The 144,179-nt window shown below is 40.6% G+C and overlaps 2 protein-coding genes across 2 annotated transcripts; both read left to right on the top strand.

The window, feature by feature from the left end:
* Window positions 1–26,921: 26,921 nt before the first annotated feature.
* LOC130017234 (non-histone chromosomal protein HMG-17-like) lies at window positions 26,922–28,088 on the top strand. Its single transcript, XM_056107945.1, has one exon. It carries the CDS (start codon window positions 26,989–26,991, stop codon window positions 27,259–27,261), a length of 273 nt encoding a protein of 90 aa, XP_055963920.1. The 5' UTR covers window positions 26,922–26,988; the 3' UTR covers window positions 27,262–28,088.
* Window positions 28,089–41,920: 13,832 nt separating this feature from the next.
* Window positions 41,921–115,563, top strand: RHOBTB1 (Rho related BTB domain containing 1). The gene is made up of 10 exons (XM_056107944.1): window positions 41,921–41,997; window positions 73,380–73,581; window positions 73,946–74,049; window positions 91,164–91,349; window positions 95,505–96,475; window positions 98,647–98,765; window positions 106,601–106,751; window positions 110,509–110,597; window positions 112,816–112,921; window positions 113,417–115,563. Exons 2-10 carry the CDS (start codon window positions 73,390–73,392, stop codon window positions 113,584–113,586), a joined length of 2,088 nt encoding a protein of 695 aa, XP_055963919.1. The 5' UTR covers window positions 41,921–41,997; window positions 73,380–73,389; the 3' UTR covers window positions 113,587–115,563.
* The last annotated feature ends 28,616 nt before the right edge of the window (window positions 115,564–144,179 follow it).

The following is a 144,179-nucleotide window of genomic DNA, read 5'->3' on the forward strand; positions in this document are numbered from 1 at the left end:
GTATATATTGGCACCGTGGCATACGATTCAGCAATAAGGAAAGATGGAATCATGCCATTTTCGTCCACTGTCTGGATGAAACTAGAGGGAATCATGTGAGTGAAGCCAGTCAGAAGGAGAAAGACAGATAGAGAATGATCTCTCTCATGTGTGAGACATAAAGAAACATAGCAAAGGAGTAACAAAGGGCCAAAGGCAGCGGAATCTGAGATCTGGTTTACAGAACTGAGTTGGGCAGGGGTGGGGCAGTACATAGGGGGACGGGAGGGGCCCGTGCGACATCTCTAGAGGGAAGTGGGCACTTGGCAGAAGGGAGTGGTGTTGAAACACTAGATGCAGCAAACTGTAATTAACTGTATAAACCACAGTACCGCAATAAAAATGGGGGATCCAACTCTGTAACCTAGATATGGGTACTGTAATATTAAATTACTTTATCCTTGATTTCTTTCATCCTATAATGGTTTGAATCTTTTTTTTCCATCTTCTTTCACCAGGCCTCTAGGTTTCCTTCAAACCAGTATTTCTTTTTTGTTTGTTTTGTTATTGGACCACACTTGGCAATACTCAGGGTTATTACTGACTCTGAACTCAGGAATTATTCATGGCAGTGCTCGAGGCTCTCTATGGGCTGCTAGGAATCAAACCCAGGAAAGCACATGGAAGGCAGGCGCCCTGCATGCTGTCCTCTCTCTCCAGTCCTAGACCAGTATTACTTAAGGTGTTCTTCATATGCCTGAGAGCAGCACTGCAGTTTTCAGGATTAAGTAAAAAACAAACCCAAAGTGTACACAATCTTCTTTACTGGAGTTTGTATATTTCTATGCTTCCTTTCTTCCCCAAATCAAATTTCATTCCAATGTAAGTATTCATTAAAAAGCAAAACAAAGAGGGCTAACTTAGATAAAATTCAAATATAATTTATGTGGAAAAAATTCAGGAAGATAGTGAACAGTTTTTTCTCTTCAATATTATTTTATTTTATTTTTAATAATTTATTTATTGAATCACCATGAGAAAAGTTACAAAGCTTTCTGGTTCAAGTCTCGGTCATACAATGATCAAACACCAATTCCTTCACCAGTGCACATGTTCCACCACCAAGAAGCCCAATATAACCCCCATCCCACCCCTTCAATACCTGTGAGGCAGATGATTTCCACTTAACTCTCTCTCTCTACTTTGATTACATTCATTATTTCAACAAAAGATGCACCATTATTATTTGGAATTTTCCCCCCAACAATCAGGCCTGCTGAAAAGGCACTGTGAAATAATTTGTTTTCTATTGCTGGTTATGAAGACCATATGATTCTGAAATTTTATTAATTATTAAATTAAGTCTGGAGGGATTTCCGCCAATAGCCGCAGAGTTACGAGATTGGTTTGTGTGCCTCTAGGTCCATGGCCGTGCCGGAGAGCTGCTCATGTGGGGCAACTCTCGGCCTCGGCAGGGCAGGAAGGATGTGCTGGTTCCGCCCCTCCATCCCATGAGGCCACAGTTGCCCCATCAGCACTGGCTCCTACCTGGTTGTCCAATAAGCTCTGAGGTGGCAGCCACCATGCTGCGGGGTGGGGGGTGGGGGGAGAATTTCTGCCAAAAGCCGCTGGGTTCCGAATTAGGTCCGTGTGCCTCTGGGGCCATGGCCGTGCCAGAGAGCCACTCATGGTTGCAACTCTCGGCCTCGGCGGGGCAGAAAGGACGTGACTTCAGTACTATTTTAAACAGAGACAGGAAGATGAACTAAATGGCCACTTGATTATCTCTGGCGCTGTGATTCTGTAATGCTCTTAGCTTCCAGCATCTCATTTTCTCCAAACACCAAACTCTAATCTGCTCTAAGATATGAAAGTGCTTAACAAAATCTTTAATGGACAAAAGATTCTGCTTGTTTCTTAAAAAAGTAATTTCCTTGGCAGCCTTTTACATTTATACTTGAGGCAGCCCCTGCTAAATCACTGAATCAAAAAAATAATTTTAAAAATTAACAGAATTCTAAGTAATGACCAGGAATTCACTCCTTGACTTGTGACTTTGTCCTAATGACATTTACAGAGATGTGGTGAGAGAATTCAACTCTATTTTCTTAAGTCCAAAATTTATTCTTTCTAACTGTCATTTTTCTATTTAAACATTAGAACTCTGCTAACTTCAGTAGATATTTTGCTTCCAAATGAGGCTACCTACTAAGAAGGACTCCTGTAGAGCAAATTACTTCTGACAAGGCTGAAGATTAGCAGTAGCTAGACTAAGCAATCTGTGAATTTATCATTTAATCTACCACTATTGGTTTTGTGCAATAATAAGCAAAACAATTAGGCATTAGTTTTCATTTATTCCTTCATCACCTATTTCTAAACCAGTGGAAAACTAAATTTTAAAATAGTGAAAAATAGGGCTTTCACATCTCAAATAGTTAATTGGCTTGATTCTAGATTTACTTACTACATTATTATTTATTACATTATTGCATCTACCGAAGAAGATAAGAGTGTTCCATATAAATTAGTTGCCCTGAGCTAATCTCTGGCAATACTTTCCATATATTGTTCATGTTGAATCATCACAACTTCAGCTCTCTGAAGTTTTACCAAAAATTTTTAAAATGTGGGTTACACATAGGTTCTGAAACAATTTTCCGTTATTGACTTTGAGTGTCCATGAATATTTTTACAATGAGATTTCCAACATTAAGTTGATTTTGTTGTTGCTGTTTGGTACGAGTGCAATTTGGAAATTGAAGAATAAACATAGAAAACCATAACATTAATCTTGAACTGTAAAGCTCTATTTGTGTTGTGACACAAATATAAATGTAAAGCAAGCAGAAAATATGCTGTGTAAGCTCTCTGAAGAGCTTATTACTGTTAGAAAATATTTAACTCCTATGTTGTTTAGTGGCTTTTCTGCTGGGTGCTTTGTAAATGCAAAAAGAATTATTCTAGTTTCAAAAATGATTCTGAAGTGAACAATTTTTGTCAAATGTAAAATTTCAGGTAGATGTATGAATTACCAAGAGTGATGAACTATAGATTTAATATTCAAATCATGCTTCAGCTATATTAATCAACATATATTTTCTATAAGGTACTAAAAAGGAGTAAAAAAGAGCAAAATTATAAATATTCCTTTTATCTTTCATATTAATGAGTGAATAGTCATTTTACAACTGAAAGAGCATAGTATTGGTTGAGTCAAATATCAGCTGTGGGCTGGAGAGATAAGACAGGGGTTGATGAGTACCCTTGCACAACAGCCAAGTACAGTTTGAACCTCAGTACTATATATGGTCCCTGAGTATTGTCACATGTGATCCCTGAGCAGAAAGCCAGGAGTAAATACTGAGCATGGGCAGATATGGCCAAACTCCCCCCAAATGCAAACAAATATGAACACGTAAATCCCATTGTATGCAAGACAGGAAAACATTTTTTATGCAAGGAGTTTGACTAGAATATACTTGTGCCAACAACAACTTGTATGTGGGTTTTTTTGTATAGAACTGAGAATGACTGACATTGACTATCACAGACAAATGACCATTGAACATGATGACATTCTGCTAAGTGTCAGACAGCAGGTGTCCCCTAAAATACAGAATGAACCCTCTTTCAGGAAAAATTGAAAAGCACGGCTAGAAATGCAGTTTGTCAGTGACGCATTTACTCGGTATTTACACAAGATCTTGTATATATCAGTCAAGAAGGTGACCTCATTTGCCAATTTCATCCTTGCCCATATCAGAAGGGTTAAGGAGTGAAATGTTTAAAGTCTGTTTCCTTTTCAGTAGGGCTTTCAGATTACATGGACTGACGGTCTCTATTGCTCTACTTCTTTAAGTCCTACAAAAGTGTACTCAAAAGGCTAGAGTACTTGTCTCACATGCTCCAGATGCAAGTTTGTATCTCCCCACACAGAGAGAGAGAGAGGGAGAGAGAGAGAAAGAGAGAGAGAGAGAGAGAGAGAGAGAGAGAGAGAGAGAGAGAGAGAGAAGAGAGAGAGAGTTAGTGCAACCAGGGACATCCCTGGCTTCTTGGTCTGACCAAGTAGTATTGTATGACCGGACCAGAGCATCGACCCATATGACCCTAATTGCTAAACACAGAAGGACGTATCCCCTGTGCGCCTTGAGCCATACTTAAGAGCTCCCCCTTGCCAAAAAGGTCTGTATTATTATTATTCAATAAATAAAAAAGTAGTGAATGACTTTGGAACTAAAGGCTGCAAAGTTAAGAGAAAATTATGCATCCATTATATTAACAACAGCTTAAAGGTCATCAATGATGACCCTAATCTCTTCTCATGACTGATGTTGAAGTATCACTGATAATAATCTTGGTCTCCCAACATATGCATATTCAGAAAGTCCTGAAATAAAACTATAATGTACCTCTATAAAATTCAATTATTGGTTCAAAATGTGATCTTAAGTTTAACAAAATGTGTATTTCCTCTTTAATAAACTGACAAGTTCCTTCACCATGCTTCCTTATTCTCTAGTGTTCTTCCTTTCTATAGCGTAAACGCTTTCTTTTGAGCAGGCTCTATTTTTGTTTTTGGTTTTTTGGTTTTGGGGACACACCCAGCATTTCGCAAGGGTTGCTCCAGGCTCTGCATTCAGGAATTACTCCTGGTGGTGCTCAGAGGGCCCTATTGGATGTTTGGGATAGAACCTGAGTTGCTCATGTGCAAGGTAAGCACCCTCCCCATTGTAATAGCTCTCTGGTCCAACAGTTCTCTAAATTTTGAGCCACGCCCAGCATATTTATGACTCTGTGCTCAAGGTTCACTCCTGGCAGGGCCCCACAGGTCTACATCAGATGCTGGAGCAGAATCCAGATCAGCCACATAGACTATCTCTCTTGTCACTATTTTTTTTTTAATTGCAAAGCCAAGACGATAATCTGATATGCAGAATTAACAATAGTCTTATTCTAAGGGCTCTCTTTCTGTTAAAACTGAATCTGCTTTGTCACAACTACCTCAAAGTGACTTTGCAAACCCTATTTCTCAAATATCCAAATTAAGTCACATGTAGCCCATATCAAATTTTAAGGGTTTTTATCTTTTAGTTTTGGACCTCTGTAGATCTTATATTTATTTTAACCAATTTACCTCATTAAGTTTATTTCACAACCTCAACTTTTTTCCATTTTAAATTGACAGTGTATTCTAATTTTATCATCTAACTTATTCACTAAATGAAATTCTAACTTACATCATTTGTCAATCTGATTAGGATCCTTTCAATTTATTCTAATGCTTACTTTTTCAGTAGTGACAATAACAGGCCAAAGAATAACACCATTATAAATATCCTTCCGGATAGTCATGGACCATTTATTAATATCCTTTAAAGGTGGCCATACAGCCAGTGCCAATACTGTGGATTTCTAGCCACTATTTCTAGCTGCACCACCAAAATGTTGTCCAATGACTTAGCAACTATCCCGTACAAAGTATTCAGATGTATTAATGATCCTCATGGCTTAGCCCAGTAACTCAAGGAAATGAATGCTATTCATCTAGATGGTCTATTCCTTGGTTAATAATTTGGAGCCCAGTTGATTTGAGGCTCAGTATTCTGTATACTTAAGAAGCTGCTACCCTCTTCCTTTTAAAAATCAGATCTAGATTCATCGATTCTTTACTTCTTGTGTACATTATTCCTGCTTTCTTTGCTTTATCATAGTTCATCATAGTTCATCATAGCTTCATCATCAATGGTTCGGTTGGTTTCATTTTCAGTAGGAATTGATTGTATTTATTGTCCTTAGAACTTAGCACAGTGTCTGGAACATGAGTCATCCTACTATTTTTAAGAACCCAAGTGGTCAAACTTGATATTTAAATATAAATTCAAATATAAATTTTAGTGCAGGGACAATTAACACACTAGCAAAGTGAAGTGAAGGAGATTGAAGGAGTAGAAAGAAAGTTTTCTAGTTCATTCCCTTGAGGCCTCATCCTTTCATTCCCTTCATAATGAATTCTCTTTGCCCTCCTTTTTTCTCCAGAGCCACATTCTCCTAGGCCCAAGACTCCCTTCTACTAGCACAGTATGACATGAACCTCTTCTTTCATCAGCTTCCTTGTCACTGTGACTGTCACTGTCCTCCCGTTGTTCATCGATTTGCTCGAGCAGGCCCAGTAACATTGTGAGACTTGTTGTTACTATGTTTGGCATATCATATACATCATAGGTAGCTTGCCAGGCTTTGCTGTGCGGGTGAGATACTCTCGTAGCTTGCCGGGCTTTCCGAGAGGGACAGAGGAATCAAAGGCAGAGAAATCAAATTCCGGTCAGCCTGGTCAGCCACACTCAAGGCAAATGTCCTAGCCACTGTGCTATCGCTCCAGCCCTTAAGGAAATATAAACTAGGGCAGGAGAATTCAGGTGAGAGAGATTCTAAATATAATTAGGTGATGGTGTCCAAATTTCATGTTTCAGATAAATCCTGGTAATTGAGATTACTCAAAATAATTCTAAAAACATCAAAGTCATCTCTTTGCCCCAGGGTTTTGCAGTATTGGTAAGATATGGGAAAAGAAAAGGACACCCAAGAATGCCCAGGAATGCCATATAATGTAGAACATAGTGATGAACAGAAATGAACACCTATTATTGCCAATCAAAATATTATTCCTTCCATGGCCTACATGAGGGAACTAGAAATCTTAAAATTCCTTTTTCTTTCTCAAACATAGTATGACCATGACAGGTCCATATTTTACAGGAACATTTAAGATCCTTGAACTTAAAACACAGGAAGTTCCATGTATTTTGAGATTTTTCTTAAATCAGTTTTGTCGTTAGGTATATTCTTTTCTCCTTGTTTCTCTCGTGCCTTCATGTCTCTTCATCTGGATTTCTCCAAATCCTTAGCCTCTAAGCCTCTTATGAAAAGAAACTGCATTCACGAAGGAAAACCCCATCCTCAGCCCTCCCGTCTGAAGCAAAAACAACACAACATTTGCTCTCTCCAACCCTGTTTTGTTTTTCTTAAAAGAACCATTTTTGGCCAGAGATCTAGCTCTGTGGTAGAGCACTTGCCTTGCCTGGATTTAATCCCTGGCCAAAAAAGGCACCATTTAGGTAGGGGTCGGGGGAGGGGGCAATGTCTGTGGTCTGGGGTCTACAATATGGCTTAATAGCTTGAAACACCTGCCTGGCAGGGAGAGGTATACATTTCTTTACATATGCTCAGACCCCCAAGGAAGAGATAATAATATATAAGGTCTCTACTTGTGCCTGGATTAGAAATATACCTTGTTAATGTGTTTGCCATCTTTCTTTCTAGAGTATAAACCCTCTAAGAACAAGGACTTCATCTTATTTACTTTCATGTTCCCAGTGCTCTGAACAGCACTGCTAAAGGATTTTTCAATAAACATATGTTTTATGAATGAGCCAATAAATGGATTACTCAAAATAGAAATACACAGAAACTGAATGGCCATGTAACAACAACTATAGTGGTTTCTTCTTACAGTCTCCAGATTTCTTTCAGTTAAGAGTTAAGTGAAACTGGGGGTCACATTTGCCCTGCACACAGCAGACCTGGCTTCAATTCTCAACATCCCATAGGGTCCCCCAAGCACCACCAGGGGTAATTCCTGAGAGAAGGGCCAGAACTAAGCCCTGAGCATCACTGGGTATGATCCCCCCCAAAAAAAAGAAAAAAATAAGAATTAGGTAAAACTAGGGACAGGAGTTATATAGTACAGTGGAAGGATATTTGCCTTGCATGCTGCTAACCCAGGTTTGATCCCTGGCATACCCCAAGCCCACCAGCAGTGATCTTTGATCACAGAACAAGTAGTAAGGCCTAAGCACTGCTGAAGTGCTCACTCCACTCCACAGGTTTCTCACTCAAGCCTGAAAAACTGCTTATTTTAAAGTAAGCTTAATTTTCAGATTATGATAAAAATTGCTCTGGTCATCTAAAACCACTTTAAGAACAAGTTACAAATATAGAGAGATGAAATTCAAAAGTATACACAATCTCAATATCAGAAAATCAAGTTTGCAGAATGTTTAAATTTGTTTGCAACTTCTCAATCTTTTCAAGGTCTTTCCCTTTGAGATTCTTATGCTGATAGAAGTCTTATAATCTGTTCCCTGAACTTTTAAAAATCTGTTCTTAAAAATTTGTCATATTAGTATGATATTTTTCAGACTTATACCCACACACAATTCTAAAGTAACTGTTTTTGTTGCTCACTAAGATATCTGTTACTTCTGCATGGTCAACCAGTTTCTCCTTCTGAATTAAAACCTGGGTTGTGTTTTTAAGTATCAGTTCTCTAATTTGTTTCCTTAAATTTTTTTGATAATAAAATTGCAAACAAGTCAAGACAGATTTCTTGGATGTAGCTGAAAATGGATTATAGGATAAATGGTAAAAGACCAGCATCAATACTGTATCTCATAAACCCCTATCTCATTTAGTCTTAACTTTATTCCACCATAGTGGACATCCTATCAAAATTAAGTTAATTATTTTTGATACTCAAAAGAGACTTCTCAAGGGACCAGAGCAATAATACAGAGAAATAGAGACTTTGTTATGCACACAACCAAGCTGAGCACAGTCACCAGCATCCTATATGAGCCCGCCAAGGAGTGATTCCTGCGGTCAGAGCAAAGAGTAATCCCTGAGCACCCCCCCACCTCGTGGGGCCCCAAGACAAAAAGACACAAACAAAAGAGTCTTCACAAGAAATATATATTCATTCATTCAATAAGTAATTGTTGCAGCTGGAGCAATAGCACAGCGGGTAGGGCGTTTGCCTAGCACTGGCCGACCCAAGTTCAATTTCCAGCATTCCATACGGTCCCCCAAGCACCGCCAGGAGAAATTCCTGAGTACAGAGCCAGGAGGAACCCCTGAGCATTGCTGGGTGTGACCACCCAAAAATTAATTATTGAGGACCCCATTGTGTGCCAAACACGGAGATATTTGTGGTACCGAAGTGAAAGCAAAGAATATACCATTCAGGGGCCCAAGAGAGTACCGTGGTTAGGGCCCAGGTTGGATTTCCCCCACTCCTTTCACTCTGACACATATGGACCTTGAACATCTCCAGGAGTGACCCTGAGCCCAGATCCAGAAGTAAGCCCTGAACACTCCCTAATCTGGCACCAAAACTAGATAAAACTACTCAGGAAAAGTTCCCCAGTCAATTCTTTTCCAAATATTTACTGAATACCTGCTGTGTGTCAGGTACTAGGATAGGCACATGAGCAGGGAGCGAGCATAAGGTCTACCTGACAAATACATGGGACTTAAATCGCTTCTGCACACCAATTCCTATACTGCTAAAATTCTTTAGCAGTGCTGTTCTGAGCACTGGGAACATGAAAGTAAATAAGATGAAGTCCTTGTCCATTGCATAAATTGGCGGCGGCGGCACATTTATCTATAAACCAAGACTAAAATACACACTTAAAAGATTGTTATTAACCCTGAGAAATTTAGTCATTCAAGGCACTGGAATATGAAAACAAGGAAAACAAATTACCTATTCTCAAGACCCTTGATATCATATACATAAAATTAAATATTTCCCATAAGTCATTAAAATAATATAGGGTAAATTATGATGCTGCAAAATTGATTCTATATTTGACAATGTATGTGGAGGCCTAGAACCCAAAATGTATCTGGTAGGGAGCGGGGAATGAAAGGGGTCTGCCCAAGCTGTGCTCAAGGGGCCAGGGGAATGATCCTGGTAACATTAGGAGACAGTGACAGAAAGGATCAATGCCAGAATCTGGGGGGGTGAGACTGCTCTGCAGTGCCTGGGACCACCAGGGCTACCCTGGCATGCTAGGGGTATGTAGGTCTACACCTAGCAAAGGCCCCCAGGCCAGGCAGTACCAGGGATCGAACCAGAGTCAGGCACCTGTAACCTCTGTACCCTCTCCCTGGTCCCACATTTTATTTTACGAGCAATGAAATACTCAACAAGTGTTAAATAAGTGAACAAATAGATCTTTCACAAATGATGTTTCATAAGTTACATAGCAATTATCACCCTAAAGTCATGGTACTTTTAAGGCAGAATATTTCCAGAAATTTCATTTTAATATGAATCATTAAAATTCTCCTTTAAGCTTTTAAAAATGAAAGAGGAGATAAATTTCTGCCTGTAAGGTAAGGTTTCAATAGATAAAATCCAAACTCTTTCAAGTTTTATTTCAAGGTTAAATTAAGAGTCTTTTACATTGGATCTCTCATATAAAATGCACAAGTTGATTTTTGGTCTTCACCCTGAATTAGGGAAGCTGCTTTGGCCAGAAATAAGTTAACATCTTGGCATCTTTGTAAATATTTGTTTCTTTCCCACTCTATATGGCCGCTTTTATAAAGAAAGGCTAGAGGAGCTGGGACACCTGATTTCTGAAGCATTCAAAGATCAAAGTTATAAGTATAAACAGCGACAGACAAAACATATCAACAGTTGAATGAGTAAACAGCCGTTGAATGAGTAGACAGCCAGTAATGCCTTACATAGTTTCTGATTTCCTAAAAGGGGAGGGAGCAACTCCTTTTTTTTTTTTTTTGGCTTTGCCATATCTTCATAGTTTCTTAATGGGACAAGAAATAACATGTTTGCTGCAGCAAGAAAATCAGGATAGACAAAATAAAGAACTGTTGGGAGTAACTCTAAATTTTCTGATCCTAGAAAATCATACAATGTAAAGTTTTTTGAGGATTAGGTTGGGTTTATTACTATTACTGTTATTATTATTATCTACCTTAATAGAAATTGGATAGGTAAATGTCGAAATCTCAATTTTTTAGCAGAAAATTCTCACTTTATTTGTTTTCCATGTTTCCCCTAGAGGGCAGTAGTTGCCCAAAACACAAGAAAGGATTTACTATCATTCTGTTATCCTAACTGGCAGGCTCTGGTCTTTCCACCACTTCTCAGAGATACATTGCATAAATTGGCAGCAGCGGCACATTTAATTTTGAATACATAACTAGAGAAGAAAACATTAAATATTGATAACTCATGAAAGAAAACAAAATTAAATAAAATTTATAATCTGTGTTGGTGTGTATCACTTAAAACATACGTACTGAATACTTGGTACTTCAAAGTACAGAGTGGTTTGAAGATCACTGAAACAAACTAAGATGTGGCAAAACCAAAAAAAAAAAGAAAGAAGTCCCCCTCCCCTCCCCCCCCGCTTTAGGAAAATGAAATCTAAGTCATTACTGGCTGCCTAATCATTCATTCATTTATTCATTCAGGAGTTAACTAATGTGCAATAACATTTATAGTAGAGCTATATTAAATAATGGAGAGAACAAAAAAAACTACTACAAGGAGTTTATAATTAAGAAAGTGATGCTCTTTTACTACTTCATACAATAAAGAATGACAAAGAAATTTAGCCAACTATTTGTGAATTTTGCTAGCAATATAACACAAAAATCTTTTCTCAAGGGCCAGAGATTGCTCAAGGATAAGCCTGTTGCTTTGTGTGCAAGAGATTCAAATTTGATCCCTGGCACTACATGGTCCCCTGATCACCAGGAGGCCTGACCCCATGCATACCAAGCCTGAACTAGCCCTTGAGTACCACTAGGTGTGGCCTAAACAAAAGAAAAAACATCTTTGCCACTTTTGCAAATGTTTTCTATTTCTTTTTGAGGGTAATAGATTCAAAGTATTTGCTCTGTTCCAATAGAACACATAACTTGTGTTTAAAATGTGATTACAGAACCATAGGAAGCTTCTTAGAAAGAGGAAAGATTTTTTTTCTAACTGAATCACCATGAATTACAAAGTTACAAAGCTGTTCATGATCTGATTTCAGTCAGACAATGATCTAAAACCCATCTCTCCACCAGTGTCCATTTCCCACCATCAATGACCCCAGCTTCGCTCCTGCCACCCACTTCCCTCTCCCCCAAAATGAAGAATCTGAGTATGTGCTTTACTAATCATGAAATTTTCTCTTAGCTAACGTGGCTATTTAAATTTTTTTTTCTGTTCAAAACTATTTTTGTGCAAAGAGTGCAACTTGCAAAAGTTTTTTGCAAGACTTAACCAACACACACACACACACACACACACACACACACACACACACATATGAATTTTACCTTCAGGGCCTCTTTTATTGTATTCCAATTACTTGCTCAGTAAACTTCTTTATTCATTTTGCAAACCTCAAGTATGTGAAGAAAAGGATTAACGGCATCAGAATTATAATTCTGTCAATATTTGCTGAACCATTTGATTTTTTGTGTGAAGCAGAAGGTAAGGAGAACTGTCTACCTTTACAGCAATGTGTGACTCAGAACATTCCTGTCATAACTTTGGGCCAAACAGAATGGAATGGTTTGTTTTTGTCACTGCTTGTTTATGCAAAGAACTTTGGCTGAAAGTCATAAATATTTGCACTCCTTCCCGGGAGGTTATTCTTCCTTCCATCATGTCTGTAGACATGTGCAATAATTAAGACTTCATTGAGATGTTAGAAAATCCACTAATTTTATATAGCAATATGAGTGATAAATGCTTGTGATCTTCTAACTCTACATTAAGGTTTACTTGTTTTGTAGTATATTGAAATGGGTGATTGAATAAGTGGAATTGCTGGAAGAATTAAAAGCAGAATTAGAATCAAAGTATTTTCAGTTTATAAGCTATATTTATGAAGCCAGGATCAACCCAGGAAAGGATATAACTTGCTACAATTGGACCTGGTTCCATAACATCTTTTAAGCTATTTCTATTTTTCTATAATTAACAGAGTCACTGTTGTTTTCAGGGTCTGAATAAATTATTTTAAGATTTTGTCAAAGGTCAGACAACCTTATAAGTACTTTGTCAAGTGGAAAACTTCTTTGGACAAAAACAGAAAATTATGACTATTTGAAAGAAGCTGACATTTAACACTAGACATTTTGTGAGAGGCAGAAAAATACTATATAATTTCCTTCTTCCTAAGGGTGTGGAGTCTATTCCCTAAAAGAACAAAAGAGCAAACAAAAATTAAAAAGTAGGTTTAGGAACCAATTTGGACTTCTTTATTTTGCATTTTCAGCTGGAGATGAGTCCATAAATTAGCTTCAGTTAAATAAGGACTGTGGTGGAGGGTCTTTGCCATGTCAACGATGTGAAAGGGAAATAAAGTATAGACCAAAAAACATTTACATTAACATTTTGGTAACCATAAATAAAATAACCATAAGTAAATAAAAATAAATAAAAATTTTCAGAGGTACTGGAGCAAAGTAGTCATTCCTTTTCTATTTGTGCTTTTATGTCCTTATAGTGCAAAGAAATTATAACCATTATTTATATTTTCTATGTTGTCTATTGTGGGAAAATGTCTTTTTTTCTGTTGGGAAGGGTGAGTTGGAGGTCACCGACAACCACATGATTTTAATATTGATTCCAACAAAAACAGCAGATCATTAACTCTATATAAGTTTTATAATCAGCAAACATTTGCTATTATTTGAAAGATCCAATTCAGGAGAGTTCTACCACCATGGCAAAGGCAAAAAAAATAAATAAATTATGACAGTTTGTTTAAAATTACTATTTAAAGAATCACTATGTTAGAAACATTAAGAAAAGAATAGGCTATCTTGCCTGAAAACCTTCCACACCTAGCAATGCTCTTGAACTTCGTTCACAGTGACCCTCGGTGAGTTTAGTTAAGCCATTCTACACATTTCTAAGGATTTGAGGATTGGGGGCAGCTTTCCAAGGTCACAAAACCTGAAAATGTCTAAACTCATTCCATTTGCAGACAAGGACTTCTCCCTCTGAACCTGTATCTATAAAATATTTGGGTAATCTTATATTTACCACATTATTGCAGCCCATTTTAAAATACAAGGTAACCTATTTATATGTTAATGTAACATCTACACAATGATGCTATTATTATTAATGCTGTCTAATGTGCTCGATGCACAAGTCATTTTAGAGGGAAGGAAGCAGGGTCTGAAGTAGACAAAATAACACATCCAAAATCATACTACGAAGTGATGGAACCAGGGTTCTGGTCTAGAGACATTCGGTGGCAAAGTGACATTGCCCACCTAAGTGAAAAAAAGCACTTTCTTTCCAGAGCCATGGCTATTCAAGACTGAACTTTTAATCTGTTCTATTTTAAAACTTCCTCATGCTAGTGCTGCCTTTCTTGTATGTTTTCACTGAATACAAGGCTTCTATGTTCCAGATGACGTTGGTGTGGCCTCTCTGTTTTGAGTGTGATTTGTATGGCAAAGGAAAGCCTCTCGAAAGAAACAGAGGATACGTCTGACATTATAAAAGATGCGCAAGATCTCTTTGAGAATGAGAGTAGTCTTGCCCCTCTTTCCTTGACTGGCTGAAGCGTTGGGGGAGGGTAAAGATGGCCTGATTAACACACTTGTGTCTGAGCTGGAGTTAGAGACTCTCTGATCCACAAACCCAATTCCTAGTGAATAATAAGAGGAACATAAAAGGGAATTTGAAAAAGACTGCACATTCTTGCTCTTAGTCATTGGTAATGGTAACAGGGCATTTTCCATAAGTATAACTAGCAAGTTCTTGGTTAACAGAGGGGATGACCTATGGAGCAGCTATCAAGAACATCAAGCATACAAACCAATGAGGATAGCAGAGTCTTCCGTACTGCTCAACAATTCAACTGCTGTCACTGTCACTGTCACTGTCACTGTCCTCCCGTTGTTCATTGATTTGCTCGAGTGGGCCAGTAACTCTGTCATTACAAGTTTTTCTGATTATCTACTAGAAGGCATAATTTCCTAATAGGGACACGAAAAATAAGTAATGTTTAGACCTCTCTCATGAATAATTTCTATTTTAATATTTGGTCCAATCAAGTAATTACTCTTGGAGGGATACTATCAATATGATTTGGGGGAGGGAAGTAATCTGTTTAATAAAATGTGATCACTTGATCATTTGACTTCCCGTTAATCGTCGATTTGCTCGAGCGGGCACCAGTAACGTCTCCATTTGTCCCTGTCGCGTGCTAGTGTAGCCCAATGGCATCTGTTCGCTCTAGGAACATGAAGAGCCTCAAACCGATCGTTCATGATCTTGACGAAGAAGTCTGACCATCTGGTAGGTGGGCAGCCACGCAGTCTTTTGACATCCCTTAGAATCCAGTCGGTAACAGCTCTAGTCCAGCAGTCGTCTTTAAATCTCATTATGTGACCAGCCCATCTGATTTTCGACACCTTAGCAAACGAGACAGCATCCCTGATTCTTGATCATCAACGGAGGTCGGAACTCCGGATTTTTTCTCTCATTTGAGTGAAACGTGATTTTCCAAGCATAGCTCTTTCTATTCTTCTTTGGGAGACCTGAATAGCGTTCTCATCTTGTTTGCGTAGGGCCCAGGTCTCTGAGGCATATGTTAATGCAGGAAGAACAGTGGAATCAAAGAGATGTGCCCGGAGCCGGAGGTTCTTCGTCCTCTTAGCTATTTCTTCGACGTTCTTGAAGGCGTTCCAAGCCGCTCTTTTCCTCCTGCGCAGCTCGGGTGCCAGGTCATTTGTCATGTTGACTTCTCGACCTAGGTACACATAGCTGTTGCATTCAGAGATGGTCATTCCGTTGAGAGCGAATGGGGCATAAGGAACGAGGCTGTTTCTCATATACATTGTCTTCGTAAAATGTGTTACCTTGAAAATGCATATGATTAGATTTCCGGTTCTGTAATAGGATATTTAGATCACATGGAGAAATCTATTTCCAACTGACAGTGGACGTCAGCCTCTGTTGGATTACTAAGTAAACATACTATTTGATTAAATCCACCAGCATAATCAATAGGGGTTCTGGTTGTCACATTAATTACATTCTATGGAGAGTCTATGGATGCATCATTTAATTCGATTTTTCATTCAGTACTTAACAGCAGAGTATAAGAAATGTAATCATTGCTTTTTTTTTCCACATGGTAATGAAATCACTGGTACATTTCCAGGATTAAATCACATAAAAATATCTACTCTTCTATGTTTCTTCCTGTTAAATTTTTTATAAAATTTAAGCTTCTTATAGTACCACCTGTGATGATAGGCAGGAATATGCAGAATTTTAAAGCTTTCCACAAGACCTACCAATCTCCATGTCAGAATAAAGTAGTATTTCCAGTCTACTGTTTATCATCATGGCATTTATAATTCTAATAGCTAATTCTTTTAAAATATTAATAACATCAATCTTTGCTGAATGTTTAGTATGTGCAGTGAATATGTTAAGTGCTATATTTACATGATCTATTTAAACTGCAAATATACACTTTGAGTTTTCTATTATACAGGTATAATAGAAAATAATCCTCCACCCAGATCCTGCAAATTCCAGTAGGCAGGGGTCACACACACCAACTGGTCCCCTGGCGCCGTGTAATCCCATCAACGGCCAAGACTCACAGACTATAAAACCCAGCTCCCGGAAGCAAGAGACATCTTATTATCTCATTTCTACTTTGGACAAAATGGCAGTCTACCGAATGTAACCTGCCCACATATGGCAGAGTCTGGCAAACTCCCCGTGGCGTACCCAATATGCCAAATACCAGTAACAATGAATGGTCTCATTCTCCTAACCCTGAAAGAGCCTTGAATATGGCACTTTTTAAAAAATCTCAGGGCTAGGACGAAGGAGACGTTACTCGGGCCTGCTCGAGGCAATCGACAAATAACAGGATGGTCGTGATTATACAGGTATAGAAATTGACACACAGGTCACACAAATGGTAGAGGTTAGGGCCAGAATTAAAACTGGGGAATCATGAATATAATGCTCTGACCCAGATTTTCCACCTGAATGTCCACTTCCCTCCACCATTGTCTTAGCACCTCCTTTCTGAAGCCATCTCTGTCATCTGCCCATTGTAGTAGGCCCAGGTCAGTTTTATAGGCCCATTCTTGGTTCTGTTGCCTTTAACCATTTGTTATTCCCTTATTAAGTTTCTTTATATTCCACATATAAAACAGATCCTTCTGTGTCTTTCCCTTTCCTTCTGGCTAATTTTGCCTGTCCATGACACACTCCAGATCTATCCACACAGTAGCAAATTGTGTGATTTTATTTATTATAGCCAGGTAGTATTCCATCATGCATATACACCACAGTTTCTTTATCTAACCACTTGTTCTTAGTCACTTGGGTAATTTCCAGATCTTAGCTATTGTGACTTGTGTCTAGTGCTATTGAACATAAGAGTGCAAATGTCCATTAAGAATAGTTTTCTACACGATGGAGTACTCCACAACTGTTAGGAAAAATAAAGTTATAAAATTTCTTTATGAATGGATGATATGGAGAGCATCATGCTGAGTGAAATGAGTCAGGAGAGGGACAGATATAGAATGACAGCATAAATTTGTGGTGTATAAAAACATTATAAGGGAATAATACCCAAGGACAGTAGAAACAAGGACCAGAAAGATTGGTTCATGGTTGAAAGCCTGCCTCAAGTACTGGGGGAAAAGGCAGTTGGGATAGAGATAGGACCACTATAACAAAGAGAGTTGGAAATGTTCACTCTGGATAAAAACTGTATGATGAAAGTAGGTAAAGGAAAAAACATGATAACCTCTCAGTATCTGTATTACAAACCATAATGCCCTGAAGAAGAGAGAGAGAGAGAGAAGGGAATTGCCTATCATAGAGTCAAGTGGGGAAGAGGAGGTGTCAGGAGGGAAATTTGGGACATTAGTGGTGGGCAATGTATACTGGTAGAGGGATGGTACATTGCTGGTGGGGTGGGTGATAGCTGGTGGGATGGTATGAATGAAAACCTATCATTAACAGCATTGTAACTACTATCTCATAGTAATTTCATTAGTTAAAAAAAAAGAAAATAGAGTTTTTGCCCCTTAAGGTAGTTGCCAAGGAGTGAAACCCTAGATCATATGGAAGCTCAATTCTTAATTTTTTGAGAAGTGTCATTATTGTTTTCCAAAATGGCTGAACCACTAGGCATTCCTACCAGCAGTGGATGAGGATTCATTTTTCATCACGTCCCCACCAACACTGGTTGCTTTTGTTGCGTGCCTGTTTCAATGGTGTGAGGCAATATCTCACATTATATATATCGTTAACAGCATTGTCAATCACGGTGATGAAAATTTTTTTTAACTCAGGTAAAACTATTCTGATGCCCATCTATTCTAATCCACTTATTTTAAAGATACAGAAAAAAAGCCCAAAGGGAGAACTTGTCTTTTCAACAAGTGCATAACTGGATAGGGGCAACAAGCAACAAGAAAACTCAGACTGAGTTCTGCCTGTTCTCTTAATTACTGTTATCATCACCAGAGGTCTGAGGTATTAAGCTTTTTACTTCGTCTCATTTCTGTTTCAGCATACAGCAACAGGCTCAGAGACATGTTAGCAATATCCATTAGTGATGCTGTCTAGGATGTTTAGAGCAATCACATTTTAATGGAATCTGTCTGAGTCCTTGCTTGTCTGCATAGCTCTTAAAGTGGTCTGGAGCAAATCTATTGCTCACTTGACAGTCAGCATTTGGTTTAGTTCCTCAAATGGTAGCGTTGGATGTCTACGAATTTTGCTTTCTTTCATAACTGGAAATTTTTTCCAGAGAATTGTCTCACTCCTCCAAGACCAAGACATGCAACTGCTTCACAAAGCACTTTCTATGGCAGCACAAGCTCTGAGCATCCTTGATCTGACCATGCCCTTCTCTTGCTTTTCTGTAGCTCTGTAGCACTGTCCTCCCGCTGCTCATCGATTTGCTCGAGCGGGCCCAGTAACATCTCCATTGTGAGACTTGTTGTGACTGTGTTTGGCATATCAAATACGTCACGGGGAGCTTGCCATACTCAGAATATTTTTTATCATAAATATGTGTTGAATTTTATCAACTCCCTTGTCTGTATATGTTGAGATAAACATAACATTTTTTTTTTGGTCTCATAAAATTGCTTTACAACACTATGTGTTATACTAGTACAGGTTCATACCTCTTTAAATATATGTCATCATGCCATACCCACCATCAAAATAGCAATGTCCTTCCAATAAAATCCACTATAACATTCCACCACCCCCAGCACTTGATCCCTACCCATTTTCTCTTCTGGTAACATCAGTTGAGCAGTCATAATCCAAGGGTTTGTTCTGATTTGTTTTTGTCTTTTCCTTTGCTTTGTTACTTTATATTCCAAATGAGGAAACTCATGCAGTATTTGTACTTTCTTTTTTGATGTATTCTGTTAGTATAATTCCCTCTAGTTCCATTCAAGTCGCCACAAATAGCAAGATTTCGTTTTAGTAACTTAATAGTATTCAATTCTCCATATATGTGTGTACATATATATGTATATATCTACCTGTATACACATATATATCTTCTATATTCACTTACCTATAATCAGCCATTTCATATCTTGTCTATTATAAATAGTGGTTCAATTAACATATGTAGCGGGTAGGGCATTTGCCTTGCATGCAGCCGACCCCGACGAACTGAGTTCGATTCCTCTGCCCCTCTCGGAGAGCCCAGCAAGCTACTGAAAGTATCTCACCCGCACAGCAAAGCCTGGCGAGCTCCCCGTGAAGTATTCCATATGCCAAACACAGTAACAACAAAGTCTCACAATGGAGACATTACTGGACCCGCTCGAGCAAATCAATGAACAAAGGGAGGACAATGAACAGTGTGCAGTGCATGTATCTTTTCTAATTAGTCTTATAATCTTCAGATAATTAGGAACTGAGTTATTAAATCACATGGTCACTGTCACTGTCCTCCCGTTGATTTGCTCGAGTGGGCACCAGTAACGTCTCCATTGTGAAACTTATTGTTACTCTGTGTGTCATATCGAATACGTCATGGGTCGCTTGCCAGGATTTGCCATGCAGGCTGAATACACTCGGTAGCTTGCTGGGCTCTCCGAGAGGGGTGGAGGACCGGATCAGCCACATGGAAGGCAAATGCCCTACCTGCTAAGCTATTGCTCTGGCCCAAATCACATGGTAAATCTATTTTTAATATTTAAGGAACCTTCTTTTTCTGGCTTTTTTGGGGCGTCACACCCGGCGATGATCAGAGGTTACACCCTACAGCGATGCTCGGGGGTCCATATGGGATGCCAGGGATTGAACCCAGGTCAGCTACATGCAAGGCAAATGCTACCTGCTCTACTATGGCTCCAACCCCTTTAGGAAACTTCTACTGTTTTCCAGACATTCATTTGTAATCCCACCAACAATGTATGAATCTCAAAACCACAGAAAACCAAAGCAAAGATATATAAATGAGACTGCTTCAAACTAAAGAACTTCTTACAACAAAAGAGACTATATTAAAACAATAAGACATCCTAGAGAAAGAGAAAACAATATTTTTTACAACATACATCTGCCAAAGACATACAAGATTCTTTGTATAAGCAAGATATGCAAAGAATTCATACAACACACCAGCCAAAGCAAATAACCCAATGGAAAATAACGGAACTGAGTAAACCTTTCTCCGAAAGTGGCAAATAGGCAAATGAAAAAAAAGTGCTCATCATCACTGATTATCAGGGAAATGCAAATAAAGCCTAAACCTAAAACAATGGCCTATAGGGCCTGGAGGGTTGGGTAACTGCCTTGCATGCTGCTGACCCACGTTAAATCTTTAGCACCTCATATGGTCCCCCAAGCACTGCCAGGAGTAATTCCTGTGTGCAGAGCTGGGCATGGCACAAATCTCCCCCACCCCCACCTCCCAAAAAGAATGGCCTATATCAAGACTAGAAACAGCAAGTGTTTAAATCAGAATGAAAACCACATAGTTTTCTATTCTAATGTGGTATGATTTGCATTACAATCATATTACTTAGTATTTGAGGACCAAGAAAGACAGGATTGTTATCTCAACAGGTTAAACCGAAGAGCAGTGGATAGCTGGCCAATGTACTATGGAGATTTATGTGATTGCCCTCTAGGATGTTCACACCAGACAAAATCACTAGAGTGCATGTCTAACACCACAAGATCTAATGACACATTTTTATAACACATTGCTGCAGTTCTGTTTTTCTTAACTGTCCTGATATTTGGAATATTAAAACCAATCTTGCCTCTCTAACCAATACAGATATTTTACTTTAAGCAAGTCATACTTCACTTAAGTACAATTCACAAATCACAAATCACAAATCATCCTGTTATTCGTCGATTGCCTCAAGCAGGCCCCAGTAACATCTCCTTCATCCTAGCCCTGAGATTATATTCAAGGCTCTTTAGGAGAATGAGACCCATCATTGTTACTGGTATTTGGCATATTGGGTACGCCACGGGGAGTTTGCCAGACTCTGCCGTGTGGGCAGGCTACATGCAGTAGCCTGCCAGTTTGTCCAAAGTAGGAATAAGATGTTATAATAAGATGTCGTGCGGCCGCACATGTACAATTATTTTAAAATTATTTAGATTATCTTGCACTCAAACTAAATTCATTTGAACTTTACTTAAGGTTTCTATCTGCTTGCACTGGTAGGAAATTCTTTCTTACTTCATCTTGCACCATGACCTCAGAAGATAACAGTTTCTTAAAACTAAAATTCTTGGTCCAGAGTGATAATACAGGGAGTAGGGTGCTTGTCTTGCATGTGGCTGACCTGGGTTCTATCCCCGGTACTTCATATGTCCCCCAAAGCCCACCAGGAGTGATTCCCATCGTACAAAGCCAGGAGTAAGCCATGAGTACAGCCAGGTACAGTGCCCCCCGCGAAATAAATAAATAAACAAATAAATAAAATAAAAGCTAACATATTCTGTCCATAGTGTCAGAGCTTTGAAAATATTCTTCTTTCGACTTAAAGTGACCCTTATTTTTGTCTTCCTACGTCTGGGACAGTTCTTTTCAACCTTCATGTCTGAGACTAATTTTCTTTCTAGAACATTTTCTAGAAGATCTGAAACTCTTCTCCACCACTAAGAAAGGGTCGATCGCTTCTCTGTCTTGCCATTCCTTTGCTCACATCATGCTCTAGCACGCAGATCCTGTGTTAGAATTTTTCTGTTACCCTTCTTAAGTTTTAAGTCTGTTTCTCATCTGTGGCTATGTAGGGCCCAACAAAACCCAACAGTGGTAGTCGGCTAACATTTATTGAAAGAATAAATGCTTCCTCCAATAAAAGTTTGGAGGGAGGAGGAAATGATAATATAGTAATCTATAGCACCAATAATACAATAAATTAATGCCTTCTTTGTTATAAGTTGGGAGAAAGGGAAACTAACTGCTATAATTACATTTTTGTAGAGCCATATAACTCAAGTAAACGCAAAACTTAGAGTCTTAAAACAACAACCAGTTCATTTATTTTGAATTCTGCAGCTTAGACAGAGTCCTGTAGAGACAGTCCATCTGCTCCATATGGCATCGGCTTGGGTAGTTGAGCTGAAGCTAGAGGATCCGTTTCTAAGATGGCTTCATTCACCTGACTGGCAAATTGTTGCTGTCTCTGCGAGGAGTTCAGCTAGGGACATTTTCTGGAGCTTGGCTTCTTATCTCTGGTTCTCTCCTGTGGCTAGGTTTAGAGTTCTAAGAATGTTAGTTCTCTTTTGGCCAACTAGTGAGTGACTTCTAGAGCACACAAGAAAAATTCTTCCAGGCCTTTTAAGGCTTTGGCCTAGAATTCTTCAACACACCACATTGGCTAAAACACCATATAAGGACAATCCTCTCCAAGGGGAAAATCAAAGGATATGCCATCCAGGGGCAAGAATATTAGGCGATATGGTTAAGGGAACACCAGATTAACATTCTATCATAGCGAGGATGTTACTATGTTGATAATAAAAAAAAAAACTTATGTCTGTTGAAGATGTTTGTTATGGTTAATATTTAGTGACATTTTTCTGAAATAAAAATATTTTAGGAAATATATTCCAGACCGTTTTAAATTCCAAGTTTGACGTACATTTAGTTACACATCAAATGAAAAGAAAAGGACTAACTAGTGTGACCTGTGCAAAATCAAGGTCCCAGACCCTTTTAATGCTAAATCATTATTGGTTTTGAGCCATCAAAGATTAGCTCAGAAATCGTTTTCCAAAAGAAATGGTTTAACACTGTTTATTGGACTTTTTAGAAAATATACAATTGCATTTGCATCCTTTAAAATATGTTTTGCACTAAACTAAATGTGTTCATGTTTTAACCTTATATACCCAAAAACTACTCAAGTCAAGTTCCTGTGATTTCTTTCCTCATAAGCTTGGCTTTCCCATCATCTTTAGTTTATATTAGCCTTTAATATGATCACTCTTTCATATGATCACCCAGGGAGACTGATGTAGGGTCTGGCAAAGTGCAAAAACATGAGTGGTGTCTGTTCAAAATAAAACTTTCCACTGCAATAATACTGTATAATAATAATAAAGAGATAAGAAATAATCTTACAGTAGGGTATATAACCCCCAGTGTGTGCCTAAGTTTACTCACCGTTCTATACTATGATTTTATTTTTTTCATTTATTTTTGGTTTTAGGGCCATACCATTTTGCTCAGAGCTTTCCTCTGACTCTTAGGTTCAGAGATCACTCCTTCAGGGCTCACCAACCAAATTTTGCTGCAGGGACTGAATCAGAACCAGCTGTGTGCAAGGCAAGTGTCTTCTCTACTGTACTATTTATCAGGTCCTGAACCATGCTCAATGAACACACATAAGAACCTGGTCCTGCTGTCTTGAAGCCCTCATCTACTCCCTCCCAAAGAATTTGGAATAAACCATACTAGGCCTGGAGAGACAATACAGGGGATAAGACCCCAGCACAACATCTGATTCCCCGAGCCCCACCAGGAGTAATCTCCGATAACCCCTGCATATAACCCAACTGCCTCCCAACCCCAGTTCCTCCAGAAAGGCAGGTCTTCGAGTATCCCACACTTTAGCACTGATATGGTTAGAAGCAACAAGAGCCAGTCATGGCCTCTTCAACTCAGAAAAATGCCTGCAAAGAAGTAGCCCTACACTGTGACAAGGGTAGATCAAGTAAACCCAACTGGGTATCAGGGTGAAGAAAGATCATCTTAGTCAGGGTGGCTGCGTACACTGTAGCAAAAGCAAGCATTGATTTGTTTAAGAAATGAATGATGTAAGAAGACACAGTACAATAGGTAGAGTGTTTGCCTGGTGCAAAAAAAAGAGAGAGAAAATATAATAATGAAGAGCTTAGGTCTGAATTTAGAATTTACTTGAATTCCTATTTCTAGGGATATGATCTTGTACCAGTGACTCAACCTCTCTGTGTCTCTACTTTCCAACATGTGCAATGGGGAAGATAAGAATACCTTAGAGGGCTGCAATGAGGAATAAATGAAATAAAGTTTGTAAAGCACTGAACAGAATGTGGATCATGGAGTAAGCACTCAATAAGTATTATTAATGCCATTCGACAAATTATTAATACTCTTTCAGTTGTTCAGAAGTGAATTAGTAAATATATAATTATTTAATGAAACTTAATGGTTGTTTTCTCTTTTCCATAATAACGTTCTTGAACCAGTCTTTTGTCATCCTGTTATCAGTTAGCAATTGATTTGAGTTAGAGGATAGGAGACGGAAGCAATTTAAGTCAATTTAAAGTGATGGTGACACCACTGCAACAAATTGTTTGGGAACAGTTGAAATCACAGAGAAGAGACTCCCTACCTATTAACAAATGAGGCCCAACTGAAAAACACTCATAGAATTCAACATGATAGTAATTTAAAGAGTTCACTGAGAAAATAAATAATAAATAGCAGGTAAGGCGTTTGCCTTGCACGCAGCCAACATGGCCGACCCGAGTTCGATTCCTCCGCCCCTCTCGGAGAGCCCAGCAAGCTACCGAGAGTATTCGATATGCCAAACACAGTAACAACAAAGTCTCCAATGGAGACGTTACTGGGCCCACTCGAGCAAATCGATGAGCAACAGGAGGGCCTTTACCTTTACCTTTTAAAAATTTTAATTAAAAACACATCATCATGGGGTTGGAGAGAGAGTACAGTGGGTAGAGCACTTGCCTTGCTCGCAGCCAACCTGGGTTCAATCACTGGCACCCCGTATGGTCCCTCAAGCCCCACCAGGAGTAAATCTTGAGTGTAGAGTAAGGACTAATCCCTGAGCATCACCAGGCATGCCCTCCAAAGTAAAACAAAATACAAGAAAATACCTTGTTGTTTATGATATTACATTTTTCACAAAAATCACAGAATCACAAATCATCCTATTATTCGTCGATTGCCTCGAGCAGGCCCCAGTAACGTCTCCTTCATCCTAGCCCTGAGATTATATTCAAGGCTCTTTAGGAGAATGAGACCCATTATTGTCACTGGTATTTGGCATATTGGGTACGCCACGGGGAGTTTGCCAGACTCTGCCGTGTGGGCAGGCTACATTCGGTAGCCTGTCAGTTTGTCCAAAGTAGGAATAAGATGTCATAATAAGATGCCGGAGCCCTGGTCGGGGCGGGAAGGAAAGCTGAACCCGCGCCCCTCCAAAAGGTCCCAGCGAGAGAGGACAGTCAGGCGCAGGGGCAGAAGACTGCACTATTCTCTTCCGGGAGCTGGTTTTTATAGTCTCTGAGTCTTGGCCGCTGATGGGATTACACGACGCCAGGGGGCCAGTTGGTGGGTGTGACCCCCGCCTACTGGAATTTGGAGGATCTGGGTGGAGGATGCTCGACTCCAATCCTAGTAGGCTTGGAGATCTCGGCCCCGGAACCCGCGTGACTTTGTCCCTCTGCCAGTACCTTCATGTGTGCGGAGAGTGGTCTCAGCATGGTGGTGGCTGGTCCTGGAGGTCTTTGGCTGCCGGAGCCCTGGTCGTGGCGGGGAGGAAAGCTCAACCCGCTCCCCTCCAAGGGGTCCCGGCGAGCGAGGACAGTCAGGTGCGGGGACAGAAGACTTTTTTAAAGCAGTAAAATTCTTTTTCAAGCAGTATACAACTGCGACTTCCTGTTTCCTTTGCAGACACAGTCTCTTCTGAATACCTACCATAACAAGTTAAAGATCACAAACTTAGACTAAAAAGATGTTCTCTAATATTGGGTCAGCTGCTATGAGGTTATCTGAACCAGTTCCAATATTTTAAGACAGCATAACTAGTACATTGAACTGGCCATCTAAATGAATGTACTGGTGCTATGTAATGATAGTTGGAGATCATCTGTAACCAGGGGGTAACCAGGACAGCTACCCCTTGAATAACTGATCACGATGACCCACATGTATGCCCATTAAAGGGAAGCCTTCTTGATTAGTATTTAAAAATGGCTGATTCTGGGACCAGAAAGATAGTACAGCATGTAGCATGCTTGCCTTGCATAATACCAATGTTGTGCACCCTATATGGTTACCCAAACCCGCCAAGAATAAACCCTAAGCCCTGTCAGTTTGATCATAAAACAAAATAAAAAATACTATACCATTCACACACTGTTTTGGAGTTATAGCACAGCTGTAGGGTGTTTGCCTTGCATGCAGCCAGCCCAGCCGAGCCGGGTTCGATTCCTCCGTCCCCCCCCCCCCCCCTTAGAGAACCTGGCAAGCTACCAAGAGTATCCCGCCCGGATGGCAAAGCCTGGCAAGCTACCCGTGATGTATTCGATATGTCAAACACAGTAACAACAAGTCTCAAAATGGAGACATTACTGGGCCAGCTCAAGCAAATCGGTGAACAACAGGAGGACAGTGACAGTGACAGTGACTCTAAATTCATAAAGTTTACAACATGAAACATTGGATTTTTGATATTCTAAGATCACAGAAAGCTCCCTGGTCAAATAGACATTAGTAGTTCAACATACTTTATTTCCCTCTTTTTCTTAATTTCCACATATAACTGCTCTCAGAAGTCTTGCCATGAAAAGTACTGTTGGGGAGCAGTGTGAAGAAGAAGAGGCGAGAACGACCCCTGGACCGACCAAAGCCCGCACCCCGCGTCCAGCGCCCATGTCCCGCTGCGGTCGCCACCATGCCCAAGAGAAAGGCTGAAGGGGATGCTGAAGGAGATAGAGCCAAGGTGAAGGATGAACCACAGAGAAGATCTGCAAGGTCATCAGCTAAACCTGCTCCTCCAAAGTCAGAGCCCAGGCCTAGAAAGGCCCCTGCCAAGAAGGGAGAGAAGGTACTCAAAGGGAAAAAGCGGAAGGCTGATGCTGGCAAGGATGGAAATAACCCCGCGGAAAATGGAGATGCCAAAACAGACCAGGCACAGAAAGCTGAAGGTGCTGGAGATGCCAAGTGACGTGTGTGCGTTTTTTGATAACTGTGTACTTCTGGTGACTGTACAATTGGAAATACTGTTTTTTATCAAGTTTTATAAAAATGCAGAATTTTGTTTTACTTTTTTTTCTTTTTTCTTTTTTAAAGCTATGTTGTTAGCACACAGAACACTTCATTGTTGTTTGGGGGGAAGGGCATAGGTCACTAATAGATGGTCTCCAAAACTGGATCACCATGGGGAAAAACAACTTTTCCCCCACTAGTTTTGAGAGACTTCCTCTTGATTTCCAAGAGGAGGGATTCCTTGACTTGACACAGTAGCCACCCTGGCACCCAACACCTTGTGGTGGATAAAAACTAAAATGTGTTTCTGTGCCCTGTCTCTCTCTCTCTGCCTTCGGCATAGACTTGACTCCCTTAACCCCAGAGAGACCTGTTAAGCCTGGACTCCCAAAAAGTGGTTACCAGGAGGTCAGGCCATCTGGACTTTGCAGTGCCCCAACTGAGACGGCAGCCCTCAAAAGAACGGTTCCTTTTTTAGATTGTGGCTCTTCAGATTGATCATTCTGCCATTTTTTTTTTCATTTCTTGAAAGTCAGGGTCAGCTTGTGAAAAGTTGTTAAACAACATACTAAATGTGAAATGTCAACCCTCACTCTAAACTTTCACTGTTCAGAGCATCAAATGAAGATGTCATTGGGTTTTATAGTGGCTTTCTGATTTTGGTAGTCCATTGAAGAAGGGAGTTTGAGAGTTATTGTATACTGTTAACGATTGTCTGCCCATGTCCTGCCTGAAATACCATGATTGTTTATAAAAAGTATCTTTAATAAAGCTGGATACAGTTTGGCTTGGGAAAAAAAAGTACTGTTGGGGGCCACACGCAGTGGTGATCAAGGCTTACTCCTGGCTCTGCATTCAGGGATCACTCCTAGCATGCTCAAGGGACCATACAGATTCTTGGGATCATGCCCAGGTGGGCTACATATCAAAACAAGCGCCCTACCTGTTGTACTATCTTTCCCAGTATAACTTTTTAAGAAAAGACTAAAATGTAAAATATTGCCTCAGCTGACCACTTTTTAAATAAAAAGAGGACTATTCTCTTTTTTTTTATTAACAGACGCTCAATTATAGTTGGTCTAACCAAATATGCTTTGGGAAATGTAACTTGTCTAATTTATCATTTCTCCTTTATTATAGTAAATTCAATATTGGATATTATAAAATGGCTTTGTTCACTCTCCTTCCTTCCAGTTTTTCTTACCTCTTTGGACCTTTCCCAAACCATAATGTTTAAAGATTTAACAAATAAAAATACAGGATACCAACTTATATCTAAATTTCAAACCAAAAGATGATATTTTTAATGCAAGAATATTCTAAATACTTTGAATGTTAAACATTTGAATGCAAGCATGTGTACTGTATTTTATTTGAAATCCTAAACTCAAACAAAATTAAAGCCATCATTAAGCAATTAATGGAGGTCAGACTGAATCAGTAATAAGCACATGAAAGAAACTCATTCAATTATTGCTAAATGTGTTCTTTTTGGTCTTTCAAACACCAAGAATATGGTGTGATTTTCAAGAATACTGCATCATTGGTATTTCTGTAATAACTTTAGCAATAGTAGTATAATAACTCAATTGCCCTGACAAGTGTTTCTCAACCGTTTTTCAGCTTTTCCCACTCCTGACCTTGTTTCCTTCCTGCCCAGCCCCATCCTACAGGTTGGCTTTCTTGTATCATCCCCATTTACACAACTTCACCTGTGCCCCCCTTGGAAAATCCTGTGCCCCCAGTTGAGAAACACTGACAGCCATAAAATCTTTACTCCAGTCTGAGCTCTTAATTTTACAAATAAGTGGGGTGAACCCTGAGAAAAGTGACTAGTCTTGCCTAGGAAATTCTCCCATAAAAAGCTGATCTTGAATTCTCCCAAGGTTAGAACCCAATCATGCTCTATTTATTGTTATTCCATGTCCTTTACTCCACAGGACCAAAAAAAAAAATCCAGAAAAAAAAGTTAATAATGGGTTATTTAAACATTCTAAATAATAGAATTAACTAAGTTTGCCATTTCAGTTAATAAAATCACAATGAAATTGGATATATTAAAATAAGTATAATTTTAAAATTATACTAGATCTTGTGTAATCTTTCAGAAAATATATATCTTTAGTATCTCAGTGCCCTATTAATTACTACAATGTATGAGTATGCTAAAGTACAGATTTAAAGAAAATTTCAGAGTGTCTTTTGTGTGTCTATGTGTTTCAATTACAATTTTTCAGGATATATATTTTTAAGTCATTAATAATAGCAAATGTTACTAGAAGAAATAATCAATCCCAGCAAAAATCACAAAGTACTACATTAAATATTGGTTATAAGATCAGAGCTCTGATAGGTTCCTTTTCTATATATAAAGCTGAAGAACTGTTAATATTTACAATAGATGGCATATCACTATACTATTAAAAAGAGGATTAAGTATGGAAAGCATCTACTAAAAGTCTCTAAAATATTGTTTTTTATTTCCTGGCTATGTCATATTTAATTACCGCACCACACAAATACCATTGTCTCCTCAGGTGCCTTGTAACTTAGACCGACAAAGAAGTGTGAAGCAAAGTCAATGAGAATTCCAGATTGGCCAATAATTTTTTTAAAAGAAACGTTCTTTATTAATTAATGAGTTCTTGTGTTATTTCCCCATAAGACAGATGTGCATATTTAAACATCAAGGAATTTATTAAGGACCAGAGAGATAGCACAAGGGCTAAGACCTCACCTTGCACATCGCTGATGCCAGTTTGATCCCCTGAGCAGTAGTGATCCCTGAGCACAGAGTCAGGAGTGATTCCTGAGCTCAGAGCCAGGAGTGATCCCTGAGTACAGAGCCAGGAGTTAGACCTGGCAACTTCTGCATGGTGACCCAAAAACAATAACAAAAATATCTTAAATAATTGAGAATAATGAGAGTAATAAAGTTACTAGGATTCAGTGTTCAAGCCTTACCTGTAATACCTATATATTTAAATCAAATTCCATAACCATGTCATATTGTGAAATGTGCATAACCTAACTCTCTTATCTCATCAAGCTGACACAATACAGAATCAATGTAATATCCCACTGGTTTCATTAGGAAATAGAGTCATCATTTCTCTTGAAGAAGTACTGAGAAAAAAACAGAGGTTGCATTGTATATTCTCCAAAAATTACATGTTTTCCTAACCTGGTGGCACAGGGGTCAGATTATTGTTAGATACCGGATCCATCTGGTTCATCTTAACAAGGCGCCCTCCATTCAAAATATGGTGATGGGAAGGTGCAATGGTGGTGAGATTGGTGTTTGAATATTAAATGTAATGAATTATTCTGAACAACTTTATATGTTTATTTTGTTTATGAAATATTTTATTCATAAATGTTTATTTATGGAACAAATAAACCCATGAAGGGTGGGCTCCCTTTAAAACTGCAGCTTCGCCATAAGTCATACAGATTATATGTGTGTGTTTGTGTGTATGAGTGTGATTAGAAAAAATTAGAGCTAGGGTGTCTTGTAAAAGTCACGATCACGATCACGACCATCCTGTCGTTCGTCGATTGCCTCGAGTAGGCCCCAGTAACGTCTCCTTCGTCCTAGCCCTGAGATTTTTTAAAAAGTGCCATATTCAAGGCTCTTTCAGGGTTAGGAGAATGAGACCCATCATTGTTACTGGTATTTGGCATATTGGGTACTCCATGGGGAGTTTGCCAGACTCTGCCGTGTGGGCAGGTTACATTCGGTAGCCTGCCAGTTTGTCCAAAGTAGGAATGAGATAATAAGATGTCTCCCGCTTCTGGGAGCTGGGTTTTATAGTCTCTGAGTCTTGGCCGTTGATGGGATTACACGACACCAGGGGGCCAGTTGGTCGGTGTGACCCCTGCCTACTGGAATTTGGAGGATCTGGGTGGAGGATGCTCAGCCCCGATCCGAGCAGGCTTGGAGATCTCAGCCCCGGGACCTGCATGCCTTTGTTCCTCTGCCGGTACCTTCATGCATGTGGAGAGTGGTCTCAGCATGGTGGTGGCTGGTTCTGGAGGCCTTCGGCTGTCGGAGCCCTGGTCAGAGCGGGGAAGCAAACTCAACCCGCTCTTCCCAAGGGGCCCCGGCGAGGACAGCCAGGCGCGGGGGCAGGAGACTCTGCGCTGTTTCTAAAGTCACCCTAAGCGTTTTCAGGTGTGTCCTTGAAGGTCCCCAAGTACTACCAGAGTGGCCCTAATACATCCTGGCAGCAGAGTTATGCATCCTGTAGGCCCAGCCTTGAACCGCGAGGCCCAGCTAGTTAAGTATTGCTGGGAGTGACCCCTAAGTCCCCTAAGTCCCCTGAGCACTGCTTGGAAGTCTCCAAACCCTTAATAAAAGTTTATCATATTTCATATTTTTGTTATTAAAGTCATTTGCTATGGGCTTTCTCACCCAAACAGGGTAAGGTGGATATAAAAATACGTCCAGCTTTCATGCCTCTCAAAAAGACTTCACACGCTGTTCAGATTGATGCTGTGAAAGGAAATGAGATTTTGGTCCCTGACCCCTTATGTTCACAAGCTAAGGAACTCGGCTCCTTCCATGTTGATCCTAATGTATTCAATTACTTGTATCACTCACATATGATACAGTTAACTACTTGGCCATAAAAAGAGAGTTTACCCAGAGGCAAATTATAGGTCATGTGAAATATTAAGGTAAACATAAATATTTACAGAGCTGGGGAGAGAGTGTAATTGTGTACCTGGAGACAGATGTTCCTGACTCTAGCACAAGTCAGGTCCTTTGTGTTTTGTGATAAGGAACCATTATGAAAAGAGGCGCAATGCCAAATAAGGAAGGAAAAGTCACCACAATTAAGCTTTCATCTGGGTACTGACTGGTAGGTCTCCTTTCAAGTCACTGGTGTTCTAAAAAAATAATAATATATATATTCCTTTTAAAGTATGATTTGTACACACCTTACATACTATGTATTATATATCTTCAAAATCTTTGGTCAAAAGATCAGGCTTAGAATTCTGTGTTAGAATTCTGGTTTCCCCTGTACTAACAGAAGAAAGTCATTTGCCCCTTAGGAAACTTCATGTCCCCATTCTATTATTTAAGACAATGGTTGTCATCAAGATTGAAGAAAATTTATATATATATGTTCAACAAACAGAAGAAATGTAATTATGAAGTTACATAGAATTATTTGTCTGAAATAGGCCTGATATGTGAAGCCATCTGTGCATAGTCCCTTTGTTTTGTTTTTGTTTTAATTTGGGGGGGCATACCTGGTGGTGCTCAGAGCTACTTCTGAGTCTGTGCCCAGGGTTCACTCTTCTTGGTGCTTAGGGAATCATATGTGATGCCTAGGACAGAACTTGGGTTGACTGTGTACAAGGCAAGCGCGTTACCCATTGTACAATCTCCTGACAGTTTTTCTGGAATTTAGGTCACTTCCAGAAAAAGCAACAATTGAAAGTAAATGATATACCCCCCCCCCCAGAGAACCCTTCAAATGTCAATTACTATGCTTTCTCTTTTAGAATATGATAAAGACTGATACATCTAATTCTTGGGATTGACAGGGCTGGGGGAGAGCGAGTAGTGAGTTAGGAGGAGGTAGGTCCTCTATGATTCATCTTGGTACTGCCAAGTCAGATGATAAACTGCAATGGCAGGATTTTTCCCCTTATACTTGGAGTTTGTTTCCATTTGGCAAGGCACTTGATTATGGTTATATGGTAAAGAAGACTGGCTGTGCTTTGGATAGCAAATAGTGGCACGCAGTAAGGGTGGGATGGGGGAAGGAATCTCCTAGGTTTATATTTTGTGTTTTGGTATGAAAAAGGCCAGTTCTGGCTTGTGGTAGTCATTGGGTGTGGGGAAGAAGTGTTGCTGAAATCCAAGAGCTCTGGGCAATTCTGAAGAAGAACAGAGAATTTCCTGAGAAAAAATTCACTAACCAGCGAGGGGATCAACTGATGCCTTGGGGAGGATGGCTTCACTGGGCTGGGGAGGAAGATGGCTTTCCTAGGACTTATGAGCAAGTGCTCAGGAGCTGTTAGTGGAAGTGGCACTCAAGCAGCACAGGTATTGCCAGGAGCAAGCCAAGCAGGAGCCGATGAAGAGATGGCCTCCGTGCTTCTCCTTGAGGGCTGGGGAATCGCGGCAGCATCTCCTCTGCCTTACACAGTGTTTTTGAATGGCCTCGTACCCAGTCTGTTTTCATACAAGTAGTGGGTATGGTTTTTTTTATGAGATGTTCCCACACACATTTATCCATTCAATGTTCATAACAACTTTTTAGAAAGTTATTGTTTTCCTTCTCATTTTATGTATGTGCCACAAAGATACAGTGGGTTAGATATCAATGAAGAATTAAATGGCTAATTATAAGAATGGCCTTATAATTAGCCTTATAATTAGGGCTGGAGCGATAGCACAGCGGTAGGGCGTTCGCCTTACAAGCGGCCAACATGGCCGACCCGAGTTCGATTCCTCCGCCCCTCTCGGAGAGCCCAGCAAGCTACCGAGAGTATTCGATATGCCAGACACAGTAACAACAAAGTCTCCAATGGAGACGTTACTGGGCCCGCTCGAGCAAATCGACGATCAACAGGAGGGCCTTTACCTATTTACCTTTACCTATAAGAATGGCCAAAATACAATTCCATATTCCTACTCTTTCCCATGCCCTTTCCTACCTTTAAACTGCCTTGCTTTTGTCTTTTTTTCACTTTCTTTTTTTTTTTATTTCTTTATTGAATCACCGTGGGAAAGGTTACAAAGCTTTCAGGTTTAGGTCTCAGTCATGCAAATATCAAACACATTTCCCTTTACCAAAACTTATTTTTTACCATGAAGAACCCCAATAAAACCCCACCCCCCACCCCTCCCAGTCCCTGTGGGGCAGATGAATTCTAGTTAACACTCTATCTGCTTTGATTAGATTCATTGTTTCAATAAAAGATTCACCACTATTATTTAGAGTTTACCCCCCCCCCCCAAATCAGACATGCTGAAAAAACATTGTGAAGTGATTTGCTTTCTACAGCTGGGTTCAAGAATTAAATGTTGGTTTTGGATTTCTGCTCTTTTACCTATTGACCCTGGAAGTATTTCTACTGAAAGTCAGATAGTTAAGAAATTGGTTTCTGTGCACTGGAGACGTGGCCGTGCTGGAGAGCCGCTAGTGGGGGGGGCAACTGGTGGCCTCGGTAGGGCGTGAAGGGCGGACCGAAACGCCCCCCTTCCCATGAGGTTTTAGTCGCCCCCACTACCCCGGCTCATACCTGCTGTCCACAAGGCTCCCATGCGGCCGCCATCTTTCTTTCCAGAGAGGAGAAGGCGACTGGGGCAACACCCTTTCCCCTCTGGACAGACCTGATGGCCTGGATTAACGCATAGTCCATTCACTTTTCTGCTCCAAGCTGCCGGGTTCTGCATTAAGTCCTTGTGCTTCTGGGGCCGTGGCCGTGCTGGAGAGCCGCTCGTGGGGGGCAACTGGTGACCTCGGTAGGGCGTGAAGGACGGACCGGAATGCCCCCCTTCCCATGAGGTTTTAGTCGCCCCCACATCCCCGGCTCATACCTGCTGTCCACAAGGCTCCCATGTGGCCGCCATCTTTCTTTCCAGAGGGAGGAGGGAGGAAGGGACCAACACCCTTTCCCCTCTGGGCAGACATGATGGCCTGGATTAACGCATAGTCCTTTCACTTTTCTGCTCCAAGCTGCTGGGTTCTGCATTAAGTCCTTGTGCTTCTGGGGCTGTGGCCGTGCTGGAGAGCCGCTCATAGGGGGGCAACTGGTGACCTCGGTAGGGCGTGAAGGGCGGACCGAAATGCCCCCCTTCCCATGAGGTTCACTTTCTAAATAATGAGAAACAGTTTTTTTTAATGAAACAGCTGATCAGGCCTTAAAGATAAATAGCCTTAAAGACAAATCTTGTCATTTATATTTAATTAGGCTAAGTTGAAGTGCAGCATTTTTAAATATGAGGAACATAGCTTATGGCTAAAACAATGTCAATGTCCTTTTCACATGCACATTTTTAGTAAAGAATTGTATAATTTAAATGAAAGATAAATGCTCTGCATTGTCTTTCTTCTTTTAGAAATATGGCATTCACATTTTCTAGTTAGTAATAGCAACCTAAACAAAATCAGAAAGATGACACTAAAAATGGTTTTCCTAACACTTCTTAAACATGTTGAGCTAGACCAGTTTAAAACAAACACAGTTTGTCAGAATGAAGAATGTAGACAGAATTGCAGAGTGTGCAGTCACTTTAAAAAAAAAAACTCATCTCAACAGAAAACCAAACAAACGGATCTATATGAAAAGAATTATACGCAAACCTGCACAAATGCATGCTGTAAGCAATCCATTCTCCATTTCCAGTTCATAGCATATTATTCATTAGTGCCCAATAAAATAACACCTCCAAGATAAAAAAATTTTTCTGCCTTCAACAAGCTGCAACACAAACCCCACAATATTTGATGCCTCTATGTTTAAATGGGTAATCATATTTCAAAAATAGGATCAATTAGATTAGTCTGTATATTCATATACACATATCTTTCCATGTATATGCACACATATATTTTCATGTGTGTATATATATATGATGCTTTAAAAAGTGCTAAAACTCCTCCTAAGGAAAAAAATCCAGATCAACAATACTTGCGATTACAAATCAAGACTAAGATTTAATTTCCACTTTTAGCTTTTAGGCAAAGGACATCTCTTTCAATTTGCTATCCAGTCAAAACACCTCCAATTTCCCAAGAACAGTGCATGTACCATTGAAGATTCTGAGACATTAGGAGCTGGTTTGAATGAAACTGAGCTGGCATCATCCCCAGGGAGTCAATACCTCACCCAAATGGAAAAAAGGGACCTATCTCTGCCAGAGATTCACGCACATCTTACCTTTGGTACTGGGTGCCTGATGGTGGGTTTTGCACGTTGTTGCATCGCTGTCTTTCCTGATTAGCTGGAGGCACGCTCGCCTCGGCCTTTTGGGTTCACACTTCAGACTGACATCAGAGGTAGACACCAGAGGTAGAATCTAGAGTCTCAGTTCTTTGGGGAAACTGGCACATGCACAAAGACCCAACAAAGCTACTGATCTAATCTAGGTGCTCAAAGGCCTCAGTGCGGCTCTGTGGCCCAAATGTTCCGCTCATCAAACGCAAATGTTTGGCATTTTCTTAAAGCCCAGAGTCTTGAAACAATGAACCAGCATTTGGTATGTGTCACGGGCCACTCCAGTTTTTAGAGCACAGCAAAGGTGGAAAATGAGAGTTTGCTAACTCCAGGCGTCCGCGCGCAGGACAGCTGAGACTTAAAACGGGCTGACGCGGGAGCTTCTTCCCTTTTACTTCTTCAGACGAGGTAAAAACTTTTCTTTATAACTTATGGGATTCCCCACCCAAGATAATTTCTTGGTAGCGAATAACAGCAGCAAATTTTGCACCCAAGGAGGAACAAAAACCGCCTCTTCTTCGGCAGCACCTGGCGCGGCCGGCTTGGGGCTGGTAGGGCGCGTCTGAACTGCGTCTGCGCTGATGCGTGGTCCAGGCTGGCGATTCCCTGGCCGTGTGCAGGCCCTGGAGCTGGGTTGGCCGTTACTCACGGACGAAAACCAAACTTGTAGAATAAGGCTGAAACTAACCTCTGTGTGGGTGGTCTTTGTGAGTACTTAGTATGATTCTTTATGTAAGCCCCAAAAATATGCTCTTTAAAACTATCGGAAATGTATAGAGAAATGTTGACAGTTCGTGATTGGATCGAAAGTAACGTTACTTGAAAGTTGTGTCTCTTTTGTGATAGGATCTCAGAACATAATTTCGAGAAAATGCTCAAAACCCGGGAGTAGAAAATGAATATTTAAGTATAAAACAGGTCGTAGATATAAACAGATACTTAAAGAAAATGTATGGAATAGAAATAAGCACAGTAAAAATACTGTTGGACATCATGAATCATTTTGGAACTGCATAATGTAGCAGCAGTGAGTTGTCCCTATAAAACAATTGAATCATTGAATTTTTTAAATTGTGACAATATCAAATGTTGATGAGAATGCGGAAAAACTAGATCTTTCTTATATTAATGCCTATCACTCAAACATATCTTGACAATTTCTTCGCATCTGACCCAGCACTCACAGTCTTGGAAATTATCCTAAAAAAATTAAAATGTTTGTTCATATAAATACCTAGACAATTATTTATGAAAGTATTATAGCAATGGTAAAATACTGGGAACCACTCAGATACCCTGAAATGGATACATAAATTAATAAGTTCTGATGCAGCCATAAGATAGAAATGCATTCCATCTCCAAAGATAGCATAGCCCCATTGAAATGAATCTGAAAAATCACATAATCTACTGCTAGAGAACAGAATAATAATTGGTGGGGAGAGGCAAACGCAAAGAGGTAGAATTAGGGAGTCCTTTTGTGATCAGGGAACTGTACTGTAGTGTCTGAATTGTGGAAATTATCTTATTAACCTGTTGCATTGTAGCACTGTCCTTGCGTTGCTCATCGCTCAAGCGGGCACCAGTAACGTCTCCATTGTGAGACATGTTGTTTCTGTTTTTGGCATATTGAGTACATTACAGGGAACTTGTGCAGGTGAGAGACTCTCAGTAGCTTGCAGGGCTCTCTGAGAGGGGCAGAGGAATCAAACCCGGGTCGGCTACGCGCAAGGCAAACATCTTACCTGCTGTGGTATCACTCCAACTTGTAAATTTGATAAATATTTGAGGTGTTCCAGCAAATACCCCCTAAAAAAAATTCGCAGCTGAAGTCCCCATTTCAAAGGCCTTGCAGGCTGAGACCCTTCTTGCTAAAATAATCAGCTGTAACCAGAGGCCTCACCATTGCCCCGTTCTGCCCCAGACTTCCTAGAACTGGTGCAGGCACCCCTACCTTATCAGTTTGGCCCAGCAAAACATGCATTCTGTGGTTTTGTTAGCCAAATTCTTAGAATTGACCATGCTGCTTCCTTTCCAGAATAGGCTACCGTTACATGATTGGCTCAGAACATTTTGTAGTTGATCCGAATTACCATAGGTATTTCTTATACTTTTTTATTCAATTGGCTTAGAATAATTTATATGTAATGTGCTTTCTCCCCCTCCAAATTTGGTACATGTCCCCAGGACTAAATAATCTTTAGAAAAAAGAATTTTCCCACTGAAGCACCCAAAAGTTATGCTATAGAAAGTGTTCCCTGGGGCTAGAGCAATAATAGCACTGCGAGAAGGGCGTTTGCCTTGCACGTGGCCAACCCGGGTTCGATTCCCAGCATCCCATGTGGTCCTCCAAGCACCGCCAGCAGTGATTCCTGAGTGCAGAGCCAGGAGTAACCCCTGAGCATTGGCTGGTTGTGACCCAAAAAGCAAAAAAAAAAAAAAAGAAAGAAAGTGTTCCCTAAGACTGCCAGACAGACCTCTTTCTCTGGAAGTCCCACTGTGTCAATCAAAAGAGTGCACTATCTCTCTCCAATAAACTTTCTTTGCTATAGTAATTTCTTTTACCACGCCATGTCTCAGACCCAGCGATGGGGTTTGAGAACCTCCCCCTAAGTCTTTGATATCTACCATAACAAGTTATTAACAGTTTATGGCAGGGGCAAGATAAACATCTCAAGGGCCCAGAATTTGATTTCTCAAAGGCACCAGCACTACATGACCCCCAAATACCACCAGGAATGAGCACTGAATTAGGAGTAACTCCTGAGTCCTGCAGGATGTGACCCACCCCCCCCAAAAAAAATAATGTTACACCACTTTTATTTAGCAAAACCCTGTAAGTGTTGAAATGCAGTGTTAGTTTGATTAGGCTTGTGTATGTAGTTTTATATTTATTAAAAGCAAATAGTATTGTTTTATTAGCAAGCAAAATGTTAGTGAAAAAATGTGGGTGATTTTATAAAAAGAAGATATAAGTGATTTAGGGGCTTATTTGCTTTTGTTTCCTTTCCTATTGCCAAAGTTTAGACTATACTCCTTGCTACATATTCCTTTTTTTTCTTTTTGGGTCACACCCGGTGATGCTCAGGGGTTACTCCTGACTCTGCACTCAGGCCATGCTCTGGGGACCATATGGGATGCTGGGAATTGAACCCGGGTCGGCTGCATACAAGGCAAACGCCCTACCTGCTACGCTATTGCTCCAGCCCCCACATAGTCCTTTTTTCAAGTTTTCCAGAGTCAAGGTTTTCTTTCATGCGTTAATTTTGGAGACTACTTACCACGACTGTGGCTACCTCCTCCTCATATCATTTCCCATGTTTGGAAGGATTTCCTAAGACAGTAATTTTCCCTCTGCCATGTCTGAATGAGTGATCATACAGATACATTTTCCTGGATATTCTTCCAGTCAGTTTCCATAATTTAGGCATGTTACAGGATAGTCCTGTGGTAACTCTTTGTTCTTTACACCTGATGCGTGAAGCAGCTTCTGTAAGACCTACGAAGAATGGGCCTCTGCATGTGGGGAATGCCAATATCAGAAGGGTAACCTGCCACCTAGAATCTCTGTCCAGGTGTCTCTCTGGTTTTGGCAGCTGGAGTGTGTGTGTGCATGCCATTTAACTCTCTATAACAAAAACATGAAAGAAACTGAGAAGATGGTCACATCAAAAATAGATTCATGATAAAATGACCTTGGCATAGGCGTACCCTGACTCTAATGTAACTGTCAAAAATCTCATCGAATCGCTGATTTGACATGACTTGGTTTCCTCATCTAGAAATGGTCTATGATACTGATCATCTAACTTACTGATTGCTGTGGGGATTAATTGAGAAAATGTCTTTAAACCTCCCAGCCCGTGGCTTGCCACATGTGAGGGCTGCAGTCCATGCTGATTCCCATTTATTTTGAGTTTACCCTAGTTCTTAGCCCCCGGGGCAGTTTGAAAATAAATGGTTTGCAATAAAGAGGACTGATTGCTAAGAGTGAACAAGGTTAATTAACTTTTACCAAGAAATGTGTTCCTAAAAAGAATTATATTGACTAAACCTTTCAAAATGAAATCACTATTAAATAGACTAAGGAAAGTCAGTTTTATGCCAAATGTATCTGTCTTGAAGTCCTTAGACTACTGACACCTACTTAATCATCTCTTCTGGTATAAATGACTAGGGATTGATTACTTCTGATTCCAAAAACAATTCAGTGAAAAACTGAACTAAAAGCAGGTAGCCTATAATTCCTTTGGAGGTGGGGGCGGGGGGGGGGGGGGGGGGGGAAGGGATGGAAACCACTGAATTTCTCTGCATGCTGATTTTTGGGAGATTGAGAACTTTAGAACTTAAACCTCTGGAGGGAATCTAAAGGTAGGGAAGAGGCAGAATACCCAATGGACTGCTTTCATCCGGGGATCCTAGGAAAGGATAGTTAATATTCCAACTGTGAAACTGATGATGATGATGTCTTGGACGAATGAAAATGACAGAGAAGGGTTGGGGGTTTTTTTTGGTTGTTGTTGTTTTTTCTCTCCATGTGTTTGGGCAGGGGGCAGGCAGGAGTATACCAAAAAGCAATCACCCTTGATGAAATATAGGTTCCCTTTCCTGCAGTCCGTAAATCCCTCTGGAACTCCTTCCTTGAGAACTTCTAGGGGGCTAGGGACGCAATGTGTGCCAGTCCCGTCCTAGTTCTCGGTACAAGTCGGCTCGACAAAGGTTTGCCAAACGAACAAAGCCGCTCGGGTAGCCTTAAGGTTAGCTGTGTATTGGAATGTTTTTGGCCCCTGGCTACCTCTCTCTCAAAAGTGTGTGTGTGTGCTGGGCGGGGTGGGCGTGGGAATCTGACCGCTGGAGCGGGCGGGACTGCAAGCTCCTTGAGGGTCAGAAACCGGGTCGGTCGCGTTCACTGCCACCGGCACAGGTCTTGGCCGGGAGACCACCCGTAGGCATTGCGTGGGTCCCTGTGTCAAGTGGGTTTGCATCGCAGCGCGGAAACCGTCCCGGCTCCCGGCTCCGGGCTCTCGGTCCAGCGCAAGGGCGCGGCTGCAGGAGTGGGCCCACGTCCCGACCCCCGGGAGAACGGCCTCGAGTCCATCTCCGGCGGGAGGTGGCAGACGGGCCGCCCCGGGACGGGGGCTGGCCGGAGGGGGGTGGGCAGCGGGACGCCCGGGGGGAGGCGGGGCCGCGCGGCCCAAGTCGGCGGCCGGGCTCGGTCCGGAACCGAAGCCCGAGTCCCCCCGGGGCGCGCGCGGACTCGCAAGGGGCCCGGGCCGGAGGGGAGCGGCGGGGCCCGACGGCCGGGCCTGGCCCCCGCCCTGCGCCCGCTGGCCGCCCGGCTTCATGAATGAAACCCAATCGCGGCCCAGAAATAGCCGCGAGGCCGCTGACGTCACGCGCGGCGGGTGGGCGCGGGGCGCTCGCGGCCGGCGGCGCCCGGGCCGGGGCCGGGGCGGGGCGAGGGGCTGCGCGCGGCAGGGGCGGGCGGCTGGAAGGAGGCCGGGGCCGTCGCGGGGACAGCGGGCGGCGGCGGCGCGGGCGAGCCCGCGGGCGAGGCAGTGCCATGCTGCCTTTGTGCAGAGCTGGGTGGCGGCGGGCGGCGCGCCGCGCGCAGGGGCTCGGCACACCCGAGGCCGCGCGCAGCCGGGGCTGCTGCTGAGCGGCGGGGCCCCCGGCCCCCGGCCCCCGGCCCCCGGAGGCGGAGAGAGCTCGCGTCCCGCTCGGTTCCAGGGTAGGTTCTGTGTCGCGAGCGCGCCGAGGCAGGAAACTTCTGCGAGCCGCCGCCGCCCGGCCCGGCCGCAGCCCCGCGGGGGGCTTCGGGGCGCGGGGTCCCCCGGGCTGCGCCACGAGGCGGCAGAGTCCCCGGGGAGAGCCCGGGCACCGAGCCGCCGGGCAGCCGCCCTCTCCGCTCGGCCCCCGTCCGAGGAGGGCGCGGGAGACCCCTGGGAGCGCCCGCACCGCCGCGCCCCGAACTTGGAGCCGAGCAGATGCACAACAGGCGCGCCCCGCCGGCTGCCGGGCGAGGAGGGGCGATGCCGGGCTGTCGGGGGGGCTCTTTCCCCTCGAAGGCGAGCGGTGGGGGGCGTGGGGACCCTCGAGGGGAGCGTCGGCGACCCCTTCGGTGCTTTGCACCGGTCAGCCCGCGGTGCGGCGATCCCCGCCCCCAGGCCAGTGTCTGCGGAGTCTGTTGTGAGTTGCTGTGACAACAGCAGCAGCTGCCATTAGGGGCTTGCAAAACTTCCCTTCCCTGGTCTTTGTCTGCTCGGCCTCGAGGGTGTGCGAAGGGAGTGCGGGGGGGGGGGGGGACCTCCAGACCTGGGAACAGCAGCCCCCCGAGAAGCAAGTGGAAGGCGTAACTGCGTAAAAATGCTTCTTTGGATTCTGCTCCCGGCACTATCAAACATCTCGACTGAGGAGCAGTGTCAATATTTAGACTTGGACAAGCCAGAAAGTTAGAAGGGAGCGCCCAGCGCAAGCTTTTGACTTGGCTTGGCACGTCAGCACACAAGCTGTGCCTTTCGAGCTGACTGTACACATTTGTTGTGTGTGTGTGGGGTGGGGGGTGCATGGAGGTTGACATGTACACAGAATCACCCAGCTCTAGGAAGGTAGGAGCAGAAGCATTTCCTTGACTTTGAACTTCCCCCAACCTGTGCTATTCACGAAGCTCTATTGAACCCTCGCCAGATGCTCGATTGGAGGTTTCACTACTTTGGGGCTCCCCCAAACCCAAGTGGAATCCTACATACCTACACTGTGCTTGGTATCCTCTCTGTACTGCAAAACTTCAGGCTGTCTTCTCACTTATCAGTAGATATAAATAGGCAATGGGCTATGTTTGTCTGAGTTTTCCTAAATATGCACTGATAAGTTTGTTTACAAACACTCTTTAGAAACTTGAAATCATATTTCATTACAAATAACCGTGTAGATGCTTGAGAGTCACCGTCTGCTAGAAAATACATCCAAGTTCGTTTCTGAATAACTCCAACGCCTGCGCACTGTTCTGCAGGTGAATGGAAGCAAAGATCATTACATTAAGGTTTCCTGAGATTCCTGATCATAATTGAGCATAATAGATAAAAGAAGCTAAAACTAGTTCATCTCAGTGTGAAAGGCTTAGGAAATAATGAAAGCCCAGTCAGAATGCTTCTAAAAATTGCCCTTTCATTCTTCCCCCCAAATTGCGAGGGTAGTGTAGACATATATGTAAGGTTGTGTGTATTCGTAGAGAGAGGAGTAGAACCCTACCTAGTCTGGTGCAGATAGCTTCATAAACTAATGCATTAGCTCTGCTATTATCATTTAATAGGAAAAAGAATCATGCCGTGTTTTAGTTATAATATTTTCTAAAAATACGATTTTGTAGAAATAGCTTGCCCATATCTGTGACTTCTTGTCCGCATAGTTCATTCTTCTCAAGGCCAAATTCTTTTTTTTTGTATCATCCACAAATGCTCAGAAACATATTTTCATAAATGCTACAAAATATTAACCTAGCTGTTTCAGGATATATTTGACCCAACTGTACTTTAGCACAGGCACTTAGTGAAAGTTAAGCAGATTCTGTCCTTTATGGGAAGGGAGAAAAGAAAACATGTCCGCTGAAATTTTCAGTGACTCCCGTCCACTCCTGATAAGCTGCAGGACTGACAGTCTTTCTCTCTTTCGCTAGGTAAGTCTAGCTCTCAGAGGGTGCTCCATTCTTCACTTCCTGCAAGTGAGGTCAGTGTCTTTGTGCTAACCCATGATCGTATATTTGTGAAATTTTGTGCCTAATTCTGAGTATGCATTTCTGAGCACATTCCCTAGTCATTTGTCTTGGAACTGTTTGTCTTTGTCACTTTTATGGGCCCAAGTATAACCATCACAAATTAATGATTATTATGTCTATTTATTTTGTGTAAAATGACACAAAGAATCATGGTCATTGGATTAATCTGTCCTTTGTAAAACTTTTGGGGGAGGAGGGATTGGAGGTTAGAGTGAATCTAGAATAGTTAAGGATATTAAGGATCTTAAATATCAGTTACTACTGATAACTAAGAATTTACTCCCTAATTTTAGCACTCTGTCACTGGAAAACTTAAATATGATAGTTAATTTTTTTTAGTATGAACCAAAGTTTGGGTAATGTGTGTCCTCAAAAAAAAAATTCTGTGAGGTTAAACCTCTCCCTTGATTTCCAGGTGACACGGAATTAGAAATTTTGAGTGGTTACATAGTATATTAAATTCCTGCTTCTAATAAGTCAGAAAAAATGGTTTTTTTTTTATTACAACTTACTCTAAAACCTAAAACTCTTCCTTCTCAAAAAGGGAAACTAGAGGCCCAAAATATGACCTCCCTAAGATAACATTCAATGGTCCAGCTATTGCAAAGGAATTAATTTCATCCTCGTAACTGAAACAGTGACAATAACACATATTCATGTGTACTTTCTAGCATGGCACTGTCAAACACATAAGAGAATTTTTATCATGAGATAACATTGTTTCGGATGGGGTTCAGAGTACACATCCCAATGCTTCTAGCAATACACATCACGGGGGTACACTCCCAATGTTACTAGGCCTGGCAGTGCCAAACTGGACTCCTGCATTGTGGTGCTGCTGGGCTGGCGGTTTTACAGGGAAAGGCAGCAGTCACTGTTTTTAAGGATTTCATAAACAGATTCAAAAGGGAGTATATTAAACATTCATGTGTGAAAGATTAGAGAATAAATCAAGATCACACATGCCAAAAGACTGAATCGGGAAGTTAGTCAATGTTGCATTTATGAGTTGAGCATTTTCCACTTTGTGGGATTACTTTTCAATTCCATATATGTGTGGAAAACTTTTCCCAGGCACATATTTTGTCTGGATAAATGATAAATGAGTGAGATTTTAGGAAAAGACAAAATGTGGAATTTAAACCCACGTGGGAGTGATTATGCAGTCATCTAGAACCACTGAATTGCAGTATATAGAACTCAGAACCAACGGGAGGGCTTCAAAAGCATTGTAACAAAATTGTGAGCTGTTTGAATCTGCATAGCCTCTTTTTTTAAAGCTTTACAATTTGGCATGATGCTTAAAAGCATGGGTTCCTTTTGGAACTTCAGTTTTAAATGTGCTGTGTAGGTAGATTTGGATACATTATAGATAAATCCCAACTAAAGTTCTGAAAATGTCCAATATATAAAGATTCATCAGTTCATTTTTGGTTCTTGTCTGGATTGACAGCACTCTTTTCTCTCAGTTCCCTACTTTTGGCAGAATGATTTACAGCAAATGTTACTCCTTCTGAGGAGTATTTTTTAAAAAGGCGGGGAGAGGTAATAATAATGAAATGAAATGAGGAGCAAATCCTAAAAAAAATCCTTAATATATTGCTTTGTAAAAATTTATTAATAACCCCAATTCAAGCTAACAAACACTCTATACATTTAATTAGTTGAGATTTTAAATACCCAAAAGGATGTTATGAGTTATTCTGTAATAGCTTTTTTTTTCTATAAAGTTGTTGTATTATATATTACCACCAGCTAAGTTATAAGAGCACTTTTATATTGGAAAGATCCAATTGCTTGTTAAAACCTCGCTATCAACTGACATTTGATTAACTGTGATAATGGTTATCACAAAATGTCAATGTAGTGCTATAAACTTACATAATGCAAAGTGTAAAAACATGTTCTCGTTCTATTATATTTGCACTGAAGAAGAACTTAGCAGAGAGAGATAGGATAGTGGACCGGGCACTTCCCTTGCCCACTGCTGACCTGGGTTCAGTTCCCAGCATCCTGTGATCCCTTGAGTCCTACCTAGAGTGACCTCTGAGTACATGGCTAGGAGTAAATCCTGAGAACTGTCGGATGTGACCAAAATCAAACGAAGACAAACAAAAAAACCCTTAGACTTACCATGGTGTCAGTAATAATAAATTAACAGTCATTTATTTGATTTATTTTTAACTTCAGAAGTTTGGTTAGTATACTTGAATTATTTCAAAGCATGTCTGTAAACATTTGAAATACTAAACAACACATATCATTGTTAAGTTGATCTTACTTTTAGGAAGCCAGTATCTTTTTTTAAGACCTCACTGGCTACTTGTAATAGGATTCAAAGAGGATAGGGATAGGAATTTTATTCTTGTGTTCGTCTTCCATCCACCCCGCACTCCGCCCCCCAGGATTCTTACCAACCCCACAATACAGAAACAAAACATTTTAAAGAGGGAAAGAAAATTAAGTTCTAGAAAGTGGAGTATGTAGAAAGGGCCAGGTAATGAGGAGAGAGTGTGTGAGAGCTGTGGAGAAAGGGAAGGGAAAAAGGAACGTTTTGGTAGAGAGGACGTAAACAGTCATGCAAATGGATGTATATAGATTGGTTATTTATATATTAGTATCAAATTTGTTTCGAGTTCTTTTTTGTTCAGAAGCAAAGTAAAACCACTTCCTCCTCTTCCTAGAATCTTTTGTTTCTTGTGCACAGCGGACAGAAATGGAAAATAAAGACCCTGAAATGAAATGCGGATATGACAGCTTTCCAGATGCCTTGGACATCCCTAGCTTCTCACACCCTCCAACTATTGGGTCAAGCACTTCAGCATGTCTCTGCTATGATTTTATATACCTAGGGGTGAATTAGAAAGTTTTATAAAGAAAGATGCCAGTAGCTCCAGAAGTAATTACATTTCTCCATTTGCACCTGACCTTATTTATTAGAATGGCAAGTTCCCAGTGCTGATGAGGATACTTTCTTGACTTCCATCCTTCTGTGGATAAATTTTCTTTGAATTGTTACCCAATCATTGTCAGAACCCCCTTTGAACTCTGTAATGACAATAGCAAAACTTAGTATGCTCCTACTGAATGCCAAACTCTTTACTGTTACAGTTAATACTTATTAACTTATAAGTTTTAGTTGTACAAAGGCAAAAAAGGGATATTTATTGATTATAATAGGAGGCCCTACTTTGGTTTATATGCATATATCCCTAAGAACTTTACTAATAATTGTTTTAAATAAACTCTTAAGTGGGGAAAACTCCTTTATTTCAGTCTAGGTTACTCCAACACTTTTCAGTTGGTGGCAATATGGAAATCGAATTAGTGGTTCTGGTAGGCATTTTATTTTTAAAGTAACCTGAACCAGGTAGTAAGTATACTTGTTTGGACAAATGCTAACTCTTTAGGTCATTTGTAATATATTTTAACGAAAACCATAATCCTAAATAGTGAGCCATGGAGAGTTGAGTCAGAAAGGTCCTGAGGATACTTAGTAAAACTTCATGGAGATAAAAAGAAATGCCACCCAGAGACATAATGTAGCTCACCCACTCTCATAGTTAATCAGTAACACAGCAGGAACTGAATCCAGGTTTCCAAGTCCCAGCCCAGAGCTGGATTCTATTACGTAACACTGCCAGCAGTGTCAGTCTTTTAACTCACCAACTTAGCCAACGTTACAATTAGTATAAATAAATCTGAAGCCCAAAGTACACCCAGATATGGGTGACAAAAAATGCCAGCAAAATAGAGATACGGTAGGCACTAGAAGACCCCCTCACTTATCTGCAGTGACACCTGTAGAGAATAATCATTTGCTCTTACTCAACACAATCGTCCTCTGCTCTGATCCCTTCCAAGCTGTCTGTTTTGAATACTCTATTTTAATAACACTTGAGGCTTTTCCCGTTTTGTCCATGGAGCTCTGACTTTTGAGTAACTGTGTAACTTGCATAAGTACCTCATTGGACCTCATTTTGCTTATCTGTAAAGTGAGGACAACATGGCCTTACTTGGTGGTTTATGCAGATGTTATAAAACCACTCATGTGTAGAACACATTAGAAGCCCACAATAAAGGTCAATTTTCTTCTTAGCCTTCTAGAGTATCTCAAGGAAAAAATGTTATGATACATTAGAGTAGCTATCAGTTCCCACTAATTTTACTGGAGTAACTTGAGGGAAGGTTAGAGTAATATTTTTCTAGGGTAACAACAGACTTGTTGATCTCTCCAGGTCTAGTCACAGTTACCTTTAGGTTTGCAAGATTTGCTTAGATGATTTCATGGTTTCCGTTTCTCTCACCAACTAGTCTTAAGCTCCTCTTGGAGATTTGTAGCTCTCGTTTCCCTCCAGACACTCTTTGTGTATCAAACATGTTTTCCACATAGGCCATTGCTTCTCAAAGGAACTCCTATATTTTCAACCAGACTACTCACAAATATTTCAAGAGACTATTATTGCCAGTAGAACATTTTTGCTTTCCATTTCACAACTTGTGATACATTCCTTCCATCATTTCGGCTAACTCTGATATTGAGTATTTTCCACATGCGGCCTTCTCTCTTCTTTCTGTCTTGCACTACAGACTGATGCATTGACCGGGCAAGCATAAGCCCTACAATTTCCCTCTTCCACCCTCAGCACTTGATAACTACTCTGGCCTAAATTATATCTCTGGGAAGTGTTTCATCACACTCCTCTCCCCAGCTGCCACACTTTGTCATGTGGCACATGATGCCCTGCTTTGGAATTTTGGAACCAAGTCTTTGGCAACTTGTCCTATTCATTACATGCATGGAGAAAAGCTATTTCTGGGAATTCTTTTCTTTCTTTAGCACTTTTTAAAATTAATAACCCAAGTGGCTACATTAGAGTTGATTTTCCTCCTAGCAGTTTCCCTTTTACAAATGGATTGTACAAATGTACAGTACAAGACAAGTGTGCTTTTGAGTTTAGAGGTAGAATTGTTTCATCCCTGGGTTTTTTTTTTTTTTGGCTTGGTTCATTTTTGTTTTAGGACCAGCTCTGCCTATGCTCAGGGCTTCTCCCAACTTGGAGAGTCACTCTTTGTATTTATGAGTCACTCAGGTGAACATGCGGTTCCAGGGATTAAACCCAGGGCTCCGACATGCAAAACATGCACTCCAGCCTTTTAAGCTATCTCTGGCCCTTCCCCCAGTTTTATGAAGGTGCAAGAAAATACTGGATACTTGTATGTCACTGTCACTGTCACTGTCCTCCCATTGTTCACCGATTTGCTCGAACTGGCCAGTGACATTATGAGACTTGCTGTTACTGTGTTTGGCATATCGAATACATCATAGGTAGCTTGTCAGGCTTTGCCGTGCGGGCGAGATACTCTCGATAGCTTGCTGGGCTCTCCGAGAGGGGCAGAAGAACTGAACTTGGGTTGACCAGGTAGACTGTGTGCAAGGCAAACCCCCTACCCGCTGTGCTATCGCTCCAGCCCAGATACTTATATCACGATCACGACCATCCTGTTGTTCATCGATTGCCTCGAGCAGGCCCCAGTAACGTCTCCTTCGTCCTAGCCCTGAGATTTTTTTTTTTTAAAGTGCCATATTCAAGGCTCTTTCAGGGTTAGGAGAATGAGACCCATCATTGTTACTGGTATTTGGCATATTGGGTATACCACTTATATCACTTATATATATATACTTATATATCACAAATTATTTGGTTGTCCCTAACACGAGTATTAATTTCACATTGATTATATAAATTCGGTTCGTATCAAAGAGTTTGCTTTAAACCAGAGCTTCTCAAATGTTTGTTTACATTTAAATCAAATGAAACTTCTGATTCAGAAGTACTGAGGGGAAACCTGAGATTATACATTTTTTTCTATTGAATCACGGGAGATATATTTACAGAGCTTTCATGATTGATTTTCAGTCATGCAGTGATCAAACACCTATCCTTCTACCAGTGTACATTTTCCACTGCCAATGTCCTCAGTATCCCTCCCACTACCCGACATTCCACCCAACACCCTGCCTCTATGGCAGGCATTTTTCTTTTTACTCTCTCTCTCTACTTTGGGCATTATGGTTTGCGATTCAGATCCTGAGAGGCCATCATGTTTGGTCCTTTGACTACTTTCAGCACATATCTTTTTTCTGAGCCATCCCTCCAACCATCATTGACTTAGTGATCCCTTCTTTATCCCAACTGCCTTCTCACCCAGTGCATGAGGCAGGCTTCCAACGGTGGAGCAATCCTCCTGGCCCTCTCTACTGTCCATGGGTGTTAGTCTCATATTATGTTATCTTATATTCCACAAATGAGAGGTTATACATTTCTTATAAGCTCTCCACTGATGTCAATATTGCTGATCTGAGCACAACAACTTTGAATAGTAAGACTCTAAAAGCACAGTTACTTTTACTTCATATTGAAGCTCATTCCTTGTAGTGGCTCCCGCCTTGTTTGCTCACTTGTTTTTTAATTCATAATAGAATGTTAGAAAGTTTTACACACAGAAGGGATATTGACAGAAGTGTGCTCCTAAATTAACCAGCTCTCTGGGGGAGCTGAAGGCAGAGAAAAGGATGCATTTATGTGCATACATAAGTTGATTATAAATTTCACTGACAAAATTTGGGTAGCATACAATTTACAACAAGTAATAAACTATATATAAGACTCTATGGCAAACTCCATTTTACTAAATGGATTCACAGACTGCTTGTTGGTATTTGTTGAACTCATTTTTCATGGTCTGCCTACGATATAATTGATGTAGGTATAATTTTCTTATAAATGTTGGCTGATATTTTCTTTCATGTTAGTAAGTCAAAAGTGAACCACAAAGATATATGTGAGAACTTTTGTATTTATTGAATATATGAATGATTTGTTTGCTGTACCAGGTAAACAGCTTTAAAATTTTAAGGTTATTTCCTTGAATACCCGATGCCCAATGCAGCAGCTACACATAAATACACTTTCAAGTTTAATCTGCTTTGTCACTTCTTTAAATCACTTTCTTAGGATAGTCAGCGAAATAAAAAGAGTGAGCCCTAATGTGAGTGATTGCCAATTTCAGTGGTGTAAATAAGCCAACCATAATCAGTTTCAGGCTGCCAGAATAAATAAGCATGGAGCTGGGAAGTGATGGCACATTAGTTTTCTATTAAAAAACATATTTCTACCATACACATAAAATTGGTTAAATAACCTCACAAATTTTATATGATATTAAGTTAAACAAAATATTAGAAAGAAGTATGTCTCAAACCTTTATTTTAGTTTGATTTATTTAAATTTTAAATACTGTCACAATTTGAAAAGTCCTACAAAAAATAACTGTTCCTTATGGGCTAAAAGGGGCTGACACGTATACTCAACTCACTAGATGGGGACAATTTGATTCAGTGACTGTCAATTATGGCTATGTATATAATAATAACCCGGGATACTTATAACCTACAGTCTTCTTTGATATGTGTTAAGGTCCATAATTCACTTAAAACATTTTTTTCTGAAGTATATCTTGAAGAAAAACAAATCATGAGAATATATTTAATTTTTTTTCATAAACTCAACATACTCACATAGTAAGCACGTAATACAGGAAAAAAACACTGGCTGCTACAAATATTGATGTACGACCCAGCCAAGGAAATTACTCTCCTGACTCTAACATGTTGGATTATTTTTTCCTGCATTTGAATTCTTATACAAATAAAATTTATTTTGTGCCTGGCTTCTTCCTCATAATAGGAGGACAAACTAATGGTTTTATTTATTAAAGTATTTAATAAAAAGACATATATAATTAAAAAATTAAATATTTTAATAAAAATATAATCTTACTTGTAAGTTTCCTAGCAGTTTTAATGAGTAATAGTGTCCTTTTTGTCCTAATAATTGTCCTTTTTAATAGTGTAGTATTTCATTGTGTACAAAGACCTCGGTTTGTTAACATATTCATCCTTTCTAACTGGTAGGTTTCCAGTTATTGGCTATCATGAGTCATGCTGCCACACCTATCTTGTACAGATAGCGATATGTCAAAGTAAGCAAAACAAAATACATCATTGATTCCAATGAGCGATGTCTTAACTGCTTTCTACTCCTCCTTTTATTTTTCATAAATCATAACCAAGGCTATTTTATATATATATGCCTATACTTTAATAACATTCATGAAGCTATATGCTTCCACTTATTGTATATATTCTCCTTTTCAGTACAGGTTCACCAGTTCCCTCTTTTATTAAGACATCTGTACTTGTACACTCTGAATAGAGATGAATTTGGCCTAACATCAATAACACGGAAGAATAATGGACATTTTAGTGATGGAGCCAGAACTAAATTTGGCAACTAATTATTTTAAAAAATAAACTTTGTGGAAGGGCAGTTGTTTCCCTTTGTGTCAATCAAACAAAACTCAACAATGAACCCATAGAATAATCCAAATCCTATTATTTTTTAATTAGTCACTTGAGGTAAGTCAGAGGACTCTTTTATGACATGCAACCTGGAATGTCTCAAAGTGTGACAATTTTATCTGGGAATAACGGAGAAGGAATTTTTCCTAGTGGCTTATTTCTACACCTTATGTTTAGCAGGTTTCGCAGCATTGGTTTCCTCAGAGTACACGGTGTAGTATTTTGTGTGATCAGCCTATTGAGACGTTAGTTTCTTTGAGCTGGGGACGTTGGTGGAGGGATGTAGAGGAAAGTGGACATAGTGAAGAGACGAGTGTTGGAGAATCAGACACCTGAAACTCAGCCATGAATGACTGTGTAACTGTAGCTCACAGTGATTCAACCAAAACTAAAAATCAAGGAAACTGAGAGGGGAAGTTCCAAAATAATATTGTCTGTGAATAGGGCAGTTGCTTAGAATTCGAAGAAAGTTTTCAGGGCAGCAGAGGTACTTACTGTCATTTGAAGAGTTCTCAAAATATGCAGACAGGCATTAGTTTAAATCATGAAAGGAAAATTTATTCTCACACAGATAAGTGTGAGAATAAATTTTGTGTACAGATAGCCCCGCCTACCTCTTCCATGAAATGTCTTGCTAAGACATTTATCATTTAAAGGATGCTTTAAATAAATAATTTACTACAGAACAGAGTAGAAACTTTTCTTCATGAGGATAGTTTTGTCTTGTATTAACATTTTTCATCTTGGGGCCACACCCAGGAGTGTTCCTGGCTCTACACTCCTGGCAGGGGTCAGTGAACCATATGTGGTGTTAGGAATTGAACCTGGGTCAGCTGGTACAAGGCTGACTATCACAACAGGCCAAGGATAGATTTTTGAGCTCCCCTTATCTATATGTAACTAATATTAGCTTTCTCTTATGTACACTTAAAACTTTGTAATCTCTTTAAAGACTTGACCAGTATTTAAATTAGTAATTCTTGATAAAGCTTCTTGATCTTCCCTCAGCCACTCATCACCCATAGGACGACTTTAGGTCCTCCAGAATCGTTGTGTGGAATCTTTCGTTGCCTTACTTCATTGTTAATTTGAAGCAATTGTCAAAGTGTTACATATGTTGGGAATGTGTACACATACATCAAAACTATTGGGTTTAATTAGCTTTCATTGAGCTATCTCCTTTCTAACTGGAAATGTGTTGAATCTGTCTTTCTAGGTATAATTTAAACATTAGATTTGTGAATTGAGTGTGCATCAATATTTATGTATTTGAAATTTTCAAGTATACAAACACATAGCATACATACAAATATCATCATGACTTAATGCAAAGCTGAATTGTACTATATTAGTACAAGTTTGTTACTTTAATTGTACTGTCTTATTACAAGCTAGTTATAATTCTATAATAATTATAGTTACCTTAACTACAGTTGGGGTTGGAGTGATAGCACAGCGGTAGGGCGTTTGCCTTGTGCACAGCCAGCCCAGCCGAGCCAGGTTCGATTTCTCTGCCCCTCTCAGGGATCCTGGCAAGCCACCGAGAGTATTCAATATGCCAAACACAGTAACAAGAAGTCTCACAATGGAGACGTTACTGGGCCCGCTCGAGCAAATCGATGAACAACGGGAGGACAGTGTTTGTTTTTGTTTTAACTACAGTTAATTGCTACTATATATTTCATTGATTATCTCCAAACAATCTCTTTGAATTTCTTATTTCAGTTCCCATAAGTAGTATTACCAGTGAACTCTCAAAATTTCAAAGTCAAGAATTATTCATCATCTACCTGAGATAAAATTGTGTGGCCCAGAGTGTCCACAGTTGGCTCTTTATGTGGTTTAATTTCTAAGTCTGATATTCAGCAAGATGCTGTTAGATTATAATTTTTATAAGCTCTTGAGTGAAAAATAAAAACTTGCTTGATAGTCTCAATATGATTTATAAATATATGGTTTTGAGAAACAACTTATGTACCATTAAAATTCAATTTTTATTAATTGTATTTTGGAATCAGAATTAGCAACCAAACCAAGGAATATATATATATATGTATTTATTACTTTTTAAAAATAAGACAAAATATTTGGAGGTCACGGATGTCAATCAGGGGTGAAGGTACATGCCTTGTACGCATGAGGATCCAAATTCAGACCCTGGTACTACATGATTCCCTGAGTACCACCTAGGGTCCCAGAAGTGCAGCATCATGGGGCCCTAGCATTGAAGTACCCAGGGCAGTTAGCTGTGCAGGGCCAAATATGATCTTCAGGGTCCTTGAGCACTGCTTGGAAGCCTACCCCTAAAAAAAATATAGAATGCCTCTAGTAATATTATAAGCTATCACGAATCACAACCATCTTGTTATTCGTCGATTGCCTCGAGCAGGCCCCAGTAACAATTATAAGCTATAAAAAGGAATAAATTTAAAACAATCTCATGGGTGAATAGAAAATGTATTACGTAGAAGATAGTCAACAAAAGTCTCAACATTGTATGATTCTTAATGAGAAATGTCCAGAATAGACAATTCCATCAAGATAAGAAAGTGGGGGCTGGAGCCATAAGCACAGTGGGGAGGGCGTTTGCCTTGCACGCGGCCGACCTGGGTTTGATTCCCAGCATCCCATATGGTCCCCCGAGCACCGCCAGGAGTAGTTCCTGATTGCATGAGCGAGGAGTAACCCCTGAGCATCACCAGTTGTGATCCAAAAAGCTCCCAAAGCACCAAATAAAGGGGGTTGGGAGGATCCTCCCAGGATTGGGAGATACATGCTGAAAGTCGACTATAGACCAAACATGATTGCCACTCAAGGCCTCTTTTGCAAACCACAGCACCCAAAAGGAGAGAGAGAACAAATGGGAATACTCTGCCACAGAGGCAGGGTGGGATGGGGGGAAGGGAGGTGGGAGAGATACTAGGATCAGTGGTGGTGGAAAATGGGCACTGGTGGAGGGATGGGTACTCGAACATTGTATAATTGAAAATTGAACCCCAAGCAAAAAATTTGTAAGTCTACAATGGTACCTCATCGTGTTTCACTAATAAAAATTTTTTAAAAAATCATAAGCCCCAGTAGAAGTACAGATGCTCCTCAAAAATGAAAAAGATGACCATATGATTCTGCAATTTTATTTTATGTGGATACATAAAAAAATAAAATCACGTATCTACAAAAAAAAGCTCCCCAAAAAATATTTTGCAAGGGTTTTTCAATTTATAACAGTCTTCATAATAGATCACTGAAGGAGGTAATTATCCCTAGTTTGTTGATAAGAAAATATAGAGACAGGAAAATTGAGTAATTTGCTCAGGGTCATATACCAAATACTTTATTATTTACTTTCCTAATTAGTCTCACAATTAGTATGATCTAAATCATATATTTAGATTACTTCTATAGTTGTTTTTAATTCTTAATAAAGATGAGGTAGATCGCTCACAGATAATATTTCTATGCAATTTCATAATCAAAATAACTACTAAAATTGGTTTTATAATTTTCAGATGGTTTGGGTAACCATAATTCTTTCAAATCAGAGTGACCAATTTTTGGTTTTTGAGTTTTCTCTGATTTTTGGCATATATCTTTGAGCAATTTAATGCCTTTTAAAAATCTAAAATAAATTCAGTTTTTTTATTTGAAAAGTTACATACTGAGAAAGCTCACTTTGTGGCTCTGCTTACTTCTGTGCTCACAGTATAACTTAAAGCTTTCATGTTTTTCTGTTCAGGGTAATACAATTATTATTTGATGACCACATCGAATGATTTCTTGATCTGATCATTTAAAAATAGTATCAGGAAACACACATACACGCAGCTACCTGTATTTTGTCCTCCTAAGTCTCTGAGGTCTAAAAAGTAGTTTTATGTTCCCAGTACATACCAAGTCGTCCTAATACAGAAAGTTTTTATTATATTATTTTCTTTCAAGACACTGCATGTGATTTTCTTTTGTAGGGGAGGGGTAGACTCTCAAGTGCGGCTCAGGACTTCCAAAATCCCCACCAGGGATTCTCAGTCAGTGTGGCAGTGTTGGTCAGGTCATGTGATGCTGGGGATTACCTCAACCATCCCAGCAGTGCCGGAGTTGGTTTGTGGGGTGGGGTGGGGGGTGGTGGTGGATCAAGGCTGCAACTCTTGATGTTTGGGGAACCCTGGGAACCCTATAAGCCCGAGCCACACAACTTAACCAATGTACTGTCTTCTGGCTTCTACATGTGAATTTCTATTTTTTCAAAATAATCAATATTTGTGAGGCTTATCATCAACCGTATTTTTCTGTTTTACGTTTTATTTATTTCGCTTTTTTCAGTATGTGTTTTTTCTTTTATTTCTTCCTGCAGTTTTGTCTACTTCACTAGAACACCCTTCCTCCACATCTTCAGGTAATTTCTTGTACTTTTCTGTATCGGATTTTTAATAGGCCATATGTCTCTGTTTACTGCAGTCAGCAAAAAAGTTTCTTGATGACCAATAATGGAAATAGATTCCATATTATACAGAAGTATATGGTCAGATAATCTTAGGCTCTGTAATTGACCCGAGGTAGGGCCACGTTCTGAGTTCTCGAGAGTTCTAATAGCCCACCCACTTCTGCAGTAGACAAGCAGACCTACTCAGAGAGAGGGTTCAAGCAAAGAGAAAGAGAATTTCTAAAGGTGAGATGAGGACAGTCGCAAGGAATGAAACCACTGGAGATCTGTTAACATGCAGTCAGAGATTACACCCGCCATGTCTCTCCCACTTCTTTTCTCATTAACTTCACAGAATCAGTCACTTTTATTGCAGTGTCAAAACTGAAACAACCTGGTTAAATAAGATAGAGAAGGGAAAAAAATCTTTCCATTCTGTGCTCAATGATTTGCATGTGGTCCATCTTCTGCAAGGTCCATCACTGAAACTACTCCCAGGGTGTCCCTGATGAGAATCCTGTTTGCATACCATCCGCGTCAATGCTTTCTCTGGATATTTCCGGGCTGTCTGCAGCTCTTCAGTGACATTAACTTGTCTCCATGGAAGTGATTGGACAAAACTTCTAAATTCTAGTATGTAGCTAATTACTCTTTATCTTAATTCCTAGTACTGTCATGGAATCTGCTATCTGCAAAAAGTAAAGTTAATTTTAGTTAGACGTGGGTAGAAGGGATATCAAAGGCATCTGTTCTTTCATTGCTATATTGCTTTAAAGTCCAGCTAACTGCCTCTTGTGATATGACTCTTTTAGTCACAGATGTAACTCCTTTATTCAAGACTCACTTTCATATTGCTTAAAAATTCTTCTCCATATGTAGTAATTGCATGTGCCTCACTTTTCCATCCTTTTCCATCAAGTAGTGACTCACTAAAAAAAGTCGGGAATTCCTTGAATTGGAATTCCTTGACTTCCTATAGGTGGGGAATCAGCCTGGTCCTTGATCACTGGTGGTTTCCATGGATACTGATATTCTCCTCTTGGGGAACCAAGGCTGGTGTGATACCATCTGTCAGATGCTTCTACCAGGAAGAACCTCACAAATGTTCCACAAGGTTACATCATTAGTTACATCATTAGTCACCACAGATAGTTGAGTTCAAGTTCTCTGCCAGCACACAGGTGAAAGGTTTTTGATATAAGGCATAGTGGCTGAACTTTAATGTTCAGTTGAACAGATACTCACTGAAATCTGCTATGGCCAAGACACTGCAAAATATTTGAGGATTAAATAATAACCATCTCTTGTCAAAAATTTATAATTTTGGTGGGTTGAAAGTAAGAGACATATCATTGTCAATATAATATTGGTAAATATTACAAATCACAATTTGATAAATGATCTGGGAGTGGTGTGATGAAAGAATGTTTTAAGTGCATCCTCTTCCAAAATGTAACTTGTCTATTACTTCGCATCTCTGTTAATTCCCCCCGGTCCAAGCCACATCATGTCCCTCCCAAAGGACTCAAGAGCTTCCTGACCAGGTCTTGTACCTCTGCTTAGATTTCTACCGCACGTTCTCTGACTGCAGTACTAGTGGTACTAGCAAGACCTTTAAAAATGAAAATTGTAGGCATGAAATTCTCTCATGAACATTACTGTAAATGCAGTGCTTCGAGTTTTATAAAAAAGAAAGAAATGGAGTTACTTCTGAGAAATACCTCATAGTAGTGAGATACAGGATCGTTCTAACCCCAAGCACATATAGACAAGTCCAACTCATCCTCAGTTTACCCACCTCATTAACAGCTCATAATAATGATTATCATTGTAGTTTTGTCCCATTCACTAGGCCATTTTATATGCATCATGGATAGTTGCCTGTTCCTATGGGCTGATTCCCCACCTATAGGAAGTCAAGGAATTCCAATTCAAGGAATTCCCGACTTTTTTTAGTGAGTCACTACTTGATGGAAAAGGATGGAAAAGTGAGGCACATGCAATTACTACATATGGAGAAGAATTTTTAAGCAATATGAAAGTGAGTCTTGAATAAAGGAGTTACATCTGTGACTAAAAGAGTCACATCACAAGAGGCAGTTAGCTGGACTTTAAAGCAATATAGCAATGAAAGAACAGATGCCTTTGACTAGTTGACTAGTTACTTAATTCAGCACCTATCAGTCATCTGCGTAAGTTTCACCTAAAGTCCATTCCAGTATGACAGTTACCTAATCCATGCTGAAGTCAGGGTATAAAGATCTAAATGCTGACACATAAAATGCTGGCTATGATTTGTGGGGTTGATTCTCCGCTCTAAGGAGTTTCCTCTACTTTAAAAACGTGCTTTGTTGTTATAGGGGTTACTGGGTGGAGTGACTCAAAATCTATCTCCACATTTCCATGGCATCTCACTGCTTTTAGAATAAAATCCAAACTCTGAGCCATATCAAGGAAAGGTCATATATGACATGGCCTCCTACTGCTTATCTAACCTCTTCACTCCAGTCCTCCTCACAATTAGGTTTTCCAGCCAGCTTTTTTTCCTGTCTTATGACTTGATGCTTTTCATCCGAGGGGTAACAGAAAAAGGTCTTCCCCCAGAGAGACTCCCCGCTTGTCTTTCCTGAAGTCATTCACCCTGTTGTTTGACATCAGTTGTACCCTGTTAAAAGCTCACCTTTCCACCATTGGTCCCAAATTCAGTTCAATTTCCATCTGGTAACCTCAATTTTCTTACCATTGTCTGCGGGTTTATGTTTGGTCCAATCATCTGCTTGGTTTCCTTATAATGCACACATAAGTGAAGTCATCATTATTTGTCCTCCTCCTATTTAACTTTGCTTCATACAGTCCTTTGAGTTCCTCTCATCTTATTATAAATGACAAAATTCCATCACCTGTTTAGCAGATGTATCATATCTGTGTATATCATATCATATCATATCTGTGTATCATATCTCTTCTTTTCCCAATCATCTGTCAATAAATGCCTCACTTGTCTTCATATCCTAGCTATTGAGAATAATACTGTAATAAACACAGTAACAACAAGTCTCAAAATGGAGATGTTACTGGGCCCACTCAGGCAAATCGATGAACAACGGGAAGTCAGTGCTTGTTTGTTTGGACTGTAATAAATATGTATAAAATAAACATATATAGCATTTGGTTTTATTTTATTTATATATAACATTTATTTTTAATATTTTATATGTTAATATATTCTACTTTTATATATTTATATATACTTCATAAAATATATAAGTATATAATATAAGTACACTTTATATAAATAAATATATAAGCGTATAGCACTTCAAGTTGAATCTTTCATGTTCATCAAAATAGATGTCCAAAAAGGGACTGTTAGATTGTGCTGGTGCTGATAATAGTTTTTACAGCTTTATACTATTTCCCATAATGATTCCATCAGTGTACGTTCTCATCAACAATGTACAGGGTTGCATTTTCTCTACATCTTCACCAACGTGTGTTGTTTGCAGTATTTAGATGGGAAGCCATTGTCACAAGGGCGAGAGGATAGCTCATGCTGGTTTGATTTGCATTTTGTAAAATATGCTGGTTTTGATCTGATCTTCATTTTTATAATAATGATACTGAGGAATTTTTTATGCATTTGTATATTTTCAGAAATTCTGCATACTTTTTAATCAGATTTGGTGTTTATTTTGGTTTTAAGTGTTATATTTTACTGTTTCACTATTGCATGAATCTTTATGTATCTTGGATATTGTCTCTTTTGGAATATCTAATGAGCAAAAATCTCCCCATTTAATAAACTATGCTTCTGTTTTGGTGATATTTTCTTTCCCTATTCATAAGCTTTTTAAAATTAAAAAGACATACTCCTAACTTGTTGCTCCTGCAAAACACTTTTTTCTAAACTTTCAAATGTATTGTAAGATTTATAGTTATTTATCTCTCTCGTGTTTCGGGAGGAGAAGTGGACCATCCCCAGTATTTCTCGGGGATTATTCCATACTGTGCTCAGGGTTCACTCCTAGGCATGCTCAGGGAACATATGTGGTTCTGGGGATTGAACCACAGTCTTATCCCTGTACTGTCTCTCAGATCCTGATCTTTTGCATTGTTATGGATATGCCCTGTTGTAATTTCTCCCATTTAATTTCAGATTATGTTTATTGGAAATCATTAGAGATTTATTGATTTACTTTCTTGTCTTTGTGAACCTACGTGAGGGTTCATGAGGTTTTTTTAGCTTTCTTGAAAAACACTGTTTTTCAAGAAATACAAAATACCTTTTTTTTAACTTGGGGAAGAGTTATTATGAGGATATTTTGAGGATACTCACCTACTGAACAGGTTGATACTTAGCTCATGTTAACGATTCATATTTAATCATTTTCCTCACTCCCTACATTGAACATTTTTTAGTGTCTTGTTGCTTCCAGGTATAATTTCTTTTCAGTTTATAGACTTCCCTTTAATGCTTTTCAAGGCCAGAGTAATGATAATTTGTTCCTTTACTTTACATTTGTCTGTATAGGTAAACATCTCCTTAAGTTCTGAATGGTAACCTAGTAGAGTATTATCAGCTGAGAAGCCTTTTCCATTCGCATTTTTAATATATAATGCCTAAATCTTCTATCCCGCAAGTTGCCCACTGGGGGAAAAACCGCAAATAGTCTCAGCAATTTCTGTATCTAGGGTTTATTGTGTTTATCTACTTTTCATGTTCTGTCAATTTTTTTTACTACTTTAATAATTTGTCATGGGGTATGTCTGTTCGGGCTTATTTTGTTTGGAAATAAAAGTTGAGCTTCTTGTATCTGGATGTCTGTTTTCTTCTCAACTTAGAAAAGTTCTCATCTATTAATTTTCCCGCAAATAAGGTTCCTACCTTCTTTCTCTCCCTTTTCTCCCTCTGGGATCCCTGTAATGAAGATATTACTTCTTTGGTAATATGACATAGCCTCTTGCACTATTTTTATATCTTTAAATTCTTTTATTTTTGCTGGTGGTGATCTGTTTCGGCATTTCACAGTGCCCTGTGTCATAGCTTGCTGATCCTGTTGTTGCAGTCTCTATTGATGAGCCACCTATTATATTTTTAGCTTAGCTACTATGTTCCTTAGTTCGGTTATTTCTATTTGAATTTTTGTCTGAAATTTTCTCAGTCTTCATTATACTGCTCACTTTGCCGAAGAATTGCCTTTATTTTATTTTATTTTATTAAATGTCAGTAAGACAATTACGTTTAACACTTTTCTCAGGTAAGTTACCTAGGTCAATTAATTAGTGATAGTTTTGGTCTTCAGCTTTTAGCTGTTGCCTTTAAGTGTTCTTCGGGCTCTTGATGTTGTTATTCTTGTTCCAACATTTGTAGTTGATTTCTTTTGTCTCTTCATTTTGTTTGAAGCTCTATATTACTTTTTTATGTTGAGCTCAACCACTTTCTTTCCTTGACTTGATGTGTGGTCTTAGACTATAGACTGCAGTAAGATAGTATAAAATATATACTGTAAAAACTCAAGTGATTGCTAAAGATGTCCAGGAGTTTAAGCCTCCTTAGAGGTTGTGGGTGTCTGAACTAAGAGGAAGATATGTAACCATTGTCTCCTGTAGGCCAGTTCCTCAGTCAGAGCCTTTGCGGCAACAATGGGTAAGCACTGGCACCTGAACTAGGACCTGCTTCAGTCAGCAGGTTCTGCAACCTGTATTTCCCTCTGCCTTGCAGGCTGTGCAGCAGAGCAACTAGTTGGACTATGCACACACCACTGTCCCAAGAGCTATCTGAGACAGCTATGTTTCAGGGTCTGCGTACACTTTCTGTAAAGGGACAACCTTGCAAGCAGACCTTTTTATGTTCTGTCTTGGAAGTTGTGACCCTCAGAGAGATGTAGAGTTAGGAGATCACTGCAACTGCAACAACATCCACAGGGCTGGAGCGATAGCACAGTGGGGAGGGCGTTTGCCTTGAATGAGGCCAACCCGGGTTGGATCCCCAGCATCCCATATGCCCCCCCCCCCCACCAGCACCGGCAGGAGCAATTCATGAGTGCAGAGCTAGGAGTAACTCCTATGCATCAATGGGTGTGACCCAAAAAGCAAGAAAATTAAAAAATAAAACAACATCCACAAACAGAGATTTCCACGGAGGCCCTGCTGTCAGGGACTGGGCGCTTTAAGCTCTGATTAGAGATGAATGTAATCCAATGATGGTGCAGAGATGAATGGAATAGGTGATTTGCACACACAGTAACCCATTGCAGAGAGGAGTCTAGTGTGATGGCCTGCTCCCAGCATGTTCCACTAACTTGGTCTTCTCTAACAGATGGAATGGCAGCCATATATATATGGAAATTGTTGGTCCAAGCTGTCAGTGACTAGCTTGGACAGGAGCAACCCCAGTAGGTTAAGAACAGTCTGGTGATCTCAGACAATCTAGTGGGCGAGGAGTGGAGCTCCTTGCTTGATTTCTAGCAGTGTGAAGTCTGCCTTTTCTGGTATTTACCTGCTCACCCAGCACTCAGCTGTGCATCTGTTCCCCAGTATCCTGTTGTTCAGATGATGGAACTCGCCTTTCCACACCTGGTTCTCTGAGCCCAATTCACAGGTAATAGGACCCGCAATATTGACATAAGACTGAAGAATCTTACTGAAGGGCTCCATGTGGCAGCTATCTGTCCCTCTCTTGAGTCAGTGTCTCCTTGGGATTACAAGTGAAATTATGTCACAACTTTTCCTACCCCCTCTGATGTTTCCTTCCACTTTTCCTTGTAAAAAGGACTGATCGTCCAATTATCTGTGTCCGTTTAAGATACTGTTGTTTTTCAGCAGTCATTTTTTTTGTATGTATGAGTAGGCTGTGAGCTGGGTGGCCTTAGTACTCTGTTATCTTGCAGGAAATCTTCACTTCCTCCTCCCACCTGTTATTTTCTCTCTGAACAACCTTTCATTTTGTGCTTCTTTTTTAAGAAACCACATTTATGATGACAATGTTTAAGTATTTAGTTATTTCTCCTCATCTAGTGTGAGGTCCGTGAGGCAAGCAAGAACCACGCCTGGCTGCTTCATTACTGTCATCAATGAGCATGGCTCTCACTGATCATTCAGCCTAAATTTCTGGGTCCTGACAGTGGAAAAAGTATTTCAGCACGTGGACCAAGGACATGAAAAACACTTTTGAACATAAGTATCATAAAATGCAAAGTTTTCAAAAGAACAGGTCAAGTGTCCTGTTTATAGATTTGAGTATTCCACATGTAGTCTAGAAAGTATTCTACTTTTGTGGTTCTGAATCTACCCTGGAATTTGTATGACTTTTTTAAACTGTTCTTTATCTCTTATCTCTTCTTTATTTTTCAGTAGGGGCAAATGTTTTAAGGAGATTGAATGGAAAAACAGTGTATTTCCAATTCTGCCTCATCTTTTCCACTGACATTGAGTTTTTGAAAAATAAAGTGGTCATATGTAAGTTTTCATTTGCATAGAAGTCTGATGAAGATAATGATAATTTTTTTCTCACTCTATTCCTCTCTCTCCCTCCTTCCCTCCTCTGTCCCTCCTCCTATCCCTCCCTCCCTCCCTCCCTATTTTGTAAAATTTAAAAATTTTTATAAAGATGTTCATAATAACCAACTACATTCAATATTTCAACACCAATCCCACCACCATTACACCTTCCCACCACAAATATTTCGAAGTTTTCCACCACCACTCAAGCTTGTCCCACAGGTAGATGCTAAATAATTTATCTTGTATTGCTTGTTATGAATAGTATGAGATGTTGCGTGGACGCAAAAGTGGCCACATACTCCTGGAATTCTAAAATTTTAAATAATTGGGTTCCAGAGGCATTTCTCTAGCGTTCTGCTCTCTTCTGAGATTCATTTGTGAGTCTCTGGATCATGGCCATTAATGTGCTTAAATGGCACCCAGAAGCAGTTTGTGGCCATGACTCCCAGGAAACCAGAAGGGTGGGGAGATGGGCCTCCTTTCTTTTTTTTCCTTCCTTTCCTTCCTTCCTTCCCTCTTTCCTTCCTTCTTTACTTCCTCCCTCTTTCTTTCTTTCTTTCTTTCTTTCTTTTTTTTCCTTTCTTTCTTTCTTTTTTTTTTAATTTTTATTAGTGAGACATCATGAGGTACAGTTGTAGACTTACAAAATTTTGTGCTAGGGTTTCAATTATACAATGAGATAATGATAATTTTTAAAGGAATATCTATGTTTTGTGTATTCCTAGACCTAGATGTGGTACCTTTCCTGGTACTTAATCTGTTCTCTTTCTCACTCAAAACTTTCAATATAGGGGGCTGGAGCGATAGCACAGCGGGTAGGATGTTTGCCTTGCATGTGGCCGACCCAGGTTCGATCTCCAGCATCCCATATGGTCCCCCAAGCACCGCCAGGAACAATTCCTGAGTTCATTGCCAGGAATAATCCTGTGCATTGCCGGGTGTGACCCAAAAAGCAAACAAGCAAACAAACAAACCTTTCAATATAAAAAATATTGTTGATCTTTATCGTCAAGATAGTTTTCTCTAGAACTTACTGTCTCTTTCCCAGCTCTTGATCCATTTTTTATTAGAGCTGAGATATTTACATTATGTGGAAATTATCTCATGCCTGCTTAGAATGAAAAGAGCACAGAATAATGAAATCTGCATGGTTGAATCTTGGTTATTTACCACTTATTTTTCAACTCCTAACACTTTCTTCTTTGTCAAAATATATAATTAACAGGTTTTCTTTACAAGATAACTTTTTAATATACTAAAAATTGTTCCACTAATATTTTAATTACCAATTAAATTATTTCTTAAAATTAAGATTATATGCTATTTTGGCAGACAGAAAAATTGAGTGGCTATGCAATAGTATATGAATAACAAAACGGAACTACAAGAACAAAACCCCTGCTATGGGTCTTAGATTTTTTTTGTCTTTAAGCAGACTGTTCACCATCGTTGATGAAATAGTAACTGTAACAAGAGACATGGCAGAAATGATAGTAAGAGGCAATATATTCCAAGGGTGGTATGATTCAGAGTAGTTAAGAGATGCCAAATGAGGTATCTTGGGTAAATGATAAACTTTTCCCTCCCGCCACTCACCCTTCTTAATACCTGAGTATCTAATATTAGAAGAGGCTTACACTCTCACTTTAATTCAGATAGCGGCCCTTTATATAATCACATGCACCTGTTTGCAACAAGCATGAAGTCCATCTCTCACAGTACACCCTCCCCAAATTAATAAATTACGGGCAGGACTCTGGCAGTCATGTAATGTGACTAAGAGAATAAATGTGCAGGCCACTTCCTGAGAGCCTATTTCAAGAGGGGGTGGGAGATACTATGCAGGTTGTCATCTCACAGACTGATGGTGGGATGGGAACGGAAATGAATGAAAAAGATCAGGCCAGATAAGGTCGTATTTGACTATGCCATAAGCAAAAGCTTGTGATAAGTCTAGGGAGAAAGTCACAGAAGTATTTGATGATTATTTGGTGCACAAATTAGGTAGTTTGAAGGTGTTATCATGGGGAAAAATTAAAAGACAACAGCTACCATTCCCTGCTTTGCTAATATAGAAGGGGACAATGAATAAGTTAATGAATGTGTACGCATATAAATGGACATGTATATATTTTAATTGCTTCTCTCAGGATTATTTATTGATACAGAAGATTTAAAAATAGAGTATGAGAAGGCAGGATAGTTAGAAAATGTTTTGAGAGGCAGTAACATCTGAAAAAAGTTTTAAGCCATGGATTTGTCAGGTAGATGACAAATGGTGGAAGGTTGGCAGAGAAAATTGTGTTGCAAAGGTGCTGAGGTAGCATATACTATTTAGAATTTGAAATGCTGTTTGTGTGGTTAAAGACTGGTGAATTAATTTAATATTTCTACTATAACATACCAAAGTTACTAACATTTTAATGACTTAAACCAACACAAATTTAGTGTTTTTTAATTCTAGAGGTTAAAAATCTGAAATGGTCTCATGGAACGAAAATCAAGGTGTTGACAGGTTGTGTTCCTGCTGGCAGCGCTAGAGGATTATCCATTTCCTTACCTTTTCCAGGTTCTAAAGGTCACCTGCATTCCTTGGCATGTGGCCCTTCCAACTCCAAACACCAACAGTGTAGCATCGTCATTTCTCTCTCTTACTCAGAATTTCTACCCCTTGCTTCCCCGTTTACATAATACTTGTGTTTACTTGGGTGTGTACCCTTATATTCCAGGATAATTTTTTTACAGTACAGTCAGATGATAAGCAGATGATAATTCTACCTGCTACTCTAATTCCCCCATGATATGTAAAACATATGGTGTGAGTTGAGCGTGAACATGAAGAGTGGGTATGGTTCATTGATTGCAGGTGGAAAAAAAGATTATTTACCCAAGGGTTGCTTATGATCTTATTTTTTTATTATGTATTTTTTGAATCTAGAGATTTTCCAAGGTTGGTTATGTTTGAATACATCTAATGGATGTGTTTTGGTTTACTATTACTATCTAACAAACTACTTCAAAATATGATGACTTGACATAATATTCCCTCATGATTCTGTAGGTTGGCAAAGTGGTTCCTCACTGGTTTCTCTTGGGCAAACCCATAGTAAACTGGAGATTTGACTGGACTAGAAGACCCAAAATGGCCTCACGTCATGTGGAAATAGACAGTGACCATTGTCAGGGTTGACTTAGTTAGTCTCAGTGAATTTGCCCCTTCACTGGTACAGGTCAGCATCTTTAGATGACACACCCCTATAGAACAGTTTTCCAACAACATGAAAGTGGATCTGCAGGACCTTTTGTGGCCTAAATTTCAGAACTCACTCACCGTCACTTTTGCCTATTTGGGGATGTGTCAGGCAGGATATGAGATAGGCAAGGAAGGGGGATAATTTTGTAGCCAGATCTTGACAATACTCTTCTAAGTAAGGTATACAAATGATGGTTGTCAGCACTCCGCAGCAACCTCCCTGCACCTTGTCAGCAAGTCCTTCACTTCTTAACTTCCCTGACTTAACTTACCTCTTAATTTAGACTTTCAGGGTGTGCTGATAGATTCTTTATTATTTTGGGGGGGGTTTTTTGTTTGTTTGTTTCGGGACTATGCCTAGCAGTGCTCAGGGCTAACTCCTGACTCAGCACTCAGGGATCACTCTTTGGCAATGTTCAGGGAACCATATGGAGTGCCATGGGGTCAAACTTGGAGCCTCCACATACAAGGAACGAGCCTTACCCGCTCTACTATTTCTTTCTTTTTTTTTTTTTCTCTTTTGGGTCACACCCGGCGATGCACAGGGGTTACTCCTGGCTCTTGAACTCAAGAATTACTCCTGGCAGTGCTCGGGGGACCATATGGGATGCTGGGAATCAAACTCAGTTGGCCATGTGCAAGGCAAACATCCCACCCACTGTACTATTGCACTGGTCCCCGTTCTACTATTTCTACAACTCCCAGGATATTCAATATTTTAACTCTCAGAACCTATGTCCTGAGGATGAAGTAAATATCTGAAATAAAGTTCAAGTTTGTTTTTGTGACTTGATTATAAAGCTGTCACAGTAATAGATTGTCACCTTCCATTCTTTCCAGCTTTTCTTTTTCTTATTTAACTTTCTTATCTCTTTAGATATAGATCCAAAGGCGAAAAGTAGAAATCAGTGGGATTTATGGTGTTTAAATTTATGATCAGTATTAAATGAATAATATTTATTACTCTCATTCTACATAAATAAAAATCAGAAACCAGATAGTCATTATCCAGATGGTCCCAAGAGCTCATTCAACCATAGCAGAGAAAAATATGAATAAATTAGAGACCAGAATTAGAAGGATAAAATTGTATTTTTCATAATTACTAACATAATTTAATGTTTATTTGTTTATGTGTAACAGATGAACAATCAATTTATAACAATATAAGCATAGCATGAATTTACACCTTTGACTATGACTTCATATGCTTAAAATGCTTTGTAGATTAACATAAAATAAATTTTATCCCCCCCCAACTGTTTTTTATTATTTGAAAATTCTGCAGACTCTCTCTCCTGGAAATTTCATGACCAAAGTGTGTAATCTGAACTAAGCATTTAATTCTGCCCTTTCATTTCTTTTGTGTTCTGTCTTTTTGTCTTCTTTTTCCCAGCATCCAGCACCTCTGGCAGTCACTCATGACCAGTGTGTGAGGTTTTTCACTTTTAAGCAGACTGATAGAGTTTAGAGGACCCACAGATACAGAAATTGATACAGAAATTCTTTTTAGGACTGTGCATGAGACGTTTTTATTGGTAAAATAAGTCATGATTCTTTTGTGTTCGTGTGATCATAGTCTTAACATAAAACTAAGACTTTTTGTGGGGTCACACCCAGCTATGCACAAGGGTTACTCCTGGCTTTACACTCAGGAATTACTCCTGGCGGTGCTCAGGGGACCATATGGGATGCTGGGGATCGAACCTGTGTCTGCCACAGGCAAGGCAAATGTCCTACCCACTGTAATATCACTCAGCACAGCAAGTAGGGTATTTGCCTTGAATGCGGCTGACCCCGTTGACCCGAATTTGATTCCTTCGCTGTTCTCAGAGAGCCCGGCTAGCTACCGAGAGTATCTCACCCTCACCACAAAGCCTGGCAAGCTATGCGTGGTGAATTCGATATGCCAAACACAGTAACAACAAGTCTCACTTGTTGGGCCCACTCGAGCAAATCGATGAACAATGGGAGGACAGTGACAGTGACAGGTAAAAAATTTAAATTTACAGCAAAATAGGCTTTCTCGCTTAAGGCATTTAAAATAATGTAACTCTAGATTCCAACGATGTAAAACTTCCAGTGGAAACTCTTTCTCTGACACAGGCAGCCCCATGGTAATGTCATCAAAAGCATTGCCATTTTTTAATTCAAAAATCTATAAATACTCATACTTGAATCTTCTCTTCCAACTCTATTATCCTTTAGTCAATTATGACCTTCTGGATAGTGTCTCCCCATCCAGAACTTTCTCTTGATTCACTGCCTATGGTCAGCTCTGCTTCATTTTGTCTTTATGATCTTTCATAATTTTGAGTGATTTACTCTTAAATTGTTCTACTAAAATTTATCCTTTTATGGTTTTTTTCATTGTTTATGAGTTTGTATCCAATTCTGGTCTTCCACCAGACTTCGTTTTGTTATTATCTTCACATGTTTCTCTTCAGCTTTGTGATTCTTATTTTTTAAGCTCTCAGTGTGTCAAAGCGGTAGGGCGTTTGCCTTGCAAGCAGCCAACATGGCTGACCCGAGTTCGATTCCTCTGCCCCGCTCGGAGAGCCCGGCAAGCTACCGAGAGTATCTCGCCCGCATGGCAGAGCCTGGCAAGCTACCCGTGATGTATTCGATATGCCAAACACAGTAACAACAAAGTCTCCAATGGAGACTACTGGGCCTGCTCGAGCAAATCGATGAACAATGGGAGGACAGTGACAGTGACAGTGTGTCAAGTACTCTGTCAGGAATTTGAAACATCAGCTCACCCTAATCCTCACAACAACATTGGGAGAAAGATATTCTAATTTCCATTTAGCAGATGAGAAAGCTTAGACTCAAGAAATGCAAATTAAGTGCTCAAAATCAAATGAGCAGAAATTCACATCTATCTAAGACAGGATCAGCACCATTACATTTGGAACCGGGTAATTCTTTGTGGAGGCTGCCCCAGATTGAGGCTGCCCCAGATTTCGTAATATGCTTTGTGGTATTTTGACTTCAGCCCACTAGAAGACATTAAACTCCCCCAACCCAACTATGACAGCAAAAAAATTTCCAAAGAGTGAGAGAGGTGGATATTTAGGAGTCACCAACCTAATGCCAACATCACATCTGTATTATATTTCACTTTTTAATAGAGAACAAATAAAACCATAGAATTTCAAGCATCCAGGAGCTGCTCTGGTGCAATGTTCAGGGACCACCCTAGAGGTTGCTCAGGGGCTCATGAGGTGTCAGGGATCAAACCCAGGGCTCAGCATGTGCTGAAGCATGTGCTGAAGCCCTTTGAGTGTTCTCCCAGCTGGAGACTAAATTCTAAAGACATCTCTTTTAAGGGACTAGAGAGATAGTACAGCAGGTAAGGTGTTTGCCTTGCGCGTGGCAAACCCAGGTTCCATGGTTCCATTCCCAGCATCCCATGTGGTCCCCTGAGCACCACCAGGAGTGATTCCTGAGTGCAGAGCCAGGAATAACCCCTGAGCATTGCTGGATGTGACCCAAAAAGAAAAAAAAAGTCATCTCTTTTAGGTCTCACACACACCTGGATGATTATCACAATTGGAATTTTTTAATTAGAATTAAAGATTTTTTTTCTAAAAGATTCTCTTTTTCCTTACAAGGTTGTCATAGTCAGCATTTTCCAGGTGAGACCGGTACCTATTTGAAGCCCCTCCACCTTACAGGATACATTGGTAGGATCACAGCCTCAGCAAACACCTCTTGCTTTAAGCACCCCACACCAATCCTACCATCCCTGGGTTTCACACTTCTGTGAGTGTGCGAGGAGTCAGTTCCCCATATTTAGATAATCTTGATAAAGAGAAGGCATTCTTCTTCAAATTATTCCCATAGTGCTTGCTCTTTTCCTGCCCTTAATTTCATTTTACCCAAGTAAACATTTTTCTCATCACTTGAGTTAAACACTTCCTGACTCCCAAGAATGCATTAGGCCCTAGTTGGAATAGTTTCTTTATTGTAGTAAGTTTAAAAAAAAAAACTTACTGGGCTCTAAAAAAATGAATACCTAATCATTTTTGTCAGTTTTACAATAGGCCTCCTCAAAAGGAAAATTACAATATTTTAAAATCTTAAAATCATGCACAGTTGGTCACCCACTCAGCTGCCATAAGAGGCCATCTGCTTGGCCCCCTGAGTAGCTGAGCTGGCCATGCTTTCCATCTTCTTCTTGACCCCTCATTTATCAGCCCTTGTAAACTCTTTTTGAATGGTTTCAGGAAGATTCCAGAGTAGTTCTTCCTTGGGTAAAATTATTCTCTACTATATGGTCGAGATTTTCCTGCTGAAATTGCAGGAAGAATATTTTTATATCTTGGAGTGATAGCACAGGCTGGAGCGATAGCACAGCGGGTAGGGCGTTTGCCTTGCATGCAACCCACCCAGGTTTGATTCCTCCACCCCTCTCAGAGAACCCAGCATGCTACCGAGAGTATCTCACCCATACGGCAAAGCCTGGCAAGCTACCCATGACATATTCGATATGCCAAAAACAGTAACAACAAATCTCACATCTTAGTGTGAGACATCGCTGGTATCTGCTAGATCAAATCAATGAACAGTGGGCGGACAGTGCTACAGTGGACCGATTGCACAGAGCTGGAGCGATAGCACAGTGGATAGGGCGTTTGCCTTGCATGCCACCGACCTGGGTTCGATTCCTCCGTCTCCCTCTTGGAGAGCCCGGCAAGCTACTGAGAGTATCCCACCCACACGGCAGAGCCTGGCCAGCTCCCCGTGGCGTATTTGATATGCCAAAAACAGTAACAAGTCTCACAGTGGAGATGTTACTGGTGCCTGCTCGAGCAAATTAATGAACAGGAGGACAGTGCTACAGTGCAGTGTTTTTTGTGACTGTCTTGATTTAAACAAGTTTGATTAATAGAATAAATGAGTAAATATAAGCGAATGATTCTAACATGGGCTGGAGCAATAGCACAGTGGTAGGGCATTTGCCTTACAAGCAGCCAACATGGCCGACCCAAGTTCGATTCCTCTGCCCCTCTCGGAGAGCCCGGCAAGCTACTGAGAGTATCTCGCCCACACGGCACAGCCTGGCATGCCCCCGTGGCATACTCGATATGCCAAACACAGTAACAACAAGTCTCACAATGGAGACGTTACTGGGCCCGCTTGAAAAAATCGATGAACGATGGGAGGACCGTGATATTTACCGTGACCGTGATTCCAACATATCAAAACCCAGCCTAACATCATATTTATCTTTAAAGTAGAGGAGTTTAGACTTCTGACTATCCTTTATATCACTCACCATAATAGCCTAGCACATAGAGAAAACTGCTGCTTATTGGACCATGGAAAGATTTTGATGATATGGATCCTGATATTTCCAAGGCAGCTGATGCCCCAGAGCTTAGGGTTAAACCTGCAGGTGACCAGTCTCTATCCAGACCAACATGAGTAGCGAGGGAGCAATAAATGTGTGCCAGCAGTCCCTGGTTCGTCTGGATGGATCAGCAGGCAGGTTATGTTTAGAGAGAACCAAGGAGAAAATAACATGAAAACTGAAATAATTATTTGGGGTCAAAATAACAATCCAGTGTTTTCATACTTGTGTGAGCTATAAAGAGAAAACTTGGCTTTTAGCGAGGTATAATATGATCTCCCTAATTTCTTGTTTAGGCTGGAGTACCCCCAGAGCAGTGCTGGGACCAACAGGAGACTGCCCCGGCGTATAATGCAGTGTCATTGCTCTTTCTTAACAGAGTTTTATAAATGGACACTGACATGGACTATGAAAGGCCCAACGTTGAAACCATCAAGTGTGTGGTGGTGGGGGACAACGCTGTGGGGAAGACCCGCTTGATATGTGCCAGAGCGTGTAATACAACCCTCACACAGTATCAGCTGCTGGCCACCCACGTACCAACTGTGTGGGCGATTGACCAGTACCGGGTCTGCCAGGAGGTAAGATAAGATGGAGTGGGTGTTTTGTTTGGGTTTGGTTTTGACTCCTAAGAGCACGTCATTGGTACTGCTAGTTTGACTTTAAAAGTCGGGATAGGGGGAGTTGGAAGCGGGGAGTGTTAGCATTTTTAAAACACAAACTTTTTTTTAGCACCACACAGGAAAAGAGCAGAACGTAAATCCTGCTGTCTGGCTATGGGATCCAGAAAGACGGCATTTTCATCCACTAAGAAAACGGGGACTTCCATAAACTAAGTAGGAGACATTAGGAGACAAATTGCAAGTGAAGTTTAGTGGGCACTCTGGTGGCCAAGCCAGGCATCCTCCCTTGACCCTGAGCAGCGTTATCCACTTCTCCCCACAGGTCTTGGAGCGATCACGGGATGTCGTTGATGAAGTGAGTGTTTCTCTAAGGCTTTGGGATACTTTTGGCGATCATCACAAAGACAGGCGTTTTGCATATGGCAGGTAAACCAAAAAACCAAGACCAATGTAGTAAGGTTGAGCTGGAGAAAGAGTTCTCTCTCCCCAGATCCACAGCTGTTTGGTAGATCAATATAGAAAACCCCACTTCATATGGCCTTCAGCTATGTTAGGTCCCCCACTGCGTCTCAGAAAAGAAAAGAAACACAGAGCATTGTTTTAGGGTATCCATCTTCCTTTCTGGCTCCTCCCAGGAAGGATTTTATTTCAAACAAGTATTGTTCCCTGGTACAGGTACTGGATGAAAATTAAGTTATGCCCTCAGCCTTCTCATAACTCAGCCTTCTGAGTGCTTTTTCCTGAATAATACTTTATTTGCTTTCTGTTAGACTGTTTTAAATAATTTTAGCACTTGGCCACCCTGTCCTTTCATGACCATATTCGCAGAGTCTGATGTTACTTGCTTTTAGCTTTGTTATATGAAAAGTCTATTATTTTTATTGGAAGGTCATTTTTAAAAAGAAAGAAAAATATTTCTAAAGTCCTTCACAAGGCACGTTTCCAAAATGAACTGAAGCACTAATATCTATTTCTCATTTTTTAAAAAAGGAAGGAAAAATCAAATTAAATGAAGGAAAAACTTAGGACACTAATATTAGAACATGGTTAAAGTACCATAAAATGTTTGATGAGCTTATCATCATCAAAACTTAAAGTGTTAGAGAATGTATCAGAACTATCAAATTTATATAAGGAGGAGTTTTCTTATTCCTTTCCTATAACTTAATGTTTAATTTAAATTTTAGAATTCAGACCTCATTCATCACTTATTACTGTCAAAAACATGTTACCTCACAGGATTGGGTTAGTTAGATTGACCAAAACAGGAGTAACTCTTTGGTATTGAGATAAAAATTATGTAACTATCTCTATTTCTGAAAGCAAATAGTTTTCTTAAGCCTCTAAACAGACTTTTATAGGCATTAATCTAACTGGTCTAAAATACCAAATAAACTGCTTAACAGGTTTGTCCTATTCCTGAGAAGTAGCTCGTACATTGAAACTGCAGTTTAGACCAATTCATTGAATGAGCCTCAGAAAGAAGCAAACAGAACTAAAACTCTAATTTCTGAGGGCTGGAGCGATAGCACAGTGGGTAGGACGTTTGCCTTACATGCTGCAGACTGGGCTGACCTGGGTTCGATTCCTCCGCCCCTGTCGGAGAGCCCGGCAAGCTACCAAGAGTATCTCGCCCGCACTGAAAAGCCTGGCAAGCTACCCGCGATGTATTCGACATGCCAAACACAGTAACAACAAGTCTCACAATGAAGATGTTACTGGGCCCGCTCGAGCAAGTCGGTGAACAGCGGGAGGACAGTGCAGTGCTACAGCGCCTTGATAAAAAGGACTTTTGTCCTTCCTATGTAGTGTCATACTTTTCTTCTCCTTAAACTTCTTATTTTGTTTCTTACCATGCTGTTCTTCCTTCTTATTTTAGTAGTCATTTGTAATATCTGTGTTTTGAAAGAAGCTATTAAAATAACTGTAAACAAAGTAGGGAGATAGATGATAGTTCTCAAGGAACGTTTTCTACCCTTGCTTCTAAAAATGTGTCATGACAGTCCTAGACCTAAAGCTATTCAGGGTTTGCATCTATGAACTACTTTAGCAGCGCTATAGTTTGTTGCCATTTGAACTTTATGCCTTTGAAATAACTCAAGTCATTCATTTTTAATGTGGCCCCACAATGTGAAGCTTGTATTGTGGCGGTATGGGGTTTGCTTCATCAGCACATGAGAGTCCTACTCAGGATTGATTTAATGACATTTTAGATCTGATGTTGACAGGTTTATGTACGGCTACGTACAGTATCCTAATGTATTTGGAGCCATTTTACAATGTGTCATGTCTGTGCTTATTCGCTCTCTCCCAACAAAAATAAGCTTCTCTTTCATGTGACTCCCCTCACTTCAAAGTGCATTGTTCTGCACTCTTGTTTGTAATGTTTGGTTCTATCAACTGAAGCATTTTTCCCCTTTGATGGAATCAGGACCTGCTTTCCAAGCCAACTCTGAGCTACACAGAGGGGCTTCAGGAAACCCGGCTACATTCTTGGCCGACTTTTTCCTGGGCCTCACATTATGTGCATATTTGTGTCCTGTATTTCCTCTGCTTGAGTCTCCACAGCCACCCAGACTCCACAACTAGGAAAGAATGAAAATCAGAGCTGTTCTGTTTTAGACACCAGAGTCTTTCTGTCAACAGTAAATACATAACGCCACCTTGATACAATACCAGAAAATAACATTTTGTAGAAAAGTCTGTCCAAAGTAGGTTTCTTATATTCAGTATACAGCTCTGAACACTGCATTTTATTGTGGTAAGGGCTGTTTAATTTTTTTTCTGACTTCCATTTTTAGCTTCATATCATTCATGAAGGACAAAAATCATAATTAAAGTGTCAACAATAAATTTGGTTTGTATGCTACTTTTTTAACTCATATTTTTACTCTTCTTAGTGTGAATTTCAGTTCAAAGTGATGTGATATATTACTTATATTTGGACAATAGTTGGAATCTTTTAAAAAATAATTATTTTTATTTCTCTGAAAAAGCCAAACTCATACCAAGATATCTTAGACCTTGCCTTAATTTATTTCAGCTTTTTAGCACTGAGGAAGTTGAGACATTCTTCGCATGGAAAGTTGGAGTTAACAGAGTAGATCCCATCAACCAAGATGATGCTAGTTTTGAACTTCAAATATTCCTAGTGTGATGTTACTATAACCAGAATAGCATTGCTCTCTTTATGATTGTACTTTGTTTGGGAAGAGGGATTTGGGGATCATTCCCAGCAGTGCTCCAGGGTTATTCCTGGATCTGCGCTCATTTGAGACCCCTGGTGGTGTCCAGAGACCATAAGTGTCACCCAGGACTTCAACCAGGACTATGGTTGCTTGCTTCCTGTCCCATTTCTATGTTCCTCTCTTTATAACTTAAAGGTAACTATGTAAGTCATTTTTATCCAACTAGAATAATAGCTGTCACATATAAAAATTTAACCGTGTCCCAGCCAAAACATTAGGTGCTTTGCCAACATTCGTTTAGTTAATCCTTTCAGGAATTTTAGGAGGCAGAGATTATTACCATGCTACAGTCGAGAAGAGTTGAGTTCTTTATTACCTTAACCTCTTAAACTTCACCCAAAGTAAGTTTAAGAGGCATATTCAAACCCAGTCTTGCCTAACTCTTACATTTCACTCTTTCCTCTGTTCCAGGATATGTCAACCTTATTTTAAACAGGGTAGAATTGAAAATCACCCCACATGGAGGAACTAGATGTCTATTTGCTATTTGCTTTTTCATATTTGTATAGAAGCTCAGAACTAGAAGAGATCACAAAAGGTCATCTAGTTGGCCCCTTTTCTTCAGAAAAGGAAATCATCTGTCTAGGAAAATCTATGGGTCGGAGTGGTTAGTTTTTATGAAGATGTAAGGTAACAGAGGAGCACCAGCACCTTAAAACTTAACACATTTGAAATCTGTCATATACTCTCTAATTTAGAGTGAATGACTCTTGTAGCCTTTCTTTCTACCACCTACTTCCTATCCACTTTTGGATGAACTTTTGAAGCTCTTTTCTGGATCTTTCTAAAATGTCAAGAACAAAATTGTATATGCAGCTATGGCTGTGATCAGCTGCTCAGTTTTTGGCAAGGAAGGAACCTCTTTTTAAAGAGATATCATTCTAGAAATTTTCTCTGGAACTATAAATGAGAAATGTTCACATTTAGCTACCTGGATCTGAAATTGTAAACAAGTAGAAAGTGCTTTGTCTTCAACAGGATGTCTGAGCTCCACTGTCCCACTTCAGTAGCCACCCCACATGTCAGTAATTGCATTAAAACGATCATTATGTCAAAAAGAAAATTGTTTCATTTCCTGGTAAATCCTTAGGTTTTGTTTGATTCTTTTTTTTTTCCCTTTTGGAGTTACCTTGAGTGGTTCTTGGACTTATTCCTGGCTCTGTGCTCAGGGATAATTCCAGCTATGTCTCAGGGAACCATATGTGATGCCTGGGATTGAATAGGTTTGCCATGTGCAAGGCAAGGACCCTTACCCATTGTACTGTCGCTGCTACCCAAGTTTTATTGTGTTTATTTTTTTCAAGTATTATTATTTTAAGTTTTGTCCATCTGTGTGACTGAGCTTTCTTGCACCTCCGTAAAGTTTGCACTTGAGGGAATTCAAACCACAAATAGGTATTGTAAAGGGATTGATAATAACTGTTACGAGTCATGTTCTAAAGATACTTAGTCTTATGCACTGCTGTGCTTTAAGTCCTAAGATCACTACTGTGATATTAGTCCTAAGAAGTTTTGCTAGTTTTTATACTTTAATATCCCTAAACACTGGTTCATGTGTAGTAAGAGTTCTGGAGAGAGGTGAGTTAGCACATTTGGGCCATATTTGTGTGATTATAAAGTAGTTAGCCTTCAGGCCACATTTGGTATAAACAGTGCCATGGAATTATCCTAAATCTCTTTACTGAAACTCTTTCAATGGGAGAAAGACAGAGAAAGTTGAAAACAGGGAGAGTAGAGAAGATAGGAGGATTGAGTTGAAAGTTTCAAGTGAAAAATCCAGAATAAAAATATTTCCATTTCTTTAAAATTCTAGAATCTACAATCTAATCTCCATTGAGAAAAAAATATATACTGTACCCTGGGGAAGAAGATGGAGGAAGGGATAGATAATATGGGGAATGATCAAAGTGTTGGTTATCTTAACTGGATTATGTGTCATTTTTATAGACAATATAGTTGTGTTTTGTGTGGAATTTCCATAAGACAATAAATGTTTTGATTATAGAATTTGCTTATCAATGAAAATATAAGTTGTGTGAATGTGGAATAATTAAATAAGACTAGATCCAACTGAAAATGGGCAATGGAATTGTTCGAGAATCTCTAAAGTGAATTAAATAAGACGCTATTAAATTGTCTCCAAGTGCTGCTCCTCCCAGAGATAAGAGGCCTCAGCTTTGTGGATGATAGCCTGACCACTGCTTTGGGTCTTTGGCTGTAGTTTTGTTTGTATCTTTTTCTAAGAAGATACATTTGACCATGGACCTTGTTTATGGAAAACATCACGTTCTGTAAAATCCGATTTCTCCATCAAACAGTAACAGTTTGTCTTTCCACAGTTGGTATGCTGTGGCTTGGTAGAAGGTTCTGGTAACCTTGAGAAGAATACGCAAGGGACCAGATACCCTAGCTGGGATCTGGGTGCAGAGTTGAGCAATCAGGTGTGTCCTTTCGTGGGAATTGAAGCCCACAACAGGTGTGAGCCTCCACTCTGGTTTGTTTCTCTGGGTTGAGTTTCTGCCTTCCTTTCCAGTTTTATCTCTTGCTCGACACCTACAAAATATTTATAGTTTGGTGTCTTCTGTGTCTACAAGTGTGCGTGCATTACATTCACAAAGGAACAATTCCAAACATTTCTCCTACAATTCCATATTCTCCCACAACTCCTTGCCGCACACAATTCTTAACTCTCTATCACCTTCAGAATCTAGGAGAGGTGTCTTTCCTCTACATTCCCGTAGGGCATCTTTGCAAGTATCTACTGTAGCAATGATGAATTTGGAAACTGACTCCTTAACCATCTCCCATTCTCTTCATTTCATTTCATTTCATCATCCTGTTAATCGTCGATTGCCTCGAGCAGGCCCCAGTAACGTCTCTTTCATCCTAGCCCTGAGATTATATTCACGGCCCCCCCATTCTCTTATTCCCTGCATTTTGTTATTATTGGCATTATTTTTTTCTTTTTTCTTTTTGCTTTTTGGGTCACACCCAGCAATGCACAGGGGTTACTCCTGGCTCTGCACTCAGGAATTATCCCTGGCAGTGCTCAGGGGACCATATGGAATGCTGGGAATCAAACCCAGGTCGGCTGCGTGCAAGGCAAACACGCTACCCGCTGTGCTATCTCTCCAGCCCCCTATTATTGGTATTATTAGAACAAGGACTTTGTCTTTTTATTTATATCCCTAATGCTTGAAAACCTGATATGTTTGACAAGTTTAATATATGGTTGTTAAATTAAATGCATATATCTATAGATCAGTCTCACACATGCAAGGATCTTCTAGGGAATTTGCCAGGAAATACCATTATTACAAACTCAAATTATTCCTCAAATTATTTCTCTTACGTTTGTATTTTTGTAGTGAAGGAATATTAATCATGTCCCTGCCTGAAGGTGATAAAGATTAAAACACTGGGGTCTGACCTCTCTAACAATTGAAAAAGTTGCTAGGAGGTTCACTGGAAAAGGGGTGATATCTACTCAGGAATAGCCCCAAGTGTTCTCCCTGTTTTGTCTTAAGAAATTTTGATTTTGGTAAAAATTACCAATAATTTCAATCATTCAAAATGTCTCCTGAATAGCATACTTTTTAATACTAATATCATAGCACACACCAAATATATAAGTGAGAAGACAAATATAGTCTTTGTATACAGATGATACAGTTTTTTACTAGTGATCTTTTAGAAAAACTGAAGTTCTGAAGATAAATAACTACAACCGTGGTCTTTCTATAAAAGTTGAAACTAAATCCAAAGGCATAATCATCCTGAGACCAAAACTTCTCTTCTATAATATATGCAATGGAAAAATTTTAATGAAGAATTTTACCCTGTGACCCCCTAATGACTTAAAATGTGGTTATAGTTCCAAATTTCCCACTAAGTGAAAAGACAAAAACACCAACCTTGAAATAGATTTAGCTAATTCACTCTGTTAAATTGACTTTATAGATAACTATGCATTTAGGAAACAAAGCATATTCCCATTAAATGTGAAGTCAAAGGTAGCCTGAGCCAATAATTAGATTGGAGGGTATAAATGATCAGTCACTTTATCTTAACTTGGAACAACTCTCATTGACTATTGAGCTCCTTAAAACATCACTTCTGATCTCTCTTGCATCCACTGCACAATTCAAGCTCTCCCTCTGCCCAAACCTGCCTGCGTCCTTCAAGATTGAGGACTCTTACTCAGATAATTATATTAAAAATTACACTTTCCACCTGTATGTTCTTTCTTTTGGGGCATCGTTTATAAGATGTTTATGATAATCCATATATATGTAATTCATTAATTCAAATAAAGCATTAAATAGAATAGTTAAAGTGGATTGCTACAACTTTGTACTCATTCATTAAAGACAAGCAAAAACACATTTGACTCAATTCATATAAATAATTCAAAAAGTTTAAGTTGCAAGAAATTTGAATCTGGATCCTATATGAAAGCACTCAGGCATAGCACTGCAGCGATACCAAATCATCTGGCACACAGAAAATATTTCTGTGCCATACTCAGTGTCACCTTGACCTGCTATTCCACACTGTCCTTCCTGCTCTGAGCTGGTACATCTTGTCTTGTAACCAGAAGACAAATAATCAGAAGATCTGAGATTCCTGTGCTCAACTGGCTGTTGTTTGAAATTGTCCTTGGGGTGCAGCATTGCCAAATGAGATAGCAGTGAGACTTGATTGGTGACTGGGGTCACTCATGTGTTTTAGGGACCCAGAAGGAGGCTGGCTGCTGCCCAATCACTGGTCACATGGCTGGGGAAAATAGTCCTTTGTGGTTCAGCCCAGAAAAGCACTGATTGACCAAAAAGATGACACAGAAATATAAACGAAGAGGTTAGTAAAGTGGATAAAGGAGCCTATGTGTTGTATAATACATCAATATCTTATGTTCTTTTTCGTTTCTCCATATTCCTAAAACTGTAGCACAGGGCTGAGGAAAGAGCACAGGGAGTGAGGCTCAGCCCATCCCTGTCTCATCCCTGGCACCGTCGGTCCCCAGAGCACTACCAAGAGTGATCCTTGAACAGGAGCCAGAAGTACACCCTGGGAGCAACCAGATGTTGCCCAGACTCCCAACAAAGAACACTAAAACAATACAAAACACCATCGCCTGACAAGTTAGGTCAAACAGGGGTAACTATCTTGACTTTACATCATGGAAAAGAAAAACATCCATGTACCATTTCTGTACTAGTATTGCCTAACAAAAACGTATTTCAGCCTACATAGTTTTCCTTTTTAAATTATGTGGTGTTACAAGCAAGAGATTTTGAGTAATTTTACAGTGTCTTCAAAGGAAAATTTTTTATTATCTTTCAGCAATTCTGTGCCAATAAATGACATGAGCTCACAAGCCAAAATTGTATTGTAGTTACAATACAAATGTCATCCTTGGTGACATTTGAACTCCTAATCACATTGGTCTGACAAAAAGTAGTACTTTACAAAGTTTATAAAACAGATATTTACCTTATTGAATCTTAACAACTGTCAGTAAATCAAATGTTGATCATTCATTAGATTTCCAAAATAATTTGACCTCTTTATTATTTGCCTGAAACTTCTCTTCCTAGAGAGTATAATCAGAATTTTATATATATATATATATAAACCAAAATACAAATTTCTCTTTAAATTTATCATCCTGGCTTTTTTTTTTACTCTAACAGAGCTTATGTTTGTTTGTTGTTTAATGGTTTGTGAAATAGAGTGTGCTTCTTTAGGCCTTAATTCCATGTAACTAACTCAGAATCAATCCTAAAAGTGCCTTCACATTTCTTTATATTTCCTTTGCTTTGGGAGGTAATTTAATTCCTGGAAGAGATCATTAATCCATTTTTATTGTGGTATTACAAATAATCCAATTAGATAGGGTAAAGGATTTTTTTAGAAAAAAATTAATTTTAAAAATTAACTGGTTAATGTTTGATGAATACCAGACATATGGCACAGCAGTCTTTCAGCAAGAATTGATGAAACGTAGTATGCTCACATACTCTTTTTGTTCTTTATAAAATGTTTAATGTATCCTCGGCTTATTTGAGACGAAATTCATTCCTTTCATATTGTGGGCCTACAGACACAGTCACATTGACATCCTTCAACCTTCAATATTAAGAAGGTATTTTAATTTGAATATATAGTAATGGAGAACGCTTTTTATTGCAAACAGCTACAACAATGAGAGAAAACTGGGCAGAATCCCTGAAGATAAAACAGTGTAGACAAGAACATAAATAATTAAAATTTACTGCTAGAATTGCCGAAACAAAGATGACACAACCAGGAACAGGAAAGAAGAACCCGGGGAAAATTCTTTGGCCTTATTCCTGACTCCCATTGACCATGTCACACATATGGTCCAATAGCAAATCCTATTCACTTACTTTCCACCTCTGTAAAGTGTGTGTAGGTGACCACTTCTCACCACTTGCACTGCTCCTTGGTCAAAATAATGGTTCACGTCCGGCCGGGGTTCGAGCCCGCACCCCACTCGTTATTCCCCCACTCGGGTCTCAGTGATGGGGACAGGGTGGAAAGCGGGTCTCACTGAGTCACCTCTGCAGTACGCGACCCCCCCCCCCCACCCTCCCCAGGCCGCTCACTCCACGCCCCACTTCCGCCCACCAAGACAGAGGAATGGAAGAGCCTGAATGTTACACACAGTCACTCAGTCACACACTCAATCACACAGTCACACTCACACACTCACATACACTCTCGCACACTCACATTCACACATACACACCCACATATCTCTCTCTGAATTGAGTCCCTTTAAATGGTTCACTTTTCCCTTCACCTTTTGTCTTTCATAGTAGCAGAGTGTTGCTGTTACAAAATAAATTGTCATTCTGCTGCTTATACCTCTTAATGGTCTACCTGTTCATCCAAAATAAGAGCCAGACACTCAAACACCTTCCTTACCTCAGTCAGCATTGCCACTCTAATATAAGAACATCCCAGGTGTTGTCCTACCTCAGGACCTTTGCACCAGCTGTTTCCTCTTTTCCATTTTACACCCCTTCCCCATAAAATATCAGTATGTTACCTCCTTCACTTCTCTCAAGGCCTAACTGAAATGACTTTCAGTCATCTCATTTCATCGACAACCTGTTTCCTATTAATTCTTATTTATCTGGGGACCACACTTGGCAGTGCCCATGGGCTGCTCCCAGCTCTGTGCTCAGGGCTCATTCCTGGTAGTACTTGAAGAACAATGCCATGCTGGAAATGGTATCCAGGCATCCCATGTGCTGAGAATGTGCTCCAGCCCATTGCTCCATCTCTGTCACCCTAGGCTCACAATTCCTGTCTACCCTGTTTTATGTCCTGGTTAGTACTTATCACTACCTATCATACTAATCATTTTATGTATTTTTCTTATTGTCTCTGTTCTCCACTAGGATATAAGCTTGACGAATATTAGCACAAACTCAGCAATTTGTGTCCGTAAATAACTACCATATCCCCAACGTCAAGAATAGTCTGGTATGCGGGAGGTTATTAGTTAATATTTCTGGGGGAAAAATGATTGAATGATTATTTTTTGATAGTGTGTAAGTTGTTAGCCCACCTTTATCAGTTCAAAGAGGATTGCTGAGAGGCTTACATTACGGTGCCTCCTTCTCATGGATCTTGCCTGGCTTGCAAAGTTTCACTTCAGAAGAGTCAAAGAAGTTAATCCCAGAGCTTCCCATCTGGCATTCTAGCTGACACGAGGCCTTCTCTCAGGAGAAAGCATTAATAGTGTTGGAATAAAGTTCCTCAGTCACTTAGCTTCAGGGAACACCAAAAAGAAATGAAAATGCGGAGTGCAGTAAGGAGGGAATTTATGACCACGGTTTTCACCTTCTTCTATTAGGCAAACCTTCATTAGTTCTGCTTTCTTTGAACAGAAGTTAAATGGGATCACTTACGCCCTTTCTGTTAATAAATTGCTTCTGCTTCACTCAATTTCACTTTCACTCTATCACTACTGACAATTCTACGAGGTATAAAAATATGGATAGTCAAAGAAATACGGATTGCTACATGTAGAGAAAGGGGTACCATTTAAGGTAAGGACATTGCCCCTGGGATATTAGCCCTAAAATGGTTCAAAAGAAAACCAGCCATTTTTAACATTCCAGTATTATGTACGTAAGTTTGGTGGCACGGGTGTTTTCCTGCACTTTAAAGCATGCATTGCTTTGATCTCACTTTTGGCGGGTGGGGGAAAACTGGTTGAAAATGTTGCTTCCTACTAAACATGCAGTTATGGGCTTGAAACAAATAGTTGTGCATGCTAATCACTCCCAAATCTGGATATATTTCAGGGTGTTTTCACAGTTTTCCCCACATAACATCTGTACTTAAGAAGCCTCCCTGCTATTGGTAAAGTATTGATTTGATTTATCTACTTACATTCAGGGCATGCATGGTCTACTGCCCTGCTCTCCCCAGATTCCCTCCCAGGTGTTCCCCTGCAGGCCTCTCCATCCTCCATGAGTACGAGTTTACACAGCCATTCATCTCCAGGTGGTTATGTTCACCATCACTGACAACTCCCTCTGCATCTCATACACACCGGGCTGCTCCCCTACTAAAATTTTCCAAAGTCACGTTTCACACATTCCTTTTCTCTACCATGCTCACAACTGTTTTGTGCTGTTTTGATCTGTCTGTTTGCATAGCGCTGTCAGACTCCGTGCATGAAAGGTATGTTGATATGAATGGTTTTAAACATGTTTCTGTAAAGACCTATCTTATTGGGGGGTGGGGGGGCAGGAGGGAGAGAAGGGAATGGATCTCAAAGTCGAAAAGGTGTAGGTCAGGAATTCCTGCTTGACACTTTGCCAGGAGATTTGTGTATGTTGACAACAAAGCCCATCAAAAATGTGATCATGTAAAAATACAAAGACTACGGAAGTCTGTGCTAAAAATATATATAATAGAAAACACTTTAAAATAAAGAAATATCAGGACTGGGGTGATAGTACAGTGGGTAGGGCATTTGCCTTGCATATGGCCAACCCAGGTTCGATCCCTGGCCTCCCATAGAGTCCTCTGAACAACATCAGGAGTGATTTTTGAGTGCAGAACCAAGAATGAATCCCTGAGCATCACCATGTATGTTAAAAAAAGAAGGAGGAGGAGAAGGAGGAGAAGGAGAAGAAGAAGAAATATTCATGGAGATGTGGAGTTAACAATTTGCTTAAAATTAGACATTTAAAAGGAGGTATTGCCAAGCAAGATTCATATATATGTAATTGTTAGCATATTCTTGGTCATCAAACTTCATAAACATGTGATCCCACCAGAACTGGCACATTGGAGGTCATTTGAGTGTCACACTCATAGCTGTCTACCAGACTGAATGGAATGGACTGTCCTCCATATTACCAATAAAAGTTTATCTCTTAGATAAACTCCTATATTGGTATTTCCAACTTTAGTACATAGCACAGCGGTAGGGCGTTTGCCTTGTAGTCTTGCATAGAGTGTAATTTATTTATTTAATTATTTAGCATGGCCAGATAAGCATGGGAGCAGCCTCTGCAACACCTAAGCTGAGCAGGGTGGCAGAGTAGTTGGGCCCAGAAATGGAAAGACTGAGGGAAAAGATGAAGGGAACTTTTGCAATGAGAAAGAACTTCAGAAATTCAATTCCTAAAAGCAATTTTTTGATATCGATGAGCTCCCTTTTTCAACCGTTTCTTCGGAGAATGAATTTACCATTCATTCTTTGGGTGAAATAGTTTAATTTCTGGATGAAATTTGATTCCCTGATCTTTTCACACAAAGTCTGTAGTATTTCACAGTAAATGTTAGAAGCACATATCCTAAGAACAAGGGTGGCATTTTTGGAAGATGTAGTTGGGGCCAAAATATGTGTGGGTAAGATGCATGTTTTTTAGCTTTTTTTTCCTTGACTCTTCCAACAAAGTTTGTGTCAAACTTTGCATGCTTTCAAATTATTTTTTTTCCAATCTTTCATGCTGGAGCGGTAGCACAGCAGGTAGGGCGTTCGCCTTACAAGCAGCCAACATGGCCGACCCAAGTTCGATTCCTCCGCCCCTCTCGGAGAGCCCGGCAAGCTACCGAGAGTATTCGATATGCCAGACACAGTAACAACAGTCTCCAATGGAGACGTTACTGGGCCCGCTCGAGCAAATCGACGATCAACGGGAGGGCCTTTACCTTTACCTTTACCAATCTTTCACATGTTACCTTTGGCCTATATTTTCATTGCAAGTGCTTTTTATTTGTTTAATATCTGAAGAAAAATATTCAACTGAATTTGACTTTATTTATGAGTTCAGGAATTTTTTTAGATGATTTGGCCTCTTTCTGATTCTTCCCTCTTCTTTCACAAAAGTGGAGATTGAGTAACAACTTTCTCAATACAGAAGTCACTTTGGGTCAGTTTTAAAAATTTTAAATTCTGGGGCTGAAGAGATAGCACAGCAGGTAGGGCGTTTGCCTTGCAAGCGGCCGACCCGGGTTCGATTCCCAGCATCCCATATGGTCCCCTGAGCACCGCCAGGAGTAACTCCTGAGTGCAGAGCCAGGAGTAACCCCTGTGTGTCACTGGGTGTGCCCAAAAAGCAAAAAAATAAAAATAAAAATTTTAAATTCCTTTGGGTCAGTTTTAACCTACTCACTCAAAATGTTATTTTACAGATATTACTTGATATAATTCTCTCTTAGATAAACTTCTATATTGATATTTCCAACTTTAGTACATAGCACAGCGGTAGGGCATTTGCCTTGCACGCAGCCAACATGGCTGACCCGAGTTCGATTCCTCCGCCCCTCTCGGAGAGCCTGGCAAGCTACCTGTGATGTATTCAATATGCCAACACAGTTACAACAAAGTCTCCAATGGAGACGTTACTGGGCCCGCTCGAGCAAATCTATGAACAACGGGAGGATAGTGACAGTGACAGTAGTACAAGAAAACACATCCCCCCACCGCCCCCCCCGAGTTAAATATTTCACCGACAACAAAGGACGATGTCTCTAAGTCCTTGTAATCCTGCCTTTCTTTAATGAAGATGCTTAGACAAGTCAAAAGAAATTTCATTTTTCTGCCCCTTTGCAGTATTTCTGGATTTTTGAGTTTTGTCTACTTTGTATTTGCCCTATGCATTCTTGAATTCCGGTGCATTCTAATCTAAATAACTGTAGGACTCCGTTTAAATCCTATCAGCTTCTTTTTACTGCTGAAATAAGAACCCCGGGGTCATAGCTAGGCTAACGCGGCTGCCTAATATATGAAAATGTCCACATCAAACTCCCCAATTATTTTTAAACCCAGTTCTTCAAAGGAAAAAAATGTAAAATGCCATAGAAGTAGAAATGCTAGGACTTGCCTTTATCTTTCATAGGAATGGCATTTTAAACATGAGATTATGTCAGACTTTGAATAGTCTCCACAAGGGAATGAATGTTTTGATTAAAAGTTGTTTAATATCTCCAGTTGCTTGGAATTCTGCCGAAAGCTGGAGATATTCTTAGCTGCAATCCTTCTGCCTTATTGGACTAGATAGAAAAATGGCTCAAAATGTTAGGAATAAATGGCATTCTCAAAATAGTTATTTGATAGAATAGGTGTTTATAGCACACAATGTACTGATACATTAAGAATTATGAATTAGAAAAAATTGTTGGAATATGAAGAATTGTCAGTATCACTTTTCTATTATCTATTATTGCATTCTTTGATTCTAAATCTTTTTGATAAAATCAATTTAGGGAACTACATTTATATAGCTATATAAAGAATCTCTCTTATATGTAATCTGTGCATAATATTTTCTTGATTGACATTTATAATTAGATGAACAAGGATTTAACAAGGAATTTCAGTAAATTCGTAGCTGAAATATTATTTTGGCTTTTAATTTCTTCAGTGTAAAATATAAGGGACATGGCACCTAAATGCACTGAAATGTGTGTATTTGTAGAGAGGGGAAAAAGAATAATTTTATTTTCAAGGATCTAAATAGAATTTTGACTCAGAAAGTTGTTTTAGCTGACGAACTAGTGCTTTCCTCAATACAACCATTTTAACTATCATCCTTCTAAGGAAAATATTTATAGCATATTGAATTATATTTTTAACTTTCCGGTAGTATTTTGTGCAATGAGATATTGATGCAACATAGTTAGAAATTGCGCCCTGTGGACCTGTATTATGTGATAGCATTGTGCTGCTGTCATCAGGAGATTCCATTTTTCCAACCCCCAAGGCCCTGTCTGTACTTGTTTACAGGTCATCTGAATAGCAACTACTAAGTGTTCAGTGGTATAAGTGTTATCACAGTAACCTTGGCAACCAAGCTAGCTGATTTCAAAACCTCACTTGCTGTAAATGAGATAACAGAATTGACATTTAGCTGCATGTCTGTCATATAAATTAAGCTCTGAGAATGATTTTTATTATAGTCATGTGGCTGAAAATGGGAATTCAAGGCACAAATTAGAACAATTTTATACATAACTATACTATTCTACTCTTAGTGCTGAATATATTTCCTCAATTCTCTCTCAATAATAATGAACCTTAGATATCACCATATTATTCTCACTGTGTCAAAATTCATGGTGGATTTGTTTTGTGATGTGATGAATCTTATAGCAGTGGTTCATCAGATATTCTACATAAATAGTGTTATGAATAATAGAAAACTCAACTCCGAAAAAATACAAAATTCAAAGCAGTCTTGGTTTCACTGGATACTGTTGTTTATGCTGATTAGATGTTAAGACTTTGCACTGAATATTCCACTGTCTAAATCAGATCCCCCCAAACATGCTTCCCCTTCATTTATACATATGCACATATTTTTATACTTTATATTTTCTAGTGTTCAAAAATCTTTGATAATGTCTTTATTTCACAGACATTCTAAGCCTGAATATTAATACATTCATCTTCTGTCAGTTCAAGATCTTAGCTTTGTATTTGCAAATATTTCAATGCCAGGATTGTTTCTTTATATGCTGTAGTCCGGCGTAGTTTTTCTTAAATATAAATTTAAAGACTCAACTTGTGAGTTACATTCAATATAAGCACCCTGCAGTTTTTTGCATTGCAAATGATTATTTTTAGAAATTTTATGGTTGCCTGGATATATTTGCCTGTCTTCATTGATATGTAGGGGGAAAAAATCTCATTAATGATTTAAAAGGAAGGTGTTTTGATTCATCGACTTGATTCTTCTCATTTCATAAACAATAACGACTACAAATTAACATCTAATAAAATTGTTAGAGTTTATTTCTAAATTTAGATGCAAGATAGTGTTGAATTCATAACATTTTCTATCATTTATCTTCTCCTGCCTCAATATTTTCAAAGTGATCACTTAGCATATTTTAACCTGAAAGATGCTTTATAATTCTTATTAAATATACCTTTTAGCAGCTATCTGCCAAACACCATAACTCAACAACCGTTTTGTAAAACTCAGTTCTCATGGCTTTTAGCATGGTAAGTGATTATATAAAAATGGAAGGTCTTCCTATCAAAATAGGATCTAGCACTGCTTCTCGTCCCCCTCTACCTGCTGTGTGATACAAATAACATCTGAGAAACCAGCTTTCACCTTGCTCTCATCTTATTGACCATCCATCTAACCCTTGCAAGTTTCGTGTTAAATTTTTGCCTTTAGTCTAGGCTAGAGTCAATAATTTCTGGAAATTCAGGATTTTTTTCTCTTTTCAGAAACAGATAAGTGGTTGTGTTCTCTTGTATGTGTGCTTACGTGGAGAGAAGGGCAGAAATCCTTCTGTGTATTTGCTGGCCCTGCACGCAAATACCTGTTATGTTTTCAGCAATGTTTAAATCGTTTGTTTTATCTCATTGGGCTGACTCATCTTCACCTTTATGTTTCAACTGGTAATAGGTGCTTTTTATTATTTCCTTTTTTATCTTGAAACTATTTCTGACAAATAGAAATAGTTCCGCATGTTGTGGTTCCAGGACTGAATCAATTTTGGGTAACTGTCCATACGGTAAAATAATTTCATTGGAAACTTTTCGATGCATAGGGACTCTGCAATGTGATGTGGACGTAAATCCAGGCTGTATTGGTGCTGGAATGTGGGAGCTTGTCAGGCTGTTTGCATGATTCTGAGATGTATTTTGATGATTTTTTTTAAATAGTGATATGGTATGACATTAAGTTGGTGGGAGTGAAAATGGGACATAGGTAGGAGGAGCCAAAATGATTTTTAAAAAAATTTAAGAAGTCGGCTGTCTTTGTGATTTCCTTTTAGGTCCGATGTTGTGGTCCTTTGTTTTTCGATCGCTAATCCCAACTCCCTAAATCATGTGAAAACCATGTGGTATCAAGAAATCAAGCACTTTTGTCCTCGCACACCTGTTGTTCTAGTTGGCTGCCAGCTAGATCTCCGCTATGCTGATCTGGAAGCTGTTAATAGAGCCAGACGCCCTTTAGCAAGGTAAGCCAAGGAACTCTGTTTCACTGTGCTTAGCAAATTAAAATTTGAGTTGGTAGTCATCTCTGTAGCCACAGTCTCATTTTCCAGTGGTTCTGGAACCCAACCACTAAACCATATGCTGTAAGTTAGTTTGTTAATCATGAAAGATATCTCGTTTTCACCATCTTCTCAAAGTTAAGAATTCATATTTGCAAAGGAAATGATTGAGTGGTGCTTCAAATGAATTACTGAGCTTTGAAATTTTAAGATATTGAAAAAATTGTCCACTAATAATAATGTTATCATTGAAATTATGATTATAATTTTTATTTTAATATTATTTCAGAGTAATAAGCCATTCTTGGGCTAGGAACATCAGATATATACAAATATTGATAGCTAAGTGTTTTTAATCTTGCTTTTTTTTCAATCCAACTTCTAAGAGTATTTCATTCTCCAGATAACTGTGTCCAGTTTAAAAAAAATGAAGCTATAGTTGCAAAACCACAACACTGCTTTTGGAGGTCATTTTCAAGGTGTTACAACTTTTTTTTTTAATTTTTATTAGTGAGATATCATGAGGTACAGTTGTAGACTTACAAATTTTTGTGCTTGGGTTTCAATTATACAATGATCGAATACCCATCCCTCCACCAGTGCCCATGTCCCACCTCCACGGGTCCCAGTATCCCTCCCACCCCCCTTCTCCCCCCCATCCCACCCTGCCTCAGTGGCAGGGCATTCCCTTTTGTTCTCTCTCTCTTATTGGGTGTTGTGGTTTGCAAAAGAGGCAATGGGTGACAATCATGTTTGGTCTATAGTCTACTTTCAGCATGCTTCTCCCATCCTGGGAGGATCCTCCCAAAACCCTTTATTTAGTGTTCCCTTCTCTATCTGAGCTCCCTTTTCCCCTAGCATGAGTGGTTGGCCTCCAAGCCATGGAGTAAAATTTCTGGTACTAATCTCGGCCATTCTTGGGTGTTAGTCTCCTATTTTGTTACTTTATGTTCCCCAGATGAATGCAATCTTTCTATGTCTATCCCTTTCTTTCTGAGTCATTTCACTTAACATGATACTTTCCATGTAGTTCAAGGTGGTACAACTTTTATTTTTCTTTTTTTATGTATGATATCTCTTTTATTTTATTTTTTATTAGTGAAACACCATGAGGTACAGTTGTAGACTTACATATTTTTGTGTTTAGGTTTCAGTTATACAATGATCAAGTACCCATCCCTCCACCAGTGAAGTACCCATTCTTCACCACCAATGAACCCAGTAGTCCTCCCAACCCCCATCCCCCCCACCCCACCTCTATGGCAGGTTATTCCTTTTGCTCTCTCTTTCCTTTAGGGTGTTGTGGTTTGCAATAGAGATATTGAGTGACCATCGTGTTCAGTCTATAGTCTACTTTCAGTCTATAGTCTACTTTCAGCATGTGTCTCGCATCCCGAGCGAGTCCTCCAAACACCATTTACTTGGTGTTCCCTTCTCTATCTGAGCTACGTTTCCCCCCAGCATGTGCTGCCGGCTTCCTAGCCGTGGAGCAGACCTCCTGGTACTTATCTCAACTATTCTTGGGTGTTCCTCTCCCATTCTTTTACTTTATATTCCCCAGATGAGTGCAGTCTTTCTGTGTCTGTCCCTCTATTTCTGACTCATTTCACTTAGCATGATACTTTCCATGTAGAACCACTTGTTTTCAAATTTCATGACTTGATCCTTTCTAACTGTTGCATAGTATTCCATTGTGTAGATGTCAAGGTGATACAACTTTTAAAATACAACTTGAAAGAGGATGTATATTATCCTGTATAAAATATGAATACCAATACTAGAGAGGAAGTAAAAGCTTTTAAAAATTGTGCTCACTATATTCTTTTTTTTAAATAATAACTTAATTTAAATCTGTTCTGTGTTTGACTACATTTTTTGTGTGGAGAGCATATTTTTTTTACAAAAACATGAATCATCATATTTTAAGTACTTGAATATTCATAGATACTAAAAAACATAAATTTTCATTCTTACAAAAATATATAGATACTCATATATGTACTCACAGTACTATCTTACATATTTGTCTAATAGGCTTATTACAGAATTTTACATAAGCATGTTTTATGTGCATAGGAAAATCAAATGGAACTTTATTCATATAATTTCTAACATTTTAGGTACATTTTTGGGTATGTTTTCTGGAAATATTTTGTATTTTGTTTTCACAACTTATTCTTAAATACATAGAGTCTAGAATATTAGAAGCTGCATAGAAGAGAAGAAGACTTGAATAAGACTGTCCCTGACCTAAGGCATTTTCTCTTAAAAAAAATATATATATATACACACATACATTAATATTTAACAATGGAAAAGGAAAAAGATGAACACTAAGACATCTGAATATGTTAGAAAATTTAATAATAAAATATTGAAATGGGCTTATGAATCACAAAAAATACATTATATTAATATAAATGGGCCAGAGAGATAGCACAGTGGGTAAGGCATTTGCCTTGCACACAGCCGAACCTGGGTTCGATTCCTCCTCCCTCTCAGAGAGCCTAGCAAGCTACTGAGAGTATTCCGCCTGCACAGCAAAGCCTGGTAAGCTACCTGTGATGTATTCGATATGCCAAAAACAGTAACAACTAGTCTCACAATGGAGACATTACTGGTACCCACTCGAGCAAATCAATGAACAAAGGGAGAACAGTGCTATACTAATATAAATGATAATAGAGAAAACTAGAAAAGAAAAATATTTAAAAATAATAATAGAGAAATCTCAATCTCTTTTTTGCGCATCTTAATTTCTCTTTAAATCGGAAACTGTCCTGAAATGTAAAGGAATAAAAGGATGTAAAAAAGATAGATAGATAGATAGATAGATAGATAGATAGATAGATAATTGGCCTTACAGCCATGGACATATTAGAGAGGAGGGAGTGGAGTCACAGAGGATAGTAGAGAGCACAATCTCTCCTATAAGACAGTTCCTTCTGCAGTTCCTTCTGAAGAAAGTCACTGAAATAATCACTGAGGAATTTCATCAGTTAATGATTTTTCACGTCAGTCCTAGGAACAAGGAACACAGAATCCCCACTGGAAGTCCCTCCTTCTTTTTTGCACTTGCCTTTCAATGTCTTCTCTTTCTCATCTAGGTCTTCATATGCAAAGTCTAGCCAGTCTTGTCTTGTTTTACCTAAGACCCAGGCTTTTGCCTTTGGTTTAGAAAACCAAATAATCATTTAGGAAGGTCAATTCCTAAGAGTATATTTCAGAACCGTATGTATTTGTGAAGAGTATAACAACATATCCCTGTTGTCTAGGTTTGTCCGTGTCTTTACAGGGTTTTTCCCTGGGACACAGGGCACTATAGATGGAAACTGCATAAATGGGAGATGGGTAAGAGCCCAAGACGAGGGGGCCAGCTGGGAGGCTGGAGGATGCTACTGGAAAGAAAAAAGTCAGAAAGGGGCCATGGTGGGGAAAAGGTTGAGAAACATTGATCTTTTATTGCTTAGGATAAGCCTCATTTTCATGCTTTTTTTTTTTTGGTTTTCTTGTTTTTGGTTTTGTACCATACCCACCAGAGCCCACACATTACTCCTGACTCTGCACTCAGAAATTACTCCTGGTGATGCTCCAGGGACTATATAGGTGGTACCCTAAGGTCAAATCCGGATGTGCCACAAGCAAGGCAAATGCTCTATTCATTGCCTATCTCTCTGGCTCTCATTTGAAAGTTTTCCAGCAAAATTTAAGCATGAAGATAAAGATGATGGCAATAATAATCACAGCTAGCATTTATGTTACCTTACTGTGGGCCATATACTATGTCAACATATTAGCTCATTGTCCTTTAAGATGTATGTAGATTTAAATGATTAGATTATAAATGTGTCTTGTTTACCAACCTAAACAATGTAGCTTTTATTCCATTAGGTTTCATGGAGCCAGAGACATATTTCAGTTACCTGTGGTTACTACTAAAAGTGTTTGGGGGCAGGGTTTCGGGTCTGTCATCATGTCTTTGAAAGATCTGAGGTTTGCAATAGACTTTCAGGGTCTCACTGAAAGCCTGAATAGGATTTTAAGAATTTAATTCAACTAGGTGCTTAGATAGGCCCTAGATACTATCGTTTCTTAGTTTGTTTTATTATTCTATTTCAGGCCCATAAAGAGAGGGGATATTTTGCCCCCAGAAAAAGGCCGAGAGGTTGCAAAGGAACTCGGTATACCATACTATGAAACAAGCGTGTTTGATCAGTTTGGTATCAAGGATGTGTTCGATAACGCCATCCGCGCTGCGCTGATCTCCCGCCGGCACCTGCAGTTCTGGAAATCCCACCTAAAGAAAGTTCAGAAACCTTTGCTTCAGGCACCGTTCCTACCTCCAAAAGCCCCTCCACCTGTCATCAAAGTTCCAGAATGTCCCTTGACAGGGACTAATGAAGCTGCCTGTTTACTGGACAATCCTCTGTGTGCCGATGTCCTGTTCATCCTTCCGGACCAGGAGCACATCTTTGCACACCGAATTTACCTCGCTACCTCTTCTTCCAAATTTTATGATCTTTTTTTAATGGAATGTGAAGAAAGCCCAAATCTGAGCGAAAGAGCTGGTGACAGGAAGAAGCAGAACAAGGATTTCCAGGGGCAGGCATTGAATGATGACCCTGAGGAGGAAAGAGAGGAAGGTGCCTTGGGCGACCATCAGTGGAAGTCCTTGAACCAGAACCCGTTCCAGCAGGAGACTCCAGGCCTGGAAACTGAGGGCTTGGTCTTGGAGGCTCAGACATTGTCAAGCTGGAGTAAGGGGTTCATGGGCATGCACAAAGAGATGCAAATCAATCCCATTTCCAAGAGGGTAGGCCCTGTGACTGTGGTCAAGATGGACTCATCTGTCCAACCAGGTCCGTTCCGAACCCTGCTCCAGTTTCTTTATACAGGACAACTGGATGAAAATGAAAAGGATTTGGGAGGTCTAGCTCAGATCGCAGAGGTTCTGGAAATGTTTGATTTGAGGATGATGGTGGAAAACATAATGAACAAGGAAGCCTTCATGAATCAGGAGATTACAAAAGCCTTTCATGTCAGGAAAGCCAATAGGATAAAAGAATGTCTCAGCAAGGGGACATTCTCAGGTGAGTGGTGCCAGGGCCAAAGTCACATATTCCTAGGGCTGTGTATTATCAACCAGTAGGCAAACATGAGCAGGAAAAGCATAACCACCATTTAAATGTTTAAGTGCTTATTTTTCCCATCACCATGCTTTCTGTATTCAAACTTGGTTCTCATCAAATACGAGGGCAATGTTATGTGTCCACTTTGCAAATGGAGCAGCTGGGGAACAGCAGAAAAGTTAGTCGCTTAACTGTGATTATCCAGGTGGCATATGACAGGGGCGGGATTTGAATCCACGCTGCTTCCTGGAACACCTTACTCTCCCGATGTTTCTGCAGACTGTTGTTTTTCCTCCGTCCCTCTCGGAGAGCCCGGCAAGCTACCGAGAGGATCTCGCCCACACGGCAGAGCCTGGCAAGCTCCCCGTGACGTATTCGATATGCCAGACACAGTAACAACAAAGTCTCCAATGGAGACGTTACTGGGCCCGCTCGAGCAAATCGATGAACAACGGGAGAACCGTTACCATGGCCGTGACCGTGACCGTTGTTTTCCGTGAGCCCTGACTCAACTAACTTAAACTACATCTCCCCCTTCAGGATCTCTCCCCTGCCCAAGTCTGTTTGCCACTAAACTTCAAGCTCTCGCCCTTGACAAAAATCAGTCACTCCACCCCTGCGGCAGTTTGGCTGCTTGAGGCCGTTGGATGACCCACAGCACTTCCATCAGAGATCCCTTGTTCTCTCCCTCTTCTTTTTAAGTTCTTTCATTTTTTACTTTGCTCGTCTCTCTTCCTCCAGCCCCTTCCTTGCCTTTAAAAACTGTGCCCTGCACTGCCACATTACCCTTACATAATTGAGCATCCTGGTAGCCTGCATCTAAAATGAGTTTCTGACCTACACTTGTTCTATCTTACATACTTTAACTATTTTTGTTCTGAAATTGTCCTGTGGGTGTGTATTTCATTGTATAAATTTGACTTCCTGACTTCTATTTATGGGGATACTTCTATTTTTGTCTATCATTTATAATGCCTGTCAGAGTAAGCTACATTTAATAAGCAGTTCCTGCATCTTTTCATTAATTTTAAGGCTTAAAGCAATAGCTACTTTAAAGATTGACCTCCATGGGATGGAATTTGTCTTGAGAGTTCATGAAAAGTCACAGACTTGCAGTAAATTTAATAACTTAATTTAATAAATAAAATTTAATAACTTTATCTTGGTTGATGAAATCAACTTCTCAGAAATCACCTCCCTTACTGCAGATGCTATTGACCAAGGACAAGATGAGGGCAACATTTGAATTCTTTAAAGAAAAAATATTATAAAATATAATTTATAAATAATTGGGAAGATTTTAATATGAAGTAGATAATGGATGATGGGGAATAATTGCTGATTTTTTCATCTACAGTAATGTTCTTATTTTTAGGAAACTCTTCATAAAGTAATTAAAAGTGAAGTGCCATGTTAGAAAAATTTCAAACAAGATATTGAGTATATATGCATACATAGATGGACCTCCACAATCTATGTTTTACATTTTTTTTACCATTTTCTTTGTTTTTGCTTTTTGGGTCACACCCGGCGATGCTCAGAGTTTACTCCTGGCTCTGCACTCAGGAATTACTCCTGGCAGTGCTCCGGGGACCATATGGGATGCTGGGAATTGAACCTGGGTCGTCCACATGCAAGGCAAACACCCTACCCGGCTGTGCTATCACTCTAGCCCCAGTTTTACATTTTTCTTAAGGAGAAAAAATATATGTCTTTTATGTCATTTTATAGTTCAAATAAATTTCTTTTTGACCTATATAATTAGATGCTTACCCCTTATTCCATAGCACATCAAGAAAAATGGGTGTAGCAAAGGTGAAGGTTGACACAAAAATGAGTAAGCGAAGCTATGAAAAGGAGGGCTGGAGAGAGAGTATCAGTGGCAGGGCTTTGCTGACTTCCATGCAGGAAGTCTGGGATCTACCCCGACACTGAATCAACCCTCAGGCATCTCCAGGACCTGTGCTCAAGCACAGTTCTGGGAATAGCCTATGAGCACTACCAGGCATGACTCAGCCCTCCCCTCCAAATAAAAAGATGTGGAAGAGAGTATAAAAGATACAAGTTGATGAAAATGGGTAGAATGCTCAATGAGGCAACCTCATCATTTTCTTTCCTCACTCCTTGGACAGATGTGACATTTAAGCTGGATGATGGAGCAATCCATGCCCACAAGCCACTGCTGATCTGTAGCTGCAAATGGATGGCTGCCATGTTTGGGGGGTCATTTGTGGAAAGCGCCAATAGTGAGGTATGTACTTGCCAAAATGCTGAAGTGTCAGGGCATGTGCTTTTACATAAAGTGCTAAATTAGCCAATGACATATGTTAACTGCTTCCGTGGAATAGTTTTCTAAAGCTGTGCTTGAGTATTCTGTCTTTCAATTCTGCAGTTATGAGGAATCATTGTTCATTGTTCCCTTGTTACATGAGAGCACCTATGTATTACACATGCAGCATTTTTCATCCTTGCAATTCTCCTCATACCCAGAAACACAGGCAGTTGTACTTTAAATAAATGTCAACAGGCATGATAATATCAAAACCATACAAAGGACAAACAGAAAATGCACCAAGTAAGATGTTTGTTTTGCATGTGGCTGGCCCAAGTTCAGTCCTCGAGCACCACCAGGAATAAGTCTTGAGAACCTCTGGGTGTTCATCAAAACCAAAATCAACAAACTAAAACCCTACCTAAAATATGGGCTAGAGTGTGTCTTCCAGAAGCTGAAGACCATGAAGAGGTTTTTCCTTCATTTACTGCCTGTGCTCATTTATGCCCCTAACCACATGGGAGATCTTGAAAAGTGTCAGTCTCAGCCTCTGCAAGAGGGGCTACAGCAGGTCACTCTTGCATTCATGAGTTATAATACCATGGAACTCCCCTGACTTGACTTCTCTGAGGATTTAACTGGAGGATTATACTCCTCTGAACTCACCTGTCCAAGTGCTTCGGTCTGTCATAATCTGCAGGGTCCCTTGTTGGTGCATTCATTGGTCTATCTCCAAAAGAATGGGTTTTGTTTGTTTGTTTGCTTGGTTGGAATTTTTTTGGGGGGGGTCACACCCAGCGATGATCAGGGGTTCCTCCTGGCTCTGCACTCAGGAATCACTCCTGGCAGTGCTTGGGGGACCATCTGGGATGCTGGGAATCGAACCCTGGTCAGCTTCATGCAAGCAGTGGTCCTGGAGGTTCCTGAGGGATGATTCAGTGTGCTATTGCTCCAGCCCCAAGAATGTTATTTTTTAAGGCAAAACAAGCTGTCCTTTGGAGACCCTTTATCTTCATCTTTTTATTTTTTAACAAATGCTGTTGGGAAAGAAAAATCCAATTCAACCACTTCTAACTTTAGCGATGAGCAAGCATTTTTGTTGAGTTTCAAAAGTATTTTTTAACCATCTTTAAAAAAACATGGGGACACCCCATCAAGTTTATTGTCCTAAGAGGTTTGTTTTTCTTATCTCAGCATATCTCCAAACTTTCAAAAGAAATACAAAAAACAATTGCTAACTTTTCTAAAAGAATGCTCTCGCCAGAAATCTAAGCACTCCCATTGTGACCCAGGAGCCTGCATTTTCATCCCCAAGTAGGAAAACAGAATCCTAGAATCACAAGCTGGGATGGCTGGAGCTGAGGAGGTCACTAGGCCATACACCAGCTTCCAGAACAAACTGCAGCTGCTCCTAAACCAACCCCCTAGCCGAAGATTGTCTGCTGTTTGGGGAACGGGTGTTGAATTATCCTAATGGCATCTTCTAGTGTCTGGAAGCTTTTATAAACCAGTATATCCTTACCTTAGATGAAACATGCTCACAGTGCTTTCAAACCTGTTGTAGAGTCTTGTTACTAAGAAGAGATACTTCAGATAGTGGTAGCTGCTGCATACAGGGCCAAAGGGGCTCCAATCCCAACTTCCCTGCATGAAAGTTTTGTGGCCCTGGAAAAGTAACCACAGTGGGGTTGTTAAGTTTATGAGTTAATACTTGCAAAGCCCTGCAAAAGCATTAAGCATTAAGGTGGCTGCCTTTAGACTATTTTAATGCAGGTGTGATGTTCATGACATTATTTCCCTCTTCAAGAAAAATGGGGGAGACGCTATTAAAACCACATCCAGTGGCCTTCCACTGATGTCAGTAATCCCCAGCGATTAGAGCCCAAAGGCCTGCTTTCTGCCCGTTTCCAGCTCAATGAGATGTGTGCTGATTGCATGGCAGAGCACCTGCTATTAACCCAGAGGAGCTGATCAAGGTCAGAAACCCAAGCACAAAGGGATACTGTCAAAGCTGATCCCACAAATGCTAATCCCCTTTATCCCTTCCCAGAATGGACTGTAATCATCTGCAGGAGAGGTGACCAAAACAGGAACTTAGCAGTGAGTAAGAATGTACACATCCATGGTCGTTTAACAATCTCTCCTGGAAGTAGCCATTGGTTTAGCCCTCCCCACTGAAAAGATTCCATCAATCACTACGCACAACTGTAGTAGCTAAGGCTAGTAGGTAGGTCCAGATCCCACAGCTCAAAGGGCAGAGCCTATGGAGTCAGAGGTCTGTGCCCAAATCCACCAGCTGACAGATAAATCAAGAACGCCAGGAGCTGTTGACACGTCTGCCCTTCTTTGCCTCATCTCTTTATTGCCCCTTTAGACTGTAATAGGTATGCTTATAAGCTCTATTCTCAGCCTGACCCTGGACAAACCAACCCCCCTCTCTAAACTTGTCTCCTCATCTGCAAAGGGGAAAAGAAGAGAGTTGTCTTCAAAGGGCAGAAGGAATGAAAGTACATGTGTTAGGCATCAGATTGGGTGCAGAGAACATATGATTGCTGTTAAGAAATGTTAATGACTCTGATCCCAGAGGATTCCAGCTGAATTCTGTCCATGAAGAGTTAAAGATTTTTGTTTTCTAAACGACCTAAGTTTAAAAGCCCCCAAGTTTCCTTTCTAAGGGCTTGAGATGGGTAATGGGGAAATGGAGGAGACATTTGTTTTCATGCTCCTTAATTGATTTTTGCCACTATTTGTCCTTCTGAGGCGATCGTTTTTATTATTCCTTGAACTACTATTTCTTCGGGATGGAGCAATAGCACAGCAGGTAGGGTGTTTGCCTCGCACTCCGCCGACCTGGCCGACCCGAGTTCAATTCCTCCGCCCCTCTCGGAGAGCCCGGCAAGCTACCAAGAGTATCTCGCCCGCACGGCAAAGCCTGGCAAGCTCCCCAGGACATATTCGATATGCCAAACACAGAAACAAGTGTCACAATGGAGACGTTACTGGGCCCACTCAAGCAAATCGATTTACAATGGGAGGACAGTGACAGTGACTATTTCTTGCAAATCTGACTCCCCACAACATTCCATCTAGAGACTGGGAAATTACTGAAAGACCTGGAGCGCAGAGTCCTGGGTTCAAACCCTGGAACTGTATGACCTTCATAACACTGCCAGGATTTCCGGCATGACTGCAAAGTCCACCCCAAAAAACAAATCAAACAAAAGTCAGTCTGTCTGTTTTAGTTTTAATAGAATTTGCATTCCTATCCAGAAAGAAATCAGATATGCCCATTGATGTTACTTTAACGTTTTTGTCATTTAATATTTAAGAGGACACTGTACTTTACTTATATTTTCTCATTACTTTTAATGTAACAGTAAGCATAATTCTCTCCCCAGAGGTACTCGGCAAGTGGTTCATTAAAAATGTATGCCCGGGTTGTAGTAAGCAGTGCTCTAGGTCCAGAATACTTTTTTATTCTCTGTGAGACCATCTCTAATTATAAACCTAATAGTCTGAGCTGATCTTTGCAATTAAAATTTTAAGCCAACTAAACTGGGATGTGCTGTTTAGGGTAGCATTATATACTCTTTCATTATTTTTTTAAACAGCTGCATCAAGCACATAGGATGAAATATTTTTAATTCCATTCCTTATTTATACTTCAATTATTTTAAGATAAAAATTCTCCCCATTAGACGACCTCTTCATTGTCTATGCAGTGTTAAAAATATTAAAATCATAGAAGCAGGAATTTAAAAATTAGGCTTCAGGACAAATACAAGTTTTTTTCTTTGACTTTGCTCTTCTTCGGGAGGACAGGGGTTCAAGCTGTCTCAGGCGCCCTAGAAAGCTCCGCTGTGACTCCCAGTCAATCCAGCCAACGGGTCATTTCAAGGATTCAGAATGCCATGGCACTGGGTCTCTGCAGTGCCAGGGATTACTAAGATGACCCAGAGACTCCTGGGGACGTACAGGGCTGCACCCAGCAATGCTCAGGGGACAGCGTGTACTCCAAACTGAGCCCAGGTTAGGCATGCATGCGAATTGCTCACTATAGTATCTCCCTGTTCCCTGAGAGTGTTCTAATTGATTCTCATTTCTTGATTACTTCTAAGAGTCCCTAACACTATTTGCCAAAAATACCCATTACTTTAAAAAAAAAATGGGTCCGGAACAATAGTACAGCGGGTAGGGTATTTGCCTTGCATCCCGCCAACCCGGGTTCGATCCCCAGCATCCCATATATTTCCCCGAGCACCACCAGGAGTAATTCCTGAGTGCAGAGCCAGGAGTAACCCCCGTGCATCTCCAGGTGTGACCCAAAAAGCAAAATATAAAATCATACAATAAAATTAAAAATTAAAAAATTTAAAAATAAATTTAAAAAATCAAGAGCTGTTATAATAAGGACTATATTTGGAAAGAGAGAAATAGCAGGTCATGGATGATAAGTGTCAGCACTGCTTCCCCTTACCAGAATCAGTCATCTCCTGCTGCCATAAATAATGTCCTTCTATTTAGGGTGTTCATTTTGCCATGACATCGAATACACTATTTTTAAAATGCTAAGGTAATCTGACTTTATTTTGTTTCTTCAGGGGCCACACCCAGCGTTACTCAGGGATTACTGATGGTCCTATACTCAGTAATCATTCCTGGTGGTGCTCAGGGAACCATATGGGATGCCGGGGATCAAACCCAGTTTGGACAAGCACCTTACCTGCTATCCTGTCACTCCAGCCCTGAGCTAATCGAATCTTTTCAAAACCAAAATCCTAATGAAGAATACGAAGCTTCAGATATCACCTACTCCAAATTCCTCCCATGCAGCAGTTAAGGAAACTGGGGGTCAGAGGGTTAGTGATTTGGCAAAGATTGCGCAGCATTTCAGCAGCATTGCTCTAGAACTTCCCAAGGCCTTTGAGCTGTCCTTAAGTCCAGGTCATTATTTCAGCCCACAGTAGAGAAAGCTGAGAGAGCATGGGTTTACAGAAAGCTGAAAACTTTCATATTTACAGCCTAGCACTCAGAAATTTATAAAATATATAGATTTCCACTATAAAAATGGTTCCAATTTTGAATACTTCACAGCTAAATTAACTTCCAATTATCTAAAAAAATTGTACTAATCCAAATAACATTCTAAAGAAATGAAATTTTTGCCAGTGCTCATACTCAGAAATAGATTTATATAGTGCATTCATGTCAAGTTTGGATAAGTCCATACATATTGGCAGTATGCATCCATGCGAGGTTTTTTTTTAATCAGTGTGAGTTTCACTAGAATAGAAATTAATTATAATATAATGTCTTCTTCATTTTAAAATAATGTCAGTTCAGTAATGGTTCCTTCTTGCCAAATCCGTTTCTTGGAGAGGTTGGGCTAGAAACTTGAAATGAGCATGCTCAAATTATAATAATAGCCCATAAAGCTTATTTATAAAATCATAATTGTTTTCACTCTCTTTGAGAGAGAGGAAAGAGTAGATTTCTTAATATTTCAAGGAATTTTCTTGACCATCCTATTGCTACATTAAGGGTAAACTGAAAAGTCATTTCTCTCTAAGATGGCTGGTGGCTATGCAAGAAAAGATATGCCAGAGCTTGAAAATTCTGAAACCAAACCAGTAAAATATATTGTCTCCGACCCCCAGTTAGGTAATTTATATGTGTGTGTATATATTTTTAATTTTTCATATATATGCTTTAGATATATGAAACCTGTTCATATACATGATTTTATATATAGTAAATTTATATATGGAAAATTTTATGTTAGAAATTTTATGTATAGTTATGTATGGAAAATTATATATATTTTATACACTAATATATTACATATAACATAACAGTTTTTATAAGGGTATAATAAAATATGGATAGAATCATGATACATAGATATATCTCTCTATGTTGCATAGAAGTTTATCACTACTCATCCTTTTGAACTTATAAATCTATATCTTAAATATTGTTTGTGAGATATGGTATTTTATTGTACTGTAAGCCAAAGTTTGCATCTTTGCTATGAAGGGCTTCCAATACTACATGGTAATTCTGAACATACACTTTACATTTATACTTCCTGGGCTCAAATTTCAAAAATTATTTACTAGCTCTATGAATTTTTTTACTAATAATTATTTACTATCTCAGACGTGGGATTTAATCTCCCTGAACCTCCCATGTCTTTATGTGTAGAATAACTAAAAAAAGTCTGAAGTGAGGTCTGGAGAGATAGTACAGCGGGTAGAGTGCCCATCTTGTATGCAGCCAACCTGGGTTTGATCCCCAGAACCCCATAGGTACTGCTGAGCCCTCCAGGAATGATTCCAGAATGCAGAGCCAGGAGTAAGCCTGAGCACTACCACTGTGTGTGTTCCCAAAACTGAAAAAAAAAAAGTCTTATTCTAATTATACAAGCTTAGCATAGTGCCTTGTGCATAGGAGGTCTTCAGTTAAGATTCATTCTTTGTTTTGTTTCAGTTTGGGGGTCACACCTAGCTGTTCTCTTTTGTTTTAATTTGGGGTCTACTCCTGATTCAGTGATTTAGGGTCACTCCTGGTAGTTCTGGGGCCACCATACAGTGTCAGGAATTAAATATGGGCCTTGGAGAGGCGAAGTACAGTGTCCAGTCCTTTGATCCATCTCTCCAGCCCCAAGATTAGTTCGTTTGTCTTTATATTGTTGTAAATGTATGCTTGAGTTTATATTGTTGTAAATGTATGGTTCTTTTTGTAATATGTATTTAAGGACTTTTTAAATTTTATTTAGTCACTATGATTTACAATACTGTTAGTAAGTTTTCTCACGCATGCAGCGTTCCAACCCTCCCACCACAGCATCTGCTTTCGTCCACCACTATCTTGGGCTCCCCTGCTGAGTCCCTCAAGATCAGTTCTTATCATCGTTGTCATTCTAAGAGTAAATATCAATGACATCTCTCAGTACTACTGCAACAGGACCCATTTCTAGAGTTAGCAATCCAAGATGAAGAGAACTTTCTATACAGTACTAATCTCCATTGACCCATGTTGAGCTATCCAGAACTCCCTTTTCCCCACAGTCTCTGGCTCTCTGGCAATCTCAAGAATGTATTTATATGGGCAACAAACGCAGATGCTCAGGAGAAAGATCGGAGAATCATACAGGAAAAATTCACCACATCGCACCACTTCCTCTCTCCCTATCCCTTTTCTCCCAGGCAAGGAATAATTTCTCTAGGTTCTCTGAATTTATTGATACCTGTGAATGTTCCAGTAGATCTGAATCTATGCAGTCATGCCATAGGAAAATAATCAAGTGTGTGTATATATCCGTGCATGCTGCTAGAATGTTGGAATCAAGCCAGTCACTGTGGCAACTGGGGTGCTTTCTCATCCTCTCTTTTGACATCTTATCTGGGCTCTACCCATATGTCAGCAGCAGTGTGGTTTGCAGAGACCCCCAACATCTGTCATGTTGCTAGGAGATTTCTTTCCCCACAATAGAGTATTATAAGGTACTTGGCAAGAAGGGCCCATAAAGTCATCATACATTTATAGCCCATTTGTCTGATTTATAAGACCAAATAGCCATTTAAAAATTCCAAATCAAGCTTTGTCATGCAGCTCCACTCGTTTGTAATCTATAAATCAAACCGTTATGTTTGAAGCCATAAATACCAAATGACTTCTAGCCCGGCACCACAGCAGGTGTTCCAGACTCACTAATATTGAATCACACAGTTGGGATATTTATAAGCAGTATCACCTGAAAATATGCCTACTGATGTCTTCCGCAGAACTCAGCTTTTCAAATAACATTTCAGGTCTATCTCCCGAACATAAACAAGATGTCGATGCAGGCGGTATTGGATTATCTCTATACCAAGCAGTTGTCACCTAACTTGGACCTGGACCCGCTGGAATTAATTGCCTTGGCAAACAGATTTTGCCTGCCACACTTGGTTGCACTTGCAGGTAAGGCTGATGACTCAGGACCATGCAGTGCCTGACTGTCATATTCATCAAACTCACATTTAAGCAAGTAAGATTTCCAGGAAATAACAATTCCTTGTGAGCCAATGCAGGGCTTTCTTGTGCAAGATAATAGGGCAGATAATAAATCAACTCTATCAGAAAGCCCAACTAAAGTCAACAAAAATGTAAACACCTTTTTTCATGGTCTGTCCTGTTAGGAGATATATATTTAAAGCTGAAAATTAAAGGCCTGTGAAGTCCATTTTTAATGCATTCTGCCTCATTTGTAGGCCACAGAATTTGAAATAATTCATGTTATCCCCATAATGTGTGCTCAGACACAGTCTTTAATAAAAAGAGAGGAGACAGTGGTTAAGAGCAGAGGCTAGAGAACTAGCTAGTTGGTTCAAATCCTGCCCTCTAGGGGTCAGGAATGTGGCTCAGCAGGAAAGTGTGTGACTTTCATGAATGAAACCTGGGTTTGACACCCCCCTCCCGTTGATCGTCGATTTGCTCGAGCGGGCCCAGTAACGTCTCCTTTGGAGACTTTGTTGTTACTGTGTCTGGCATATCGAATACTCTTGGTAGCTTGCCGGGCTCTCCGAGAGGGGCGGAGGAATCGAACTCGGGTCGGCCATGTTGGCCGCTTGTAAGGCGAACGCCCTACCTGCTGTGCTATCGCTCCAGCCCACCAGCACCATCCAAAAACTGGGAGAGTGTGAAGACAAATCCAGACTCATCTACCATTTACTGGCTTGGTAACTTTCTGTACCCACGCCCTATCATAGCTTTTTCTTTTTCTTTTTCAAATGGGGGTAATGTTATTCTAGCCAAGAGCTGTTGTAAAGATTAAATGAGAGGTGTGTGTGTGTGTGTGTGTGTGTGTGTGTGTGTGTGTGTTTGTCTTAGAATGTCTGGCACCTAGTATTATGTAAGTGGTTTTCTTAAATATATTTTAGAAAATGTCAAGATCATTTTGGGCAAAAGGGGTGGGGGGAAATGGAGACTTGGCTTAACTACAAAATCTTATGTATTAATTCTAGGTTTGCACATTCAGTGAGCTCCAGACAGTATAAAAAGGATCTATGCATTCAGATAACCTTTTTCTTGAATGTAAACCTTAAGCTTCATAAGTATCATTAGCAACCAGGATAGTCTAGCATGTCAAACTATACATTTAGTTGGTTCCCAACTTCAAGAAAAGATCTAGTGCTGTTTAGTTCATGGGCCTAGTCATTGCACATAGAAAGTACCTAAGCATATTAAGGCCCTCCCGTTGATCGTCGATTTGCTCGAGCGGGCCCAGTAACGTCTCCATTGGAGACTTTGTTGTTACTGTGTCTGGCATATCGAATACTCTCGGTAGCTTGCCAGGCTCTCCGAGAGGGGCGGAGGAATCGAACTCGGGTCGGCCGTGTTGGCCACTTGTAAGGCGAACGCCCTACCCGCTGTGCTATCGCTCCAGCATATTAGGTTCTCAATAAATATTTGTTAAATCTCTAAATGAAATGAATGTTGAAGACTTCAACTACTCCTCTCTGTGTTTGACTTTTTGTAAAGCCTTTAAAAAAGATTTCATTTCTCTGTATTTCGGGTCTCTACTATTGTCATTCAGCCAGAAACCAAACTCTTCTTCTTGATTTACTTCTTCCCTAATTGAACAGAAATATATCGTTAAGGCATTTGTATTCATTTTTAAAGACTGTTTTTAAGCCAATATATCTGAAAGTCATATACTCAGGTGAATGCACATACTGATTTTTAAATGCTAATTCAGGGAGAATGCAATGCAATTTTTGCTTAGAAATGTGAATTCCAATCTTTTTGAATAATCACAGCTTTTACAAGTGGTTTTTCTTTGAGGATAAATTTTTAATGCTTTAAAATAACCAAAAGTAACTATGAACTAAGTCTGTTGAATAAAGCTGTGACCAATCTCCAAGTAGTGCTTTTTTATTTAATACTTAATATAGTGAGGAAAAACATGGAATCTGGCTTTTCCTAAAAGAAAATGACTGATGGAATGGTTTTTGTGTGAACTACAAAATTATATTTACTTTTATTGATACTCCTATTACTATTAGAATTATTTAACACATAGCTTCATAAGATAACTCCTTTAATTATTTCCAGTATTTGGTGTAAACTGTTTAATATGAATATGGAATATTTACAATGTATGTTTAAAAATCAATATTTTGGGTTAAATTTAGCTGTGTAAATTTAACTTTTAAGTGAATGTTAAGAAGTAAACCCAATGACTTCTCTAAGAAATTTAGTTCCAGATAGTTGTTCATCAGTACAGCTGACGAAGTTTGTTTCAAGGCTGGAATGATAGTACGGGGGGAGGGGGGAGAGGGACACTTGCCTTGCATGCACTCTAACCGGGTTTAATCCCTAGCACCACATACCCTAAACCCCACCAAGAGTGATCCCTGAATACATACCCAGGAGTAAGCCCTGAGCACAGCCGGGTATGCACCTCCCCACCCCGCAAAAAAAGTTTGTCTCAAAGAAACAATTCAGATCTGATACCATATTGACCAAATAGAGGCATATTGACTTTGTATGTTGTGTTCCAAGTAAATGGAGCCAAAGCTGAGAGTAAGCATAATTTGGATAGTGTAATAGATTAGAAGACCAGATGTGGAGCTGGAGATGAGAAAAGAATACATCAACATCAAGGAGCTCAAAACACAGGCCTAGACTATACTTCCACATGTCAACCCCAAAGGCAGGTGACAGCCCAAACAGAAATAACAGACAGCTCGGCCTCAGAAGTGTCATTTAAATTCATCTGAGAAGCCTTGGACACAGCTGGCAGTCAGCTATGGCTTTACCAACTTGATTTTTTTAACTTCTTGTTGGGGTTCTCCCCAGAATCTAAGAAACTGAGCAATATGTCATCTGTCTCAGGCTGTTGAGACAGACATTTGTATTCACATTTTCAATTCCCCTATTAGCTCATTACTGTTGGTCTCTCTTGCCAAAGATAATTGAGAATGAGAGTGGTATAAGAGAGGAACTATCAACAACCGCTAGAGAGTGTCAAGAATTCTAGGAGGATGTTGGACTGTCTAGAGTGTCATCTGGGGCCCATACAGCTCCTTGTGGAAAGCCAAGATATGCCTAGGGAGCATGGGATATTACACAGGGGAAAATTGTGTAAACGAGGGTCCATGACATGAGACTAGGATACCAACCAGTAGGAAGGGGGTCAGGGGAGACACGGAAACCAGAAAGTTAGGAAAGGTGCCACAGTTAGAGAAAGATGGAGAAAAGTTGGTCTAGAGTTTCACTGTCCTAGATGAAGGTTAAGAAAAGCTGGTCTAGAGCATCATTGTCCTATACAACTTTCTATACTGGTAAAAGCATTGTGTTGACCTTGTCTAATACTTTAGGTGGCTAGTAAGCGCTTGAATTTTACTAGTGTGACCAAAGAATGTGAACTTTAAATTCAATTTTAAGTTAAATATCCTCATTTAGCTGGTCATGAATAACAATTACTGAACAATGAAGATCTGGAAGAGGCCAGCTATTCCAGAAGTGCCAGCAAGTGATCCCAGTCCATTGACTAGAGATCATAGTTCTCAAGTGCTCAAAGGTCACATATGGACACTGCATTGAATTCAAATGGCTGTCAGAATTGTTTCCTGAGCTTGTCCCCTTGTAAGGTGGTCTCAGAACAGATCTTCCAGGCAGATTGCCTGGCTCGCAGGACACAGTTTAACTTTCTCTTATGGCTTCCATTCTGCAGAGCAGCATGCCGTTCAGGAGTTGACTAAGGCCGCCATGAGTGGCATGGGCATTGACGGGGAGGTGCTCTCATATTTGGAATTAGCCCAGGTTGGTAACCTTTCCCTTCCCCTTTTCAGTGTGTTTGACTAGTTCATTTAATGCTGATGAAACATTCCACTGTTGCATCTGTCTAAATAAATACGTGACCAGTCGGTCGCAGGGGCCCCCTGTGTACTGAGGAGATCTGAGAGTTTTATGTTTCATGCACCATTCACCCTGCTGGGTTTCATTTGAAAAAACAACAAGGACCCTAAGTCCAGACCTCCCCCATTGTCCCCGGAGGCACCAGCTTCACATGTGGGATAACAACTTGGTACTCTTTTTTTTAATTCTTGGACATGCATTGGTCAAGAGCAGACAGTTTCTAGATATGAGTCGTTACTTCATCCCTGGCATTATGCAGACTCTAAGGGAACTATGAGAAAACTCCTTATCATTTTTCTCCATTCTGCTAGGTTTGACTTTTCTTGTTCTCTCACTCTGTACAATGGATGGCTAAATTTTAGGCCAGGTCATTTAAACTGATATTTCTCAATCAAGGGAGAGGAGGAGGTTCAAAGATAGGACCAAAGATAGGAGGGTGGTCAATAGCAGGTATTATTCACATCATTGCGTGTAGCTGTAATGTGGCACAGATTCAAAAGGGGGAATGGTAGTTTATAGTACCCTGTTCATTCTAACTTAACATTCAACAGGTATTTGTTATTGTCTCTGACCAGGCACCACCCTAGTCAGTAAAACATGTAGCTACAAATTATAGATTCTCTGCCCTTGAGCAATCAGAAGCAGAAGAAAAATTAAATAGATGTAGCAACGAGTGCTAAAATCCTATGTGAAAGGAGCCTGTACAGGTTATAACTAAAACAGAATAGCATACACAGGAATTAACTAGCCCCTATTAAAGTTGGATGAGCATGACCACCCTTAGAACTGGCGCCTCTGAAAACAGGCTGGAGGACAGCCTGTGACTTGTGGCAATAAATATTCCTTCTAGAGAAAAGTGAAACAACCCATAATTTCATATGAGGCCAGTTCATTTCATGTACTTTTTTGCTATTGAGTCTATTTCTTTGCTCTGTGTTTCTTCCCAGGCCCCACCTCCTCACTCTGACACTCACCCAGGGTGTCATGACAAGCCTTGTCAAGCCTGGCAGGAAGAGATTAGGATGGAGTCTCCACTAAGCTAGTTCATTAAACCCCACCTCAATGAGTGCTACTAAGTGTTTAACAATTACGGGACACGTGGGACCCTGATATACCAGATTTTATAGTTCCCTTCCACCTTACCAATTTTAACATAGTCCCTGGACACACGAGAGGACAAGAAATGCAGTTTGCTCTCAAGCAGTTGCAAGCCAGCATCACTATGCCACCACCATGACCTTTCAAAAAGAAGTTCCATATCAAGAGAATGCTGGAAGCACCAACCAGAATTGCCCGTGTTGCGTTTCTAAGGACTTTGGAAAGTCAGTGATGCTTGACCTTGGTTCACAGTGGAGGTGTGGGCACAAGAGGAAGCATACTGCTGGGTTCCATGGTTTCACCTGAGCGAAAGAAAGACTAAAAATAAGAGTAGATGTCTGAGAAGGGCGTGAGCAGAGTCAGGGGTGCAGGGTGCCCTGCCAGATTTGGGGCGTCTAGGGCTCGTTGACTGTGGAATTAGGAGCATCGGGTCTTTTTCAGTCACAGCCACCTCAGCTGCCACCTCCCTGAGCATCTGCTCAGAGAGGACGAGTGGGATGCTCAGATCCCTCCCACCCTGCCCACACCACCTGCTTTCCTTATGTAAGCGAAGGACAGGTATAGGACAGTCGCACATTCTGCAGTCTCCTCTTTCAGATATTTGGCCCCAGCCAGCCGAGCTCTGCCATGTGACACGGAGTATTCCATTGCTGAGGTTTCCTTACACAGAGATGACACTGCTGCTCGCTGCTGTTGACTGGTGCCTTCCAGAGGCCACAGTCACTTCTCACTAGAGGGCCAGGTGGCTGGGGAGGGTGGAAACCGGGCACAATTTAAACTCCCGATCTGATACAGTGATTATTTTTGGTACTCCTATCACAAGGGGTAGAGGGAGAGATGCCAAGCGCTGTAGTTGGCCGGCATCAGAGCCAGAGTCAAAACACTGTAGTCAAAACAAGAGGTTTACCAAATTAGTCATTCATCCCCTTTATTTCCTTCTCCCCAACAAAGAAACAAACCCTGTTTCTTTATGGCCCCACTTTAGAAAATAGAGTCTGACCTCCTTTTGGTCGCTTCCCTGCAGTTTCACAATGCTCATCAGTTGGCCGCTTGGTGTTTGCACCACATCTGCACCAACTACAACAGTGTTTGTTCCAAGTTCCGCAAGGAAATCAAATCAAAATCGGCAGGTGAGACTGTGCGGGCCCCCATTCTTGCCAACTCTTTCTGAAGTGCTCGCCCTCTACCCTCAGGCAGTGCTGTTCCTCATAACTGGCATTTTCCTATGACAGGACACAGGGAATCTGGGGATTCTCTTTGGAGAATTTCAAGCTTGGGGGTAGGGGCGGGAGGTTGGGTGGAGTAAGGTTCACAGTTCCTTGCTGCGGATCATAGTGCAAGTGATTGCTTCATCTATGTCTCGAGGCTTAGGACCGCCTTAGATTCTGTAGTCACGCACTCCTGGGTTCGGGGTTCTCTTTGCCCAGCTGCCAAAGCTTAGGCAAGTTACTCTACCTCCCAGAACGGTGGTGCTACTATTTGCAAACCAGCCTATTCCTAGACCCTGCCTTTTGGATTGTTGAGCACATAAATGAAATAATCTGATGAGAAGCAGCAAGCACAGAATTTAGCACACATAAGCAAGCCGTAACCAAGTGTTTTTCCCCATATCTTTCCTTTACCAGACAACCAGGAATACTTTGAACGACACCGCTGGCCCCCTGTATGGTATCTAAAGGAAGAAGACCACTACCAGCGTGTGAAAAGGGAAAGAGAAAAGGAAGATATTGCACTAAATAAACATCACTCCAGACGAAAGTGGTGCTTCTGGAATTCGTCTCCAGCAGTCGCCTGAGGAAGAGAAAAAAATATATATCAGTAATCTGACACACCACTTTTAAAAAGCACTACTGTAAAATTAGTCTTATTAGAGATAAGATGTAGTTCAGGTTTCAGGCACTGATCTTCCTCCACTTTTTGTGCATTTATCTTTGTGGATCAAAGCACAAGCTCACCATCAATGAGCCTGGACAAAAAAAAAAAAGGGAAGTTGATGCTCACTGCATTCCTTAAACTTATATGTATATTTTTTGTTAGAAGCTTAATGGAGTTTAGCCCGTTATTTCATTTCTTTTTATACAAAGACAGAAAATCCAGCTTTCATGTTTCAAATTCCAAATTGGAAACTATTTTTATATGGTCTTGTAATTTTGTTGAAATGAAAATACTGTGTATTACTTTATTTTACAGGCCACAAATTAACCATGAAGTTGCCCTGTGAGTCTCTCTGCCCACACAACCACAGAGCATTATTACATAATTAGAGGGTCATCTTCTTGTTGTGAAGTAAAGGGTTGGAATGAAATTCCCCGAAGTGCAAGTTAGAGAGTCTTTAATCTTTGTTCTGCTGCATAACATTGGTATAATTACCAAGTCAGCTCTGAGAATGTGTATTTACAATATTTGCTGTGTAAGTGGTAGTAATTATATGGTTATGTGTGCCATGTAAAATATGGTGATATCAAATCTTCTGTTGTTTAAATGTCTAAATTCAAGAGGATAATCTTTATAATCATTAGAAGGGCTTATTAAATCCCAGCACTATCCAGGGCAAACTCACTGGTGGACCTGAATACAAAAGATCGTTGGAGTTTGGATTGTTCTGCTCGGGTCGTGTCTCTCAGTATTCCTTGATCTTGCCATGCTTCTGCATGCAGATTCTCCAGTGACTTGAATTAAGATGGACATTGGAAAGGGTCCCCAGACTCCACCCTCTCCTCTCACCGCCAGAAGCGGGCTTCCTCAGGTCTCTCACCTGTGGCCAACTTTACTTTGTAAGATGCGTATTTTTAACTCTTCCCAGGGAAAAATTCATGTCGTTGCAGAAGTAGGTTAAAATAGACCACCCACCTCTGCTGAAAGCACAAAGCTCAAAGCTAGGTTTTCTAAGATCCCTGCATCTTCCAAGGCAGACAATCTTACTCCCAGAAACTAGGAAATGGTGCTACTGTGAGTTAGTTCTGACCCTCTGTCGTTCTGAGTTTCAGTGTTAAAACAGAAAGTACTGAGCAGGGGAGCTTTCCAGAGGCAGTCAGTCATAGCTTCTCTGTAAATAGACGATTTCAGACATCAGCATTTTAAGGCTACAGCTCCATACCTGCTATAAAAAATGTGGTGTAGGGGCTGGGATCTTTTTTTCCCCTTCTGAAGGTCAACTTACTGTTGATTTTATTTTGTTTGTTTTGCTTTGTTTTTTTCTAGATTTCAGAAGTTTGAAACAGAAACAATTGAGTCCAAACCCCAAGGTTGACAGTAATGGGTATTGAAAGTCTGTCCAGAATACAGATGGGCGTTCATTACTGTCAGTGGAAACATAGCAGATATACAAGAGTTTGGAGGGGCCTAGACATGCATCTCCCTCTAATGACAGTGGGGTCGGATTAGATGGTTATAAATGCCACTGCTTTAATTTTTGGTCAATAGGATTGTAAATCTTTAATGGAAGGACAAAGGAGACAATGAGAATAGATGTCAAGACTCAGGAAGAATCAGCATATATCCCATGAGAAAATGGTAAAGGTTGAGTTTTCAGTGAGTAGTGAAAGATGAATTTATACAACCAAAGCTCCATTTGCTTTTAATCTTGCCAAAATGTAATGGGCATATAAATGAACCTGGGGTATAAGCAATAATCTTCACTAGTGTTTGTTGTCAGCTACTGAAACCAAGTGGCTGGTTCATTTGGTTGATGCTGATTATGACCTTTAACTATGGTGGTTTGTTTTGTTGTTTTTTATTTCACAAAAAGCCAATAAAATTGTTTAGCTATAAACTGCCTCTAGTCTTTATTTATAGACTAACATTATCATTTCTGGAATTTTGATAGCTTTTTTTTAAAAAAATCAAGCTTATTATTTTTTTTCAGTTTTATTTCAGCACCAGGATTTCCAACATTGTTAATAGTAGTATTTCAGGCATACAGAGTTTCCTCCATGCCATACCCACTTCCAGAATGACAGCGTCACTCCTCCTGTTTCCCCAGCTCCTGCCCCCGTTGTCCCCAGCCCACCTTCTTAGCAAATTCGGTTCCATAGGCCAGTTCATTTATTTTAGTCGCGATTTTAAAAATTGTTAATGATGGGGTCCCATGTTCCATGTCCATTCGATGTTTTAGCAACACATCTCCTTCAGAGAATCGCTTCCTTGCATCATAATCTGAGAGCCTCTCCCCCAAAACTTCCTCCGCCTTCCCTGCTGTCTACCCACCTTGGTAAGCTCAGTACTGAGATACTTAGGACTGAGTACTGAATACTGAGATACTGGTCTCAGATACTGAGATACTCAGATACTCAGTACTCAATACTGAGATACTGAGACCAGTATCTCAGCTTCTGTTGCCTTCGACCATTTGTTAGTCCCTCGTTGTATTTCCCACGTATGACAGAAATTCTGTATCTGTCCCTCTCCTAGGTGACCTGTCCAGCTTAATACCCTCCAGGTCCTTCCATCAAGTGGTATTGGCCATTTTTAATTCCCATACTAGAAAATCAAAATGTTAAAGGTGCTGGGTTGTTATGAGGCTTATATAAAGCAGCTTGAGTGATTTTCATCTTTGTTTTCAGCATCACCAGCAGAGATTTTAATAATATGTTGCAAATAAGAAGTCAGCGTCTTTCCATATCACTGTAGCACTGCACTGTAACACTGTCCTCCCGTTGTTCATCGATTTGCTCCAGCGGGCCAGTAACATCTCCATTGTGAGACTTGTTGTTACTCTGTTTGGCATGTCAAATACGCCATGGGGAGCTTGCCAGGCTTTGCCGTGCAGGCGAGATCCTCTCAGTAGCTTGTCGGGTTTTCCGAGAAGGGTGGAGGAATCGAACCCGGCTCGGCCGAGCCGACCGCACACAAGGCAAACGCCCTACCGCTGTGCTATCGCTCTAGCCCATCCATATGACTAGGCATATTATATCATATCACACCATAAAATGTACTTCACATCTTATTATTTATCTATCACCGGTAGATAATATCACAGACGTGAAGAAAGCAGGAATGATAACTCTACTTTAATGGACTAATGTAATCTGGGTTTGGGTAGCTGCCAGCAATTAAATGAAAGCTTGTGTTGTAGGACTTACAAAGATTAGTCTTTCTCTTCGAAAGCTGATGTGTAAACTCATTCAGGGAAATTAACAATTTCTGAACTTCTAGGTAGTATGATGTTTACTCAAGCTCAAAGTTAAGGGTATTCAGAAGAATCTTATATTGGAGTGACATGCTCCTTATAATCTTGTGGGGAAGGCTGACACTAAACAAAGTGGCTGCAGAAATATGATGACAAAATTTCCAACATGTTTTGATCGCTAAGAAATGGGTGGTGGGACCATATAGTACAGGAGCTATCAGTAAAGTAGGTCAGGCACTTGCCTTGCACGAAGCCAACCCATGTTCTACCCTCTGCATCCCATATGGTCCCCCAGGCACTTCCAGGAGTGTAGAGCCAGCAGTAACCCCACATCATCAGATGTGGCTCAAAAACATACAAAAGTAGGAGGTACCAGGAATAAAACCTGGATCCTCAGAATGCAAGGCAAGCACCCTACTGCCTACACTATCGTTTTGGCCCCCAAGTGGAGTCTTAATTACAGAATGCTTCAGTCTCAGGAAAATGCAAATGAAATCATAAATTATTTCAGCAGTCCTATTTTTCCATTATTCTGCCAGTTCTACTGACTAAGAGGTAACTAAAATATTTTCATTATGGCATTCCAAAGTAGTAATTCAGTGTCTCAGACTTTTCATACTTGCTTTCCTTGTATTTTTTCATTAACATTAGTTTTCATCACTGTGACATTAGCTACATTATATTAGTCAGAGCAAAAAACAAACTGAAACTGGAGTTCGTAAACTTGTATGTACATTTCTGAAATGAATGCTTTTATGCAAGCTAAAGAAATGCCAAGTTTTTTCTTACAATTGTGTGTGTGTTACTTGAAAAGCCCTAATTGGATGTTAGTGAACAGGTTCTCAAATTCCTTATTTCTCAATGAATGTGACATAAAAAAAAATGTAGAGTTAAAGTTAGCTACAGAGGTGTTGGAACGATTTATTCATGAAATCATCCTAGTGGTATTGTAAATCATAAATTTATTTATTTATTTATTTATTTATTGCTTTTTGGGTCACGCCCGGTGATGCTCAGGGGTTACTCCTGGCTCTGCACTCAGGAATCACTCCTGGTGGTGCTTGGGGGACCATATGGGATGCTGGGAATCGAAGCCTGGTCGGCCACGTGCAAGGCAAACATCCTACCCCCTGTATTATCATTCCAGCCCCACAGATTTCTTTTCAAGTTAGTCACAGAGAAGGTGTTTGTGGTTGGTGTTCAAGAAATCAGGAGGCAATATAAGAAAGCACAAAATGGGAGTGAGATGGAGTGGGGGTGAGGAGGATAAAAGCAGGGAGAGAGAAGGGAAAGTCTGAGAGAAATTTTAAAAAGAAAGTGAGGGAGGGAACGGCAACTGATGAAAGCCATGCAAGTTCAAATATCTCATGACTGTTTTCAGATGAAGACTTTGGCCTCTTGAATTTCCAACTGGGAAGCAGATCTATCGTGTGTGCACCACGCAAAGAAGGCACTGGTGTGGCAACACTAGTGACCCCATGGAAAAGCAATGCTGTTCCCCCTGGCTGCTTTTGAAATATCTACCCAGTGCTGACACTGACTCTAACTTGGATGTTTCTACTTCAGTCATTTAGATGCAGTTTTTCATTAGGTTTGTGTGCAAGTGCCTCGTTGGTTAGATATTTATAGCCTATAGTCCTAGTCAACAAAATATGGAAATAAACTTAGCTGATAATTCCTGGGTAGAAACCAGTCACACAGTTGCACATGCACAGATAGGAACGCGCTAAAAGCTGTAGTGTCTGAAGAAAGATGACATGAACTGACTTGCCAGAAATTCACTCCTACTACTTGCCACTTCTCTAGGGACAGAGCATTTTTGTGACAAGGGTTTCCAGAAGAAGGTGCATGAAACAGATACCCAAAGATGGCCCTAAAGAAGGAGTATTTAAAATTTTTTAAGGATTTTACAATCCCAAAGACAAAAACGAACACAAAAACGAGGCTAGATTTTGCAATGAAGAATAATTTGTGTAAGACCACAAGTAAAGCACCCCACCCCATGAAGAAGCTATGTACAAGCAGAACAATAAGGAGATGGAAAGGGGGAGTGCAGAAACTATGCAGATTTCATGACAGGACATACATCTGCCGGCAAAAGTTTCAAATTAAATTAGCACAAAAATAAGTAAGATGCTATAAAAATGACATTAAATATTCTCAAAATACAGAGTCTTACTAAATCACAAAGGAAAAGGATGAAGCAATTAAAAATAGGAAAAGTATAAATAGATATTTCATAAAAGAAGAAAATTAAGATAGCTACAAAAACATAAAATGTTAAAATTTACCAATAATAAAACAAAGGCAAGTTAGAAACACCTGACATATTGTCTGTTACAAGTATTTAAAAGAGTAATAATGCCCTCTTTTGGCATTAATGAAAGCAGAATTAGGAATATGCTTTTTAAAGAGGGCAGTTTACTTGTTTGACATGTCGGTTTTTATTTATTTTTTTTTGATTATTGAAATTTTTATTTAGCTTTTTTAATTCGTTTTATTTTATTTTATTTTGCTTTTTGGGTCACACCTAGAGATGCTCAGGGGTTACTCCTGGCTCTGCACTCAGGAATTACACCTGGTGGTGCTCGGGGGACCATATGGGATGCTGGGAATCGAAACCGGGTCGACCACGTGCAAGGCAAATGCACTACCCGCTGTGCTATCACTCTAGCCCAGCTTTTTAAATTCAAGAAAATAGGCACCACTGGCTACAGGAGGGAAACTGGAGACAAGAGGAAAGGGAAGTGAACCTGGTGAAGAATTAGTGTTGGAACATTATACCCTGGAATTCAATCTTGAGTAACTTTGTAACTTTGTAACCCCCATCCCACACCCTCCCCCAACCTGTGGGGCAGATGATTTCCACATTACTCTCTCTCTGCTTTGATTACATTCAATATTTTGACACCAGACCCACCATTATTACGTGGGATTTTACCCCAACGCTCAGATATGGTGAAAAGTCAATATTAGACAATGGTGATTCAATTTAAAAATAAATTAAAAGAATAGAAACACCAAATAGGATATATTAAACATAGGTGTTAGATAAGTAATTTGAAATTATTCAATTACAGAAGAATCAGGATATTGTCGAAAAAATATTCTTAATAGAAAAGAATATTCTCAAAATAAATGAAAATCAATATACCAACTCTAATTTGAGCCAAATGTTGAATCAAGCAAACTATTAAATTATTACATTCAAGAATAAAATGGAAATATGCTAATAATATAAGTGCAAGAGAGAACATGAGTATCTCCAGAGTGGAAAAAGCAGAGAAGTTTATAGGCGGTTTTGGAAGAAGGTTGTATACAGCTACTTTAAATGTCTCGTCCTGTTGTTCTCCACAAACATAAGTTAATCTAAATATTCTCAGAGGGGAAACACCATGGTCTCTTGAAGTCCTTTCATACTCTTATCAAGACCTTTAGATTCTCCTGCAGTGCTACTTTTCTGAGAATCCACCTTTTCGTGCAACTGGATAGGACCTCGTTTTCTCTGTCTCCAAATAGCTCGGGATTGACATCTCAAAAGGATGTGGGGTTCTCATCCCGTTGGGCTTCTACAGGCTTCTAAAGGACTAAGAAATTTCTTAGTTTTATTTCCAAAAACTCATTCACTGTATCACTGTCATCCCGTAGTTCATCGATTTGTTCAAGCACAAGCCAATAACGTCTCCATTCATCCCAGCCCTGAGATTTTGGCAGGCTCTCCTTAGTTGACCTTCCCAAGGGTGCCATATTGGAGGCTCTTTCAGGGTCAGGGGAATGAAACCCATATTGTTACTGTTTTTGGCATATCGGATACGCCACAGATAGCTTGCCAGGCTCGTTATCAGTCTGCAATAGTTTATACTACTTTTTTTTTTAATGTAGGAGTACTGCTATTTAGCTTAGTTGATTGAATTGGGCATGAACTCCACCTAACTTTTTTTTTTCTTCATTTTTTATAATTTTATTTATTGAATCACCATGAGAGCAGTTACAAAGCTTTCGGGTTTAAGTCTCAGTCATACAATGAAACACCCATACCTTCACCAGTGTCCATTCTCCACCCCCAAAAGCCCCAGTATACCCCCATCCCACACCCTCCCCCAACCTGTGGGGCAGATGATTTCCACATTACTCTCTCTCTGCTTTGATTACATTCAATATTTTGACACCAGACCCACCATTATTACGTGGGATTTTACCCCAACGCTCAGATATGGTGAAAAGTCAATATTAGACAATTTGTTTTCTATTGCTGGTTATGAATAACCTATGGTGTCACATGATTGCAGTAGTGGCCGCGTAATTTTGAAATTCTGAAGTTTTAAATTTTTTAAACTTTTTAATTAACATTTAATTGTAAATTAATTCATTAACTAATTATAATTAATTAATTAATTACAATTAACATTTAATTGTAAATCTGAAGGGATTTCTGCCAAAACCTGCTGTGTTCTGAGATTTGTTCCTGAGTCTCTTGGATCATGACTGTTAAGCAGCTTGATTAGGAGCCAAAGAGGCCGTTCATGGGTGGCGACTCGGGGTCTCATTGGGACTGGAAGGAAAGGGCCAGCTCCACCCCCATCCCATCAGGCCCTGCATGTCTCATCACTGAGGGCCCAAACCTGACTGTCCAATGGCCTCTCGCAGATGGCAGCCACCGAGCAGCCAAGGGGGAGCAGGCGAAGGGACAGCACCCTTTCCTTCCTGGGTTGGCCTGGTGACAGTAACCTACTGCACGGTCCAGACGCATTTCTGCCAAAAGCCACTGGGTTTTGAGATTTGTTTTTGAGTCTCTGGGATCATGGCCATTAAGCAGCTTGATCAGGAGCCAGAGAGGCCGTTCGTGGGCGGCAACTTGGGGTCTCTTTGGGACGGGATGGAACGGGCCTGCTCCACCCCCATCCTGCGAGGCCCCACGTTTCTCTTCACTGTGAGCCCAAACCTGACTGTTCAGTGGCCTCTGGAGGATAATGGCCACCAAGCCGCCAGGGGGAACAGGCAAAGGCATGAAACCTGTTCCCACCTGGGTTGGCCCAGCACCGGTAACCTACTGCAGGACAGGACGCATTTCTGCCAAAAGCAGCTTGGTTCTGAGATTTGTTTCTGAGTCCCTGGGATCATGGCTGTTAAGCAGTTCGATCAGGAACCAGAGAGGCCATGCCTCCAATTATATAGCTGAGCCGGAGGTGGTTTGTGGTGTGTCTCCCACATACCTAACTTTTGACCATTTACTTTCTTGCGCTTTGCGGCCGCGCGACACATCATGAGACACTAAATACCCATCTTCCGGAATTATCATACCGTATTTGATAGGGTTCAAATATGGTAACACCTACAAGGGTGATTAGAGGTCGCCCCAAAAGCCTCTATCCCTCTCGGAAAGACTGGCAAGCTACCGAGAGTATTCCGCCCACACGGAAGAGCCTGGCAAGCTATCCGTTGTGTATTCAATATGCCAAAACCAGTAACTACAACTGGTCTCATTCACCTGACCCTGAAGACTTCACCGACATGGCAGCACTGAGAAGGATGAGAAAGGAGAGGCTGACAAAATCTCAAGGCCGACCTAGGCTTCCACAACGAAGGAAGACAAAAATGATCATCTGTACTTTCAATGCACATACGCTAGCATCAGATGCATCCATCGAGGACCTGATGGTACAAGCGCGAATGATCAAGTACGACATCATTGGTCTGACCGAGACAAGAAGGCATGAATCTCACCATGCTGTTTTCAACACTGGAGAAGAGTTGTTCCTCAGAACATGCGATAAAAGAGGTGTTGGAGGCGTCGGTGTCCTTGTCAACACAAACTTGGCCAAGAGCATTGATTCATTCGAATGCCTAACAACCTGAATTGGACGTTTACATTTGAATAGATGTGGCTCACTGCCTGCAGTTTCTATCTTCCTTGTCTACGCACCAACATCTCATTATGATGAAAGAGAAATCGAGAAGTTCTACACGGAGCTAGAGAAGTTCTATAAAGAAGACCACACCTTCTACAAGATCATTGTGGGTGATTTTAATGCCAAGATAGGACCGAGAAGATCAGCTGAAGAACTTCACATCGGGACCCATGGCCTAGAATGGAACGAACAGGGTGAGAGACTGTCTGAGTTCATCATGTTGACCAAGACCATTCATGGTAACTCACAGTTCCAGAAGGCAGAATCTAAACGATGGACATGGGAGTCTCCTGGTGGACGATTCCACAATGAAATAGACCACATCATATTCAATCGACAGTTTTGCCTGACTGATGTCGCTGTTGTCCCAAAATTTCGAACGGGATCGGACCACCGTCTCCTTCGTGCAAAATTCTACTTCACAGAGTGGGGAGAAAGGGCTGCAAAGTTCAAAAAGAGAACTCCCAGAATGACCACCAACTGGGAACTCTTTGGTACTATTGCAGCAACATGGGAAGATGCCATTGTTGACAACACTGACGAGGAATACGATCGACTGGTTCAGCACCTCCATGAATGTGCGAGGAACGCCAAGAGAGAGATAGCCACAAAAAATCGCCTATCTTCGAAAACTCTTGAGCTAATTCGCCAGCGTGGTTTGGCGCATGCCTCAGGCAACAGCAAGCTAACGTCCAAGCTCGCAAAGCAGTGCAGAGATGCGATCAAGGAAGACCTCAAAGAGAGAAGAGCAGAAGTACTGGTAGATGCAGCAGAAGCCAGGAAAAGTATTCATAACGCCCGCCTGTCCTTCGCCAACTACAAGACCAAGATGACTGCCCTCCGACATCCTGATGGATCCATCACATCCTCCAGAACGGCAATGGAGAAGATTATCCATGACTTCTACTCAAATCTCTTCTATAGCCATGTCCACTTGCCGACATACCAAATTCCACAGGATGGATATGTCATTCCCAACGTTCTCCCTTCCGAAATCTGACACGCCATTTCGTCGGTAAAGAAACAAACAGCACCCGGCCCAGACAAGGTCAGACCTGAACACCTGAAGAACCTGCCATCAGTACTCATCAATACACTGGCTAGGCTCTTCACTCGCTACCTGTCTGAATGCAAGGTTCCGTCCCAATGGAAAACCAGCAGGACCGTACTACTGTTCAAGAAGGGAGACATCCATGACATTGGCAACTATCACCCGATCTGCCTATTGTCTGTCATCTACAAACTGTTCACTCGAGTCATCCTAAATAGGATTGGCAGAACACTAGATGAAGGACAACCATGCGAGCAAGCCGGGTTCCGCAAAGGATTCAGCACCATCGACCATATCCATACGATAACCAAGCTCATTGAGGTTTCTCGGGAGTTCAAGATGCCGCTCTGTTTAACGTTCATTGATTTAAAGAAGGCCTTTGATTCTGTTGAGACGGAAGCAGTCACTGAAGCCCTAGCCAATCAAGGCATTCAAGCCCAATACATCAGGATCCTCCGTGAGCTGTATTGTGGATTCACTACCAGGATCTCACCATTCTACAAAGAAGTGATCGTTGATGTCAAGAGAGGGGTGCGGCAGGGTGATACCATTTCACCGAAACTCTTCAGTGCCACCCTCGAGAACATCATGCGACGGCTGGAATGGGAAGGAATGGGAGTGAAGATAGATGGTCGGCAACTACACCACCTCCGCTTTGCTGATGACATTGTTTTAATAACACCAAGCATCAGCCAAGTGGCACAAATGCTGACCAACTTTGACCGTGAGTGTGGAAAGGTAGGACTACAGCTGAATCTTACGAAGACAATGTTTATGAGAAACAGCCTCGTTCCTGATGCCCCATTCACTCTCAGTGGAACGACCATCTCCGAATGCAACAGCTATGTGTATGTAGGTTGAGAGGTCAACATGACAAATGACTTGGCACCCGAGCTGTGCAGGAGGAAGAGAGCGGCTTGGAACGCCTTCAAGAACATCGAAGAAATAGCTAAGAGGACAAAGAACCTCCGGCTCTGGGCACATCTCTTTGATTCCACTGTTCTTCCTGCATTAACATATGCCTCAGAGACCTGGGCCCTACGCAAACAAGATGAGAACGCCATTCAGGTCTCCCAAAGAAGAATAGAAAGAGCTATGCTTGGAATATCACGTTTCACTCAAATGAGAGAAAGAATCCGGAGTTCTGACAATCGTCGATGATCAAGAATCAGGGATGCTGTCTCATTTGCCAAGGTGTCGAAAATCAGATGGGCTGGTCACGTAATGAGATTTAAAGACGACCACTGGACTAGAGCTGTTACCGACTGGATTCCAAGGGATGTCAAAAGACAGCGTGGCCGCCCACCTACCAGATGGTCAGACTTCTTTGTGAAGATCATGAACGATCGGTTTGAGGCCCTTCATGTTCCCGGAGCGAACAGATGCCATTGGGCTACACTAGCACGCGACAGGGACAAATGGAGACATTACTGGCGCCCGCTCGAGCAAATTGACGACTAACGGGAAGTTAAGTGATTAAGTGAAGCACAGCAGCAATTTTGGGGTATCTGGAAGTCTGAAGGCGCCATCAGTCTGCTGATGCACTCGCTGGCGACACCATACCCCCTATATTACTGTATCTTGAGCTCACTGATTTTCTTTTTTATTTAAATTTGACTGCTGAAATAATTCATTGTATTTCTTTAGCTCAGCTACTTTAGCTCTATGGCTTCTGTCTGGATTTTCTTAAACTTTCTCTTACACTTGCCCCAGTGGTAAGTTCTGTTATGTCTATCTCATTCCAATGAGTACCATGAGCACTGTTGTTTCCCATCTTCTTCCGGAAGCTTGCATAACTGATTAATTAGTTCTTTTTAGGCTATCATTTTCTATTCATCAGTACACTTGAGCTCCTTTATCTCATGTTTGGTGGTCTGTGACAGCTCTCATGGATAATTTGAATTGGATAACTCAAAGTCACAAGCACCTGCCCCCTGCTGTGGCACTGGCACGGAGTTCAAGTAAGTCTATGAGGTGAACAAGGGTTCGTGATAGAAAGTCCATAAGGGCACTTGTGAATCCAGGTTGTGAAAAGTTACCAAGATGACATCTTCCACTGACTCCAAAGCTTATTTACACCCAAAAGTTTCTTATTCCCGTTTTGTAAGATCACTGGATTAGTTGCCAGGTGTTGGCGAGGGAGGTGGGGACAACCTTCCCATTGCTACCCAAGATGAAGTTCCACACATTAGAAATTCATTTCCTCTGCAAGGATGTGTCCCTGTCTCTAGTATCCCTGAGTGTTTTCCTTTGAGCCTTTGCTATAGAAACTTTGTGGGGAGCTTAATTCAGTTTTCGAATTAATCTATTTTATTACATTTTTTTTAATTCATTCAAGTTCTAGTATGATTTCAGGAGACTGTAAAACACATTCTCCCTGTTCTCCCATCTTGGCCCCAGTCTCCTCTGCTCCCAGTCAACTTTTTGCTTGAAGGTTTGATGCAAAGAGTCTAATTTACTAGATGCTTTAGTGCTCTCCAGGGTTTACCACTGTCATCAGTCCATACAAAATACAAACTTCTTTCTCTTTTCTTAATCCCTTTTGAATCAAAACAATGCATGTGTTTTTAGGGTTTGGAATCACACCTTTTCAAATGTATTTTACCATACCCCTCCCACCTCTGAAGTATTGATTATCCTTAACCACCTAGACCCCCTTGCCTAGGCCATGTGGTAGATCTACTTTTAATATTTTGAGTTTCCTATAGAAGGCAAGGCTGATTTACATTCTTACCAAGAGTGTCGAAGAGTTCCATTTTCTCGACACCCTCACAGGCACATATTGATATGTTGTTTCTAGGTTTGTTTTTTGGGGTTTCGTTTTTGGTTTCTTGGTTTTTTAATTAAGGTTGTTTTCATGGGTGAGAAGTAACATATAATTGTGCTTTCACATTTCCCTGAAGAAAAGTGATAGTGGACAGTTTTTTCACATATCGGTTGTTGGCTGTCTGTACATTTTCTCTGGATGTTATTTTAACATGTTATTTTAACACTCTTTGTTATTTTAATTAAAAATATAATTTGCTTAAATTTTTTTTACTTTTTGCAGTGCCAATCGTGGAAATCAGGGACCCACGCATGCAAAGATTATCCTCTATTGCTGAGCTACATGCATGACGTTACTGGCCTTATTTTTTTTATTCCTGCATTTTTTAAAGGCATTATGTTTTATAAAACTGTTAATGTAATGGTTTCATGTATAAGTTCTAGCCCCACATCCTCCACAAGATTGCCCTCTTTCATCCACGACTGGACTGTGTCCCTCCTCCCATTCCCCCCACCCTGATAAGCTTCTTGCTGAAGACAAGTTCTCAGTTTTGTGTTGCCTATGTGCATTCCATGTTCCCGTAGCATTTCTTTATATCCTGCACATGAGAAAAACCATTCTGTGTCCATCCCTCTCCTTATGACTTGTTTCACCCAGTATAAAACTCCTCAAATACATCTCTCTGCCTAAATGTGTATTGTCTTGTTGTTGTTACATATTTTGATGACAACCTGTTAGATATCAACCTGCTAGATGTATAAATATTTATCCCATTTGGTGGGCTGTCTTTTCACTTTGTTTGGGGGGTGGGGGACCACACCCGATGATGCTCAGGGCTTACTCCCAGCTCTGTACTCAGAAATCACTCCTCACAGGCTCAAGGGGAACATGTGGGATGCTGGAGATCAAACCTGTGTCTACTGTATACAAAGCAAGTGCCCTACTCACTCTACTATCTCTAGCCCAAGTTGTCTTTTTTAGACAACTTTGTTTTTTCTTTTTGGGTCACACCCAGCGATGCACAGGGGTTACTCCTGGCTCTGCACTCAGGAATTACTCCTGGCAGTGCTCAGGGGACCATATGGGATCCTGGGAATCGAACCCGGGTCAGTCATGTGCAAGGCCTACCTGCTGTGCTATCACTCCAGCCCCTAGACAACTTTATTTTTTTTTTAGGATTTATTCTCTTTTATTCCCCCTTAAATTTTTATTAGTGAAACACCACGAGGTACAGTTGTAGACTTACAAATTTTTGTGCTTGGGTTTCAGTTATACAATGATTGAATACCCATCCCTCCACCAGTGTCCATTCTCCACCATCACTGATCCCCAGTATCCCTCCCACCCCCCATCCCCCCCAACCTACCCTACCTCTGTGGCAGGGCATTCCCTTTTGTTCTCTCTCTCCTTTTGAGTACTGTGGTTTGCAAAAGAGACATTGAGTAGCAATCATGTTCGGTCTATAATCTACTCTCATGACGCATCTCCCATCCCAAGAGGAACCTCCCAACACCTTTTATTTGGTGCTCCCTTCTCTATCTGAGCTGCCTTTTCCCCTAGCGTGTGCAGCTGCCCTCAAAGCCATGGAGTGAACCTCCTGGTACTTACCTCGGCTATTCTTGGGTGTTAGTCTCCTATTCTGTTACTTTATGTTCCCTAGATGAATGCAATCTTTCTATGTCTGTCCCTCTCTTTCTGACTCATTTCGCTTACATGGTACTTTCTATGTAGTACCACTTGTATAAAAATTGCTTGACTTCATCTTTTCTAACAGCTGCATAATACTCCATTGTGTAGATGTACCAAAGTTTCTTTAACCAGTCATCTATTCTCGGGCACTCAGGTTTTTTCCAGATTCTAGCTATTGTAAACAGTGCTGCAATGAACAAACAAGTGCTATACTATACTTTCCGACTATACTTTCTTGCCTCTCTGGGATATATTCCCAGGAGTGGTAACGCTGGGTCAAATGGGAGCTCAATTTCTAATTTTTTGAAGATCGTCCATACTGTTTTCCAAAAGCAGCCCCTAGACATCTTTAGAGTTACTTTAGCAGTGAGTTTTTTAGTTGATGGAGCTCAATTTATTTTAATTTGTACTGCTTGTTTCAGAATCAAATAAGTAAAAGAGATATTATTTTCTGCTTCCTCCATAATAACCACATCTATAACGTCCAATATACGCCTCTGAATGTAAAGCTATCCTTTTACATTGTGTATTTTTATGTTTTTGATTATGACACAAATGCTACTACATAATAAATTTAATTGTCTTCCCTATTCCACACTGTTTTGGAAATTTATCCACGTAACAATATGTGCATCTGGCATCCTGCAGGTCCATAGTGCTTCATAAACTGGATCTACCACATTTTACCCTGGTGTTCCACAGATGATGAAATCATTAGTTCAGTTCCTACTTTATTTTTGGGGGGGGTGAAGGGGGAACATCTGGTGATGCTCAGGGATAACTCCTCATTCTGCACTCAGAAATCACTCCTGACAGGCTCAAGAGTAACATATGGGACACTGGTTGTGAACCTTCTTGTACATCTCCTGAGCTTCAAAAACAGATATAAAAATCTACATATCTGAGTTTCCAGTTGCACTCCAGGTGTAGAGAATCAGAGTTTCCTGGGGTGATGGAGGCACATGGGAACATTCTGATGAACATCTTTCCATGCTCCCAGCATGAAGCTGATATAATTCTACTAAAGTCAAATCATAATCTGAAAGGCCTAGTCCAGAGATCCCTATCCTCTGACCAATAAGAGAAATTGAGCTTAACTCCTACTTACCTACAGCTTAAAGAGATTTTTCTTAATAGTGAAAGTTGTTAGATATTAAAATGAGTGGGTCAAACACCTGTGGCCTTGGCATTTTGTATTATTTGATCCTCATGGAAAGTAAGAGTTCAAGATGACTTCTCAAAAGCCCCCATGAATTTCAAGAATCTTGATTGTCTATCTAAAAAAGTCTCCAGTGAGTTTATACATATGCCTTAAAGGTTGCCTTTTAATTTTGTTATTTCACATATAGAGTGAAAAGGCAAAGAAATATGCCTGTAGAAATTTCATAAGTTGTTCAAACTGTCCCAGAGTTTTTCAGATTATTTAAGACTCTTCAGTTCTGTGGAATCACCTCGTTATCAATGTAAAATCACCTTTCTCCTGGCTTCCTGCTCTGGGTGGTAAGCTTTGGATTCATTAAATAGTCTTTAGGTCACTGTGACTTCTTTTCCATCTCCATCCCCACCCCACTGAGTTCTCAACTGAACATCACCACTACCAGTGTATAAAATTCTGCTTTATACATATGGGAAACTTCTTTTAAAAGCAAGTCGTTTGACGACAAGGCAGGTGGCTCACAGCTGGAGCATAAGAATTGCAAGCTGGAGGCCCAAGTTTGACAGCGGCAACCTTATGGTCTCCCAAGCACCCCAGGGGAGACCCCAGAGAACTGAACAGGGAGTGGCCTCTGAACAACTCCAGGAGTGATCCCCCAAACAAACAGACAAATAAAAATAAGGAGTCTCAGTGGGGGAAAGAGTGCCTGTATGAGGGGCTGGAGGAATAGCATAGCGGGTAGGGCGTTTGCCTTGCACGCGGCCGATTCCCGGGTTCAATTCCCAGCATCCCATATGGTCCCCTGAGCACCGCCAGGGTTAATTCCTGAGTGCAGAGCCAGGAGTAACCCCTGTGCATCACCGGGTGTGACCCAAAAAGCAAAAAAAAAAAAAAGAGTGCTTGTGAAAGATTCCCGGTAGATACTTTGGAAGCAAACTGTTAAATTAACAAAGGAGCCATCCTACTTTGAAAAGAACATCTGAAATTTTTACTCTTAGAGAAACAGACTCACCAAGTTTTTTCTTTTTTGTGTTTACTTATTTGTGATTTTATTTATTTCAGTGTTGGGATTGCAGATAGGGCCTCGCAAGACAAGTACTCTACATTAAACTATACTCCCAACTCTCACCAATCTTTTGTAGAAAAATAATGGGGTAGATTATCTTCTTTTTCCAAAAAAATTCTTGTACTGCTCATTACTCTTGCTTTCCTTTCACTTACCTTTTCATACATAGCCAGGATGGTGAGGCCTTGCTATCTTAATATTTGATAGCGGGGAGAGGGGTGGAAGGGAATCTTTTGGCTTTGGGGCCACACCCATCAGTGCTCAGGGGTTCCTTCTGGCTTTGCACTCAGGAATAACTCCTGGCAGTACTCAAGGGACCATATGAGATGCTGGGAATTGAACCCTAGTTAGCTGTGTGAAAGGCAAGCACACAATTTACTATACTGTGCTATTGCTCTGGCCCCTCTAAAGATGAATTTTTATAGACTGCTTTTATCTTTTAATTTTTGTATCACACCTGACTTTGTGCTGGAGCGATAGCACAGCGGGTAGGGCGTTCGCCTTACAAGCGGCCAGCATGGCCGACCCGAGTTTGATTCCTCCGCCCCTCTCGGAGAGCCCGTCAAGCTACCGAGAGTATTCGATATGCCAGACACAGTAACAACAAAGTCTCCAATGGAGACGTTACTGGGCCCGCTCGAGCAAATCGACGATCAATGGGAGGGCCTTTACCTTTACCTTTACCTTTACCTGACTTTGTCAGGGCTTACTCCTAGCTCTGTGCTCAGGATCACTCAGGGTGGGCTACATATGTGGGACCATGTGTGGTACTGGGGACGAACCTGGGCTAAGAGCATGTAAGGCACACACCTTTCCCCTACATAAGTCTCTCTAGATAGAGAAGCTTCTAAAATCAACTTGAAAAGTGTCAAAAGAGAAGTACAAATTGATAAACTTTCTTAAGTCAACAAAGTCAAACATAATCGTCCCCTCCAAAAATTACTCAAAAATCATTTGAAAGGGCATCAATATGTTTTCCCTATATTGTACAAAATAAATTTAATAATGATTTACTTGCACCTAACTAAATTTCGCCCATGCGCCACACAGTCTAGTCCTTGTCTAGACTTATAGCAAATTCTGGAGAAGGTCTAGGATTTGAATTCTAATTTTAGCCTAATACCCTTCTCATGGGCTGGAGCCATAGCATAGCGGGTAGGGCATTTGCCTTGCATGCGGCTGACCCGGGTTTGATTCCTCTGCCCCTCTTAGAGAGCCCGGCAAGCTACCGAGAGTATCTCACCCGCACGGCAAAGACTGGAAAGCTCCCCATGATGTATTCGATATGCCAAAAACAGTAACAAGTTTCACAATTTGTTGTGAGACATTACTGGTGCCCGCTCAAGCACATCGATGAACAACAGGAGGACAGTGCTACAGTGCAGTGTTATCCTTCCCATCTCCCTACCTGTACAGAAAATCAGTTCAGGAGAAATGATCAGAGACTAATTATTTTTTTAAAGGTAAAGGTAAAGGCCCTCCCGTTGATCGGCGATTTGCTCGAGCGGGCCCAGTAACGTCTCCATTAGAGACTTTGTTGTTACTGTGTCTGGCATATCGAACACTCTCGGTAGCTTGCCGGGCTCTCCGAGAGGGGTGGAGGAATCGAACTCGGGTCGGCCATGTTGGCCGCTTGTAAGGCGAACGCCCTACCGCTGTGCTATCGCTTTTTTAAAAAGTTATCCAATATGAACAGCTTGAATGCTGTGGCATTCCTGCCTCGTTTTTACTACAAGTGTCAGAGAAATTTAAGTTGGAAAGAGCCTAAGCATTGGCAACTAGTCCAGACTCCTACTTTTAATAATTCAACAGGACATCCCCCCAACTGACCACGTGCTAGAACTTCTGCCAGCATTCGCTCTGTGGCAGCATCTTCCTTTAAATGACTTTTCTGGTTTTATCCAGACAGTTATGAGGGAAAGAGAATACTTCGATCCACTCACCTTCACACAACTGGCTGTGGAAGCGATGAAGTGTAACTATTAGAGTTCATGCCAGTTGGGTTATCTTTTTGTTTTCTCTTCACAGTTCTGGATGAGTTGGTAATAAGGGTGAATAATGTTTCTATGTGATGGTAATCTTTGTTGAGACCAGCTCTTTCTGAAATGGCATTTATTTCTCAGTTTTCACCGGGTCATTCCTCTACACACTGCATGTCCAAAAGCAGAAATGATTGTGTTCATAACAATTGGGATAAATCCTTCTTGTCTTAAAAAAACACCTGACAGGAGCAAGGCCCCCCAGAAAACAACTATGAAAACAGGCTTCCATAGAGAGCAACCTGATCTTAAAACTACCCAGTTCAAGGCTTTCAAGTTGAAGGTAATTTTAAGTCTCACTTCTAAAACAGAAAACTCACCAAAACTTGATAATAAGCTTCCTTTGATCTTCAAGTCTTGGAGGGATACATTATAACTGTCACTTTTCCATCCCTCTGGCTGTCTCACCCCAAACCTGACCCACTACTTCTAGGCCTAGTTCTGTAGAGATCTCATTTGACCAACATCATCCCAAAAGCAAAAAGATGAAGGCAATGAAGGTCTGGAGGATTTCAGGTGGGATGAATAAAAAAAGTAATCCGATGGAAACCTATAAAGCCAATTCAATTGGCACCTTTGACATTCAACCAACAAGGGTTGTCTCAGAGACTGGGACAAACATGGACTGTCCAAGCTTTAAGATAGCTTGAGCAACCCCAAGTGAGCTCACAGGTTGTCCATTTACTCAATACAATACAATGTGTGGCTACCAACACATTGTTTATGTTAAGAGAGACATTAAGGACAGTTAGTAAGCACACCAAAATTCAACAAGTATTGTAGAGCAGAGGCTGAGGTATTTCGCACAGCCAATAGCAGGCATCCCAAAGTAGAGAATAAAGGTTTGACAACTTCCTATTCAATTTTTGCTTATATATTTGCCTATTTAGGGTATATTTATAGCTAAAGACAGTAAACTGGTTTATTATATCCTTCCCTGGACACACATTTGCCTATCTAGTTATATATTCTAAGGCTTTAATTGTTTTGCCCAAGACTTGGAGCTTTTACCAGGAAAACAAACTGCCCACATAATCCAAATTCAAACCCTACAGGGTTTATACTGAACACCTTGTAAACCCAAATCTCCAGCAACAGAACTGACTTTTTCATCTGCTGTATTTTTTCCAGGAGGTACCATTGTTGCATTCACTCTTAAAAATTCCTTCTACTTCTGTGGTGCAAATTATCCACCTCATAAGAAGATCTATGTTGGTTTAATCATCTTTTTTCCTTGTGAAAGAGTTGATCTAAAAACTGTCAAAAATTATTCTAATTTATCTAAGCTATCAGGAATTTCACTATGGTCTAAGATACTGTGTTCCAGTCTATGGGTTCAGAGAGCATTTAATATCAATTGATTTTATTTCCTTTGGCACAGATAAGTAGTACATAATTATGACTTATTCCGAGGCACAATAAGGCAAAAAAGTGCTGTGTTGCTAAATAGAGTTTGACATGACCTTGGAAGGGAGAAAAATGTCAAGTATTACTAGCCTAAGCTCTACGTTTTATTCATTCCACAAATATTTATTATTCGCTCACTTAGTATGTGTAAGCACTTAGTAATAATCACTGTGGAATTTAGATCCCATTACAAGAGGTATACAATGAAAAACAACAAATATATGTGTATAGTTTTTGTCAGATAAGTGCCATGAAGAATAAAGAGAATGTTATAGAAAATAATATTGCCATTTTAGAGAGGTATTGAAGAAAATTCACTCCAAAATGATATTATTTAAGTAGAGACCCAAATTAATTGAATAAAAATTGGGGTCAGTTTGACTCTAATCTCACAATTTGTGGGTTTCTACTAAGTCTTGGAGGTTAGGGATGACTAAATTACTAAGAGTAATTGTGAAAAATGGCTAGAGGAATCATCTAAAGGTGATTATACTTACATATTTGGTGACTAATGCTGATTCTCAAATAAAAGCTCTATGCCTATTGACTAAAGTAACTGCATAAGGTCTTCTCATGATGTCACTGTGCCTGGGATAGGAAGCTTCAGTGTAATTATGAAGGCCTGAGAAGAGGTAAGTTTTCAGAAGGGAGGAAAAAAAAGCCTCTGCCCAGGATTGTCTTTGCAAAACAGACATCCTGTTTCTATCAAAGTCAGTGATATGTATGTGTTATGTTTATTTATAATATTTATTCACCTATGGGCTTTTGACACAATAAATTTGAGATACTCTGCACTTGGCTGCACAAATTTCAACAAGACCTGGTATTCAAATCATTCAAGGTAAATGGAAAGATGGAAAACTATGTCTGAGAGAAGTGTCATAAAGGCTTTTTAACTATAGGTATCCTGGAGCCATCCCATTGCCAGACTTGGAGATACCTAGAGCCTAAGCACTTGACAATAGAATGATTGCTATTTTCAGCCCATCAGGCACAACCATAGTTGAAGGGATCCGTCAGCTGCCTGTGCATGTTTCTGCGGAGTTTTCATACCACTCTCCACACTGTGCAACCATAGGACAGCACTTTCTGAGCTGCCCTCCACCTCCAGCTGCCTTTTCCCCACAAACCAAGCTGGTCGGTGAGACTGACACTCCCAGATGACCTGCTTAATTGAGTGTGACTCTTTGGACAGGCTTGTCCAGTCTTTGTTTTTCTTTTTATCTCAGGAGGTGAAAGAATATTCCCAGCCCTGATAGAACACCTGATTCAGGACTCTGAGTGGTCACCAATTTCTGTTGGCTACTCCTTTCTCGGCCAGCAGTGGTCATGTGACCTTCCAGTTAGATAACTGTGCCCTGAGTACAATGTGTCATTGAACAATGTGCTCCAGAGAGAGGAGCAAAGGCCTGACTTTGAACCTTTGAAAAGCAATACTTGGCTCCGAGATTTCAACCAAGAATTTCAATTCTCTTTCACTGGGATCCCTGAAGTTAAGGAATATTGGGGGCTCACCATCACTAATATAACCGAGACTCAGATCATTTTTGCCTCTTCTCCTTTTATTACAAGTTAGTCCCGAGAAAGAGGGAAAAGATGCCCACGTACACATCTAATGTTTTCCTTTTCACACTAGGTAAGAGCCTGGCCCTGCCTCACAAAGCCCTCATTCTGGCCTCATGATAACTTTGTCTTCAGTGAGAGGGCAGAAATCCAGAAAGACGTGGCTAAGGTAGAAAAAAGGACCCCAGCCTGTCTGTCCCAAATCTATTCTAAACTGTCCTACTGTACCACTTTGCATTTGTTTTACAAACAAGAAAACAGACACAGACAGACCAAATAACTTATCAGGTTTTCATGATCAGTACCAGAGAAAGGATTTAAATTCACCTCAACAATCCATCATCTATTTTATTTGCACCTTATGTTTGTCTGTTTGTTTTTTCACTATTCACTGGCATTAAACAAACTTATTCTAAAGTTATTAGAACTAGAAAACAATAGGCATCTGCTACAATCTAGATGTTTAGAATCTCCAGCCCCAAATTTATATTGAAAACTAATCTTCAATTGATGGCTTCAGGTAGGAGCTGAGGCACAGGGAGACGATTATGTTAGATTATATTAAGGATGGCGGTCTCATTAGTGGAATTAGTAGCCTCATAAAGGTGACCTCAGTGAGTTCTCTTGCCTCTTTCTTCACATTTAAACACTGGACGGGAAAAAAGATAACGGACAGTTGTCCATACTTAGAAAGTGGGAGCTCACCAGACACCCAGTCTGCTGCTGCCTGACCTTTGACCAGCCAGCCTACACATCTGTGAAAAATAAACTTCTGTTGTTTATAGGTAAAAACCTCACCCAGTCTGTCTGCAGTGTTTTTGTTATAGCAACCCAAACAGACTAAAATAAGCATGAATGCTTTCAAAACAAGAAGAAAAAAATAGAGGCTGAAAAGTACTGTTGGTATTAAAATAGCTAAGGAATCTTTACAATGAACACAGTAAATGCCAGTCTAGTACCAAGCAGGAAAAAAAATAGAATAGAAACCATAGAAATAAACACACAGAATACGTTTGTCTTGTGACTATAAAGTTGTATTCAATATCACCGGGAAAAAGAATTTTTAATAAATGGTGCTGGGACGATCCAATAGCCATTTTATTTGGGAGTTTTGTTTGATTTGGTTGGGTTTTACAACCACACCCAATAATGCTTGGGACTTACTCCTGTCTCTGCACTCGGATTATTCTTTGGAAGGGGCTTGTGAGACCATATGGTGTAGGATAACACTGTTTTTGTCCTCCCTACATAGAGTCAGGTAGTTTAGGTTTATTGGGTTGTTCCCATCACAGTATTCCCATTCCTCTGTGTTTATTTGTAACTTCTTTCTTTGTGCTCTATTGACTTGTAAAGGTAAAGGTAAAGGCCCTCCCGTTGATCATCGATTTGCTCGAGCAGGCCCAGTAACGTCTCCATTGGAGACTTTGTTGTTACTGTGTTTGGCATATCGATTACGTCACAGGGAGCTTGCCAGGCTCTGCCATGTAGGCGAGATACTCTCGGTAGCTTGCCGGGCTCTCCGAGAGGGGCAGAGGAATCGAACTCGGGTCGGCCATGTTGGCTGCGTGCAAGGCAAACGCCCTACCGCTGTGCTATCGCTGTAAATATTGTTTTTCTCTTCTCCTTAAGTTCTTTGCATAGTTTATTCAGAGCAATGTCCTTTTTGTATGGACACAAAAAGACAGTATATATTATGTGACTCTCAGTGATATTTTCCTCCTGGGCATCTGTTCTCTCACCTAAGCCTCAGCTGCCCTTTCTTCCTAGAGCCCCCAAAAGCAGGGTCCCAACAAGGGACTGGATGGACCCAGGGCAAGTGGTAAGCTAGTGGTAAGCTACCCTGGCATCAAGATGGGCCTGGCCTCAATGTTATCTCTTACTGCGTCCATACAAAAATAACTAGTATTGAAATGTTGATAGACTTATTGGACTGAGGAAAGGAAAACAACGCCTTAAGAGGTATTTTGCCTGAGGCAGTTAGGAAGGCCTTTGGAATACCTTTAGGTGGTGTTCCCTTTGAATTTGGGGGGCCCTCAGGAAAGGCTTTCTTTTGTTGATTTGGCTACCAGACTGGGTGCAGTGTCAGCCCAGAGTGCTGGGGAGTTGGAGAGGCAAGAGAGTTGGAGAATGAGAGAGAGAGCAAGGCAGCAAGACGGACCGGACCGCGGAGATGATAGCAAGGGGGACAGAGAGAGAAGAATATAGAAGAATATAGGAGCAGGCATATGGAGGGAGCCTAGGCTGCAAGATGGAGCATGGAGAGATGAGCGGGAGAGACAGGAGGAGACGGGAATGAAAGGCAGCGAGAGACTAGAATGGGGGGCTCAGAGAGACTGGGCCAGGCACGTGGGGAGAATGGAATAAGTGCCATCTGATCAACCAACCAGCTTGGCCTTCATTTCCTCCACTGTCTGCCCCATGGCCCAGGCTGCCCTGGCTGGGGAAGCGGCCCGGGCCCACCCAGAACCTGGGCAGCCAGAGGAAGAGCCTTCGGGGCTAACCCTGGCCGCCCTCAAGAGTTTTTTACAATATGGAGTATAGGGTGGCACAACCAAGTATGCCGTGCACAAGATAAGACCCCTACCCACTGCACAGTCTCTCCAGCTCCAATCATTTGAAATAAAAAATAAATGAATCTGCATCATCACAGATTGAGAGTTTCAGGAAGTGAACAACTGACAGTCTTAACTGTATAAATTGTTTAGAGGCTCCTAAGGGCAAGACAGTTTAAGACCTTACTCCAGGCCATGTGCAGTTAGTCCGATCTACTGAGTCTCAAGTCAGTTTCTTTGGCCTTCCTCTCAGGTATTTCTATTTGCTATTTAACATCATTTCCTCTGATTACTGGAAGTCTGCCTGCACTCTACTTGAGTCCACATCTGCAGACTGTTCTCAGACACACAAAGATTCCTAATCACGATGAGCACGAAACTTCGTGTTAGGTTCCAGGGTCTTTTGTATGAAATGTGCATCTCATTTTCACTTCACTAGTTGGCTAAAGTTTAACCTCGGGATGAGATTCTGAAGTCGTCCAAAGTTCTCCAGTGTCGTAATCTGCAGGTACAGGTAGCAGATCAGCACCAAGTCTGACAGACACGAGCTCCATGACCACAACTTTGTTATCTGCAGAGGCAGGAGGCCAGGTGGATGTCATATTTCTTTGGTTTAGAAGACACCTCACTGGGAGAGATAACAATGACATAGGAAACCTGTTCCTTACCCTCAATTGTCTTGGCAAAAATACTGAACATTAGGAGAGAGCTTAGAGGTGATACAAACCAAGCACTAGTTTTTTCAGAACCTTCTGTGTGAACCACAGAATCTTCGTGTTAGGTTCGTGCAGGAGATCTGAGGTAATCAATGCCTTTGTGACCATAAACAAGCTAGAAATTGAAGAAGTGTAGTTCAGTGGGAGGGTGACTGAGTACCTAATCCCTGACGTGGCTGGGGAAAAAGTTTTGCCAGAGTTGCATTCATTATTTATCACACACACCCCCACCACCCCCACCACCACTACCACACACCTCAGTGCTTATTCATCCTTTTTTGTAGTACTTCCTTTTAGACAGTAGTGAACAGTGGTGTTTGAACTCATAGTTCATATTAAGCCTCAGAACCTGGGTTATCACTGGCCGAAGACTTGTTTTGAATCTACCCTCAGGTGCTGTGCTGTGGAGGAATTCAAAAGCATCATGTTCCACCTCCTGGTACTTAAACAAAGAGATAAAACTGGAGGTGCACTGTAGCACTGTCCTCCCGTTGTTCATTGATTTGTTCAAGCAGGCACCAGTAACATCTCCATTGTGAGAGTTGTTGTTACTGTTTTTGACATATCGAATACGCCATGGGGAGCTTGCCAGGCTCTGCTGTGCAGGCAGGATACTCTCAGTAGCTTCCTGAGCTCTCTGAGAGGGATGGAGGAATCGAACCCAGACATGCAAGGCACCCACTGTGCTATTGCTCCAGCCCAAAACTGGAGGTGAAGTTCCTCTAAATCACAATGACAAATACAGGCAGAATCTACAGATTATATCAATGGAGGTTATTGGCACACAACATTGGAAGAAAGCCTTAGTTTTCTCAGCTTTGGAGCAGAGCAGATTTGCAACCATTACCAAAGGACATCGCAGCATCTGGGGACCTTAAATCGAGAGTCTCACCCTTTCACTGTTTACTCTGTTGGCTATCCTTCCCAAAGGAAAGCCTTGTGAGGTTGGTTTAATCTCACCAGGTGTGGAGCTCCTATCTTGAGGAGAATCAACCTCTTTTACATCTTTTGCCTTTTGGTCTACTAACAGTCTCCAGTTTCAGCCACTGTAACAAGAACAACCAGTTTCGTTTCCATTACAAAGAATTCCACAGTAATTAACGGAGGGAGAGTTTGGCTGGGATGTGGCACAAGTGGTGGAGCACAGTCTTGCATGTGGGAAAGCCCAGTACTGCATTTGGCCCACCTCAGCATACCAGGTGACTACCACAGCCACAACAATCACATCAAAGTTTATGAGACCGGGGCTGGAGCGATAGCACAGTGGGCAGGGCGTTTGTTTTTCACAATGCAACTGAACCGGGTTCTAGTTCCAGCATCCCATATGGTCCGCCTAGCACCGCCAGGGTAATTCCTGAGTGCATGAGACAGGAGTAACCCCTGTGCATCACCGGGTGTGACTCAAAAAGAAAAAAAATGTTTATGGGACCTAAGTCAGGAGAGCAAAGTAAAACAAAGCAGGTGTGTTCATTTATTTTTAAAATGGACTGTAGATGTCAAGGCTAAGAGAACATTCCTCTAGGAGAATCCAAACATTATAAGAATCCAAGGTTTAGAAGAAGAGATGGGGTGGGGAGGGGAAGGCAAGGTTAAAAGGCTCTGGGAATATTCTGACCACAGAAAAATGGCAATGGGTTGTGGCCATTAAAAAGACATGGTTCAGAGTTACCTAGGCCACCTTCACTCTCCTGTTTAGCTGCTCTCTTGGGAGCATGGTAAGTAGGCCCTCAGCTTTCTAAGTCTCCTGTCGTGCCAGCAGAAAAAGATACTGTCAGGTTCCTCGGATTCATATCTCCTTCTAAAGATGCCACCACATTGCAATTGAATGGCTTTGATTCTACTGAAAATCACTTAATCACTTAATGACTTAACTTCCCGTTAGTCGTCGATTTGCTCGAGCGGGCGCCAGTAACGTCTCCATTTGTCCCTGTCGCGTGCTAGTGTAGCCCAATGGAATCTGTTCGCTCCGGGAAAATGAAGGGCCTCAAACCGATCGTTCATGATCTTCAGGAAGAAGTCTGACCATCTGGTAGGTGGGCGGCCACGCGGTCTTTTGACATCCCGTGGAATCCAATCAGTAACAGCTCTAGTCCAACGGTCGTCTTTAAATCTCATTACGTGACCAGCCCATCTGATTTTCGACACCTTGGCAAATGAGACAGCGTCCCTGATCCTTGATCGTCAATGGATGTCAGAACTCCGGATTCTTTCTCTCATTTGAGTGAAACGTGATATTCCAAGCATAGCTCTTTCTATTCTTCTTTGGGAGACCTGAATGGCGTTCTCATCTTGTTTGCGTAGGGCCCAGGTCTCTGAGGCATATGTTAATGCAGGAAGAACAGTGGAATCAAAGAGATGTGCCCAGAGCCGGAGGTTCTTTGTCCTCTTAGCTATTTCTTCGACGTTCTTGAAGGCGTTCCAAGCCGCTCTCTTCCTCCTGCGCAGCTCGGGTGCCAGGTCATTTGTCATGTTGACCTCTCGACCTAGGTAGACATAGCTGTTGCATTCGGAGATGGTCGTTCCATTGAGAGCAAATGGGGCGTCAGGAACAAGGCTGTTTCTCATAAACATTGTCTTCGTAAGATTCAGCTGTAGTCCTACCTTTCCACACTCACGGTCAAAGTCGGCCAGCATTTGTGCCGCTTGGCTGATGTTTGGTGTTATTAAAACAATATCATCAGCAAAGCGGAGGTGGTGTAATTGCCGACCATCTATCTTCACTCCCATTCCTTCCCATTCCAGTCGTCGCATGATGTTCTCGAGGGTGGCACTGAAGAGTTTCGGTGAAATGGTATCACCCTGCCGCACCCCTCTCTTGACATCAACGATCACTTCTTTGTAGAATGGTGAGATCCTGGTAGTGAATCCGCAATACAGCTCACGGAGGATCCTGATTGGCTAGGGCTTCAATGACCGCTTCCGTCTCAACAGAATCAAAGGCCTTCTTTAAATCAATGAACGTTAAGCAGAGCGGCATCTTGAACTCCCGAGAAACCTCAATGAGCTTGGTTATTGTGTGGATATGGTCGATGGTGCTGAATCCTTTGCAGAACCCTGCTTGCTCGCATGGTTGTCCTTCATCTAGTGTTCTGCCAATCCTATTCAGTATGACTCGAGTGAACAACTTGTAGATGACAGACAATAGGCAGATTGGGCGATAGTTGCCAATGTCATGGATGTCTCCCTTCTTGAACAGTAGTACGGTCCTGCTGGTTTTCCATTGGGACGGAACCTTGCATTCAGACAGGTAGCGAGTAAAGAGCCGAGCCAGTGTATTGATGAGTACTGACGGCAGGTTCTTCAGGTGTTCAGGTCTGACCTTGTCTGGGCCGGGTGCTGTTTGTTTCTTTACCGACGAAATGGCGTGTCGGATTTCGGAGGGGAGAACGTTGGGAACAACATACCCATCCTGTGGAATTTGGTATGTTGGCAAGTGGACATGGCTATCGAAGAGATTTGAGTAGAAGTCATGGATAATCTTCTCCATTGCCGTTCTGGAGGATGTGATGGATCCATCAGGACGTCGGAGGGCAGTCATCTTGGTCTTATAGTTGGCGAAGGACAGGCGGGCCTTACGAATACTTTTCCCGGCTTCTGCCGCATCTACCAGTACTTCTGCTCTTCTCTCTTTGAGGTCTTCCTTGATCGCATCTCTGCACTGCTTTGCAAGCTCGGACGTTAGCTTGCGGTTGCCTGAAGCATGCGCCAAACCACGCTGGCGAATTAGCTCAAGAGTTTTCGAAGATAGGCGACTTTTTGTGGCTATCTCTCTCTTGGCGTTCCTCGCACATTCATGGAGGTGCTGAACCAGTCGATTGTATTCCTCGTCAATGTTGTCAACAATGGCATCTTCCCATGTTGCCACAATAGTACCAAAGAGTTCCCAGTTGGTGGTCATTCTGGGAGTTCTCTTTTTGAACTTTGCAGCCCTTTCTCCCCGCTCTGTGAAGTAGAATTTTGCACGAAGGAGACGGTGGTCCGATCCCGTTCGAAATTTTGGGACAACAGTGACATCAGTCAGGCAAAACCGTCGATTGAATATGATGTGGTCTATTTCGTTGTGGAATCGTCCGCCGGGAGACTCCCATGTCCATCGTTTAGATTCTGCCTTCTGGAACTGTGAGTTACCATGGATGGTCTTGGTCGACATGATGAACTCTGACAGTCTCTCACCCTGTTCGTTCCATTCTAGGCCATGGGTCCCGATGTGAAGTTCTTCAGCTGATCTTCTCGGTCCTATCTTGGCATTAAAATCACCCACAATGATCTTGTAGAAGGTGTGTTCTTCTTTATAGAACTTCTCTAGCTCCGTGTAGAACTTCTCGATTTCTCTTTCATCATAATGAGATGTTGGTGCGTAGACAACGAAGATAGAAACTGCAGGCAGTGAGCCACATCTATTCAAATGTAAATGTCCGATTCGGGTTGTTAGGCATTCGAATGAATCAATGCTCTTGGCCAAGTTTGTGTTGACAAGGACACCGATGCCTCCAACACCTCTTTTATCGCATGTTCCGAGGAACAATTCTTCTCCAGTGTCGAAAACAGCGTGGTGAGATTCGTGCCTTCTTGTCTCGGTCAGACCAATGATGTCGTACTTGATCATTCGCGCTTGTACCATCAGGTCCTCGATGGATGCATCTGATGCTAGCGTACGTGCATTGAAAGTACAGACGATCATTTTTGTCTTCCTTCGTTGTGGCAGCCTAGGTCGGCCTTGAGATTTTGTCGGCCTCTCCTTTCTCATCCTTCTCAGTGCTGCCATGTCAGTGAAGCCTTCAGGGTCAGGTGAATGAGACCAGTTGTAGTTACTGGTTTTGGCATATCGAATACACAGCGGATAGCTTGCCAGGCTCTTCCGTGCGGGCGGAATACTCTTGGTAGCTTGCCAGTCTTTCCGAGAGGGATAGAGGCTTTTGGGGTGACCTCTAATCACCCTTGTAGGTGTTACCATATTTGAACTCTATCAAATATGGTACGACAATTCCAGAAGATGGGTATTTAGTGTCTTATGATGTGTCGCGCGGCCGCTTGTACTGAAAATACAGGTTGGTAAAGGTTTTGTTCTCAAATCTCCTTCCAAAAAGAACTAATATGTGGCATCTCACATATATGAATCATCATTGTAATCACTTGGAAGTTTTTCAGAATTACAGATGTCCATGATCCACAATTATCACCAAACCAGATTAAAAAAAAAAAAAAGAGGATGAAGGCTTCCAGAATCCTTTAATTGTAAGGTTATCCATAAAATGCTGATCACTTTGGAAAATGAAATACACATAAAATAAGATGGCCTGGAGACTAGGAGGTATGTAACTGCACAGGTATTATGCATAATGAAA

The sequence above is a fragment of the Sorex fumeus genome, unplaced genomic scaffold (assembly GCF_029834395.1).
Source record: "Sorex fumeus unplaced genomic scaffold, SorFum_2.1 ptg000183l, whole genome shotgun sequence".
Taxonomy (NCBI): Eukaryota; Metazoa; Chordata; class Mammalia; order Eulipotyphla; family Soricidae; genus Sorex; species Sorex fumeus.

Excerpts from the sequence above, each read along its gene's own strand:
- LOC130017234 (XM_056107945.1), top strand. The coding sequence starts at position 26,989 with ATGCCCAAGAGAAAGGCTGAAGGGGATGCTGAAGGAGATAGAGCCAAG.
- RHOBTB1 (XM_056107944.1), top strand. The coding sequence starts at position 73,390 with ATGGACACTGACATGGACTATGAAAGGCCCAACGTTGAAACCATCAAG. Across the intron at positions 91,350-95,504 it reads GCCAGACGCCCTTTAGCAAG|GCCCATAAAGAGAGGGGATA; the intron begins GTAAGCCAAGGA and ends ATTCTATTTCAG. Across the intron at positions 96,476-98,646 it reads CAGCAAGGGGACATTCTCAG|ATGTGACATTTAAGCTGGAT; the intron begins GTGAGTGGTGCC and ends CTCCTTGGACAG.